This window comes from Scyliorhinus torazame, chromosome 7 (assembly GCF_047496885.1).
Source record: "Scyliorhinus torazame isolate Kashiwa2021f chromosome 7, sScyTor2.1, whole genome shotgun sequence".
Lineage (NCBI taxonomy): Eukaryota > Metazoa > Chordata > Chondrichthyes > Carcharhiniformes > Scyliorhinidae > Scyliorhinus > Scyliorhinus torazame.
In genome coordinates this window covers 94,228,190-94,351,023 of record NC_092713.1, presented here as the reverse complement: position 1 = coordinate 94,351,023, position 122,834 = coordinate 94,228,190, and the positions used below count along the sequence as shown (strand labels likewise).

General features: G+C 46.5%; 1 protein-coding gene and 1 pseudogene across 3 annotated transcripts; one reads left to right on the top strand and one right to left on the bottom strand.

Annotated features, from left to right (window-relative positions):
• The first annotated feature begins 22,879 nt into the window (after positions 1-22,879).
• il12rb2 (interleukin 12 receptor, beta 2a) lies at positions 22,880-100,622 on the top strand. Of its 3 annotated transcripts, none has more exons than XM_072511081.1 (17): positions 22,880-23,077; positions 49,991-50,036; positions 51,752-51,874; positions 56,956-57,240; positions 59,082-59,196; positions 60,739-60,965; positions 64,172-64,311; positions 65,111-65,258; positions 66,815-66,894; positions 71,908-72,151; positions 77,845-78,045; positions 80,073-80,174; positions 80,283-80,432; positions 92,868-93,008; positions 94,965-95,076; positions 96,352-96,451; positions 98,973-100,622. In XM_072511081.1, exons 3-17 carry the CDS (start codon positions 51,805-51,807, stop codon positions 99,504-99,506), a joined length of 2,649 nt encoding a protein of 882 aa, XP_072367182.1. In that variant the 5' UTR covers positions 22,880-23,077; positions 49,991-50,036; positions 51,752-51,804; the 3' UTR covers positions 99,507-100,622. The 3 variants fall into 3 exon arrangements, with proteins under 3 accessions (XP_072367182.1, XP_072367180.1, XP_072367181.1); XM_072511079.1 differs by having other exon boundaries at positions 80,280-80,432; XM_072511080.1 differs by lacking the exon at positions 22,880-23,077 and adding an exon at positions 23,162-23,479 and having other exon boundaries at positions 80,280-80,432.
• LOC140426388 (high mobility group protein B2 pseudogene) lies at positions 81,382-82,410 on the bottom strand (annotated as a pseudogene).
• Positions 100,623-122,834: the final 22,212 nt, after the last annotated feature.

The following is a 122,834-nucleotide window of genomic DNA, read 5'->3' as shown; positions in this document are numbered from 1 at the left end:
AAATTAGGGGTAGCCTAGATTAAGGGAACTGTCTTGGGACTTGTAGTTTTGCATGTTGTTGAGGGGGGCCTACGGTCCACACAAAAGGAAATGATTGCCCTTCACCTGTGTCGATACGGTCCAAGCAGGTAGGGACGTATCGAAGGGGCATCTGTAAGGTTTTCGGGCAATTCGGCCCTTTTTGGACTGCCCAAGAATAAAACCCAGAGACTGTAAACTGGACACTTTTCAGCCAAGGGAACGTAACCAAATTTCCCAGCAGGCTTGGTCCGCTGAGCCGAGTAGGGGCATAGGTATTTACAAACCCCCCCCCCCAGGAGCTACAAGGAAGAAGGAGCCAGACAACTAGATAAGATTAAAACACAGACAAAGGGGCACGGGAATACACAAGGGGCCTGCCTGCAAGCAGGACAATGGGATGGTCATAGCCCCATGCAGATGTAAATGACTATGCCTCCACCAGAGCAGAATCCAATTAACACCCCATCAACATAGCGAGGTGAGAATAGCAGCCATCTCCGGAGCAGCTGGAAGACACTGAAATTCTTCACAAGAGAGCTTAACCTCGTTATCCTAAAAAACAGACTGTCTGGGTTCAGTATATTGCGCTGGAAAAGCCCCTTGAAGATAAGCGGTAGAAAAAACCAAGTTGGAGGCGGACCTGGGGGAGGTACTCCAATCTTGACAGAAGCTACCGGCAGGAACTCACTGGGAGGAGGGGGCGGAGTCGGCGCCAAATTCAAATCGCGGCAGGTCTGCCTGGCTGGAAGGAGCGGACCTGCGAGGAATACCCGGACGCAAACAGCTCTGACCGGCTCAAAGGGGGCGGGACCAGCGGGAACTTTAAACTTGGACTGATACAAGGCAAAGGAGGAGGAAAACCCGGAAGTCGACAGCTCTGACCGGCCCAAAGGGGGCGGGACCAGCGGGAACTTTAAACCTTACCTTTTCAATGCAAAAGGGGCTGGCCGAACACAGGACAAAGCCAGGTAAAACAATATAAAAGGGGCTGTGTTTCGATTGAGGGTCTCTTGGCTCGACCTCTCCACCTTTGACTTGACCTCTGCAGCCTGTGACCGTAAGTACCCTGCAGCAGCTTGCGAAACTCCCTTGACTTTAATAGTGGTTGAGGCTTTGGGGAAGGGGACTTGTTTTGTGTTTTGTGCTATTGCTAAAACTGTGTAACCATAAGATTTTTCGTTGTGTCCGTTATAGTACTTTCTGAATAGACTTAGTTTGTGTTAGAGTTTAAGATTTTATTATATTTTCTTCTGTTGATGATTTTGACCTGGGTTTTGCAATAAACCTTGATTTGCTGATAATTGGAGTCGTTTAAATTCTTCAATCTCTCACCAGCGATCTCTGACCAAGTCATTGTTAAAATATTTCTCACCTTAATTCCGGGTTCAAGAATCAAGGGTCATCTTGAGCGATTCACTCAGGACAGGCTGCTGGTTAGGTAATAAACAGCAGTGTCCTATTCTCTCTCTTGGGAAAGCTACTCCAGCGAAGTAGGAACCGGGTGGGTGTTGCACCACCGGCAAGAGAGAGAATCACCTGGGTATTGGTAGGGGTCTGTAGATCTGTGTGATATAAGCCTCAGGCTGCCGGTTAGGGATAAACGGCAGGCTTGATTCAGTGCTCTCTTCAGAGGAAGTGTCCCAGTGCGGCATCCCCTGGCCTCTGAAGTTTCAGTGCCAGCTGGAGAGAGACACACACAGATATTCAAACCCCAGATATCGGCCCAGTAGTGGAGTAGCAGAGATGGGACCCTCTACAAAGGGAAGCACCACTACTTTGAGACGGCAGAAGAGGCGTGGACATTCATTGTGGACGAGATGCTGGAATAGTCTGGCGAGAGAAAAAGCTTCTATAATAAAGTGGTGGGGTGATTATGTGGGATGAGGAGGGGGAAGGGGGGGAAATTTTTTCAATTTTTCAATTTTGTAACTTCTCTCTTTTCCCCTCGTTGGGGGGGGGGGGGGGAGTATGGGGAACTGTGGGCGCCGGTGGGAAGGAAAGGGGAAGGAGAAGGGAACTGCGCCATCAGGGGTGGGGCCGAGTGGGAAACGCGGGCTTTGCTCCCGCGCAATGGTAATTGTGGCGGGAACGGGGACGCAGGAAGGAGGGGGCCTCGCACAATGAGGGGCCGAGGACAAACGGGGGAAGCCAAGGTCAGCCAGAGTTTGCTGACTTCTGGGAGCAACATGGGGGGTGCAACTATACTAGAAAAGGATCTAGCGGAGGGGGGGGGGGAGTTAACTGGGTTGCTGCTGCTAGGGGGAAGGGGGAGCTGTTATGGGGTGGGGTGGTCGGGACGGGAGAGCACCGTCAGTGGGATATACGGGTACGTGGGAACCGGGTGAGAAGCTGGGTTAGAATAGGGGATGGCTAGTCGACATGGGGGGGGGGGGGGTAAAGAGCACCCCAACCCGGCTGATCACGTGGAACGTGAGAGGGCTGAATGGGCCGGTTAAAAGGGCACGGGTACTCGCACACCTAAAGAACTTAAAGGCAGATGTGGTCATGTTGCAGGAGACGCACTTGAAACTGGCAGATCAGGTCAGACTACGTAAAGGATGGGTGGGGCAGGTGTTCTATTCGGGCTTAGATGCGAAGAATAGGGGGGTGGCTATTTTAGTGGGGAAACAGGTACAGTTTGAGGCAAAGACCATAGTGGCGGACAGTGGGGGTAGATATGTGATGGTGAGTGGCAGATTGCAAGGGGAGGCGGTGGTTCTGGTGAACGTATACGCCCCGAACTGGGATGATGCAAACTTCATGAAGCGCATGCTGGGGCATATCCCAGACCTAGAGGCGGGAAAGCTGGTAATGGGGGGAGACTTCAATACGGTGCTTGATCCAGGGCTGGACCGGTCTAGGTCTAAGACCGGGAGGAGGCCGGCAGCGGCCAAGGTGCTTAAGGACTTCTTGGAGCAGATGGGAGGAGTAGACCCCTGGAGATTTATTAGGCCTAGGAGTATGGAGTTTTCATTTTTCTCCCATGTTCACAAGGTGTATTCTCGGATAGACTTTTTTGTCCTGGGAAGGGCACTGATTCCGAAGGTGACAGGGACGGAGTACATGGCCATAGCCATTTCGGACCACGCTCCACATTGGGTAGATCTGGAGATAGGAGAGGAAAAGGAGCAGCACCCACTCTGGAGATTGGAGATGGGGTTGTTGGCGGATGAGGGGGTATGTCTAAGGGTGAGGGGATGTATCAAAAGGTACCTGGAGCTTAATGATAATGGAGAGGTCCAGGTGGGAGTGGTTTGGGAGGCGCTGAAGGCGGTGGTCAGAGGGGAACTGATATCCATAAGGGCCCATAAAGGGAAGCAAGAGAGCAAAGAAAGGGAGCGACTGTTGAGAGAACTTCTGAGGGTAGACAGGCAATATGCAGAGGCTCCGGAGGAGGGACTGTACAGGGAAAGACAAAGGCTACATATGGAATTTGGCCTGCTGACCACGGGCAAGGCAGAAGCACAGTGGAGGAGGGCACAGGGAGTACAGTATGAGTATGGAGAGAAGGCGAGCCGGTTACTGGCCCAACAACTGAGGAAGAGGGGAGCGGCGAGGGAGATAGGTGGGGTGAGGGATGAGGAAGGTGAGATGGAACGGGGAGCGGAGAGGGTGAACGGGGTGTTTAAGGCATTCTACGAGAGGATGTATAAGGCTCAGCCCCCGGAAGGGAAGGAGGGAATGATGCATTTCCTAGATCGGCTGGAATTCCCGAAGGTGGAGGAGCAGGAGAGGGCGGGACTGGGAGCACGGATTGAGGTGGAGGAGGTGGTAAAGGGGATTGGGAGCATGCAGGCGGGGAAGGCCCCGGGACCGGATGGGTTCCCGGTGGAATTTTATAGGAAATACATGGACCTACTGGCCCCGCTTTTGACGAGAACCTTTAATGAGGCCAGGGAAAGGGGGAAGTTGCCCCCGACTATGTCGGAGGCGACGATATCGTTACTCTTAAAGAAGGAAAAAGACCTGCTGCAGTGCGGTTCTTACAGGCCTATTTCCCTCCTGAACGTGGATGCTAAGCTCCTGGCCAAGGTGATGGCGACAAGGATGGAGGATTGTGTCCCGGGGGTGGTCCACGAAGATCAAACTGGGTTTGTTAAGGGGAGACAGCTGAACACGAATATACGAAGGCTGCTAGGGGTGATGATGATGCCCCTGCCGGAGGGGGAGGGGGAGATAGTTGTGGCGATGGACGCTGAGAAAGCATTTGACAGAGTGGAGTGGGACTACTTATGGGAAGTGTTGAGGAGATTTGGTTTTGGAGAAGGGTTTATTGGATGGGTACAGCTGCTATATAGGGCCCCGTTGGCAAGTGTGATCACGAACAGGCAGAGGTCCGACTACTTCCGTCTTTATAGAGGGACAAGACAGGGGTGTCCCCTGTCCCCGTTACTGTTTGCATTGGCAATTGAGCCGCTGGCCATAGCACTGAGGGGCTCTAGGAAATGGAGGGGAGTACTCAGGAGAGGAGAAGAACACCAGGTATCATTATATGCAGATGATCTATTGCTGTATGTTGCGGACCCAGTGGAGGGGATACCTGAGATAATGCGGACACTCAGGGAGTTTGGTGAATTTTCGGGGTACAAATTGAATATGGGGAAGAGTGAGTTGTTCGTGGGGTAATAAGAGATTTCCGGTATTTAGGGATCCAGATAGCCAGGAGCTGGGGAACCCTACTTAGGCTTAATTTAACACGATTGGTGGAACAGATGGAGAAGGATTTTAAGAGATGGGACATGGTGTCCCTGTCACTGGTGGGTCGGGTGCAGGCGGTCAAAATGGTAGTCCTCCCGAGATTTCTTTTTGTGTTCCAGTGCCTCCCGGTGATGGTTACGAGGGCTTTTTTCAAAAAAATTGAGAAGAGTGTTCTGAGCTTTGTGTGGGCTGGGAAGACCCCGAGAGTGAGGAGGGGGTTTTTGCAGCGTAGCAGGGATAGGGGGGGACTGGCACTGTCGAGCTTAAGTGATTATTATTGGGCCGCCAATATCTCAATGGTGTGTAAGTGGATGGGAGAAGGGGAGGGAGCGGCGTGGAAAAGATTGGAGATGGCGTCCTGCAAAGGAACCAGCCTACAAGCATTGGCGACGGCGCCGTTGCCGTTCTCCCCGAAGAAATACACCACAAGTCCAGTGGTGGTGGCAACGCTGAAAATTTGGGGGCAGTGGAGACGGCATAGGGGAAAGACGGGAGCCTCGGTGCGGTCCCCGATAAGAAATAATCATAGGTTTGTCCCGGGGAGAATAGATGGGGGATTTAGAACATGGCAGAGAGCAGGGATTGTGCAACTGAGGGATCTGTTCCTAGACGGGACGTTTGCGAGTCTGGGAGCGCTGACGGAAAAATACGGGTTGCCCCAGGGGAATGCATTTCGGTACATGCAACTGAGGGCTTTTGCGAGGCAACAGGTGAGGGAATTTCCGCAGCTCCCGACGCAGGAGATTCAGGATAGAGTGATTTCGGGGACATGGGTGGGGGATGGTAGGGTGTCAGATATATACAGGGAAATGAGAGACGAGGGGGAGATCATGGTGGATGAGCAGAAGGGAAAATGGGAAGAAGAGCTGGGGGAAGAGATCGAAGAGGGGCTGTGGGCAGATGCCATACGCAGGGTAAACTCTTCGTCCTCGTGTGCCACGCTTAGCCTGATACAATTCAAGGTCTTGCACAGGGCGCACATGACCGGAGCAAGGCTCAGTAAATTTTTCGGGGTAGAGGATAGCTGCGGGAGATGCGCGAGAAGCCCAGCGAACGACACCCACATGATTTGGTCATGCTCGGCACTGCATGGGTTCTGGGTGGGGGTGGCAAATGTGCTTTCGAAGGTGGTGGGGGTCCGGGTCGAGCCAAGCTGGGGGTTGGCTATATTCCGGGTTGCAGAAGAGCCGGAGTGCAGGAGGCGAGAGAGGCTGATGTTTTGGCCTTTGCGTCCCCAGTAGCCCGGCAAAGGATATTGTTAATGTGGAAGGAAGCTAAACCCCTGGGCGTGGAGGCCTGGATAAACGGCAGTCGGTCAAAATGGTGGTCCTTCCGAGGTTTCTGTTTGTGTTTCAGTGCCTTCCCATCGTGATCACTAAGGCCTTTTTTAAGAGAGTAGGCAGGAGTATTATGGGGTTTGTGTGGGCAAATAAGACCCCGAGAGTAAGGAGAGGATTCCTGGAACGCAGTAGGGACCGAGGAGGGTTGGCGCTGCCAAACCTGGGGAGCTACTACTGGGCAGCAAATGTGGCGATGATCCGCAAGTGGGTTATGGAGGGAGAGGGGGTGGCATGGAAGAGGATGGAGATGGCGTCCTGTAAAGGAACGAGCCTGGGGGCATTGGTGACGGCACCGCTGCCGCTCTTGCCGACAAAGTATACTACGAGCCCGGTGGTGGCCGCAACGCTAAGGATCTGGGGCCAGTGGAGACGGCACCGGGGTGCAATGGGAGCATCGGTGTGGTCCCCGATCAGGGGTAACCACCGGTTTGTCCCGGGGAATATGGATGGGGGTTCCAGAGCTGGCATCGGGCGGGGATTGGAAGAATGGGGGATCTGTTCATCGACGGGACGTTTGCGAGCCTAGGGGCACTGGAGGAGAAGTTCGAGTTACCCCCGGGAAATGCCTTTAGATATATGCAGGTGAGGGCTTTTGTGAGGCGACAGAGGAGGGAATTCCCGTTGCTCCCGGCACAAGAAGTTCAAGATAGGGTGATCTCAGGTGTATGGGACGGGGAGGGCAAGGTGTCGGAAATACACCAGGAGTTGAAAGAAGAGGGGGAAGCGCTGGTAGAAGAGTTGAAGGGTAAATGGGAGGAGGAGCTGGGGGAGGAGATCGAGGAAGGTCTGTGGGCTGATGCCCTAGGTAGGGTTAATTCCTCCTCCTTGTGTGCCAGGCTCAGCCTGATACAATTTAAGGTGGTCCACAGAGCGCACTTGACGGGGGCGAGGTTGAGTAGGTTCTTTGGGGTAGAGGACAGATGTGGAAGGTGCTCAGGGAGCCCGGCGAACCATGTCCATATGTTTTGGTCATGCCCGGCACTGGAGGGGTTCTGGAGAGGAGTGGCGGGAGCAATATCTCAGGTGGTGAAAGTCCGGGTCAAGCCAAGCTGGGGGCTAGCAATATTTGGAGTAGTGGACGAACGGGGAGTGCAGGAGGCGAAAGAGGCCGGCATTCTGGCCTTTGCGTCCCTAGTAGCCCGGCGAAGGATCTTGCTAATGTGGAAGGAGGCGAAGCCCCCCAGCCTGGAGGCCTGGATAAATGATATGGTTGGGTTCATAAAGTTGGAGAGGATTAAGTTCGCCTTGAGAGGGTCTGCGCAGGGGTTTTACAGGCGTTGGCAACCGTTCCTAGACTATCTCGCGGAGCGTTAGAGGAAGGTCGGTCAGCAGCAGCAACCTTGGGGGGGGGGGGCGTCCTGGGAGGTGGGGGGGGGGGGTGAGTGGGGACTGCCTGGGAGGGTGGATGAGCAAGAGATAACATGAAGGGTTGGGGAAACTGGCACGTACGGGTGAGGGCCAGTGTACAAAGCTGTTTAAATATATCATTTTGCCATGTATATGTCTTGCGATTTCTCTTTTTTTTTTTGTTTGGGTGGGGGGAGGTGTTATTGTTTGTAAGGGAGAAAAATTGTGTTAAAAAACTTTAATAAATATATATTTTTTTAAAAACTATTTCCGGGCATACAATATCACCGGAAACGAGCGCTAGGTGGTCATATTGCTCACCGCCTGCTTCTCGCATACGTTTGGGGTGATTAGGAGCCTGACGTACCCAGCTGCACCGGACACCAAAGCATTTGATGAACTTGTGAACTTAGTGGGGCAACATTTTAACCCAACCCCGTCCACGATAGTCCAACGTTACCGGTTTAATACCGCTGAGAGTACCCCAGTAGAATACCTTGCCGATTTTCTATCCAGGCTACGCAGGATTGTGGAGTACTGTGACTATGGTGAGAACTTGTCAGAAATGTTACGCGACCGTTTGGTTTGCGGTATTAACAATGCAGCCACCCAGAGAAAGTTGTTAACTCAACCAACATTGACTTTTCAGCAGGCCATTCAAATAGTATTGTCCGGAGAGAGCGCAGAACGGGGAGTGCAGGAGCTACAGGGAATGGAAGTGCATGCCTTGGGGCGCAACCCCTTCCGTCCGAAAGTGTCCCCCCGCACTCCTGCGGTACCTTGGGCGAGGCGACGTCCGGATCGACGCCAGTGGCCGTCGGACATTCCTCCCTGAAGGGAGTCGTCTCCAGAACCAATAGAGGAGCCATGTCCGTGTCAGATTTGTGGCGCCGACCCCGTCGCAGACGCCGGTCCTGGGGGCGCCAGAGGCGCCTTTGTTCCGACAGAAACTGGGGCCAGCCCAGGGGCCTTACCTTACATTTGGATGAACCTGCGGCGACTACTCCCGAGGACGTGGAGACGGAGGACGACTGCCTGCAGCTGCAATGTGTGGCAGCTCCCTGTGTGGCCCCCATTAAGGTGACAGTACGGGTCAATGGTCACCTGCTTGAGATGGAGTTGGACACTGGCGCAGCAGTCTCCGTGATCGCCCAGAGGACATTCAACGGCATCAAGCAGGGTATACAGACCCTTACATTTTTTTTTAATATATATTTTACTAAAGTTTTTCGATCAAACCAAAATAAAAATTTCCCATTTTACAACTTTGTAATAATATATACATTGATCGTTTTTTAAATAAATAATATGCTAACTAACGGCAACTGCCAACAACAAAATAAGAAACAACAGAAATAGTAACTAAAATAGTAACTTCGTAAAATCTAATATAAATAACTAATATATAAACACACACATAAAACTCCTGAGGACCCAAATGAGTCCCCCCGCCCCCCTCACCCCCCACCCCCCCTCCCCCCTGGGTTGCTGCTGCTACCTTTCCTATTTTCCCTTATCGCTCTGCGAGATAGTCGAGGAACGGTTGCCACCGCCTGGTGAACCCTTGAGCCGAACCTCTTAGTGCGTACTTTATCCGCTCCAATTTTATGAACCCTGCCATGTCGTTTATCCAGGCCTCCACGCCCGGGGGTTTAGCTTCTTTCCAGATAAGTAGAATCCTTCGCTGGGCTACTAGGAACGCAAAGGCCAAAACATTGGCCTCTCTCGCCTCCTGCACTCCCGGCTCATCTGCAACCCCAAATATAGCCAACCCCCAACCTGGTTCGACCCGGACCCCCACCACCTTTGAAATCACTTTTGCCACACCCACCCAGAACCCATGCAATACCGGACATGACCAGAACATGTGGGTGTGATTCGCCGGGCTTCCCGCGCATCTCCCGCACTATCCTCCACTCCAAAAAATCTACTCAGCCTTGCTCCAGTCATATGCGCCCTGTGTAGAACCTTGAATTGTATCAGGCTGAGCCTGGCACATGAGGACGAAGAGTTCACCCTACTTAGGGCATCTGCCCACAGCCCCTCCTCTATCTCTTCCTCCAGCTCCTCCTCCCATTTTCCCTTCAGCTCCTCCACCATTGTCTCCCCCTCGTCTCTCATTTCCCTATATATATCTGACACCCTGCCATCACCCACCCATGCCCCCGAAATCACTCTGTCCTGGATCTCTTGCGCCGGGAGCTGCGGAAATTCCCTCACCTGTTGCCTCACAAATGCCCTCACTTGCATATAGAGAAATGCATTCCCAGTTGGCAGCCCATATTTTTCTGTCAGTGCTCCCAGACTCGCGAACGTCCCGTCTAAGAACAAGTCCTTCAATTTCGCAATTCCTGCTCGCTGCCAAGATTTAAATCCCCCATCTATCCTTCCCGGGACGAACCTATGATTGTTCCTTATCGGGGACCACACTGAGGCACCCGTCACTCCCTTATGTCGTCTCCACTGCCCCCAAATTTTCAGAGTTGCCACCACCACTGGGTTTGTGGTGTATTTTATCGGGGAAAATGGCAACGGCGCCGTCGCCAGTGCTTTTAGGCTAGTTCCCCTACAGGACGCCATCTCCAGTCTTTTCCACATCGCTCCTTCCCCTTCCCTCATCCACTTACATACCATTGACACGTTGGCGGCCCAATAATAATCACTTAGACTCGGCAGTGCCAGTCCCCCTCTGTCCCTACTGCGCTGCAGGAACCCCCTCTTTACTCTTGGGGTCTTTCCAGCCCACACAAAGCTCATAATACTCTTGTCCACCTTTTTTAAAAAGGCCTTTGTAATTAGTACAGGGAGGCACTGGAAAACAAAAAGAAACCTTGGAAGAAGCACCATTTTAACCACCTGCACCCTGCCCACCAATGACAGGGGCACCATGTCCCACCTCCTAAAGTCCTCTTCCATCTGCTCTACCAGTCGTGCCAAGTTAAGCTTATGCAAGGTTCCCCAGTTCCTGGCCACCTGGATCCCCAAATACCGGAAATCCCTTGTTACCTTCCTCAACGGTAAATCGTCTATTCCCCTGCCCTGTTCCCCGGGGTGCATCACAAACAGTTCACTCTTCCCCATATTCAATTTATATCCTGAAAATTCTCCAAACTCCCCCTGAGTGTCTGCATTATCTCAGGCATCCCCTCCACTGGGTCCGCGACATATAACAACAAATCATCCGCGTATAATGACACCCGATGCTCTTTTCCTCCTCTAAGTACCCCCCTCCACTTCCTGGAGTCCCTCAGCGCTATGGCCAGTGGCTCAATTGCCAACGCAAACAGTAACGGGGACAGGGGACATCCCTGTCTTGTACCCCTATATAGTCGGAAGGGGTCAGATCGTTGCCTATTTGTAATCACACTTGCCACCGGGGCCCTGTACAGGAGCTGAACCCATCTAATGAACCCCTCTCCAAATCCAAATCTCCTCAGTACTTCCCACAGGTAGTCCCACTCCACTCTATCAAATGCTTTCTCTGCATCCATCGCCACCACTATCTCCGCCTCCCCCTCCGGTGGAGGCATCATCATCACCCCCAGCAGCCTCCGTATATTAGCATTCAATTGCCTCCCTTTAACAAACCCCATTTGATCATCATGCACCACCCCAGGGACACAGTCCTCTATCCACGTCGCCATCACCTTGGCCAACAGCTTGGCATCTATGTTCAAGAGGGAAATAGGCCTGTATGACCCGCACTGCAGCGGGTCTTTGTCTCTTTTCAGGATCAGCGATATCGCCGCCTCCGACATCGTCGGGGGTAGTGTCCCCCTTTCCCTAGCCTCATTAAAGGTTCTCGTCAGAAGTGGGGCCAGCAGGTCCACGTATTTCCTATAGAACTCCGCCGGGAACCCATCCGGTCCCGGGGCCTTCCCTGCCTGCATGTTCCCAATTCCTTTTACCACCTCCTCCACCTCAATCTGCGCTCCCAGTCCTGTCATCTCCTGTCCCTCAACCTTCGGGAACTCCAGCTGGTCTAGGAAACGCATCATTCCCTCTTTCCCTTCCGGGGGTTGAGCCTTATATAGCCTCTCGTAAAATACCTTAAACACCCCGTTCACCCTCTCCGCTCCCCGTTCCATCTTTCCCTCCTCGTCTCTAACCCCTCTGATCTCTCTCGCCACCCCCCTCTTCCTAAGTTGTTGGGCCAGCGGCCGGCTCGCCTTCTCTCCATATTCATACTGCACTCCCTGTGCCTTCCTCCATTGTGCCTCCGCCTTACCCGTGGTCAACAAGTCAAATTCCGTGTGCAGTCCCCGTCTTTCCTTGTATAGCCCTTCATCTGGAGCCTCCGCATATTGCCTATCCACCCTCAAAATCTCCCTCAACAATCTCTCCCTTTCTTTACCCTCGTTTCCCCTTATGGGCCCTTATGGAGATCAGCTCCCCTCTAACCACCGCCTTCAGCGCCTCCCAGACCACTCCCACCTGGACCTCTCCGTCATCATTAATCTCTAGGTACCTTTCAATACATCCCCTCACCCTTACACATACCCCCGCGTCCGCCAACAGTCCCATATCTAATCTCCAGAGTGGGCGCTGTTCCTTTTCCTCTCCTACTTCCAGATCTACCCAATGTGGGGCATGATCTGAACTGGCTATAGCCGAATACTCTGTTCCTACCACCTTCAGGATCAGCGACCTTCCCAGGACAAAGAAGTCTATCCGGGAGTACACTTTGTGGACATGGGAGAAGAAGGGAAACTCTTTACTCCTTGGCCTAGTAAATCTCCAGGGATCCACTCCTCCCATCTGCTCCATAAAGCCCTTAAGCACCTTGGCCGCTGCCGGCCTCCTCCCGGTCCTAGATCTGGACCGGTCCAGCCCTGGGTCCATCACCGCGTTGAAGTCCCCCCCCCCCCATTACCAACTTTCCCATCTCCAGGTACGGGATGCGCCCCAACATACGCTTCATAAAGTTCGCGTCATCCCAGTTCGGGGCATATACATTCACCAGCACCACCGCCTCACCTTGCAGTCTGCCACTCACCATCACGTATCTACCCCCACTGTCCGCCACTATGTTCTTCGCCTCAAACAATACCCGTTTCCCCACCAGTATTGCCACCCCTCTATTTTTCGCATCCAAGCCCGAGTGGAATACCTGTCCCACCCATCCTTTCCTTAATCTGACCTGATCCGCCAGTTTCAGGTGCGTCTCCTGAAGCATGACCACGTCTGCCTTTAGCTTCTTTAGGTGCGCAAGTACCCTTGCCCTCTAAATCGGCCCGTTCAACCCTCTCACGTTCCACGTGATCAACCGGGTTGGGGGGCTCTTTACACACTCCCCCCCTCGTCAACTAGCCATACCCTTTTTTAGACCAGCTCCTCACCCGGTTCCCACGCACCCGCTTTTCCCGACGGCGCCCTCCCGTCCCAACCATCCCATCCCGTAACAGCTCCCCTTTCCCCTTAGCAGCAGCAACCCAGTTAACCTCCTCCCCCCCCCCCCGCTAGATCCCTCTCTAGCTTAGTTGCTCCCCCCATATTGCTTCCGGAAGTCAGCAAACTCTGGCTGACCTCGGCTTCCCCCGTTTATCCTTAGCCTCCCATCATGTGAGGCCCCCTCCTTCCTGCACCCCCTTTTCCCGCCACAATTTCCATAGCGAGGGGACAAAGCCCGTGCTTCCCTCTCGGCCCCGCCCCTGATGGCGCAGCTCCCTCTCTCCTTCCCCCTCCCCTACCCCACCGGCGCCCACCTTTCTTCGTGTGTCCCCCCTTCGAGGGGAAAGAATTTTTATTTATTTATTCCCCCCACCCCCCCCCCCCATCTGATTCACAGTCCCTTGCCACCACCTCACTACTTCATTTCAAACACTCTTTCTCCAATTTAGTCCAACTTCGCCTCTTCGATAAATGTCCATGCCTGTTCTGCCGTCTCGAAGTAGTGGTGTTTACCCTGATGTGTAACCCATAGTCTTGCCGGCTGCAACATTCCGAACTTCACTTTCCTCTTGTGGAGCACCGCCTTGGCCCGATTGAAACTCGCCCTCCTTCTCGCCACCTCCGCACTCCAATCCTGATACACGCGGATCACCGCGTTCTCCCACCTGCTGCTCCGTGTCTTTTTCGCCCATCTCAGGACCATCTCCCTGTCCTTGTAGCGGTGGAACCTCACCACTATTGCTCAAGGTATTTCTCCTGCCTTTGGTCTTCTCACGAGGACTCGATACGCTCCCTCCACTTCCAGGAGGCCCGTCGGGGCCTCAGCTCCCATTAAGGTATGGAGCATCGTGCTCACATACGCCCCAACATCCGCTCCCTCTGCCCCTTCGGGAAGACCCAAGATTCTTAAGTTCTTCCTCCTCAAGCTATTTTCCAGGGCTTCCAATCTCTCCATACACCTCTTATGCAGTGCCTCGTGCGTCTCCGTCTTCACCACCAAGCCCTGTATCTCGTCCTCATTTTCGGCAGCTTTTGCCTTCACTCCACGGAGCTCCATCTCTTGGGTCTTCTGCGCCTCCTTTAACCCCTCAATCGCCTGCAGCATCGGCGCCAGCACCTCCTTCTTGAGCTCCTCCACACATCGCCGGAGGAACTCCTGCTGTTCCAGGCCCCATACCAACTGGCCTCCCTCCACCGCCATCTTGCTTCTCACTTCCCTTCTTTGCCGCTGCTCCAGAGGATCCTCCGTAATCTGGCCACTATTATCTCTTCTGTCCATTCACATCAGGGGGGACTCCCTTCTATGTCGCCTCACAGTGGGTTTAGCCTTCGAAAATTGCCGTTGGGGCTCCCGATAAGAGCCCAAAAGTCCGTTAAAACGGGAGGTGCCGAAACGTGCGACTTAGCTGGTCATCGCCGCACCCGGAAGTCCAGACCCTTACATTAACTGACACACAGGCCTGGTTGGCTACCTACACGGGGGAACCATTGGACATTGCAGGAACTACGATGACCCTTGTTGTTTATGGACGCCAGGTGGGACGTTTCCCACTTATCGTGGTGCGCGGCCATGGGCCCAGCCTGTTGGTTTGGGACTGGTTGCGCCATTTGCGGCTACAGTGGCAGCACATCCTCCAAACAGTTTCTGGAGGGTTGACTGAGGTGCTAGGACGGTACCCAGATGTATTCCAGCCCCACTTGGGGAAAATAAAAGGGGCCGTAGCCCATATCCAAATCGAACCAGGAGCCACGCCGCGCTATTTCTGGGCGCGCCCGGTGCCTTATGCCTTGCTCTAGAAGGTAGAAGGGGAGCTCACTCGTTTGGAGACTTTAGGTATTATCAGGCCCGTCCGATTCGCTGACTGGGCAGCACCAATTGTACCTGTAATGAAGGCAAATGCCACAATTCGCTTGTGCGGCGACTATAAACTTACAGTGAATACGGCTTCCCCGCTCGACCAATATCTAATGCCTCGCATAGAGGATCTCTACGCGAAGCTTGCAGGTGGACTCTCGTTCACGAAATTAGATATGAGTCACGCCTACCTACAATTGGAGCCGGACCCTGCCTCCTGGCCATATGTAGCAATTAATACACACCAGGGCCTGTATGAATACACACGGTTATCCTTTGTGGTATCCTCTGCCTGCGCTATTTTTCAACATGTCATGGAGGGCATTTTGAGAGGTTTACCACGTGTGGCTGTCTACTTAGATGACGTTTTGATTACAGGGACGTCGGAGCAGGAACATTTGGAAAATTTGGAGGCTGTCCTTAGATGCTTTTCAGAGGCTGGAGTCCATTTACGTCGCACAAAGTGAGTCTTTTAGGCGAAGGAAGTAGTCTACCTGGGTTATCGGGTGGACCGTGAAGGTTTGCACCCCGTCGCAGAGAAGGTGCGCGCAACTCAACAGGCCCCCGCCCCAACTGACACTTCGCTGCTTTGTACTTTTCTCGGCCTCGTACGGGAAGTTCCTCACCAGTCTGGCAACTACGCTGGCCCCATTGCACCTTCTGCTAAAGAAGAATCACACCTGGGTTTGGGGTCAGCCGCAAGAAACCTCTTTCCTGCAGGTAAAACAACAATTGTCGTCATCTGGGTTACTAACCCACTATGATCCTGGAAAGCCTTTGCTCGTCACATGTGATGCATCCCCGTATGGTATTGGGGCCGTCCAGTCCCACAAGATGGAGAACGGGGCTGAGCGGCCGACAGCTTTCGCCTCCCGCACATTGACTGCAGCGGAAAAGAAATACGCGCAGATCGAGGAGGAGGGCCTGACGGTGGTCTTTGCGGTGAAACACTTCCACCAGTACGTGTATGGCCGCCACTCCACAATCTGCTGGGACTTTTCCGAGAGGATAAGCCAACGCCGCCTATTGCTTCCGCATGGATCCAGCGCTGGGCTTTGTTGCTCGCTGCCTACGAGTATTCTCTGGAGCACAAACCAGGAACGCAGATAGTGAATGCCGACGCACTGAGCCGATTGCCTTTATCGACCGGCCCCATGTCGACACCCACGACCGGTGAGGTGGTTGGAACCCTAAATTTTATGGACACCTTGCCTGTCACGGCATCACAGATCAGTGAGTGGACCCAGACGGAGCCAGTCCTGTCAAAGGTTCGGCACGTAGTCCTGTATGGTTGGCAGCATAGACAGCTCCCAGGCAAGTTGCGGACATTTTCCTCCAAGCTGTCAGAATTCAGCGTGGAAGACGGCATCCTCTTGTGGGGGACGCGTGTGATTGTCCCGGAAAAAGAACAGGAGCTGATACTAAGAGACTTGCACAATGGGCATCCGGGTGTGACCAAAATGAAAATGTTGGCCCGGAGTTATGTCGGGTGGCCAGGCCTCGACGCCGACATTGAGAAGGTGGCCCAAAACTGCTCCATTTGCCAGGAGCATCAGAAGATTCCGCCGGCCGCGCCCCTACATCACTGGGAATGGCCAGGGCGGCTTGCATGCGTTTGTCTTTCAGTACTCATGGCTTCCCCGAGGTGCTGGTCAAGGACAATGGCACTCCGTTCACAATAGAATCATAGAATTTACAGTGCAGAAGGAGGCCATTCGGCCCATCAAGTTTGCACCAGCTCTTCGAAAGAGCACCCTTCCCAAGCCTCCACCCCATCCCCATAACCCAGTAACCCCACCCAACACTAAGGGCAATTATGGACAATAAGGGCAATTTAGCATGGCCAGTCCAACTAACCTGCACATCTTTGGACTGTGGGAGGAAACTGGAGCACCCGAAGGAAACCCATGCACACACGGGGAGAACGTGCAGACTCCGCACAGACAGTGACTCAAGCCGGGAATCGAACCTGGGACCCTGGAGCTGTGAAGCAATTGTGCTATCCACTATGCTACCGTGCTGCCCAAGTGAGGAGTTTGCGAAGTTCATGAAGATGAACGACATATGCCATATCCGCACCGCCCCATACCACCCGGCTTCAAATGGGTTGGCGCAGCGCACAGTGCAGACATTCAAACGAGGCCTAAAGAAGCAGTCTTCCGGATCAATGGACACGAGACTGGCTCGCTTTTTGTTTACGTATAGGACCACCCCACATGCGGTGACTGGGGTAGCTCCCACGGAACTCCTAATGGGCCGGAGACTTCGCACGCGCCTGAGCATAGTTTTCCCAGACGTTGGCGCAAAAGTACGCTGCACACAAGAACGGCAGGGACAGGGATTTTCTCGGCATCGGCCAATTCGGCAGTTTGTGCCCGGTGACCCAGTGTTCGTTCGGAATTTTGCTGGTGGTGCCTAGTGGGTCCCTAGCATAGTCTTTCGCCAAACGGGCCCTATCTCTTACCAGGTGCAAGCCCAGGGTTGTCTCCAGCGCAAGCATGTAGACCACGTTCGGTCCAGAAAAACATCCCTTCCAAAGATTCCCCACCCCCGGAGCTCATTTCTACAGCCACAGAGACCAGACACAGTGGAAAGTATTCCTCATAATCTTCCTCTTGTGCGGCACTCAAAGCATGCGCAGGTCGTTGCAGAACCGCGTGGAGATAGAGACGCCAAGATGATGGAGGCAGCGGACTCCGACTCCAAGATGGAGACACAGGACGCCTCAGAGGGGGAATCCTCGGGTGCACGGACCGTGGATGTACAACCGTTACGCCATTCATCACGGAAGCGCCGTTCTTCGTCTCTTTACACGCCGCCAGATCCAGCGCCTCGTGCAAATGGTGTCCGGCCTGCGGCAAAACAAGTCCGACACCCTCCTTCGCCAGGGTCTTTGGTGGATTCCTTGGACTTTGGAGTGGGAGGGATGTTATAACCTGCCTGCTTACCACTAATGGAACTAATGGGACTAATGGAAATCCCACAATCCTTTGGGAGTATGAGCTTCCCCAATGAGGGGGACGGAGAAATCATTAGCATATTCCCTGCATAAATAAAGCTGGCCAGTTTGGAACCGGCTAGAGGAGAGTGAGCAGCAAGGGAGTTGCTGCTGCTGTTGTATATATATGTTATTGTAAATAAATGTTATTTCTTTCTATCCTTCAACTCGTGCTGGATTCTGCGTGGCCCTCACAAAACTTCTAAAATCCACATTGAAATCACCCCATCATTCGCCTTTTCTTCCAGCCTTGATAGAATGCTATACTCAGGATCTTGCTCCATCAGCTAAATTTCTCGAGTTTAAACAAACTGTTTCCATTCATTGCACTGGAATATTGCTAATCTGAGCAAAACCAAGTGCAAATACAATTTCTCTATTCTTCTGTTCTTTAATAGTTGATTGTGTGACAAAGAACACATTGCGATTCAATCCCACAGAAACTAGGGAATATCATGCTACTAATCTATATTGTGCCATTATTGGCCCTGTTTACCTGCTTGGAGGGAGATGGATAAGAACACAGTAGGAAGAATTCCCACGTTTAGTCTTTCTAGCAATCTGATTTTGCTGGACACAATGATTAGAGGAAATCTTTCCACCATGATTATGAAGTCATCAAGAGATGATAATCAAGTGAAATCTATCCCCATCATCAACTACATTATAAAAATACATTTTCCATTAAAAACATACCCTTTGCATAAAATATTTTCCCTTTGAATGGCTAAAAATAGGCCACGGTACAAAAGCAACAGCATTTTCTTATTTGTTTAATTAACTCTTCACAGAAAATTAACTGGATAAACATCTGATTTAAACAGGTTAGATGATTAAGTACTGTGATAATCAAATAGCCCATTGAATAACACTGAATCACCCCTGATCCATTAGCTGGATCTTGGCTGTGGTGTGCATAGAATCTTAGAATTCCTACAGTGCAAAAGGAGGCCATTTGGTTCATCGAGTCTGTACCAACCCTCTGAAAGAGCACCCTACCCAGGCTCTATCCCCATAATCACACCTAACCTGCACATCTTTGAACTGTAGGGGGCAATTTATCACAGTCAATCTACCTGACCTGCACATCTTTGGATTGTGGGAGGAAACCGGAGCATCTGGAGGAAACCCACACAGATACAGGGAGAAAGTGCAAACCCCACACAGTCACCCAAGGCCAGAATTGAACCCGGATCCCTGGCACTATGAGGCAACAGTACTAACCACTCTGCCACCGTGCTACTATCCCATGACCTGGGATACATATCTCTCATTAATTATCTACACCCCAGGGACCTCCAAACCAAAACAATATTCCATTAGCCTCCAATCTGTAAACAAGTAAATGCTTCTCAAATCTATCGGCAGAATATTCCATCTACAAAATCAAGGATTATTTCACTTTTGCGATCCCTTAAGCACAGTTTTAGCAGACATATTAGCTGAATGCACCTTGAACCTGTATTGTAATAACATTACTGCAACAAATATAAATATAACATTCATCACACAGTAAGCAAACTCCCATGAGCAATAGTCTTAGAATTCTTAGTATAAAAGCAATAAGACATTTATCATACAAAATTAACATCACTAACAATATGAATAATAAAAAAGATACATGATCCATTGGTATATTATGTATAATTCACTGCACTACACAATGAACCTCCACTTCATACACTCTCCCTTGATTCCTGAATCTTGGCTTGGCCATCTGAAAAAGTCAATGAATAGAGATAAGGCATGCAAGGATAAATCAACTTACACCATTTTTAAATGCCGCCTAGTGTTTGTCACAACTTTCCGTAGCTGTCATGGTGATAGGTATTTTAAATGCTAACAGTGTCACACAGTGCTGCTATTTTAATGCCCAAAGCGTACTTTACCCATAAATCCTAAACTATGCTCACTGGATTCACAATGAGCATTCTAATTCTTTTCTCTTCATTTTTTTCTGAGTAATTGTCATCTTCGAAATAAAGGTTCTAACAAGTGAATAAAAATGAAAAACATTACATATTTTGCAGTACCATTGTTAAACTTATCCATTCAATTGTCCTTTAATAACTGGATTAAATCATTTACTTGAAGGCTTCAACCTGTTCCAAAAGCCCGGACTTGGATTTATGTTTTTCCCAGAGCTCTTTTAGAGTTAAGGGCAGCAAGGAGGGAAGTGAATAGATATTTTAGGATGAGATGAGTGACCATGGAGCAAGGGTGAGGGAGTGATTTATTCTGAGCAGGAGATGGGGCAGTCATGGCAGTGAGGGAGTAGTAGGAAGATACATGGAATGTTGGAAGGGTGGAGGGGGTGGACATTTCCTATGCGGTGTGTAAAATAGCTTCTGTCAAAAGTTTTTGTTTCCCCAAAGATGACCTCAGAGATCGGGGGTGGGATTCTCCGTTTCTGAGACTAAGTGTCGGCAGCAGGACAGAATTCGTGGATTTGACAACAGCAAAACTGGTGCCGATCCTGGACCGATTGAATGACTGTGGAGGGGCTAGCACCAGCGCCACATGGAACACAATCGATTCTAATGAAAAATGGTGCGGGATTCACCGGGTCTGTGATTGATACCCAGGAGGCTGACAAGTTTCAGTCGCATATACACACTTCACTCCCCACACACACCATCCCAGCCAACAAGATGGCACTGGTTGTGCTGGAGTGTGTCCATACAGCTGATGGGTCAGCTGGGGCCAGAAGGCCCCGAGGGGGGATGGCCTGGGGAGGGGGAGGGGGGGGACCTATGCCACCCCTGGCCCTAAGTTCACAATGGGCTGTTAGCTGCATGCACAGCTGCATGGCTGCCTTGCCAGCTGCAGCAATGGTGTTCCATGCCCGTCCACCCCGACCCCACAGCAGCCCTCTTGGCCACCCCCTGCTACTCCCCCCAGCCCTGGCAGCAGCTCCCCGGCCAACGTTGCAACTGTCAGCAAACTATGGCAATGTTGGACTCTCTCCATAACCCCTCCGTCACCCTCAGCAGCCACGACGCAGGTTTCACGATTTTTAAAAGCACAAGTGAACCGTGCCGTTGGGAACTCAACCCATTGGAGGCGGAGAATCGCAGAGGCCCCGGAGAATACGCGGTCGGCCCCACTAATGACATGTAAATGGTGTTGACTGTACGTGCGTTCCAGACCGCATTGACGCCGCTGTTGAGGTGAGGTAGAATTGTGATTTGGTGTCAAATCGGCACCGGCTGCCATTTTGGCGTCGGAACCTATTCTCCGCCCTATCACGTTTCGCGATTTCGGTGTCAGCCAATGGAGAATCCTGCCCTACATGTGTATGGAACGCCACAGTACACAAGAGGTAGCAAAGGCATTTCTGAAAAAAAAGTTTTATAAAAAGGGAGCTTGACGCTCGAGGCCGGTGATGTCAAGGGGCCACATGGCAAATTTCATAGATCTTACAGTGCAGAAGGAGGCCATTCAGCCCATCGAGTCTTCACCAGCTCTTGGAAAGAGCACCCTACCCAAGCCCACACCTCCACCCTATCCCCATAACCCAGTAACTCCACCCAACACTAAGGGAAATTTTGGACACTAAGGGCAATTTAGCATGGCCAATCCACCTAACCTGCACATCTTTGGACTGTGGGAGGAAACCGGAACACCTGGAGGAAACCCACAAAGTCACGGGGAGAATGTGCAGACTCCGCACAGACATTGACCTAAGCCGGGAATCGAACCTGGGACCCTGGAGCTGTGAAGCAATTATGCTAACCACTATGCTATCGTGCTGCCCAAATGTCTATCATGATGAGAGTTTTCCTTTTCTTTCTTTGATACATTTTGTCCACTTTCCTAATTCATGTCTCAAAAATGCTGGCGATCATTCGGGAGGTTGTGTTACACTTGCACTGCATAGTGTCCTGACATTCACAAAGCAACATGGCTTCTTGGACTTTCCTATCACTAGAAACGGCAATGTTTTGGCGCCATCCATGTTGGTGCAGACCACAGCAGTGACACATTCTTTGCTCTGCTTTCTACGATTACATATTTCACCATTAAACATCAAAGAGCAGTCTCGAAAAAGGTGGTAAGACAGTCAGTTTCAACTGCATTAAAAATGTCTCATGGTCCATACTCATTCATTTTGGAGCTAATCGTCGGTCATTGCTGCTGTAACCACTGCATTTTCACCATTTGCTGTGTAGAACATGGTTCTGTGCCTTATCCTGAATTGGTCCAGCCATCCATAGCTGCAGGTGAACTCCATGTGGCCCAGTTTAATTGCCAGGGAGACTCCCCTTTCCTGCAGGATTGTACTGGAATAGGGAATATTATCTGTTCAGGCTGTCTTGAACCACGTTAGCAGAGTTTCTTCAACATCGGAATAGGCAGCTGTTCTCATCTCGTTCCTTGCTGGGAAAAATGCCTGCTTGTCTAACTGTTCCAAGATGTTGGCCTTGAGTCTCATAATGGTCTCATAATGGTGGACAAACTTGATATTGGAATCTCCTAATCCTTCACAATGTCCACTTTTCACTTTGTGCCATGGTTTTCAAATTGTTGTATGAGCTTCCCCTTCTCTCCAATCAACAACACTTTTAAGTGAGCCACAGCGTTACCCGTACTCCTACATTGTGCACCTCCTTTCACAGGGAGATCTCGATGTCGAATGGTGACTTGCCCAGTTGGACACATTTGGCTAATCCAGAGTTACCAGTGCGGAATTTCAGTTTACCACGGGCATCGCTTGATGGGATTTATTATTCCGGTGGTGGGAATGGTTGACGACTTTATCATAACTGGAATTTGGCCCATCCTAAGAGAGAAAGGGATCTGGGCTGAGATGAAGTCAGGTGGGAGGAGGCTTTTGTGTGGCATTAACTCCAGAGCAGACCACCACCAACTGGTCAGCAGAGAAAGATGGATCAGTGAGGCAGAATTGCCTGTTGCTGTGCTGTGGAGTTTATGCAATTCCACTAAACACAAAACACTGAAATATTGAACTGCGCCACATTACTAATCAACACCAAAACTCGTTTCTTCCAAATGCAGGGACTTCTCGGAAAGTAGGTTTCCATTTCAAACACACTACAAAAGTCTAGACGAAATAGATTGCAGCAGCCCACTGCATTCAAACTTTTTTTTTGATGACTGTGTGTGAGAAGGATCACACATTTCAGAGGTGCGAAAGCGTGTGGTTAGAGCCTGCTTTCTAAATAGAATCACAGGAGCACGGCTCTGGAGAACAAAGCTCAAGTGTGGTGTAAAACGCCGGCCACGCAAGAGTTTACATTCTTTCTTTCCCCAGACTTTAAATAGATGACTAACAAGCCAACCCCTCTCTTGTTAACGCTGCCTTGTGATCTGCGCCTGGGTGATTTATCTCTCCACCAATGAATTCCGGGGAAACTTGCCCGTGACATGGGGGAAAAGAGCCTGAAGCGGGGATTGATGTGAACGGTGAGTGATCTCGCTTACCCCCCGAGGCTGATTGTTTGGTTTTGTGGGGAGGTTGAACGTAATGGTTCATTTCGGCTGCAGACATCTCGGAGCAACGTGGACAGAGTGTCCCTGTTGCGAGCATCAGTAACTTGCTTGGGAGTGGAAGTGGAGAAAGATGGGCAGTGCTTACAGCGGAACATAGATCTTTCCAAATGATGCAGGAGCTCCAATGTCGGGACTTGAGTTTTTTTTTTTTAGGTCGATGACCTTCGTTGTTTTAAAGATTAAGTCAGGGAGTCGACAGCACTTGAGCCAACTTTGTGCAGCAGAATGCGTTCTTTTCTAAAACGTGGCGTGTATGTGGTTCTCACAAAAATGAGGCTGGGAAACAGACGAATTTTAGTTGGACTGAAATTACAGGTGGGAAAACATTTTCGTTTTATTTCGTGTATTTATTCTGCGCTGTGAGAATAAAACAATTTCTAGACAATCTGTGAGGAATAGAGATAGTAATTAGCTTAGGCTCGTTTATTTCATTCATTTTCATTAGAAGATAGAAAGGTGGATGTGGTCGATTGATCAGTCTGGTCAGTGCATGTTAAGTGTGTTGCTTTGATCGTCAACGCAGTTTGCTCGCACGCTAATGCCAATGCCACATGGATTCCTACAAAGCTAAGGTTACACACAGGGAACTAAGGCCCGAACATGGTGGCAACGCATGCTAAACAGGATTTGTAATATCGTTGGCTAATGAATGTTGCTGTAACATTTATTTGTTGCTTCTTGATACCTTTGGGAGACAATCTGATTGGAAACAGGATTGCAAATGGAAAAGACAACTATGGCTGGAGATGATGGAATGGAATGCTATGTGGATACTTAGTTCCCTGTGTCAACCCCTTCGGTCATTGGTAAGAAAATAGGACTGGGTCAGCACGGCTTCGTCAAGGAGAGGTCATGTCTGACAAATCAGTTAAAGTTCTTTGAGGAGGTAACAAAGAAGTTGGACAAAGGAGAACCAGTGGATGTGATTTATTTAGATTTCCAGAAGGCCTTTCGTAATGAGCTGCATAGGAGACTGTTAAATAAGTTAAGAGCCCATGGTGTTAAGGATAAAGGGTGGGATTCTCCGACCCCCCGGTGGGTCGGAGATTCGCCAGGGAGCGGCGTGAATCCCACCCCCGCCGGCTGCCGAATTCTCCGGTGTCGGAGATTTGGCGGGAGCAGGAATCGCGCCTCGCCGGTCGGCGGCCGCTGGCAGCGCCCCCCCACCCCTGACGATTCTCTGGCCCGCGATGGGTTGAGTGGCCGCCCATTTTCGGCCAGTTCCACCGGCGTATGTTATACCAGGTATTTGCCGGCGGAACCTGTGCGAGCGGCCTCCGGGGTCCTCGGCGCGGGGGGGATCTGGCTCCAGGGGGTGCCCCCACGGTAGCCTGGCCCACGAACGGGGCCCACTGATCCGTGGGCGGGCCTGTGCCGTGGGGGCACTCAATTTTTCCGCGATGGCCGACGCGGAGATGAACCCGCATGCGCTGGGATGACGCCAGCACAAGCTGGCACTCCCGCGCATGCGCCAACTCACGCCAGCCGGCGGAGGATCTTCGCTGCCGGTTGGCGTGGCGCCAAGCCCCTTCCCTGCCAGCCAGGGCAGCGCAAACCATTCCGGAGCTGGCCTAGCCCCTCCGCACCTTTGGGGCGGCCCGACACCGGAGTGGTTCACGCCACCCCTTGGGGTGGGTTTTTTTTTTCAGGATGGCAGCCGGTGACTAGTGGTGTGCCTCAGGGGTCTGTGCTGGGCCCACAATTTTTCACAATATACATTAATGATCAGGAAGAAGGAACTGAAGGCACTGTTCCTAAGTTTGCAGATGATACAAAGATCTATGGAGGGACAGGTGGTATTGAGGAAGCAGGGAGGCTGCAGAAGGAATTACAGGAGAGTGTGCAAAGAAGTTGCAGAAAGAATACAATGCGGAAAAGTGTAAGGTTATGCACTTTGGAAGGAGGAATGGAGGCACAGACTATTTTCTAAATGGGGAAATGCTTAGGAAATCAGAAGCACAAAGGGACTCTGGAGTCCTTGTTCAGGATTCTCTTAAGGTTAACGTGCAGGTTCAGTCGACAGTTCGGAAGACAAATGCAATGTTAGCATTCATGTCGAGAAGACTAGAACACAAGATCAGGGATGTACTTCTGAGGCTGTATTAGGCTCTGGTCAGACTCCATTTGGAGTATTGTGAGCAGTTTTGGGCCCTGTATCTAAGGAAGGATATGCTGGCCTTGGAAAGGGTCCGTAGGAGGTTCACAAGAATGATCCCTGGAATGAAGAGCTTGTCGTATGAGGAACGGTTGAGGATTCTGGGTCCGTACTCCGAGTTTAGAAGGATGAGGGGGAATCTTATTGAAACTTACGGAATGCTGCGAGGCCTGGATCGATCAAGTGGACGTGGAGAGGATGTTTCCACTCGTAAGAAAAACTAGAACCACAGGACACAATCTCAGACTAAAGGGACAATCCTTTAAAACAGAGATGAGGAGGCATTTCTTCAGCCAGAGGGTGGTGAATCTGTGGAACTCTTTGACGCAGAAGGCTGTGGAGGCCAAATCACTAAGACAGAGTTAGATAGGTCCTTGATCAATAAAGGGATCAGGGGTTATGGGGAGAAGGCAGGACAATGGGGATGAGAAAAATGTCAGCCATGGAGGCACGGTCGCACAAGTGGCTAGCACTGTGGCTTCACAGTGCCAGGGTCCCAGGTTCGATTTCCCCGTTGAGTCACTGTCTGTGCGAGTTGGCATGTTCTGAGTCTGCATGGGTTTCCCCCAGGTGCTTCAGTTTCCTCTCACAGTCCAAAGACGTGCAGGTTAGGTGGATTGACCATGATAAATTGCCCTTAAGTGTCCAAAAAGGTTAGGAGGCGTTATTGGGTTACGGGGATAGGGTGGAAGTGAGGGCTTAAGTGGTTTGTTGTAGACTCGATCGGGCCGAATGGCCTCCTTCTGCACTGTATGTCCTATGTTCGTGTTCTATGATTGAATGGCAGAGCAGACTCGATGGGCCGAGTGGTCTAATTCTGCTCCCATATCTTATGGTCTTATGAAAAGTTTCCAACACAATTTTTTTTTGGCTCCCCTGAATTGAATACTGGCACTAAAACAATCCTGATTTGTAACCTGACATGCTCCAGATCTGCGAACAGCGTTGTCAAGATCACATTGCAGTGACTGGAGACATTCATTGAGATTTCAGATGCCTCTCCGGTGCCAGGATGAAATAAATCCTGAGTGGCTGCAGAGAACTATGTGGGGGAAGGCTCAACAGCCATCATTCATATCTGTACTGCTGGCATAAATAAAAAGATGGATAGGTCCTGCAGGCAGATTTTAGGGAGTTAGGAAAGACACACGCAAGCAAGACCTCAAAGGAAATAATCCCCAGATTACACCTTGTGTCATTATTGAGCATCGAAATCGAAGGATAAAGAATGTGTGGCTAGGGAGATGGTGCGGGTCAAGAGAAGGCTGTAGATTCTTGGGAGATGGGACCAGTACAAACAGGTTGCATCTAAACAGAGCTGGGACCAATGACTGTGTGTGACAGTTTGCTAGTGTTATTGTGGAGGGATTAATTTAATTTGGAAGGGGGTTGGGAATCCGGAGGTAGAAGAGGAAATGCAAGATGTACAAAAAAAATGGGCGAGGCAGCTAGCATAAGAGTAAGAAATTGTAAGGTATTAGGTGGGGTCTGAGTAAAAGGAAATGCAATTGGGTTTACTAAGCATGTATGTGAACACAAAATGTGGTTTAAAAAAAAGGTTAATGAGCTACTGATGCAAGTAGCCATGTGAGAATATGATGTGGTAATGGACACCCAGCTCAAAAATACAGGGTGCTCTGAAAGATAATGAAAGAAAGGAAGAGAGGTGGCAGTATTGATTAAAGATAATTATCCTAGAAGGTTCGAGGACAGAATCTATTTTAGTTAGAAAAAGTACAGATACTATTATGCTACTAAGTGTATTCCAAAGGCTATCAACTAGTGAGAAAGATATAGAGGAACAAATTTTTAAGGATATATGCCGGGCATTAATTATCCTAATGGCAGAGAGGGGAAAGTATGATTGGGTTAATTGTCTACATCTGTTCCAAAGAGAACAGGGGCATTGATGGATCGGATTCTGGGGAACGAGGTGAAATGAGTGGATCAAGGTCAGTTGGGGAATGTTTAGGGGAGCAAGTATTATAAGGTGCAAAATACTGCGAATTCTAGAAGCAAGAACAGAGGGCACTGAAAAAACTCAGCATCTATTAGGAGAGTCCTTTGACTCTTCATCAGAACTATGTAATAAGGTGTAGGTTAGCATTGGAAAAGAACAAGGAACAATCCAGAATCAACATAGTAAATTGGGGGGAAGAAATTCCAATGGGGTGAGAACAGATTTGGTCAGGTAAATTGGAATCAAAGTTTGACAGGCAAAACTGTAAATGAACAGTTAAGGCGGAAATAATTTGGGTACAGTTGACATACATTCCCAGGAGGAGGAAAGTAGGACAAATAAATCCAGAGTTCCCTAGATGAGCTGGAGAGTAAGATGAAGCAGATAACTGGTGATTATAACAGATGTCAGGTTAAAAATACACGTTTTATTTTCAGATGCATCATAGGATGTGGGCATTGTTGGCAAGGCCAGTTTGTAGGGTGCTGGCTATAGTTTGGTAGGTCTGAAGAAGTCTTCGTAATCATACGCAGGTTAACTGTAATCTTTATTGACTTTTAAAACTATTTACAAATATGCAGTAAAGGTACAAGCTAGGAGCTGTCTCTCTGCTTGCTGGTACACATGGCTCTGTCTAACACTGGACTGACCTTGGGTGCGGGGCATGTGCTCTCTTACACTACTGTGTGAGTGGTACTGTACTCAGTGCCACGTTAACCCTATATGTACCAGAACCTTATACTACACCTCCCTGCAATTCTTTTATCCAATGTATTTTAAGTGATAATTTACCTTGTGTCTTACATGGTTATTACTATTGCACATTTACATTGCTATTAGTATATCTTTCTCTTCCCCTCCCTCCCCTTAATCATTGACTTCAAAGGCTCAGGCAATCAGGAAACCTTGTAACCTATATCTTGTTGGAGGAGCCATAGGCTCTGTGGCTGCTTGTTTTCCCTGTATGTTTGGATGTTGTTCTCGCATCTGGGTAGGTTGTCATCATTTTCTTTGATTCTTTTGTGCTGAACTGCACTTGGTTGGTTTGGTTGTTGCACTAGGTCCTTGATTGCCATTTTAAGTAGCTTCTTGCGGGGTGAACGGACTTTGTGTTCGCCTGTTTGTCATTACTTTTGCTTCTTCTGTCATCATGTGGGCCATGGTGACATATGTGGAAGTTTATGTTTCAAAAATTGAACTCTGACTCCGACTTATGTCGCAATTTTACTCATAATATTTTGCTTGCTTACTTCTTTTCCAGTTGATTTTTGAGCTGGTGAACCTTTTCATTCAGCTCCAGAACTACTCTGGTAAGTTGAGTTGTCTTTTTGTTTGAGATATCTGCGGAACTCTTGTAAGTTTGATAAGTTCACCTGGGCATTCCGTTCTGTTCATAATCTTTCTCCCATAGTCACTGGCTGCTCACCTGGACTCAATCCACTTATTAGATCATCAATCTGCTTTCAGAATCAGGATTTGCTCTTTCGTATTGGGTATCGCATTCTTCATGTTGTTCACATTGGATTAAGGTTCAAGAGGTTAATCCCTTTTGGTTGTTAATTCTGCTTTCAAGCAAACTGTTCTGATGCATCAGCAATTATTTCTCCTTTTGCTGTAATTTTGCAGGCTGCGTATTAGAGACTTCTGATGCTTGAAATTCTTCAAGTTTTAATTGAAAGTCTATCTTTGTTGTATCTTCTTCTACAGGTTGGTCGTTCCAAGTCTCTTTCAAGTGTTCTACGTCCTTTGAGCAACATTTCAATTTTGTAATCCGTTCCCATTTTCCTTTACAAACTCATCTTTTGTACGTGATAGTTGGCTTTCTACGCTGATTAATTTTTCTTTGGCAGAGTATAATTCCTCCGCTATCCTTCAAGCTCACATTCGGTAACTGCACTTCTGCCAATTGTTTCTGAGACTCCTCATAGTCTTTGTGAGAGGTTCTACTTGCTCTTGCCATTCTAGGTTCTTAATTTTCATGACTTCATATGTATCTTTGGAAATTTAATGCTTTCCCAGGTTTTCTTCCAAATTTCCTACAATTTTCTTTAACTCTGTTGACTTTTTCTTCTACCTCTTGGCTTCCTCCCTGGGATATAGAACATTCCTGAGTCTTCGCTGCCCACTGGTTCTTCAATTCTTTCAAGGGTGCAACTGCTTTGATTGCATTTTCTGCCTGCCGTTGTGCCTGGTTCTGTTTCTGGCTGAGTTTTCCCAACTCCTAACAAAATAATTCAGAGTTGTTATTTCCTCTTGGTATCTTTGTGCACCACCTCCAAAATATGTTTGCTCAGATCTCAAACAGTTGGCTTCATTGAAAACTTGAGTTCGAGTTTATAATGTGCTTTTAAAGATATATATACTCAGCTTGAATTTTGTGTTTCATATCTTCCAGTTCAGCGTTGATACAAATATTTCCCAATCTTATTTCAGTGTCCTTTTGCAGGGTTTGTTTATTCTGGATTTCATCAGATAGCTTCACTTCATTCACAGCCAGCTGCTCACTCCACACTGTCACCTGCTATTGCAGTTTGGGGAATGTATCAGGGTTTTCAAAAAGATATATCTTTGGGGTTTGCAGAAAGTTCTTTGCCTGTCTAGCATACTCGTGTGGCTTACTTGGTAATGTCTTTTTCTCTTTCTTAGCTTAACTTGGGGTCTTCTATCCCTCTATTTAAGCCCTGTGTGCTGCACAACCTGAAGATTAAAATATTTATCGAACTTTTAATAGTTCAGCAAAGCAGTTTGAGGATTCATTAATGCGCATTAGGATTACTTCATCCTCAAGTTCACCAAATCAATATACAAGTTATTAGTCTGGACTTTTTATGACTTTCTATTTTGACCTTGTGTACTCAGTCGTTTTGAAATTCTTTTCTCCAGGGCACCAACTATGGGTTTGGCTCTTGAATAAGTACAAATTGTTCTGGATAAGTGGACTTCTGATCCATGGTTTGGCCCTGGGATCAGTCCAAATTGTTCTGGATGAGCGGAATCTTGATCCTGGTTTGAAAATTTAAAAGTGTGTCTTCTGCTTTAATAGCTCTCTGAATTTGAATTTGAAGACCATTAACTTAGAGGAAAATAAATTTCCTACGTTTGGCAGTTTTGGTGCGCTCCACTAACAATGGCGATTGTACTCCGCTTGCAAAAACAACTGCCTGCAGAGATCTGTTGGCTCAGTTGTACTTTAAAGTTGCAAGTTTGTCAAATCCTGGCTTTTTTCTTTTTCTCAGCTGAGTTAAGAAATTGTGATTCCTCCATATTATTTGATTATTTTTTCCATTTCAAAGAGGGGCACGGACACTCCGTGTTCAGACGTTGATTCGGGAATTGGGATTTAGCGACGTTTTTTCAAACTGCACTTCTGAGTCTGAATTATTGAAAGATTTGTCACAACTTGCTGAAGACTGAAGATTTAAAAGATTTACTCACCCCTGATAGGTCTGCTGATTCAGCACTTTGGGATTAGAAACTGAACGTCTTCTGCTGCAATTAATCCCAGAGTTGGGGGGGGTTGGATTATGAGGAGAGGTTGAGTAGACTGGGATTGTACTCTTTGGAATTTAGAAGGATGCAGGGGGATCTTATAGAAACATATAGAATTATGAAGGGAATAGATAGGATCGATGCAGGCAGGTTGTTTCCATTGGCGGGTTAAAAGCAGAACGCGGGGGCATAGTCTCAAATTAAGGGGAAGTAGATTTAGGACTGAGTTTAGGAGGAACTTCTTCACCCAAAGGGTTGTGAATCTATGGAATTCCTCGCCCAGTGAATGTTTTCAAGATAAAGATCGATAGTATTTTGAAGAATAAAGGGTTATGGTGTTCGGGTGGGAAAGTGGTGCTGAGTCCACAAAAGATCAGCCATGATCTCATAGCGGAGCAGGCTCGAAAAGCCAGGTGGCCTACTCCTGCTCCTAATTCTTATGTTCTTATGTAAGGAATTTCAAATTTCTGCTTCCAGCTTTCAATCCTTTCTTTGGGGCTGGTGATTTTCCTCCATGCCTCTGCTTCTGGAGTGTCTTTTCAGGAACTTTTGCTGAACTTTGCTGAACTTTTTCTCAGTCTTCTAGCATTCTCGTTTTTCTCTGTTTTTTTTCTGCATGGTCTTGGGTTTTTCCAGAAGCTGCCACCATGTTGTAAGGTGTGGTTACAGTTCAGTAGGTCTGAAGAAGTCTTCATAGTCATATGCAGATTAACTGTAATTCTTTATTGACTCATAGAACTATTTACAGATATACAGTAAAAGGTACAAGCTGGGAATTGTTTCCAATCTTCTTGTACACATGACTCTGTCCAACACTGCATCACTGTGTGAGAGGGACTGTACTCAGTCCCACATTAACCTGATATGTGTCAGCCCCTTCTCCTATAGCCAGCCTTTATTGTTTGTCTCTAATTGCCTTTGAGAAGGTAGTCGTGAACTGCTTTCTTTACTTTTTGCAGTCCCTATAGTGTAGGTACACCCACAATGCTGTTAGGGAGGGAATTCTAGGATTTTGACCGAGCAACAGTGAAGGAATAATCCTTGTAGTTCCTAACAGGATGGTCTTGGAGATGAACTTGCAGGTGCCGGTGTTTCACAAGTGAAAACCAGACTGAATATTGAATGTTGAAAGGCTAGTAAAAATAGAAATAAGAGAAGCAAAGAAAGAGTATGAAGAAAGACTGGAAGCCAACATAAAAATAATCCAAACGTCTTCTTTGGGTATATAAATAGGAAAAAAGTGGTAAAAGAAGAATTTAAAAAGTAATTTATAATGGAGGCATGGTTGACATTCTATATTAGTACTTTGCACTTGTCTGTACCAAGGACAATAATGCTGTCAAAGTTGTAGTGAAAGACAGGGTAGGTAAGACATTGAATTGAGAAAGCGGTGGTAATAGGAAGGCTCGCTGCATTTAAAGTTGATAAGTCATGAGGACCAGATCAGATGCATCCAAAGATACAGACGGACGTAAGGGTGGGAATTGGAGGCACTGGCCACAATTTTGCAACCCTCCTGAGATACAGGGGTGGTGCCAGAGGACTGGAGAATTGCAAATGTTGCATAATTGTTCGAACAGGATGTCAGAATCAACCCAGCATCTACAGTCAGCTTAACCTCGGTGGTGGGGAAACTTTCAGAAATAATAATCCAGGTCAAAATTACCAGTCCTATGGACAACTGTGGATTAATGAAGGAAAGTCAGTATGGATTTGTTAAGAACAAATTATGTTTAACTATTTTGATTGAGTTTTTTGGTGAAGTAAAAGAGATAACGGTGATAAAGGTAAGGGTGTCGCAGTTGATGCTTTGTATGTGGACGTCCAAAAGGCATTTGATAAAGTGCCACATAATAGACTTGTCAACAAAATTGAAGAATATGGAATAAAAGGGACAGTGGCAGCATGGATATGAAATCAGCTGAGTGACAGAAAAAAAAGCATAGTGGTGAAACACTGTTTTATGGACCCGATGACCATAGATAATGGGGTGGGTATTCAGACCACTGCATTATTTTAATCTATATTAATATCCTAGATTTGGGTGTATAGGGCACAGTTTAAAATTTGCAGATGCCACAAAAGGAAACATTGTGAACTGTGAGAAGTATGGTGATAGATTTCAAGAGGACATGCACAGATGGTGGATTGGGCAAGACATTTGGCAAATGAAATTTGGTGCAGAGAAGTGTGAAGTGAAACATTTTAGTAGGAAAAGCAGAAAAGCGAAGAGAGGCAATCTAAAATAAAGGGTACAGTTCTAGAGTGGTTATAGGTCACCACTAATTATTGAAGCCAGCTCCACAAGCATTAAGCCAAAACCCCTGCAAAGTCAATTTTGATGAATGGGCTACTGTCTCATGGCAGATCCTGTTTTCACAACTCCTAACTGGCCAACGTTCCAGGGGAAGATGAAGAAAATGCTTTATTGACACACATTCTGCCTGAAACATGGTGTCATTGACATTAATGATTGAAGCAGATTCTGCCAATTGTTTTTTTTTTTTTTTTTCAAACGTATTTTATTACAAACATGTATCAAAGCAGGTTACAGCAAATAAACACCCCGGGAAACATACTTCCCAACAATCAACTATACAGTCTGTACAGATTTTTCCCCTTTATCACCCCCCTCCCCCCTGCAATGAATAGCTCCTCAAACACGGTCACAAACATCCCCCACCTTTTCTCAAACTCCCCTGCTGAGCCCCTTAACTCATTCTTTATCTTCTCTAACCGCAGGAAATCGTACAGGTCACCCAACCATGCCACTACCCCCGGTGGCAATGGCGAATGCCACTCCAGCAAAATTTGCCGCCATGCAATCCGAGAGGCGAAGGCCACGACATCGGCCTTCCCCCTCTCCATGAGCCCCGGCTTCTCTGAAACCCCAGATATCTCCACCAAAGGGTCCGGGTCCACTCCCTCCTCCACTATCCTGGCTAAGACCGCAAACATTCCTGCCCAGGATCTTCCCAATTGTTTGCAACCCCAAAACATGTGCGTGTGATTCGCTGGCCCCCGCCCACACCTCTCACACTGATCTGCTACCCCCTGAAAGAACCCACTCATTTTCGCCCGAGTCATATGCACCCTGTGCACCACCTTAAACTGTATCAGGCTCATCCTTGCACAAGAGGAGGTCCCACTTACCCTTCGCAGTGCCTCACTCCATTTTCCACAATTGATCTCCCCTCCCAACTCCCCTTCCCATTTCTCCTTGATCTTCACCACCCGCTCACCTCCCTGCTCGCCCAGCCACTTGTATATATCCCCAATTTTTCCCTCCCTTTCCACATCCGGAAGCAGCAATCACTCCAGCAGGGTGTATCCCGGCAACCTATGGAACCCCCTCCAGACCTTTTGTGCAAAGTCCCTCGCCTGCAGATATCTGAACTCACTATCTCTCGGCAGCCCTTAGTTCCTCCAGACTGGCGAACCCTTCCTCCAAATATAAATCCCTCACCTTGACCAGCCCCACTTCCCTCCACCTCCTGTATCCATCCCCCCTGGCTCAAACCCATGATTCCCACACAGCAGCGTTTGCACAGACATCCCTTCCATCCTAAAATGCCTCCTTAGCTGATTCCATATCATCACCTTGGACTGCACCACTGGGCTCCCTGAATACCTACTCAAAGCCATTGGCAATGCTGCCGTCACCATAGCCCCCAAACTAGACCCCTTACAAGATTCCTCCTCCATCCAAACCCGCTCTACCCCTTCTCCTCCCCACCACCGCCGCACCTTGTCCACATTCGCTGCCCACTAATAATGAAGCAAATTCGGCAATGCCAACCTCCCCCTGCTCTACCAATTGTTTAAAATGATGACAACCTCGTTCTGCCAAGGTTCTTGTTTATGTTCCAGTGTCTGCCGGCCTTTTTACCAAAGTTATTCTTTTGAGGGGTGGACAGGCTGGTCTCGTAGTTGTGTGGGCAGGGAAGGTAGCGAGGATAGGAAGGTGGTTCTCCAAAGGGCTGGTAGTCTGGTCGTTTAGCCCTTCCGATCTTGTTACACTATTACTGGGTGGCGAATGCGGAGAAGATGCAGGGCTGGAGTAGAGAGACAGAGGCTTTGTTGGGTTTGAATGGGGGCGGGTTCTTGTAAAGGGTCAGGGTTGCGGGCACGGGCAATGCGCTGCTACCGTTCATCCTGGGGAAGTACTCTGGTGGTCCTGTGGTAGTAGACATGCTGAAGATTTGGGGGCAATTCTGACAGCACTTCAGGTTGAGGGCAAGTTCGAGGGTAATGCCGATAAGAGGGAATCATGGGTTTGAGCCAGGGAAGATGGATGCGAGGTTCTGGGGATGGGAGGAGATGGGAGTGAAAGAGATGATGGATCTGTTTTTGGAGGAGCAGTTTGCAAGCTTAGAGGAGTTGGGGATAATGTGTTGGCTCCAGAGTGAGGATGGCTTCAGGTATATGCAGGTGTGGAATTTTGCTAGTAAGGTCTTCCCAAATCTTCCAATGGCACAGTCTTCATTGTTGGAGGAAGTGCTGTCAGTGGGGGGGCTGAAGAATGGGGTCATTTCGGTGATCTACGGTAGGATCATGGAGGAGGACAAGGAGTCTATGGAAGGGATTATGACGAAGCTGGAGGAAGAATTGGGGATGGTGTATGAGGAAGGATTATGGTACGAAGTGCTGCAAGGGGTCAATGCCTCGACCTCCTGCGCGAGGCTGGGATTGATTCAATTAAAAGTGGTTACAGGGCGCATTTAACAAAAAAAGGCAAGGATGAGCCGGTTGTTCGAGGAGATGGAGGAAAGCTGTGAGCGGTGTGGAAGGGGCCCAGCCAATCATGTCCATATGTTGTCCTTTCCGAAGTTGTAGACATTTTGGGGGTCGTTTGTCTGAGGTTCTGCACGTGGAATTGGAGCTGGGTCCCTTGGAGGCCATATTCCGGGTGAGGGACCAGCCAAAGTTGCAGGCTGGTCCTGTTGGTGTGGAGGTCGGCTTCCCCCCCCTCCCTCTCTTGTGCCTTATCGTGGCTGGGGGATCTAGTAGAGTTCCTGTATTTGGAGAAGGTGAAATTTCTTCTGAGGGGTTCCACCAGAAATGAGGTTTGTTTGTTGTACATTTTGGGGATCTGGTTGCCAAGAGGTTGGGGGGGGCACAGTTTGGGAAGGGGGGTTGGGGGGGGGGGGGAGGAGGTTGGATTTATTTGTAAAAATGTTGAACATTTGAATTAAAATATTTTTTAAAAAATAAATGGTGACAACCTGTCCATGAAGCTATGCCTTGAGTCATAACGTCTTAATGTTGAGTTGGAGCAGTGGCAAAGAAGGGAGGAAATGGAAGCAAATTATTCACTCCATGTCCGACTGCCTTGTGGGACATACTGCCGATGTGCCCAAAGATCTCCTAGGTCAAGAATCGGCCTATCCAGCCACATGAAGACCCATGGCAGAAATTCGTGACCCTTAGTAATCATGTGGAGATGCCGGCGTTGGACTGGGGTGAGCACAGTACGAAGTCTTACAACACCAGGTTAAAGTCCAACAGGTTTATTTCGATGTCACTAGCTTTCGGAGCGCTGCTCCTTCCTCAGGTGAATGAAGAGGTCTGTTCCAGAAAAACATATATAGACAAATTCAAAGATGCCAAACAATGCTAGGAATGCGAGCATTAGCAGGTGATTAAATCTTTACAGATCCAGAGATGGGGTAACCCCAGGTTAAAGAGGTGTGAATTGTCTCAAGCCAGGACAGTTGGTAGGATTTCGCAGGCCAGATGGTGGGGGATGAATGTAATGTGACATGAATCCCAGGTCCCGGTTGAGGCCGCACTCATGTGTGCGGAACTTGGCTATAAGTTTCTGCTCGGCGATTCTGCGTTGTCGCGGGTCCTGAAGGCCGCCTTGGAGAACGCTTACCCGGAGATCAGAGGCTGAATGCCCTTGACTGCTGAAGTGTTCCCCGACTGGAAGGGAACATTCCTGCCTGGTGATTGTTGCGCGATGTCCGTTCATTCGTTGTCGCAGCGTCTGCATGGTCTCGCCAATGTACCACGCTTCGGGACATCCTTTCCTGCAGCGTATGAGGTAGACAACGTTGGCCGAGTCGCACGAGTATGTACCGCGTACCTGGTGGGTGGTGTTCTCACGTGTAATAGTGGTATCCATGTCGATGATCTGGCACATCTTGCAGAGATTACCATGACAGGGTTGTGTCGTGTCGTGGTCACTGTTCTGAAGACTGGGTAGTTTGCTGCAAACAATGGTTCGTTTGAGGTTGCGCGGTTGTTTGAAGGCAAGTAGTGGGGGTGTGGGGATGACCTTGGCAAGATGTTCATCGTCATCAATGATGTGTTGAAGGCTGTGAAGAAGATGATGTAGTTTCTCCGCTCCGGGGAAATACTGGACGACGAAGGGTATTCGGTTGGTTGTGTCCCATGTTTGTCTTCTGGGGAGGTCGGTCCGGTTTTTCGCTGTGGCGCGTTGGAACTGTCGATCGATGAGTCGAGTGCCATATCTCATTCGTACAAGGGCATCTTTCAACGTCTGTAGATGTCTGTTACGCTCCTCCTCGTCTGAGCAGATCCTGTGTATACGGAGCGCTTGTCCATAGGGGATGGCTTCTTTAATGTGTTTAGGGTGGAAGCTGGAGAAGTGGAGCATCATGAGGTTATCCGTGGGTTTGCGGTAAAGCGAAGTGCTGAGGTGACCGTCCTTGATGGAGACGAGTGTGTCCAAGAATGCAACTGATTTTGGAGAGTAGTCCATCGTGAGTCTGATGGTTGGATGGAACTTGTTAATGTCATTGTGTAGTCGTTTCAGTGATTCTTCGCCATGGGTCCAAAGGAAAAAAATGTCATCGATGTATCTGGTGTATAACATCGGTTGAAGGTCCTGTGCGGTGAGTAGGTCCTGTTCAAACTTGTGCATGAAGATGTTGGCGTATTGGGGTGCGAATTTGGTCCCCATGGCTGTTCCGTGCGTCTGAATGAAGAGCTTGTTGTCGGCACCAGCATCCCCCATGACGACGGCATTGCTGCAACAGCCTCAGTACTCAACACCGACAACTGCCAATCTCCAGACGCAATTCTGCAACTCATCCGCTTCATTCTGGATCACAACGTCTTCACCTTCGACAACAAGTTGTTCATTCAGACGCACTGAACAGCCATGGGGACCAAATTCGCACCCCAATACGCCAACATCTTCATGCACAAGTTTGAACAGGACCTACTCACCGCACAGGACCTTCAACCGATGTTATACATCGATGACATTTTTTTCCTTTGGACCCACGGCGAAGAATCACTGAAACGACTACACAATGACATTAATAAGTTCCATCCAACCATCAGACTCACCATGGACTACTCTCCAAAATCAGTTGCATTCTTGGACACACTCGTCTCCATCAAGGACGGTCACCTCAGCACTTCGCTTTACCGCAAACCCACGGATAACCTCATGATGCTCCACTTCTCCAGCTTCCACCCTAAACACATTAAAGAAGCCATCCCCTATGGACAAGCGCTCCGTATACACAGGATCTGCTCAGACGAGGAGGAGCGTAACAGACATCTTACAGACGTTGAAAGATGCCCTTGTACGAATGAGATATGGCACTCGACTCATCGATCGACAGTTCCAACGCGCCACAGCGAAAAACCGGACCGACCTCCCCAGAAGACAAACATGGGACACAACCGACCGAATACCCTTCGTCGTCCAGTATTTCCCCGGAGCGGAGAAACTACGTCATCTTCTTCACAGCCTTCAACACGTCATTGATGACGATGAACATCTTGCCAAGGTCATCCCCACACCCCCACTACTTGCCTTCAAACAACCGCGCAACCTCAAACGAACCATTGTTTGCAGCAAACTACCCAGTCTTCAGAACAGTGACCACGACACCACACAACCCTGTCATGGTAATCTCTGCAAGACGTGCCAGATCATCGACATGGATACCACTATTACACGTGAGAACACCACCCACCAGGTACGCGGTACATACTCGTGTGACTCGGCCAACGTTGTCTACCTCATACGCTGCAGGAAAGGATGTCCCGAAGCGTGGTACATTGGCGAGACCATGCAGACGCTGCGACAACGAATGAACGGACATCGCGCAACAATCACCAGGCAGGAATGTTCCCTTCCAGTTGGGGAACACTTCAGCAGTCAAGGGCATTCAGCCTCTGATCTCCGGGTAAGCGTTCTCCAAGGCGGCCTTCAGGACCCGCGACAACGCAGAATCGCCGAGCAGAAACTTATAGCCAAGTTCCGCACACATGAGTGCGGCCTCAACCGGGACCTGGGATTCATGTCACATTACATTCATCCCCCACCATCTGGCCTGCGAAATCCTACCAACTGTCCTGGCTTGAGACAATTCACACCTCTTTAACCTGGGGTTACCCCATCTCTGGATCTGTAAAGATTTAATCACCTGCTAATGCTCGCATTCCTAGCATTGTTTGGCATCTTTGAATTTGTCTATATATGTTTTTCTGGAACAGACCTCTTCATTCACCTGAGGAAGGAGCAGCGCTCCGAAAGCTAGTGACATCGAAACAAACCTGTTGGACTTTAACCTGGTGTTGTAAGACTTCGTACTTAGTAATAATCATCCTCAAATCAGTAGATACATGATGACAAGGGGAAGAGCGTCCTTGGCATATGTGTCCAAAAATTGTTGACTGTGTCAGTGCAGGTTGAGAGGGTGGTTAATGAGGCTTTAGGGATTTCAGGTGGCGGCTATTAAGGAGTAAGTCGCACATTTGGTGGCTCTCGCTCTGGTCGGACTTTTGGACCTTTCCCCTGTTTTTCGACCGGACTTGAATTGTAAAACGGATGTTAGTGGCAATTGTTTACTGAATTCCCACTTCGGTGCATGGAGAGAAGGACTAGAAGTGTTCGTAAGGGCAGAAACAAAATGTTAGAGAAGGCTTGGGCTGCAGCTGCAACAGAAGACAGCATGGCGGAGGTTCGGACTTCTGGCTTGTCGACCCAGCAGTCTATGGAGCAGCTGATGCAAGTCATTCAGGAAAGCTTTGCTGCACAGAAACGGGACTGCTTGGACCTGAAAAAAGAGTCGATTGAACGGTTGGAGCAGAGATTGAACTCCCAGGATCGGGCGATCGAGAAGGCGCTGGCTGAGCAGGAGGAACATCAGACTGCGGTGGAGCTGGAGGTGGGGATGCTGAGGGACCAGCAGAAGAAGCTCCTGGAGAATGTGGAGGACCTAGAAAATAGGTCCTGCCGGCAGAACCTAAGAATCGTCGGGCTCCCGGAGGGGTCCAAAGGAACGGACGCTGGGGCATACATCGCAGACGTGTTTGTGAAGCTGCTGGAGGATGGGGCATTCTCCCGGCCCTTGGAGGTGGCGAGGGCTCACAGAGCACTCGCGAGGAAGCTGCGAATGGGAGACCCCCCAAGGGCAATGGTAGTGGGATTCCACAGGTTCTCGGATAAGGAGCGCATTCTACAGTGGGCCAAGCTGACACGGAGCTGTAAATGGGACAATAGCATCCTGCGGGTTTACAGGACCTGAGTGTAGAGGTGGTCAGGAGGAGAGCAGGCTTCAACCAGATCAGGTCGATCCTTTTTAAGAAAAAGGTGAAGTTTGGTCTATTATACCCAGCCCGTCTCTGGGTCACGCATGAGGATCAACACTTCTACTTTGAGTCGTCTGAGGACGCGTTGGACTTTACGAAAAAGAAAGGGCTGGTGATGGATTGAGAACATTTGAACTTGGCTGCAACATTCATGTTTTTGTTTTTTCTTTTTGTTTCTCTGTTTTTGTAAAAGGTTTCTCGTTTCATGGAAGATGCTTGTGATGCCTTTTGCATTTATTTGGAACCAGCGGTAGAGCTGAGAGAGTTAAGGTTTTCATTTGCACTGTTGGGGGATGGAGGTGTGCTTGTTTTGATCTTAGTGTTTTTACTGTTGGGCAATTGTGTGGGGATTGTTTGATGTTGGAGTTTGTTTGTATGAGCGGGGGTTGGGGGGGAATCAATAGGTGGAGTGGGAGCAATAGGCTGGAGACGGGTGGGGAGGGAACAATAGGTGGTAGACTATCTGGTGCCGGGGATGGGGGCCACCAAGCTAGCTGGGCGAGCTAGCTCTTGGTAGCGCAGTGAGGTGTGTGCATATGTTTGGTTTAGTTAAGGGGTTGGGTTACAGGGTGTTGTTACTAGAGGGGGGAGGGGGGGTGAATGTTCTGCTGACGAGGGAGGGACTTGGGCTGAGGGACAGAAAGGAGGTTGGGGGTGGGGGGCTGCCTGGGGATGGACCGGTGGAGGTGCAGAGCACAGGCTGGAGGCGGGCCTAAAAGGGGGGATGGCTGATCGGTGGAGGGGGGGGGGTCAATGAGCCCCCTAACTAGGCTGATCACCTGGAATATTCGAGGGTTAAATGGGCCGTTCAAAAGGGCACGTGTGTTCGTGCACCTTAGGGGATTGAAGGTGGATGTGGGAATGTTGCAGGAGACGCACCTTAGAGTTACGGACCAGGTTAGACTGAGGAAAGGCTGGGTCAGTCAGATCTTTCACTCGGGACTAGGTACAAAGACTAGAGGGGTCGCGATCCTGATCAATAAGCGGGTGGTGTTTGAGGCGGGTAGAGCTTGAGGCGGGTAGAATAGTCTTGGACGTGGGAGGTCGGTACATTATGGTCAATGGGAAGCTAGAGGGGGTGCAGGTGGTCTTAGTAAATGTGTATGCGCCAAATTGGGATGTTGTGGAGTTTATAAAGAGGATGCTGGCGAAGATACCAGACCTGGACTCGCACAGGTTGGTCATTGGAGGGGACTTCAACACCGTTATAGACCCTGGCTTGGACCGGTCAAGCTTGAAAACGGGCAGGGTGCCAGCAATGGCAAAGGAACTAAGAGGGTTCATGGAGCTGTTTTGAGGGGTGGATTTGGAGATTTGGGCAGCCGAGGGTGAAGGAGTTCTCCTTCTACTCACACGTGCATAAAGTGTACTCCCGGATTGATTTCTTTATTTTGAGCAGGGCCTTACTGGCAGGGGTGGTGGACACTGGGTACTCGACGATTACAATCTCAGACCATGCTCCGCACTGGGTTGACCTGCAGGTTAGTAAAGACAGTAACCAGCGCCCAAACTGGAGGTTAGATGTGGGACTTTTGGCTGACGAAGGGGTGTGCGAGCGGCTGAGGAAATGTATTCAGAACTACCTGCAGGTCAACGACACGGGGGAAATTTCAGCAGCGATGGTCTGGAAGCACTGAAGGCGGTGGTCAGGGGGGAGCTGATCTTGATCCGGGCCCATAGGGGAAGGTGGACAGGGCAGAGACAGACCGACTGGTAAAGGAGATACTACAGATCGATAGGAGGTATGCGGAGACCCCAGTGGCAGGGCTTTAAAGGGTATGGCAGAGGTTACAGGTGGAGTTTAGCTTGCTGACCACAGGGAGGGTGGTGGAGCAGCTGAGAAAGGTGAGATGGGCGATCTATGAACATGGAGAGAAGGCCGGCAGAATGCTTGCACAGCAGCTTAGGAAGAGGGAGGCAGATATGGAAAGTAATGGACGGAGATGGGAACCTGGTTGGTGATTCAGCAGGGGTGAATAAGGCGTTTAGGGATTTCTACAGCAAGCTGTACAGGTCGGAACCCCCTATGGGGATGAGGCACCTCTTGGAGGGGCTGAATTTCCCAAAGGTGGATGGGGAGCGGGTAGAAGGGCTGGGGGCCCCAATTGGGCTGGGGGCCCCAATTGGGCTGGGGGCCCCAATTGGGCTGGGGGCCCCAATTGGGCTGGGGGCCCCAATTGGGCTGGGGGCCCCAATTGGGCTGGGGGCCCCAATCGGGCTGGAGGAGATAGTGGAGGGCTTGAAGGCTATGCAGGCGGCTGGAGGAGATAGTGGAGGGCTTGAAGGCTATGCAGGCGGCTGGAGGAGATAGTGGAGGGCTTGAAGGCTATGCAGGCGGGTAAGGCCCCGGGTCCGGAGGGGTGCCCAGTGGAGTTTTATAATACGTTCTCGGTGATATTGGGGCCGGTATTGTTGAGGGTGTTCAAATGAGGCAAGGGAAAGAGGGGTGCTGCCCCCGACGATGTCACAGACAACGATTACGCTGATTCTTAAGTGGGACAAGAACCCGGAGCTGGGTGGGTCGTACAGGCCGATCTCCCTGTTGAATGTAGATGCCAAGTTCCTGGCCAAAATCTTGTCCTCCAGGATTGAGGATTGTGTTCCGGACGTTATTGGGGAGGACCAGACGAGGTTTCTTCAGGGCAGGCAGTTGATGGCCATTGTAAGAAGGCTGTTAAATGTGATCATGATGCCCCCGGAAGGTAGGGAGGTGGAGGTAGTGATCGCAATGGATGCAGAAAAGGCTTTTGATCGGGTAGAATGGGACTGTCTGTGGGAGATACTGGGACGGTTCGGATTCGGGCGGGGCTTTATTGACTGGGTCAGGTTACTGTATCAGGCTCCTGTGGCAAGTGTACGGACGAATCGGACAACATCGGACTATTTTAGACTGCACCGGGGGACGAGGCAGGGATGCCCCCTCTCCCCACTGTTGTTTGCGCTGGCTATAGCGCCGTTGACAATTGCTCAGATCCTCGAGGGGCTGGAGATGACTGATCGGGGGGGGGGGGTGCGTGTGCACAGGGTTTCGCTCTATGCGGATGACTTGCTTCTGTACGTTTCGGACCCAATAGAGGGGATGGAAGAAATCATGAGGACTCTCGGGGAATTTGGCCGGTTTTTGGGGTATAAGCTTAATATGGGAAAGAGTGAGATGTTTGTGGTCCAGGCGAGAGGACAGGAGAGGCGACTGGGAGAGCTGCTGCTTGTCATAATATACACACAAATATATGATGGAGCACAGACAGACAGTGAGTGACACAAAGGATGACCAATGAACATATAGAACACAGCAGCCAATCACCAGACAGGGGACAGCCACTATATAACCAGGGGGCACTAGTTTTCCCGCTCTCCGGAGATGCAGCCTCTGAGACAGTCAGAACCTGTGAGCAACAACTAGAACATCCACCATGTGGTAGTAAGATAGTCTGGTCAGGTTAGCCTCTGGTCTCCAGTCAAGTCAGAAGAGTTTAATAAAATAGAGTTGCATTTCTTCAAGTGTTGGAAGCCTGTCTCTCTCTCTCTGCTACAGTAAACGCAGTCCTCGCAGACCCAGCTTACCCAACACATCACCGCTTAGTAAAGGGAAGCTTTAGGTACCTAGGCATTCAAGTGGCGCGGGAATTGGAATGGCTGCATAAATTTCATCTGGCCCGGCTGGGTGGACCAAATGAAGAACGATTTTCGGAGATGGGTCGTGCTTCCATTGTCGCTGGGAGGGTGCAAACAGTGAAGATGACGGTCCTCCCGAGATTCCAATTGTATTTCCGTATCTCCCCATCTTTATTCCACAGTCCTTTTTTTTTAAAATATGTTTTTATTAAGAATTTTTCAACAATATTTTCCACCTTACAAACAAAACCAACCCCCCCCCCCCCCCCCCCCCCCCCCCCCCCGTAACAAAGAAAAGAAAGAACGCTTGCCTGGCAAGACATGAACATGGCAAGTCAATAAGATACAGAACTTTGTACATTGGATTTTTCCCGTACATGTCAGTTTCCGGATCATTCATGTGTTTTCTTGCTCAAATGCCCCCCAGAGAAACCCTCCTTCCCCCTTTATCCTCTCCAACTTGATAAACCCTGCCATATCATTTATCCAGGCCTCCACGCTGGGGGGCTTCGCCTCCTTCCACATTAGCAAGATCCTTCGACGGGCTACTAGGGACGCAAAGGCCAGAATGCCGCCCTCTTTCGCCTCCTGCACTCACGGCTCGTCCACTACTCCAAATAGTGCTAGCCCCCAGCTTGGCTTGACTCGGACTTTCACCACCTGAGATATTGCTCCCGCCACTCCTCTCCAGAACCCCTCCAGTGCCGGGCATGACCAAAACATATGGACGTGGTTCGCCGGGCTCCCTGAGCACCTCCCACATCTGTCCTCCACCCTAAAGAACCTACTCAGCCTCGCCCCCGTCATATGCGCTCTATGAACCACCTTAAATTGTATCAGGCTAAGCCTGGCACACAAAGAGGAATTAACCCTACTTAGGGCATCAGCCCATAGCCCCTCCTCAATCTCCTCCCCCAACTCCTCTTCCCATTTACCCTTCAGCTCCTCTACCAAAGCCTTCCCCTCTTCTTTCACCTCCTGGCATATCGCCGACACCTTGCCCTCTCCGACCCATACGCACAAAATCACCCTGTCTTGAACCCCCTGTGCCGGGAGTAGTGGAAATTCCTTCACCTGCCGCCTCACAAACGCCCTCACTTGCATGTACCTGAAAGCGTTTCCCGGGGGTAGCCCAAACTTCTCCTCCAGCGCCCCTAAGCTCGCAAACGTCCCGTCAATAAACAGGTCCCCCATTCTTCTAATCCCTGCCCGATGCCAACTCTGAAACCCCCCGTCCAGCCTTCCTGGGACAAACCGATGGTTGTCTCTGATTGGCGCCGCGGTCCTTTTTTAAGCGGGTCAACAGTGATAGCGGGCTTCGTCTGGGGGGGGCAAGACCCCGCGAGTAAGGAAGGTAATGCTTGAGCGGAGTCTGGGAGAGGGCGGGCTGGCACGGCCAAATTTTAGCAACTATTACTGGGCGGCTAATGTAGCCATGATCAGGAAGTGGGTGGTGGTGGAGAGGTCGGTATGGGTGCATATGGAGGCGGCTTCATGTAAGGGCACTGGTTTGGGAGCGTTGGTAACTGCGCCTCTGCCGATCGCGTTGGCACGGTACTCCACCAGTACAGTGGTGGTGGCGGCTCTGAGAGTTTGGGGCCAGTGGAGGCGGCATGTGGGAGCATCGGTCTGGGCCCCAATCTGTGATAATCACCGGTTTGCCCCGGGGAGTATGGATGGGGGGTTCCAGATATGGCGGAGAGCAGGGATTGAGAGGATGGGGGATATGTTCATAGAGGGGAGCTTTCCAGGTATGAGGGCATTGGAGGAAAGATTTGGGTTGGCGAGGGGAAACAGATTCCGGTAGCTGCAGGTGCGGGACTTCCTTCGTAAACGGGTGTCAACCTTCCCGCTCCTACCGCTGAGGGGGATTCAGGACAGGGTAGTTTCCATAGGGTGGGTGGGAGAAGGGAGCGTCTCGGACATTTATAAGGAGCTTCTGGGGTCGGAGGAGAAGCAGACCGAGGAGCTGAAGCCCAAGTGGGAGGAGGAGCTGGGAGGTGAGATGGAGAATGGTCCATGGGCAGACGCGTTGAGTAGAGTCAACACGTCTGCCACATGTGCCAGGCTCAGCCTGATACAATTTAAGGTCGTTCACCGGGCTCACATGACAGTGGCCCGGATGAGCAGATTCTTTGGGGTGGAGGACAGGTGTGCAAAATGTGCGGGAGGACCAGCGAACCATGTCCACATGTTTTGGAATGTCCAAAGCTTAGGGTATTTTGGCATCACGGTGTTAAAAACAAGGGTGGCGCTGAGTCCAGAGGTGGCGATTTTCGGGGTGTCGGAAAACCCGGGAAACCAGGAGGAGAAAGAGGCAGACGTTCTGGCCTTTGCTTCCCTGGTGGCCCGGAGACGGATACTATTAGCTTGGAGGGTCTCATAGCCCCCGAAGTCGGAGACCTGGCTATCGGACATGGCTAGCTTTCTCTGTTTGGAGAAAATCAAGTTCGCCTTGAGAGGGTCACTGTTTCGGTTTACCCGGAGGTGGCAGCCGTTCGTCGACTTCTATGTTTATGGTTTCATGTATATTGTTGATTTTGTTGTTGTCACTATACCAAAAATACCTCAATAAAATGTTTATTAAAAAAAAAAAATTAGGCTTTCACGATACAAAAGCAAATAAATGATTGTGAACCTTTCCAACACACTACTTTTGCCTCAACTGTGCCCAACACTGTGCACCAAATTTAGGAAGGATGCGAAGGATTTAGGTGCAGAAAAGAATGACAAGAATGGTTCCAGAAATCAGAGACTCCTTTTACATGGATTGATTGATGAAGCTGAGACTGCTCTTCCTCGTCTTATAAAAGAGAAGATCGAAAGGAGATTTGCAAAATCAGGAGGGGGCTAGAAAGAGTCAATAAAGGGAAATTGTTTTTGTTGACAGAAGGCTAGAGAACCAGGAGACACAGATTTAATATGATTGATAAAAGGATCAGAGGACATGAGGGAAAGCTTTTTAGAGTGTGTGGTTAGGATCTGGATTGTACTGCCTGGAGGTGGCTTCAAATTTCAAAAAGAAATTGGATAATTAGTTGAAGAGAAAAGATTTGCCGGGCTACAGGGAAATGGTGAGGGGAGTGGATGAGGCTAGCTGAGTTGTCCTTGCAGAGATCTGGGGCGGGATTCTCTGACCCCCCGCTGGGGGGTAAATAGGCAGGGCCGGCGTGAATCCCGCCCCGCCGCTCCGACACTGGCTGTCGAATTCTCCGGCGCCAGTTTTCGGGCGGGGGCGGGGATCGCGCTGGTCGGGGGCAGTTGGCAGTGCCCCCCCGGAGATTCTCTGGGTACCGATGGGCCGAGTGGCCACCTGTTTTCGGCCAGTCCTGCCGGCGTGAAATAGACAAGGTCCATACCGGCGGGACCTGGCTTGGAGGGCGGTTAGCGGGGTCCTCGAGCGGGGCGCAGGGGGATCCGGCCCTGAGGGGGCCCCCACGGTGGCCTGCCCCGCGATTGGGGCCCACCGATCTGCGGGCGGGTCTGTGTTGTGAGGGCACTCTTTCCCTCCGCACCTCTGTAAGGCTCCACGATGGCCGGCGCGGAGAAGAAACCCTCTGCGCAGGAAACACGCCAGCGGTTCTGCCCAGGTGCCAACTCAGCCCTTCGCTGCCGGTTGGCGTGGCGCCAATCCCGCCAGCGCCAGCGTAACCTCCAGAAGTCTAGTTATGCGAACTGCAAATTAGTAAGTTCCAGCAGTCCCTTGGATATGGAGGCAGCCACAGGGGTTGTTGGATGTAGAGGTGGGCTGTGTGAAAGGCTGGCCTTGGAGCTGAAAGACTCGGTAAGGAAAGGAATAAAGCAGCCCCCTAAGCTCTTGCACTCTACACCCCCTCATCTGGCACATGCCCCATGCAGGCTGACTCATGACCCCCACCCAACCTGCATGCCCCTCTTGCCCTCTATGCCATTCTGTGCCCCTCTACCGAGCCCCTATGCCAACAGTGCAAACACATGCCTACCCCTGCCCCACCCATCACCTTTTGCCCTTGCATCCTTCATGCCAACTTGCCTAGTAGTCACCCGAGGGAAAACCTCAGGCGCCAAGCTGAGATTAAATAAAGTTAAGTATCTATTACAATTTCACTATTTAAAAAATATTCTCATTGATAAAGCCTCATTTAACTTCTTTCAATTATTCAATTCTTTATAAAAGCAAACATTTAATTCACTACTTAATCCCTTATTTAAAAAAGAGCATTTGTTTTCATAGCCCCACATTGTGATAATGATAGATTATTAAATCAGTCATGCAGGCCAAATCCTTAATGATCATCTTATGTCAACAGACAGAGTGAAATAGCAAGCACAGATTTATTTCAAATTGCCAACCTTTTTCTTTAAGATTTAAATATGTTGACAGTTCTAACATGATTTACATGCCTTGACAGTTCCAATTAGTTTATCCACTTTTTATACACAATCAAAGGGCGCTTTGTGTCTCCAAAAGGGGTCACTGGATCTATCCAAAAGGGTCTGTTACCTCTTCAAAATGGTACCCTACCTTTCCAAAGTACTCCATTAAATTTAGACCATCTTCTGAAAGGTGTAAAGCCCATGAGTCCTATTTCAGGTGACAAAAGTCACTCGTATATATGCAGCTGTCTCCATGAACCACGGGTGTGCAGAGTGCAACCTGCCCCCGTTTCTCCCCCCCCCCCCCCCATGGTGAAACTGGTGGGTACTAGTTCAGGTGTTGACTTACGGAATCGGGGTTCTGGCTCTATTTTGGTTAAACTGGAGACCCACTCCTCCCCACAAATATTCAGGCCTCCAACTCAACAAAGGAACAATTTTAATGTTTCCAGGATTCTAAACAAGGATTTGATCATGAAACAAGATTGATAATTAGGAAATTTTGATTTCTGTGGCGATAGATGTTGAAATTATAATGGGCAGATTTCAAGGAAATAAGAGTTTATTGCTCGAGTAATATTGAGCCCATCAGATATAAATCTGCCTTTGCAACTCCGGAGAAAACTATATGACTATAAAAAAGTCACAAGACCAGGCTCTTGACAAAAGTTGTATTCCTATTCTTAGACCCGATAAATTGGTAAAAATCTTGATAGGACGACAGTTTTGTCATGCATGACAGAGTCATTTCTGGGGAGAATTTCCGTGGGGCTTTCCTGAAGTAACTTCGGCAGAAGGTCAATGGAAACCCTGGAGTAATGGAATAAACACTGTTTATGCTGTCCCTCAATTCACAAGAGGTAAACCTCTGAAAGTCCATCTATAGATTTATTATTGTTCCAACATAATGTCAGCATATACATTCCCTGCAGCCTCAGTATTTGAAGCTGGGACTTCCGGTGACGGGGATGTGCCGAGTAGTCACACATCAGGTGGCTCTCCTCCAGAACACCGCAAAATAGGCACTGGATTTAGCCTGAAAACGCAGACTCATTCAGCTCCTTAATTTACAAAGGCAAAGAAGAAAAGTAGTGCCAGGAAATAGTAGCTTGGTACACGAGGCTAAGCCTCATGCAGCTAAAAGTAGTGCACAGAGCACACCTGACGAGAACCTGGATGAGCAGGTCCTTTCTGAAGGTTGAGGACCAATGTGGACGGTGCCAGGGAGGCCCGGCCAACCACTCCCACATGTTCTGGGCCTGCCCCAGGCGTGTCGGGTTTTGGATGTACAAGGTTGTGGGGGTGAGGGTGGAGCTGCGCCCAAGAGTGGCAGTCTTTGGAGTATCAGACCAACCAGAACTTCATATGGGGAAGAGGGTAGATGCCCTTATATTTGCTTCCCGAATCGAGGGTCGGACGAGGGCTTCCTCAAAGCAGGAGGGCCATTCGTAGGCCTGTTCCAAAGACCTATTCGAAGCCAACAACTGATAGAACGGAGGGGGGAACGCACGGGAGCCAATGTAGTCATTGTAATGCAGGAAATTCAGAGGCAACTTATGCACACCTATGTTGCACAACCAACAATGAGATAAATTATCAGGTTTTATTGATGTTGGCTTATCTTTGGACACCTCAAATATTAATATCACTTTTTTTTGGTTTGTTACTGCAGAGACCCAATACTGGAAAGCATGATTGTTGTGTCACTGTGCACCAATGTGAGTATTCCAATATTTTGTTTGTGTTTGGACAGTAGCCCATAGAGAGAGAGAGACTAAAGAAACAATCCCAAATTGCTTCACAGTTATAAAACTATAGCCATAGTTGTAAAGTAGAGAAATAAAGCAGCCAATTCACGCATGGCAGCATCCCACAAACACCATTGAGATAAACAACCCAGTAATCTGTGTTTAGTAGTTTTGATTGAGTGATAAATATTGGCCAAGATCATTGCCCATTTCTTCAATAGTGCTGGAGGTTGGAGGGGAGGGGGCAACATGGGGGCACAGTGGCTAGCACTGCTGCCTCATGGCGCTGAGGACCCAGGTTCGATCCTGACCCTGGGTCACGGTCTGTGTGGAGTTTGCACACTCTCCCCGTGTTTGCGTGGGTCTCACCCCACAACCCAAAGATATGCAGGCTAGATGGATTGGCCACGCTAATTTGCCCCTTAAGTGGGGGACAAAAATAATTGGGTACTCTAAATTTATTTTTTAAAATAATGCTGTTGGACCTATAATATCACCGAAGGAGAAAGAGGCCTTGGATTAACATATTATCCAAGACAGTATCTCCAACAGTCGAACGGAACCTCAGTATTGCACTGATGTGTCTGCTATTTAAAAAAGCAGTTTCCCATATTGTGTAATGTTCACTGTAGATTACACCTAGAGCCTGGCAGATATTTCAGAGCAGACAGGCCATTTTTACTTTCTGAAGAAGGATGTTGTGGCTACTATTTAATGTAACAGGTAGCACAGTGGTTAGCACTGTTGCTTCACAGCTCCAGGGTCCCAGGTTCGATTTCCGGCTTGGGTCGCTGTGCAGAATCTGCACGTTCTCCCTGTACCTCCCTGGGTTTCCTCTGGGTGCTCCGGTTTCCTCCAACAAGTCCCGAAAGACGTGCTGGTTAGGTGAATTGGACATTCTGAATTCTCCCTCTGTGTACCTGAACAGGTGCTGGAGTGTGGCGACTAGGGTATTTTCACAGTAACTTCATTGCAGTGTTTATGTAAGCCTACTTGTGACAATAAAGATTATAATTATTATTATTATTAAAATCTACTTTTTTCTACAGTTTCCTATTTCTGGCATTAATGGGAAACCAGGAGTTGAAAATGGGAAATGAAGTGTACACCTAGTACCACTCAATGCGATTTTCAACCAGGCTAGCCTTTCCATAGCTGCCAATGCAAATTAGGATTCTATGCTAGCTTGTTCGCAATTCTCAGTACAAATGGGGTTTACAATGATGCCACTGGATTTCTGTTGCTCTCCAATTGCAATCTGCCTGAAATGCATGAGCATTGCCAATTGAGCAGAACTGAGACGCAACTTTGAAAATTGGTTGCTGAAGTCATTGGGTAATGATATTGACATGCTGACATCTTTGCACCTCTTTCAGGGTTAAACACTTGCGTAATTAAGGTAATTCTACTCCGCATCAAACAATGCTCCTTTGCCCAGCATTCGGAAAGGACAATGCCAGTCTGTTATTTCTGCTTCCATCCTCATAGATTCTCCGAGGTAGCTGAGTATACAATTACACTTTGGGCACTAGGAACCAGATTGAGACTACCTCAAACTCATTTTGCATTGGCTGGTGGAGGAACAAAAGGAAAAAACTGAGCATAAGTTTGGAAAATTGTGTGACCAGCAAAGGTGGATCGGCCCTGCAATGTGGAACTAAAACAGTTGAATGATCTCTTTTCAGGAACAGCCTACCGTCCCGGGTTTCTGGATCCCAAGCTTCCCTTGCATTATTTGATGGAGTTTGCTGGAATAGGTTTGTTAATCAAACTAGTCACCATCCTGTTGTGCAAGAACAAGGGAGCCGGTAAGCTCCATTTTAAACCATACTAATTGTGCATATTGATTACTGTGGATTACTGTGATGTAAATCATCTTTGAGCTTGCAGAATCTTGCTCTGGTGAATTGAAGTTATGTTATCTTTTTAGAATTTCCCCTCTGAGTCCTAAGTTGTGCCAAATGTGGGTTCCACAGGCACTGACATCTCCCTGGAATCATATCCATCCTGTCATCTGCATATAATTGGCCTAGACAATGGGCGGAATTTTCCGAAGAAATTACAAGTGTCATTTTTGGCGAGAAAATTGGTGCGATTCCCGTTGGCCGTGGCGGTGCAATCCAGACTGCAATTTTTACGCGCTTTGAAATGTTTTTCTTCCCCGCCTGAAAAATGCGCTGCCTGAGGCTTGAAGCGTCTCGGGGGTCATCTGAGCACTTAAATGAAGGGGGAGCTACGTTTAAATAGCTCCAGAGCACTTGCTCTCATTTAAACCAAGAGGGTGATAGCGAGGAATCCAGCTCCTAGATTTACGGAAGGGGTCCTCAGTCAATTTGCTGGATGCCGTAGAGAAGAGGCAGGCTGCAATACCCACCACCACCATGAGTGAGAGAAGATGCCCGAGCTGAGAATCCTGACTCCGTACGAGGACGGAGCAATGGAGCTTGCAGTGGAGGAGCAGGAGTGGGTCTGTGCTCAGAGCAAAGTTGGCCTGCTAGAGAAAAGTGAGGAGCCACAGCACCCTTATCCAGATGACCAGTCTCAAGTGTAGTCCAAACACTTGACAAAGCCATATACTAAAACCATGTCCCTTGCCTTTCAGCAATGTAAACTGAGGAGCCTGGCCCATCTACCAGCAATTTCCCACCACCCATCTTCAACACCACCTCTGAGGAGGACACGGATAAAGTGTCACAGCTATCACCTGCACCATCGCAGAGACACACCTCAGTGGGCAAACCTAGCAGGCAGGCTTCTGGGTCACTATCTGGTGAGCACCGCACAATTTCTGATACACATCTGGGGAGGCAGAAGCGTCCCAGGGATCGGACAATTGAAGATCTGTCAGATCCCAGGATGCTGCTGTGCCCCAGCCAGGTGTTGTGCCTCTGGACATGTTCATCCTTCAGCTGTTGGAGATGCAATGGCATAGCTGGGAATACCAAGAGACGGTGTCAGCAACACTCCTGCGACTACTAGGCTGAATGGAGGAGTCCCAAAGCCTTCTGTCGCAGGAGATGCTTAGCACCCAGGCCAACACTGCAAGGGTGGTGTCTGCAGTGGAAATCCCAGGACAAGAGGTTAAATCCATGATGGGAGAACTCCAAAGCATAGCTCAGTCCCATGGCTGAGGGCATCAACTGCATGGTGCAGACAATGGTGGGCTTCCAGGAGTGGCAGCGCCAGATGACATTGAGGCTTCTGAAACTCACTCCAGCTGCCCCTCAATCCCATGGAGTAACCCAGATGCTCCTGAGCACCTGGAGATGGAGGATCTGCTGGAGCACAGCTCAGCACCTACCATCCAGGAGACCTGGGGAATGCCCTGTCAATTTGAATCACCTTTACATGAGATGGGCACAACCCGGGCACAGTGAGAAGATCAGGGTGACACGGTAACGCCAGTGCCACCCAAAAGTAGGCCAAGGCCCTTTAGGGTTTGGCTCTCCATAGGATGCCTGCCAGGGTCATCTCTGGCAACAGGGCATGGAAGGCAGCAGGCCGCCTCCACCTCCTGATGTGCATCCTGGAAACACACCCAGACCTAGTGGCAAGGTTTGCAAGTGTAAGAAATTGTTGGGGCACGGGCGGCACGTGGCGAGTGGTTAGCACTGGGACTACAGCGCTGAGGACCTGGGTTCGAATCCCAGCCCTGGGTCACTGTCCGTATGGAGTATGCACATTCTCCCCATGTCTGTGTGGGTTTCATCCCCACAACTCCAAGATGTGCAGAGTAGGTGGATTGGCCACGGCTAAATTGCCCCATAATTGGAAAATAAAATAATTGGGTACTCTAAATTTATATTTAAAAAAAAAAGAAATTGTTGGGGCACAGTGTGGGCATGGGTGAAGTTAGGCACAGGTCGTTAGGGGTCATTATCACTTGTAACATCTGCCCATGTCACTGAATTAAACATTATTTCTCTTCACCACCGTAACGCCTCAAATTCTTTAACCCTCCTCCCAGTGGATAGTGCTTCTCCACGTGAGGACAAAGTTCTTCTCATTGGCCCTCAATGTCAGGCAGACGGTCTGGCCCACTCATTGCAAATGTTTTATTTGCAGTGATAGAACACGGGCATGATTCAGTGAACCCTTAGACCCTCTCCCCTAATCCCCCTCTAGAACTAAGGGACAAAGGAATATAGGGCAGAACTTCATGCGGACATGAGCTGGAAGTCAGTGCGCTGGCAGCAGACAGACATAAGCAACAGCTGAGCAGCTTCACAGGCCATTCCTCACTGTGAGTCGATTCACTCCTGGATTGACGTTGCAGCAGGCACACTCGCCCCAGCAACCTGATGAGTAAGATGTCTGCAGCCTTCATTCGCTGGTCACAGATGGGTCATGATGTCTGAAGGAGGGAGTTTTGCGCTGTCAGACAACATGCTGGTTCCTACTCCATGAAGCAGGAGGCGGTGAGGGTGCTTCGAGTACTCCTGCCCTTGCGCCTCCTCAACCCTGCCTGGCCTCCATTCACTGGATCATCAGCAGCCTCTTCCTCAACTCCCTCTTGAACATCGTCCTCATCTGAGGGCTCGTGCCAACTCCTTCAAGTCTTCCTCATGAAACTCATTGTCCTGCTGCAGAGCCAGGTTACGTAGGACACTGCAGACCCCCACCAGGGTAGCACGGTGGCACTGGTTATCACAGCTGCCTCACAGTGCCAGGGACCCAAGTTCAATTCCGGTCTTGGGTCACTGTCTGTGTGGAGTTTGCACGTTCTCCCAGTGTCTGCATGGTTTTCCTCCAGGTGCTCCAGTTTCCTCCCACAGTCCAAACATGTCGCGATGCCGCCGTTCGACTGGGGTTAGCACAGTAAGAAGTCTTACAACATCAGGTTAATGTCCAGCAGGTTTGTTTGGAATCTAGCTTTCGGATGTGCAAGTTAGGTGGTCTGGCCATGCTAAATTGCCCCTACGTGGGGTTACAAGGATGGGGTGGAAGATTGGGCGTATAGGTAGGGTCCTCCTTCGGATGGTTGATGCAGACATAATGGGCTGAATGGCCTCCTTCTGCACTGTAGAGATTCTATGATTCTACAATGCGGGAGATCCTCTTAGGGCTGTACTGGTGGCCCCATCAGACCAATCGAGGCAGCAGAAACGCATCTTCAGGAGGCCGATGCTCTTATTACAATTATCATCACTCAATCACCGATCGGATGGCACTGAGCCTCGTTGTACCGAGCCTCGGTGGGGTCCCTGGCCTCTGCACTGGCGCCATCAGCCAAGACCTCTGGGATATCCCTTGTCCCCTACAAGCCATCCCCGCAACCTTGGATGACCCTCAAATACCAAGGATGTACGATTGCCCGAGGATGTAGCTATCATGTATGCTGCCTGGAAAAAGTGCACACCTGCAAGAATGGTCACACAACAGCTGCACATCAAGGGAGTGGAACCCCTTTCTGATTACGTAGAGGGTTCCCTGATGCCACTGGGTGTGTAGCGTGACATGGGTGCAGTCGATTTCCCCCCCCCCCTCCGCCTGTACCTGTGGAAGACCAGCTATGGTGCTGAATCCCGTCGCCCTTACTACTTGTTTGGCCTGATCCAGGTCAAAATGAATCCAGTCCAAAGCTCTTGTATAGAATGCATCCGGGACTTCACAGATGGGTTTATGGGTGGATGTCTGTGACATACCACACCTGTCGCTTGTGGAACCCTGGAACGACCCATTGCATAAAATTTGAGGGCTGCCGTAATCTTCATGGCCACAGGGAGTGGGCGTCCTCCGCTGTCATGTGGCATCAAGTTGGCAAGCGTGTGACACAGATACCTGGTGAGGCAGAGTCCCCTACGGCACATGTTGTTTGACAGCTCTGCGAGGAATACTCTGGCCCTGTACATTCTGTTGCCTTCTGCATCTTTGTGCCCCCCGTTTGTCTGGTGCGGCCTCTGGCCACTGAGTCTGCCCTATGGCCGCCCGGCTCCTGCCGCTGGGTCTTCCCTGGGTGCCGTTGCACGTTGCTGCTGGATTTTGTGCTCCTCTAGCTCTGTAATAAGTAGAACAGCCAGCTCCACTGGTTCCATACCACTATTGCTCGGTTAGCTGTGAGGGACAAGAGAGCGCGAGATGATGAGGTTGGTGTCGCAGCCAGGTAACATCATTACCTCCCCTGATCCATCTGCCTCCCGGACCTGGAAGCAGACAGTCTCACACCTTATCTTGTGGCTACCTCTTACTCCAGGCTTAAATGCCCTCCCATCTCCATTGCAGGACTGGCCCTGCCCAGTTAAAGTCACCTTTGGTCTACCGTCTGGTTCTCCCCTCCCTCATCTCTGTATCATTGGGGGTTCTGACAGGAGGTTATATGCTCGCATCCCAAGTCGACATGGTCCACTGATGATGATGTCCGCCTTGGGGGCTAATGGATCCTCACTGGCAGGCGTGGGGTCTGGCACATATGCAAGCCCAATGCCCCTCAATTGCATGTACCCAATTGAACCCTGAGTATTCCCCTCATTCCTTGACATTGAGATTGTGGGTAGCTGACATTGTTAAGGGTTATCTCTTGATGGGCAATTAGTTTTCCCAGTGTGTCTTATCTGTTACACAATCCATTAAATGTGTAAAGATGTCTCTTCTACACATGACAGAAAAAAGAAAAGGTTGTGATTACATTGCATCAATCACAACCTGAAGTGCGTCACAATCATTGCAGCTACTGCTCCAATACGTGGAAAAGAAGATTGATATTGTAAGAATATGAAAATAGAAATTACAGTTGGAAATATTAGCAAAGCTTAACCCATTTCAATCAAGCAGGTTATTGTCAGGGAAAAAAGCAAAATATCATACAAATGACAAATGCATTATCTGTTAATATGGACACAGCTTTTCAAGATTTTTGCACATTTTTCTAAATATTGCCATCTTGTTCCAGAATCCTGTGCTAATGGGGAAATGCAAGTCAGCCCTGCATCTATAGTGAGACTTGGATCGAGCATTAACATATCGTGTATATTAAAGGGATCGTTCTACAATGAATGTACAGCTCAACAGCTACGTATTATTAAAAACAATACCGAACAGCTAAATACTGTACTCATCTCCACCGATGCAGTTATTGCACAAATTCCAAAGTTTGAAGACCCCAAGTCCAGTTTTGCCTGTAAACTGCATTGCAACACTGAATATTTGATTTGTGGAATTGATATTAAAGCTGGCAGTAAGTGTTTTTTTTTAAATTATTGATTGAATTGAGCTTGCAGTGTTATGACTAATTGTTAAAGCTTTTCAGTTTTTCTGTTGTTGACTCCTATAAATCTGACAGCTGTGAAACGTGATGGTGTAAATGGCAAAAAGTTCAGTCCCTTCACCATGTTGCAACTTCATCAGTGGTTGAAGAATTCAATTATTTCCCTCTCTCCCTATCCTCATGGGCACTCTGATGCATATCCAGAGAATTAAAAAAAAAAAAAAATTTAGAGTACCCAATTATTTTTTTTCCAATTAAGGGGTATTTTAGCATGGCCAATCCACCTACCCTGCACATCTTTGGGGTTGTGGGGGTGAGACCCATGCACACTGGGAGAATGTGCAAACTCCACACTGACAGCGACCCAGAGCCGAGATCGAATCCGGGTCCCCATCGCTGTGAGGCAGCAGTGCTAATCACTGTGTTGCCCGCCAAAGAATCATTTTATGCAATTGTAACTGCTTTTGAAATCCGTAAGGCTGATTTAGTTTTTGCTAACTCTTCATTTGCATTTTTAAAAAGCACGTGCCAGAACCTCCTGCAAGAAAAGTGGATGTGGGTAAATACATGTCCCAGGCAAGGCTTCAACCCTTGCTGTGTATTAACCAACTTATTGTAGTGTGCATGATGATAGGAGTTGGCAGCAAGTATGGCCAAGGGGAGACTTGTGTTGTGAAGGCTGTAACAGATTTTGAGGGTGTGTGCAAGCAAAATTAAGTTTCCCCCGATCTTATGGAGAGCCAGGGGAGTGGATGAATTAGATTACTGATCCTGAGGCAAGGCTGTGCAAAAACGATGAGTAATGTGAAGGGAATTTGTGGCACTCATGGTAATTTCATTAAATGTCTTTCTGCAATACAGCTAGATCGTGAAGATGATTTTTATGTGCCCAATCGCAACTTGCTTTGGCATTTGCCAGCTACCTGCAAGGAAATTGGCATTGCTTCTCTTCATAGTTGTTTCTGAGAATCCTGGGACTCTGCTGCGACTCTCGTATCTTTCTGAACCCTCTATACGTTGGCCACATGAAAGTTCACCTACTCCCTTAAATTGTTTAAACTGTCTCAAGCCTGTGAACCTGTAGCAGCACCCAACCTCCTGACCCCCCTAATCAATGAGTGGCCAATAGGGAGACCCATGTCACACTGGCAGCCTGTACCATTCGTGCAAAGGAGCAGCAGCACATAATGTGGGACAGGTTCCCCATTCACTGCTCCGAGCAATGCACTCCCCTCACACGTCGCCTGCTTCTCTTGGCGGAGTACCAAAATCAATCTTAGTCACTGGATAGCGCTCTCAGTCTGGGTCAGAAGCTTATGATTTGAAGCCCTGCATCAGAGTTTGAGTTGCTCATCTAAGTCGAACGTTGTAGGTCACCCGATACTGAGATTGTGGTATTGTTGGCAGTGCTGTCTTTTGATTAGACCTGCACTGGGGGTTCAGATGGTTGATAAGAGCGCACAACTTTTTAAGTAAAGAAAAGATGGTGAGCGAGCTAGAAGAACTCCTAACATCCTTGCCTCAGTAGTTCAGAAAGCGACACCTTACAGCTTTGAGTTCAGGATCTTTCATCAAAACCTTAAATTGTCCTTTTTATTTACAGATGCTAATTGACCTGTTGTATATTTACAGCATTTGCCATTTTAAAAATTATTGATTGTTAACATTGCTGTGCATGCAACATTACTGGCACAAAATCATGCCAGTCCCTGCCATTCACAAATTCATTCTGTCATGTACTTTTGATGTTACAATAAATGTGTTTAAAAATGTGAAGAAATAATTCTACATCATAAATTCTGCTATTTCAGATCCTCCAGGTCAGCCCCAAAACTTGACATGCATTCAAAATGGAAGAGGTGGCGATGTAGTGTGCAGCTGGTACATAGGACAAGTCACACACATCAGTACAAATCATATATTGTGGTAAGCTGGTTCTCCAGGTCCAATAATGATGTTGCCTTTAAATATGAACTGAATAGATGAAAGAGATGCATCAGAACATAAGGAAACATGGAATAAGAAAAGGCCATTCTGCCTTTAAGCTTGTTCCTTCTACAAGCCATGTACATACTGCCCCAGTGTGAAAATTGCCTCCTCTGTTTAATTTTCTGAGGTTGAACATTCTGTCATGATCTCCTGACCGTGCAGTAACTATTGTGCCCTATTTAGAGCACAAAAGGAAGCTACTTCTTTGCTGGAGGAATTTAAAACTAATACCTTTGACCCATGTTTTCTCCATAACCCTCTGTTCCTCTGTTTCAAATATTTATCAATTTTTTTAACCCCATAAATCATGGAATGAATTCTACTTAACCCACACCACTTGGCAAAGCATTCTGTGCTCCAACAACAATCTGCATACTATAACCAAACTTCTCCAAATCTTTCTTCTCGCTCTCTCTTCGTGGCAGTTTTAAAAAAAAAAAAAAAAAATTTTTGCTACAAAAATATATATCATAAAATATCTGAAAGAACATGACAAACATTTCAAAATAGCCATCGCAGAAAGTGCAATAATGTTCACATTTTCTCCATAGATCATGTTGCACTCTTGAGGTGCTTCAATCCAGCCAAATAAAATTACAGACATTATAAATGGTCAATACAAATGGTGCAAAGGTATTTATGTTGTCTACGTAGATCAAGATGCACTCTGAGGTGCTTCAATGCAATTGTGATACATGTAATCTTCACTCATTCAATGTAAACATACACCCCGATAGGTCAGGATTATATATTTCTCTTCCCCTCCGTGTACTACGGCTGAAAAGACCTTTGTCCATTGCCCCTCTGTGACAGCTGCCCCAAGGTTTAGTGCATTCCTCAGCATGTAGTCCTGGGCTTTGGAATATGCCAGTCTACAGCACAATCTGGGACAACTCTTTGTACTTTTCGACAGACCAAAGAGCTTCTTCCACCGAGTTGATGATCTTCCAGATTGTCTGTGTGAATCCCTGGTAACAGTTTTAAACTAATAACCACTTGATACCGTTAGGAACCCATTTGTTCATGCGCCATTAACCATCAGTGCCAAACTTACAAGACAAATGTCCTTATCAAACAGTCTCTGACTGCACTCTTTTATACTATACTGTCCAATGTGCAAATATAATTGCCTGGAAATCACTGGTTATCTCTATGGTGGCTCAGCTGAGAAGAAGAGTACATATAGGGAGAGAAGGTCATAGGTATGACAAGATTGCTCAGAAATTTGGACTTCTGGCAAACAACTCACCTCGGCCGTTCAGCAATAAATCTAGCAGCTCGGCGGATCTCGCGTATGTGGGTGTTAAATGCTATAACGATGGTCTGTGTTTTGCAGAGTATCTGGGAAATTTTGAACTTGAACTAACACCTTGGTTATTTCTATTGCTATTCTTTAAGTGCAAATAAATGAAGTGCTGCATCGTTCAGTTAAAACATACAGATTGTTAAAAAAATCATGACTGTTAATACATTTTTCAGGTTCCGAAATGAGTCACACAGTTTCATTGCGTCGTCTACCTCGGCAGAGCCATCAACTGGAAAATGCACAAGGCACAGGAAGACTCCAGAACACCAAACGCTGGGCTTTGCTTGTGAATCTGGGCACATTTTCAACCCGTACTCTGTTTATTCAGCATGGGTAAATGCTTCAAATCAACTGGGGAATCAAGCTTCAGCTGTTATAAACTTCACCTTGGATGAGATCGGTGTGTGGCAGGTTTTTGAAAATGTTTTTCAAGTGCACTCTCCTGTAAATCAGTGTAGGACAAGACTCTGGGTGACTAGATTCTGAAAGACCCAGCACTCTGCCAGTAATCTTTTGAAAAAAGTTACACAATCCTAACCTGCAGTCATTGATTTTTCTCCTTTGGTTGACCTAGAATAGATATACAAATAGCTGACATTGGTAACATAACATTTTCTGTTCATAAAGGGGTTAATGTGAACACCATTCCATGTACAGTTTTCACAGATCATGGGCAGGATTCTCCGTCCCGCCGACCAGTTTTCTGGTGCGGCGTGCCCCCGCCAGCAGTGGGATCAGCAGCCAATCGGTTGAGGCTGTATAAGGCTCTGGTCGGTCCCCATTTGGAGTATTGTGAGCAGTTTTGGGCCCCGTATCTAAGGAAGGATGTGCTGGCCTTGGAAAGGGTCCAGAGGCGGTTCACAAGAATGATCCCTGGAATGAAGAGCTTGTCATATGAGGAACGGTTGAGGACTCTGGGTCTGTACTTGTTGGAGTTTAAAAGGACGAGGGGGGATCTTATTGAAACTTACAGGATATTGCGAGGCCTGCATAGAATGGACGCGGAGAAAATGTTTCCACTTGTAGGAAAAACAGGAACCAGAGGACACAATCTCAGACTAAAGGGACGATCCTTGTAAAACAGAGATGAGGAGGAATTTCTTCAGCCTGAAGGTGGTGAATCTGTGGAACTCTTTGCCGCGGAAGGCTGTGGAGGCCAAATCACTGAGTGTCTTTAAAACAGAGATAGATAGGTTTTTGATCAATAAGGGGATCAGGGGTTATGGTGAGGAGGCAGGAGAATGGGGATAAGAAAAATATCAGCCATGATTGAATGGCGGAGCAGACTCGATGGGCCGAGTGGCCTAATTCTGCTCCTATGTCTTATTGTCTTATGGTCTTAGGATTGATGTGGAGATGCCGGCATTGGACTAGGGTGAGCACAGTAAGAAGTCCAATAGGTTTGTTTCGATGTCACTAGCTTTCAGAGCGCTGGCTGAGCTTTCACCTGAGGAAGGAGCAGCGCTCCGAAAGCTAGTGACATCGAAACAAACCTGTTGGACTTTAACCTGGTGTTGTAAGACTTCTTACTGGTCTTAGGATTGGCAGTGGGTGGTATTTTGGAGGGAGGAGAGCATGATCTTTTGCCAAAGATGCGGTCAGAAACCCAGGCTGGAGATTCTGAGGATGTTTCCAGGCTTTTTCGAGAGGTGAAATTAAGGGAACCTTATAGAGCTTATGGAAGGTAGTAAAAGGTAGTTCAAGAACTCCATTTCAAATTAAACTGTGATTGGATAACGGTCCATAAGTTCAAATGAGTGAAATGCAGCTGTTCGAAATTTCATAACATAAAGAATCATCAGCTACTGGAATGGACCACTGGGTAGCTTAGTGAATATAATTGTCTGAGAAACAACTGGATGCCCTGATGGACAATTAGGTCTTTCTGTGGACTGTCCCTACTGCCTTGCTCATCAGAATTGATTCTGTGACATTGTAATCACATGACTGCAGAGGTTTGTGCTGGGAATCTAATCACTTTGATGTGTTTATAATAGCAGGTAAACAATTTCTGATGAGCACCCCAAGCATTTGTATGAAACCATCCCACAGCATTTTTTTTTTCCCAAGTACCTTTATTGGCATTTTCAATTTTACATAGTAAAACTTTGCATCCGTTATTTACAATTTGGACAGTTCTTATGTACATACAATCCATCTGGATATATCTCCCCCCGCCCCTCTTTCCCCCCCCCCCCCCCCCCACTTCCCCTCCCTGACTCCTCCTTGGTATCCCCCTCTTCTGCTCTGCGTGTTCTATTACTGAGCTTGTTTTCCCCTTTCCGTTTCCCCTTCCTTCTGCGTTTTCTGTTGCAGGCCTTGTGGTTTTGTGGGGGGGGGGGGGGGGGGGGGGGGGGGGGGGCTTCCTGACCCCCCCCCCCTCCCTCTTCCATGCTTCTTCCTGTGGTTCCCCCGTGTTTTCTCCTCATTTCCTCCCCCCTTCCCTTTTTGCACCTCTTAGCTTTGTGTTTTTGTCTGCTCTCCCCCTTCCCCTCTTTCCTTAATCGCTGTTGGCCTCGAACAGGCCGATAAATTGCCCGCATGCTTTGAGGAAGCCCTCACCCGACCCTCAGATGGTGTACTTGATCTTTTCCAAATGGAGAAATTCCGCCAGGTCAGCGAGCCAGTCTGCAGCTGTGGCTGATGCTGCTGATCGCCAGCCGAGCAGGATTCTCCAGCGTGCGATTAGGGAAGCGAATGCAAGGGAGTCGTCCCCCTTCCCCATGTGTCGTTCTGGCTGCCCTGATACCCCGAAGATTGTCACTCTCGGGCACGGCTCCGCCCTCACCCCCACAACCTTGGGTATTGCCTCGAAGAAAATTGTCCAGATCCCTGCAAGTCTGGGGCAAGCCCAGGTATGGTTGGCCGGGCCTCCCTGGCACCGTCACATTTATTTTCCACCTCCAGGAAGAACCTGTTCATTCGAGTTCTGGTTAGGTGCGCTCTGTGCACCACTTTAAACTGCATGAGACTGAGCCTTGGAGTTGACCCTGCTCAGTGCTTCGCTCCAGAACCCCCAGCCACTTCTGCCCCCAGTTTGTCTCCCCATTTCCACCTGGCTTCGTCCAGTGGTAGTCTCGTCCTGTCGAGTCGCTCTCCGTCGATTTTCCTACAGTTCCCCTCCTTCCTTACTGTGCGTGTTTATCAGGTCCTCTAATAGAGTGATTCTCAGGGCCATGGGGTATCCCACCGTCTCCTTGCGGAGAAAGAACTTTACCTGAAGGTGCCTAAATTCCTGTCCTGTTGGTAGTTCTAGGTCTTCCATCAGCTTGCTCAGTGTCGCTAGTCTGTCCCCCATGTAAAAGTCCCTAACTGTTAACGTCCCCCCATCCCGAGTCTATTTTTTGAAAGTGGTGTCGAGCATGGCTGGTGGGAATTTGTGGTTTCCGCAGAAAGGGGCCATGGGGGACATCCTGGTCAGACTGAAATGTTGCTTCATCTTTTTCCATGCCTTTAGGTGTGGCTACCTCACAGCACATGTTTTGGGACTTTACACGATGCTGTCAGTCGGAAGCCGTGCACGTAGTTATTTCTATATTTAATCAGTGTCTGATCATATTTATAAATCAATATATTGACTATAGCTTCAAATTGATTTGTTTTCAGTGAAACCCAATCCTCCCAATATCAGTAAGGTTGAGGTCAGCAGCAGTTCACCGACAATTAGTATGGTATATTGGCAGGACTGTCAGAACACAACGCTGTTTGAAATCCACTGTCAAAGTACTTACAGCAATTGGGAAAAGGTAACATTTATTTACTTTTCCACTTGTAGTATGTCCATATGATCACTGAGAAAAGGCACGATTTCTCACCAAGTAAAGTTTACTTTTCCAGAAGTATTTGGGTAAAATGTGTAATCTAGATTAGCTACATTGGATTCCCACCACGTCCGCGCGCCTCTATTCTCCATTGGTTTTTCTGACTCAGTCCGATCGAGCAGTACCATTACCTTTCCACTTTCCATCTCATACACATAAAAAATGGACATTCAGCATTATAACACATGCTAGACATTTCAAAGATTTCTGAAATCCTTGCTTCTACACCAATTTAGGACTTTTTTGGTGCTCCTGCCAACTACTTTTGACATTTGCCATGCCATTTTCCCCACCTCCCTTCAAGCACGGTACAATGGGGTTTCCATGGAAACAATGGAGAGAGGTTGTACCAATGATAAAGGGCACCTACCCACCAATCCTCTTACAATAAAGGATCTAAGTGGGCATTGAGGGGCAGTGTGCTGTACCTATGTTGCCTGTCCAGCAGCTTGAGGAGGATGTGGAGGATAAACATGTGTTCCCGTGATTGATGTCCAACTTCCCCTGTTTCCATCAGTAATATGTGATTGTCTACAGAATCTATCATGTGCCATCAATCACATTGCTCCCATTCATTCCACCAATTAAAAGCAACTACCAAATCTTGCAAAGAATGTATCAAAATAGGTTATATTTTAAAGGTAGAATGAGCAAGTTTGTGTGAGGTTCAATACTCCTTCCATTCTTTGCTTGAGCACTTTACTCCTTTCTGCTTTGGTTTCAGACATTCTTAGTCAATTCAACAAGTTGCAAAGTGTCCAATTTGGAGCATTTCACAGAATACAAGTTCCAGGTTCGCTCTAAGCTTCATTACACCAGAGGACTCTGGAGTGACTGGAGCCCTTCCTTTGTAAGCAAGACACCAGAGGCAGGTAGAGTTCCCCTCCATTGCTGTGCTGTTTGGATTTATTTTGCATCAACACTGAAATGATTCCTTTATTGTTTGAGCATTGTACCATCTAGTTGTGGAGATGTCATTTCTTAAGTTTGACTTTATAAGTTGCTTAAGTGGAAAAAATTCAGACAAAAGGAATTTGGAGAACGTCTTTGCCATAATCTCAGTGGGTAAATGAGGTGGTAAAGATAGGCATGGTTTTGTTCCTTCGTTTGGATTGAATTAATTGATGGGGCAAGACAATCGTGTCCCTGAGCTCCTGTTCTTAATCATTATTCCTGGGTTTCCTGTAACATGCATTTGGAAAGTTGGATGAGGCGAGGATTGTGGTCCTAATAGTCAAATGTTTTGTCAATGTTCACTGTACTGGCTCATGTGTAAAGAACAGTTTTTCTTAGATGAGGCACCAGAATGTTTATAGAACAAACACTTCTAAAGACTGAAGGCTTTCTAGATGAGTGAACAAAATCCTAGGGTGTGTTTTTCAGGGACCAGCGTGAACTGGGTGCCTGCTTGTAGGTAACCCACACTGTACTTTCACACTGTCTCCTGACGCAGACAGCTCCTGATCAGTGACAAAACAGAACACTGACTATGTTAGTTTCTAAATGATGCATGAATGAATGATTTGACCAAAGGTGTGAAAGGCCTTTAAAATGTCTTTCATTATTAAATCAATTGCCTTTGTGATACAGTAATACAGTTACAGTGTGGTCAGCAGATACTCTGGAGTTCAGTGGGTGTAACTCAATTCTTGACAGTTCTGGTGTATACTTAATAACCATACCATGCATACTGACGTTTTTTTTAAAAAATGAAATCCATGCACACATCAGAATGCATTCTGTGAATGTATTAAATGCAGCATGTCATAGATGGAGTAGTCACAGCAAATGTGCAGCATAATCCTTGCTTGTTGCAGGAGATTTAGTCAATATTTTGAAAGGATGGGTAGTCACTGCCACTTAAGAAACTAGCAAATGGGTAACTTTGGAACTGTCTCACCCAGGCCTCCATATTGGATATGTTAATGACATTGTACCCATATGGGCAGCAAGGTAGCATAGTAGTTAGCACTGTGGCTTCACAGCGCCAGGGTCCCAGGTTCGATTCCCACTGGGTGCCTGTGTGGAATCTGCATGTTCTCCCCATGTCTGCGTGGGTTTCCTCCAGGTGTTCCGGTTTCCCCCCACAGTTGAAAGATGTGGTGAGGTGGATTGGCCATGCTAAATTGCCCTCAGTGTCCAAAAAGGTTGAGCAGTGGTTATTGGGTTACGGGGATAGGGTGGAAGTGAGGGCTTAACTCGATAGGCCCAATGGCCTCCTTCTGCACTCGATGTTCTATGTGCGTGATGCTGGTTGAAATCTATTTTATCACGCTCAAAACTGCCAGTGGAGGGTTACTGTGCTGAAGAGGAATCCAATCCATTCAGTGAAGTCTCTGAAATGATGGGCATTTGGAATTAATATGCATTAATTTTAACTTCAGGTTATAATGTCATCTCAGTAGGTTTCTTTTTTGTCATTGCATAGTTCCCATAGGACAACTGGATGTCTGGTATACCATGGATCCGTCAGGTCCTAACAACCTGCAAGTGACTCTCTTCTGGAAGGTAAGAGATGTCGATTACTAAATCAATGAGTCATTCAGAAAGCATTTGTCTGTTTTACTTACCAGGTAACTATGAGTAAGAGTAATGTTGAAGGGATTCACTTTGTGATTCATAATTAGTTTCACAGGAATAACTTCAGCCCATCGAATACCAAACCAGATGTCCCATGTGCTTTACTTGCTGGATTAGCCCATGATCAGGTGGACAGTGGACAAACTGTTCTAGGCCGTTCTTTTTCGGCCCTTCCCACCCAGAACTTCTTCCAGTTCTGCCTAAAGCGACCCCACCCCCTGACAGCACAGCCGGCAAGCAATGCAAATAGCCATTAACTTCAGTGGGAGTGGAAGATCCCACCAACAGCCAATGGGGAACCACCTCTGCCGCTGGGAAACCCATCGCGAGTGGCTGGAAAATCTTGACCCTAGACTTGAGCTTTTACCATTCTGCTACTCCCTCAAAGCTCTCTTAGTCAATGATGCCCCCATAAATGGAAATGATTCCTGGAGCCGCCTTATCAGCTCCGCTCCCTTCGATTATGTATTGGAGAAGAAGTCTTGATATGTTGCTGGTTTAAGGAGCACCTACTGTGATAGAAATATTTACTATCTACACTAACTTGAGCTTTAGTAATTGAATATGCATTGTGCACTGGGATTTGTGCGAGAAGAATTTGCTGTGTGGTGGCCTTTAATGATTGCAGTCCTAGGCTTTAGTGTGCTTTTGTGTCATTGCACGTATGGCTATGCAAAGTAAGCCATTCAATAGGCAGTGTGTTTGTACAAATGTTTTGTATGGGTACATTTTGCCATAGGAAGCCAACCTATTAGTCTTTACAGCAATAAAGTGATATTATTTGTTGTAATGCAAACAGATATGTAGGGATTTTGTGTGAACTCCTGTCTGAGGAATGGGCTGTCTTAACACAGTATGTACACAAGATCAATAGCTGATGAACACCTAAATGGTTAGACCAGCCATTTATACAATAGCAGTCTCATATGGGACAGTAGAAAAAGATTTGTAGTTAAAATTCATAAGATAAGGGAGACCTCTTGCCAACGAGCCACTGGATGCTGCAGGATGTGAAGATAAAAAGGGTTCTTTGAAAGGAAGCAAACCTTACCCCAGAAGCAACCGCTAGACCAAGCCTGACGGAAGGTGCTGACAGGTCACTGCTATGGACACCACCCTAAAGAGTTGTCTTCAAGTTTAAAAAAAAAAAAAGGAGTTGGCAGACCTCAAGAAAGCTGCCACAGTAATGATATAACTAGCAATCAAAAACATTGTACGGGGGAATGAATAGGTTTAATAAAAGGGGGGATAGATCTAACACTTCTGCATTAGAGGAAAGAGCACAAGCTAGTCAAATGTTCTACCTCAAGGACCTAAGATCAGCAGAACTCGCCAGCAAGATTGTTTACTTGTTAGAAGGATAGACAGTCTCTAGCTTAGGATGTAACAGTCGAGCTTTTGGGTGAAATGTTTAATAATACATGATTGGAATGTTCTGTGTACTGACTAATTGTATAAGAAGTATGTATCTGTGACTTCAAGCATTGAGGGAACTATCCCAGAGAAACCTCTGATCATTTATAACATCAGAGTAGTCAAAATGGTGAGGTAGAGCTGGATATCATTAATAATAATAATTTTTATTAGGTTTACAATGACACTGCAATGAAGTTACTGTGCAAATCCCCTAATCGCCACAGGCATCTGTTCGGGAACATTGAGGGAGAATTCAGCATGTCCAATTCATCTAACAAGCATGTCTTTCAGGACTTGTGGGAGGAAACCCACGCAGACACGAGAAGAATGTGCAGACTCCGCACACAGTGACCCAAGCAGGAATCGAACCCAGGACCCTGGCGCTGTGAAACAACAGTGTTAACCACTGTGCTACCATGCCGCCCATTTTGATCTCTGCCGAAGTGGCCTGTGGGCCCTATCAACTTCCGGGGGCATGGGAAGCGTTCGCCCCCGACCAGCTTACCCAGCATTTGTGCCATATATTCTGTGGGGTTTCTGCCCTTGGTGCCCTCCAGTAGACATGATTCACAGGTTTTAACGATGTGACCAGTTCGGGTGGCTTAGCAGCCGTTTCTTGGGCTAAAAGTGCCTATTTCTAAGTTTCCCAGAAGAGAGCAACCTATCCTGCAACCGCTCAGCATATCCCCACCACCAAATGTTCATTAATTCACTTTTGACTGATTTTAGTTAGGTGGCTATTTCTTGTATCCACTGCTTTGTGGAAAGACTGTCTTCCATTTCAGTTTTGCAATTTTTATACATTTAATTTCCTCCACTGTTCACAGCTTCAATTCAGCCTATTTACATCTAAATAACACTTAAACTCCTGTCAGTTTAAATAATGACACTGTGACTGGTGCTGAGTTTCAATCATTGACATTAGTTTATCCTGAAAGAAGAACAACATGTAGGAAAGACAAGCACTCTGCATATTTAGCACAATATCCTTCAGTCAGCCTGATTTGTTTTATTTTGAAAAGTTCCCAGTTGAAAGATTAAATGAATCAAACCATCAGAGTTCCAAACATTTTAAAAACCAGAGGTAAATCTAGGAAATAATGTTGGGTGATGCCGAGCTTGTGTTAAAGGCGGTAGTTTTGAGGAGCTGGTAAATGCAGTTTCATAGCAGTGTTTGAGTCCTGATTTCAGCAGAAGGATGACAAAGGAGGAGGAAGAGCATGTACCTCTGCGTGTCTGTAAAACCTTTAGAAAGAATAAAAGAGAAAGTTGAAAAGAACAGACTGCAGAATTATTAAACCGAAAGAGACAGATTGCCTACTAAGCACATACCATTTTTCTGATGAGTGGACAAGTTGGAGATGTACTCCCATTGGGTACAGCAGAACACAGGAACATGAGTAAGCCATTAGGATTCCTGGGCCTGTTCCATCAGTCAACAAGGTCATGGCTGATCTGCCTCCTAACTCTGTGTACTTTCCTTTTGTCCATATCCTTTGGTTTAAAAAACATCTGTCAATCTCAACTTTAAAAATTAACAATTCATAGAACCATTGATAATTTCAATTGCCATTTATGGAAGGAAGTTCCAAATTTTCATCATCCTTTGAATGAAGAAGTGTTTCTTAATTTCATTCCTGAAAGGGGAAAATTCAACAATACCTTCCAAATCTACAACCCTCCACCATTAGGAAGGACCAGGGCAGAAGATACATGGGAACACCACCACCTGCAAGTCTCCTTCCAAGTCACTCACCATCCTGACTTGGAAAAATATCACCGTACCTTCATTGTTGCTGTGTCAAATTCCTGGAACTCCTCCCTAATAGTTTTTTGCGGTGTGCCTAGACTATGTGGACTTCAGTAGTTCAAGAAGGCAGCTCACCACTACCACCTCAAGGGCAGTTAGGGATCAGTAATAAATGCTTGCCTTGCCCAGCAAATAAATAAAAAAATCAACACAACACCCTGGGCTAGTACATGTTCATTTCCAGCCCAACTCAACCCAGAGTCGCAACATAATTGAATTAACCAGTAATTCTGAGAAAAATACTCTGGGGAGCACGGTGGTGAAGTGGATAGGATTGCTGCCTCACGGTGCCGAGGTCCCAGGTTCGATCCTGGCTCTGGGTCATTGAGTTTGCACATTCTCCCCGTGTTTGCGTGAGTTTCGCCCCCACAACCCAAAGATGTGCAGGGTAGGCCACGCTAAACTGCCCCTTAATTTGAAAAAATTAATTAGATACTCTAAATTTAAAAAAAAAAAGAAAAATACTCAAAGCTCTTTGCTGCCCAATAATTACAGTCACCAGGTTTGTAAATTTAAACACAATTATGTTTTATTTATAACAAGAACTATAATGAAATATGCAGCAAATACAATAGGTTAACTATTATCTAATTCCTAAGTCCCCACTTTAACTTTCCCCCCACTCTCTATACATACACAAGACAGACAAACACAGAGGCAGGGGAGCGGTGAATTATAATAAGTAAAAGGAAAAAAAAGAGTCTTTGTTTCAGGTGGTTGTTTTTAAATAGACCTTCCTTCAAAGTAAGCTTTCAGATCTAGGTCTCGGTTTGCAGCTTGTAATGGTTTCACTGCAGATTCATGCAGTTTCCGAAATACAGCAACTCTCAGACTTTCTGTAGAGAGAGAGAAGAGGGAGAGGGTTCTTTATCCTGAGTGTCCAGGATTCAAACTGAGCTCCTTGAGTTTCTGAAAATCATTCCACTCGAGTACGACCCAATCACCACCTGTTACTGGGCAAGTTACGACATTTTGGGAAATTCATCCCATCTCTCAGGTGCCGAGAAGTCTGAGTCTTGCTGTCCACAGCTAGCAGCACCATATACTATGTTGCAACTTATTGAATTCCTCCTTCTCCCTGCTGCTTGACTTATTGATACATGTTCATTAAGTATCCATGGATTAAAATGATAACAAAAATAAAGTAAAAGGAATCAACGCGAAGGGCCCTTTCACAATTTAAACCAACATCCTGATGGTTCCGGCTATATGGAGAAGAAGTTTTAATGTTGACTTTGGTTTCTGTCTGGTCCTTCGTATGGCAAATAAATTAGTTCAGAGTTTTCTCACTGTGATGACAAGGCTTGTGCAGCAAAACTGGCTTGAGGTGCTACATTTTGGTAATCTCACTCAAAAGGGTTGAGTTGGGAAATAATGATGTCATACTGGAGTGAACAATGATGCTGTTCTGGAGCTGAAGTTAAGACACAATTTTTATCGCTGATTTAGAAGATTGTATTGTTGACATTGTGCTGGGTGTATAAATTTAAAGTGTTCCATTCCCTCGCATCTGCTCAACAAAACTAAATGCACCAATCTCATCTAAGATGGAAAAAAAAAAAATAGTTCCAGAATGTGATTATTTTGTTTCCTTGAACTGGAGAGTATTGGTGAGGGGAGAAAGCAGTATTTTTGTTTAAGTAATGTTTTTGATATCTTTTTAGACTTCAATCCTAAAGAAGAGAAAATTAACTAAATAATCTATACTATTATAGACCCTCAACCTGCTTGAAAGCCGAGGAAGAATCCTGGGTTACAATGTAAAACGTTGGAAAAGCGCAAGGAAAAACACAACCAGCTGGAAAAGCACAAGGAAAAATGCAACCATCTGGGCAGAGCAGACTGTGAATACTTGGTGCACTATGGGAATTCCCAGGACAGGCTATACCATCACTGTGTCTGCTTACAATTCCAAGGGGAACTCGCCACCTACTCAACTCCACATATCATATCCCACAGGTAACAGAAAGGCATTTGGTTTCTACACCAGACTTTCTTACAACATTGTAGGAGTTTTGAGAGAACGAGAGGCAGCTATCAGTTCAAAGAAAGGCTGAAACGAAACATTAACAAATTGCTATTTTGTTCAATTGTCTCCTATTCTTCTCCCACCCCCCAACCAACTAACCTTTTCCTGAAAACCCTGGTTTGTGCCAGCCTACAAATACCAGAATTCTCCACCGTGTGCAAATGACTATTGTTTAAAGATGTGCAGGTTAGGTGGTCATGCTAAATTGCCCATAGTGTCCAAAAGGTTAGGTGGGGATAGGATGGATGCCTGGGCTTAAGTAGAGTGCTCTTTCCAAGGGCTGGTGCAGACTCAATAGGCCGAATGGCCTCCTTCTACACTGTACCTTCCAGGACTATTTGATTCTACCAGCTGAACATTTAATTATGCAGGGCATCACATTGAGCATCATTCTTTCCTCAGCTAACATTATGAAATGAAATGAAATGAAAATCGCTTATTGTCACAAGTAGGCTTCAAATGAAGTTACTGTGAAAAGCCCCTAGTCGCCACATTCCGGCACCTGTTCGGGGAGGCTGGTACGGGAATTGAACCGTGCTGCTGGCTTGCCTTGGTCTGCTTTCAAAGCCAGCTCTTTAGTCCTGTGCTAAACAGTTGGAATTAGTAATTCCAACAGAAGGTACTAAATAGTATCCAAGGTGAAGAGACACTGGTTGAATTTACCGTAATAACATTATAAAGGAGAGTTCCTTTGAACAAGAAGTACTTCTCTTATATTTTCCTATTCCCATTCCCTTGAGAAATTCCAAAGAACATATATCATGTGTGGTCCGATGACAATAAGTTAACAACTGCAAACAGACAGGAACCATACATGACCCAAGTGGCTAATTTGGGACAACCGGTTTGAATTCTTTTATAATAGAAGACCCAGTTTCCTCAGAGGGGCGAGGCATTCTGAACAGCAATTGAAACCTCACTTACAAAGCCTGGTCTTTATTTGCTCTTATTATGTCTTCCACTTTAGGATCATTCATTTTTGTACTCAACTCTAAGACATCAAAACTCACATCCGGTCTAGTCTGTCTACCTAACCAATTCAGTTGCCCAATTAAACTTTGCAGTTGCTCTTTTTCCATCTTTGAAACCTTGCATCTTTTTGTGAAAACCCGGCCACGACTAATTGCTATTGGGCTGATGCTTTACAAATAAGATTGCTGACGTAAAGTTGCCCCTAACTTAGTCTGTCCGATTTCCAGTCCAATATATTTAAATGCACCGGAAGCCTGACTTCCGACCCTGAATTCTTTCCTCAAACCAGAGATTACAAAAGCTTCAAAATCACTAGTCCCACCCCACAAAAAATATTTGACATGCATCATAAAGATGCCAGAAAGGTTCCCTTTATAGTGCCAGTAAAACATTACTGGATCTACTTTCAACTGGTAACAGCCTGACATTAACAAAACTGACCTTACCGAAAAATACCAGACTCTAGATGCAACATTTAAACCACACACACATTTGTTCAACTTCCAGAATACCCCTTCTGTTTTAGCTGCTTCTTTAGGAGGACGGAGAAAAATATCTCTCTGGAGCTGATGCCCCTGCAAGAAGGCAGTTTTCATATCTATAGATTTGCATTCCCATGCCTTTGTGGCTAAAAGAAGATCTTTAAAATTAACCTTTCCTGCTGTAGGTGAATCTACCCTTAAATCCTGATCTTCTAAGTTTTCTTCAAATCCCCTTGCCACAAGCCTGGTCTTTGCCTTATAAGTTCCATCCGGAAGAACCTTTTCCGTGCAAATCCATCTGTGGGACAGAGCTCTTTTCCCCTATCCGGTACTTCCGTGTATACCCCAAATTCACTCCAACTATGCAGTTCTTGCTGTTTAGCATCTTTGATAACTTTTCATATAATTTATTGGAAGCCACCAAAATCTCACGTGCATGTGGGCTTCTATTCCTATTAATATTCATAGTTTTACTCATGTTCCGAGACTTTGATAAACTACGTCCCCCTCGTCCGCCTGGTAACTTGTTCTATACTGCTACTGCTTGATCTTTCCGATCTGCTGTGGGATGTCCTTTCAAAATTCTTGACCTTTTCCTGCGGACCTGTTCACTAACTGATATACTATCTAAATTGGCACTGCGTCCTGTGACCTCCATTTTTGAACTTTGTGTTCCCAATCCATTGTCTTAACTCCCTCCCCTGAATGCTGTACATTCAACCAATGTTTATACTTTCCAGTGGCCTTCCCTGCTCTAATAACGATTGCATCCTTCCATTGACTAGACCCTTCAGGCAAGTATGTCACCTTTGTACCAACTTTTGGTAGTTGCCCTTTCGGAAAAATGGCCTTATCCCAGATCTTAAGGTCCACAGCCACAATGTTGTTAAAATCCCTGGCCAAAGGTAGGGTTACTATCAGTCGGCTGGTGTCCTTCTGTACTTCCTACAAACTTCACAGCAATCACTAACCTGTTCTATCAGTTTAGTATAGTCTTCATCCCTTAACCCTGCATCCTTTAATAAAATTTTCAGCCTCCGAGGAGACAGATGTGCAAATTGTCTATGCAGTTTTAATACAACAAGCTTTTTATCAGCGCAAGTCCCATTTTCAACTGCCATTAACACATCCTTAACCACTCTACTTGAAATATTATTTTTCAGTAATGGAATACAATAGTGTCCCGACTGTGTAAATTGTAAGTCCACCGTCTTTCCAAAAACTGTTGCCTTATCCTGTTCCATATCCAGTTTCATGTGTGCTTTCTTCATCGACGGTCTGCTCAGAAGCAAAGGTATCTCACTTGATACAACATCCGTGCTAATGAAATGATTCACTCCGGCAATATTGCAAGGGATCACCACTCTTTTCAGCGACTTCAGAGTATTATCATCCCCAAACCTGAAACTTGTGGAACTTTCAAATTCCTTAACCTTGTTACGACTTTCAGCATTCAAGGAGTTCAGGTAACATTTTAACCAGTCAATTCCACACACAGTAGATGTGCAGCCACTGTCCAATACAGCACAATTGAAGGATTCTGCAACCAACACCCTCATTACTGGCGTAAAACTGCTTGTTAATAGGACAATGTCTTCTCTCTGAACACCATCTTTTTCCTCTTCTGACTCTTCCGTGTCATGTGTTGCTTCAAACACTCGATCATAACGTTTTGGACAGTTGAAGACATAATGGTATTGAGAGTCACATCGAAAACATCGATTTATCATGCCCCGTGCATTTCTGGGGTTCATCTTCCTACTGTAAGTTCTAACTGAGTTTCTGTTTTCATAATTTCCTTGTCTCAATCTCCTTCTATAGTCTTGGGCCCTGTCCGTAGCTGTACAATTTCGCCACCCTGTTAGTAGTGTATCTTCCATATTCTGCTTTATAGCAGACTGACCTATTTGAGTCATCAGAGCCATCGGAATCTAATGTTTCCCAGAAACTTCTTTAAAGCTTTTGTCATCTGATCGAATAAGGTATCCTCATCCGTAAACTGAACTCCTGTCAAAACCAGGAGTCTATCCATGTTGCTCACTCTAGCACAGTCAAGTAATTTAAAGGCCAACACAGACTGTGGAAATTCCAGGTTGTGTTTCTGCAGGCTTTTATATAGTCTGCCAAATTCCATTATATAGTCTTCCATGGAGAATTCCTCTATTTTATCAAATTCCGACCATGCTTCATACGCACATAATAAGTCATCTTTCTTGTAAATCTTATCCATATATTGTAATAGAGTCTCCAGACCTTCTTCTGAGTCTAACTCTTCCAATTCCAGCTCAGAAAGCACTTTGTTTCGGATTTTACTGTCATAAGGTAAAGAAAGAGCCAATGCCATACCTTGTTTTCTCTTTCCCAAAGCAGTTACCTTAGTCCACATAACTACTGCACTTCTCCATTGGTCGTACAATTCCCTTTCAGAAAATAAGGGGGGATAGTCATATCCAGCCATCTTTATCCTGGGTTCAGCCATGTATCTTTTTTTTTCCTTCTCACTCACTCCTTGGTTTGATCAGGAAAGGTTGTATCTTTCAAACCTTCACATTTGCACAGCAACCATCCTCTGCTACCATTGTTATACGTTTTAGTTACCATTGTATGAAGAGTCAATAGTCATGTTCCTTTTCACCAAACAACATTTATTTCACTTCCACAGCCTCTGCACAAAACTCTTAACAACACACCACCTGACCCAAGGGCCACCTGAAGCCCCTTTACATATCAGTGTCAATCATTGGATACTTAAACTAAATGAGACAACTAATTGCAATGTCTCTTAATGCATTATTTAACTCTTAACCCATTACTTAACAGTGACTCCAGATCCGCAGAATGCAGTTGACCCTTAAATGCCCTCTGAAATGGCCTAGCAAGCCACTCAACAGAAGGGTAATTAGGGATGGGCAATAAATGCCGGCCTGGCCAGTGACACCCACATCCCATGAATGAAAAAAAAAATCCATTCCCTAACTCTTGGAGGTGAAACATCCTGGGCGGGATTCTCCGGGAATCGGTGAGGCGGGCAGAAACAGCGCAGTGGAGTGGCGGGAACCACTCCCTCGTCGGGCCGCCCCAAAGGTGCGGAATCCTCCGCACCTTCAGGGGCTAGGCCGGCGCACCGGAGTGGCCTGCGTGGAAGGCCTTTGGCTCCGCTCCAGCCGGGGCCGAATGGACTCCGCCGGTAGGCGCGGGTCCGCGCATGCGCGGGAGAGTCAGCGGCTGCTGACGTCATCCTCACGCATGTGCAGTGGGGGGGTTTCACCTTTGCACCGGCCATCGCGGAGGCTTACACGGCCGGCGCGTAGCAATAGAGTGCCCCCACGGCACAAGCCCGCCCGCGGATCGGTACGCCCCGAGGCCAGCTCTCCCCGAGGACCCCGGAGCCCACCCGTGCCGCCAGGTCCCGCCGGTAAGGGACCAACTCCAATTTACGCCGGCGGGATCTGCATAGAACGGGCAGTACTTCGGCCCATCGTGGGCCGGAGAATCGCCAGGGGGAGCCCGCCGACCGGCGCGGTGCGATTCCCGCCCCTGCCAAATATCTGGCGCCGGAGAATTCGGCAGCCAGCGGGGGTGGGATTCCTGCCGGCCCCCGTCGGTTCTCTGACCCGGTGGGGGGTCGGAGAATCCCGCCCCCTGAAACAATATAACCATGGTCCTTGCTGCTCCTGCACTGAGGAACACTGTGGAACACTGAGGAGGGAGTGTAACTTCATGTTGAATAACTATTTAAATACTCCATTGTGCAAAATTAGAAGATTAAATTAAAGCAAGATGCTGTGCAGATGTGGTTCATTCAGTTGTTAGGATGTAAGTTTATAATTGCAGTGAGAAACGTTTGTAGTTGAACACTCAGTGCAAAGTTCCCACTTTGTCACAAGCATCAAGATTCCAATTCATAGCTAAAATGTTACATGTGCTGTCACTTGTTGAACTGACCATCATAATGTCTAATATCCCCTCCCTAATTTTAAGATGTTGAGACCATTTACAGTGATATTATCCATGCACCGGCTGAAATAACTCACCACAGACCGACAGTACGTGGTTGATCTGCATTATACAACTACTCGCTGAATAAATGCTGTGTGCCCAAAGAAGGACCTGTATTTGTACATCTTTAAAGGGCTCCACTCACTTTTTCTTGACTTTTTGATGGACAGATCTTTTTCCACCAAGAAACCTCTCAGCTATGTATGCTGGAAACAATCAGTTCATAATCAAGTGGATGAAGCCGGAAAAACGCACCCAGTCCGCCCCAGTGACCGGATATGTAGTGGAATGGGCAGAAGTAAATGGCAAAGTTAATCTGAATATCAATTGGATTAAAATCCCTCCTCGGAAACATTCAGTCACATTAACAGGTAAAGTGGGTCATTTTTTTTTAATAAACAACATGTGTCTTCCCTAATCTGTTTCCGTTGAGCACCCTTCAGAGTCGTCATGTTTTTTTACAAGACTGAATTCCAAATTATACTGTGAGAGACCAGAGGTCTGTTCGTTTTCCGTTTTTAAGGTGCTCTATGTTACGGGATAGATTTATATCCCTGTTTAGTATATAATAATAAGAGCTTATTGTCACAAGTAGGCTTCAATGAAGTTACTGTGAAAAGCCCCTAGTCGCCACATTCCGGCGCCTGTTCGGGGAGGCTGGTACGGGAATTGAACCCGCGCTGCTGCCTTGTTCTGCATTACAAGCCAGCTATTTAGCCCACTGTGCTAAGTGCTAAGCCAGCCCCTCTATGGCACACTTCAAAGTTCATTGTCTGACCTCTTGTTCAACAGGGTTGCTTCCCAAGTCCTTCACGTGACAAGCTTTATGTGCTTATGGGCAGCAGGGTAGCACAGTGGTTAGCACTGTTGCTTCAGAGCGCCAGAGTCCCAGGTTCGATTTCCGGTTTGGGTGACTGTCTGCGGATTCTGCATGTTTTCCCCATGTATTTGTAGGTTTCCTCCGGGTGCTCCGGTTTCCTCCCACAAGTCCCAAAAGACTTGGTGTTAGGTTATTTGGACATTCTGAATTCTCCCTCATGTACCCGAACAGGTACCGGAATGTGGCGACTTGGGGCTTTTCACAGTAACTTCATTGCAGTGTTTATTTAAACATACTTGTCTCAATAAAGATTATTATTATTTTTTGACTGTTCCAGCAAAGAAAGATCCTCACCTATTGTTGCTTTGTTCCACTGGGGATTGAACATTCTGCTGGGCAACCTTTACATTTTTGAACCCTACTTTGATTGACAGTTTTAAACTAATTATAAGGTTACCGTTAATCTTTTGTCACAGCTTGGAAAAAGAAGTACAGCACCCAAAATTAGTAGGCCTGACTCATTCAAAAAGCAAAGTATAAAAGGCGCTGGAAATCTGAAACACAAAACAGGAAGGTTTGGCAACACTCAGCAGGAGTTGGGATGATGTCAAAAAAACAGAAGGCAAGAATTGAATAGTGACATGAGAATAAATGACGGCTCCATAGTATGTCATGGAATGCTGATGAGCATCTCTATTGACTGACTTAAGCCTGCACAGTGTAGGCTGGGGTGGGGGGAGCATTGCCAAGGCCACGGTGATGAAGACAATGGGTAGATTGAACATCATTTTCACGGCACCACTGCCCCTTTTCTACCAGACTCAAGGTCAGGTAATTCAGCCCTCTTTTATGCTTCTGTGTGGGCAGTAAATGTATATCACAAAACAAAGTATATGTGACAATAGGTTAAGTGTATACTGAAAGTGTAAGTTTCTGAAAGCTACACTGAAAGTTTACATAACTCCTTTCTATGTCACACAATCCTCCCTCGTCTATCAGCTTGAATAGGTGTCCACCTGGACTGAATCTGTTCCTTTCATAAAGTGCCCTAACAGTGCCTATGCCTAACGGCAACATGAAGAAAATAATGAGTTATAGTGTGGTCAAGCCATTTTGACTTGAACGCAATGAAAATACAGGCAAGAAGTAGCACAATCCGAGCTGGGGAGGAGCAAGAGAGGAGAGTTCAGAAGAACAATGATAAGAATATCACTGATAAAATAAAAAGGGACATGAAAGGCTACAGCAGGAAAAGGATAATGAGCAATGAGGGTAGATAATTGAAGATGATTAAATGATTTTATAAGGCAGATAACAAGAAATTATTTTCTCTGGCGCAGGAGTTCAGAACAAGGGGACAGCATGTTGAAATCAGAACCTGGCCATTCAGGAGTGAAGTACCTTACACACAAAAAAATATGCTGAGGTTATATCAATTGAAAACTAAGATTGATAGATTGTTTTTGTTGTGCAAAAGCTATGGAACCAAGCTGAGTACATGCATCCCCCCCTCCTAATCCTGTACATTAGGCAGAACCAAATACATTTGGGTATAAGTATTATCCTATTGTATTGCAGAAAATATAAAACCCAAGACTTGTTTTCGGATCTCCGTTTATGCCATTTATGAAGGCAGGGCAGGAAGACCACTGTCAACTCAGAGCTACTCAGCACAAGAAGGTAATTAAAGTAGTGGCAAAATTCAAACCTGGAGTAAATAATCGACATGAGCTGGTGATAATGAGATGTTATTTTAATCAAGGCTTTTGACAAATTTTCGTTCAGCAGCACCACTGTCGGGACCTGTAGCCTTCATCAAGCACAACACTGCTGTAATATTCTGGAAGAATGTTCCACCTGATCGAAAAGAGGGCTGCATCGAAAGCTACACCATCTACCTACAGGAGGAAAATTCCAAGCTACAGCCTGCAATCCATAGTATGTATGCCAGATAAATAAGAGGAGGCGTAGACCATATGAGCCCTCCAGTCTTCTCCAGCTTTTGATGTGATTTATGTGTCATATTAATTCCACTTTCCTGCCCTATGCCCATAGTTGCAGACAACGTTTGTGAATGGGATTCAAGGTCTTATAAATGTATAGAAACATGAAAGCTCGCAGCCCAAATGGCAGCCAATTTGTGCCTGTGTTGGTTCTTTGCTAGAGCAACCCAAAACTAATTTCATTACTGCATTCTCCCCACAAAGCTCTGGATTTTCCTCCGCTTCACATAGTTATCCAATTTCTCCTTTGATGATGATGGAACAATCGTTTCTTCAAACATTCCCTGTAGAAAGCCTTTCGAACAACCCTCTTGTAAAGCTGCGTCTCCTAACTTCTCTGCTTATTTTTTTGGGACAGTTTTGAATTGATGAATCATTGTCTCCGGCTTCCCAACCAAAGGCTTTCCCATCAAACCCCATCATAGCTTTTTTTAAATTGTAAATGAGACAAAGGAGGTTCACGTGACAGCTCACGTCATGGATTCTTGGTGGATGAGCAAGAGTCATTTGGTCCAAAAAGGCCCAATCGAACATCTGTGCTGTGTCACCAATTCACAGCTAGAAGAACAAGTGGAACAGTGCTTTAATTCTGGATTGTTGGTTTTCCAGGGCCTCAGGAAACCAGGCAGCTACAGGAAGCTGTGGATTGTTGAGTGCAGGAGATATGCCACTGAATTGCTGATTGCCTCTCGCCTTTGTGCTATGAATTGGCCTGAGGCTCTTGGCAAATTATTTCACATAACACCATTAAAACCAGTAGAGGTCATGATGAGCTGGATTACAAAAGTCCAACACAGTGTTGCAAAAGATTTTTTATTAATGTTTCAGCTTTATTAAAAAAATATTGATTCTGATCACCGATCTAACATGAGAAGATAGCAATCACATGTATTGACAAAAGATCTACAAAAAACATCTGCAAAAAATTGGTATTAACTGCATTACAAAAAAAAATCCTCACTACTTTTGCCATTGAAAATTCCACACAAAACATTAAATAGGCAATAACATTCCATCACTCTGGAGTCCCACTTCTTGAAAGGCTGTGTCTTAAAAAAATCCCCTACTTACAATTAAAACAGTACAGGGCCTGGCTGCACGGTGTAAAAATACAACACTAACTATACACAGTTTTGTACAGTTTCTTTACACCCTAAGTCATTGATCCAAATTACAAATGAGTTCACATTTCCTGTCTTTGCAAAAAAAAAAATCAAGCTTAGACAAAGATCTTTTTTTACATCTGGATTTATTTAATCGTCATCCTCATCACCTTCCTGATCTTCCTCATCTTCCTCCTTTTCCTTCTTTACAGCCTGAGCTGGCATGGCAGCAGGTTTCTTACCAGTTTCACCCTTGCATTTGGCACGATAAGCTGCAACTTCCTTGTCATATTTCTCCTTTAACTTGGATGCCTTCTGCTCACATGGTAGTTTATCCTTGGGTTGCACCGTAGACCACATCTCTCCCAGCTTCTTTGCAACATCCCCAATGGACATTCCAGGAGATTCACTCTTGATCTTTGGACGTTTCTCAGAGCGGTGGTCTCTTGAGGGCATTTGGATCCTACTTCTTCTTATCCCCCTTTTGAGGGACGTAGTGTTTCATCAATGATCAAGATGATCATACCTGATCTTGTCGCTCTTAGCTAGGTCTTCAAACTTTGACTTCTCTTTGCTTGACATGGTCTTCCACCTTTCTGAACATTTCTTTGAGAACTCTGCAAAGTTGACGCTGGCTTCAGGGTGTTTCTTCTTATGTTCCGTTCGACAAGTCTGCACAAAGTATGCATATGAGGACATATTGCCCCAAGACTTATTGGGATCTCTTCTAACCGTGGCTGGTCTGTGTCAGGCTCACACTACACAAGGAGTCAATGGACTCGGCAAAATGATTTTTAACACACTGCATTGGTGCTACTTTTGATAGAGTCATAAGAGGTCTACCGCACAGAAAGGTCCTTTGGCCCATCGTGTCTGCACCAGTCAAAACAACTACCTAAGTATTCTATGCCATTTTCTATCACTTGGCCCATAGCCTTGTATGCCTTGGCATCGCAAGTGCACAAGTACTCCTTAAATGTGATGAGGGTCTCTGCCTCCACCACCTTTTCAGGCAGTGAGTTCCGGACTCACACCACCCTTTGGGTGAAAAAGCTTTTCCTCACATCCCCTCTAAACCTTCTGGCCCCTTCCTTAAATCTATGTCCTCTGGTCACCAAAGGGAAAAAAATTCTTCCTGCCTACTCTTCTTATGCCCCTCCTAATTTTGTACATCTCTACCATGTCCTCCCTCAATTTCCTCTGCTCCCAAGAAAAACAACCCCAGGCTATCCAATCTCTCTTCATAACTAAAACTCTCCGGCCTAGGTAATGTCCTGGTAAATCCTTTCCAGTATTCTCATATCCCTCCTATAATGAGGATTCCAGAACTGTACAAATACTGAAACAGTTCCAGCATAACCATCCTGTTTGTAAACTCTATGCCTTGACTAATAAAGACAAGCATACCATTTGCCTTCTTAACCACTTTATCCCCCTGCCCTGCTACTTTAAGGGGCCGGTGCACATGCACACCAAGATCCCTCTGATCCTTTGTGCTTCCCAGGGCCCTGCCATTCATCACCCTGGCCTTGTTTGTCCTGCCCAATTGCATCACTTCGCACTCTGGATTGAATTCCATTTGCCACTGATAGCCCATCTGACCATAGAACATAGAACAATACAGCGCAGTACAGGCCCTTCGGCCCACGATGTTGCACCGAAACAAAAGCCATCTAACCTACACTATGCCATTATCATCCATATGTTTATCCAATAAACTTTTAAATGCCCTCAATGTTGGCGAGTTCACTACTGTAGAAGGTAGGGCATTCCACGGCCTCACTACTCTTTGCGTAAAGAACCTACCTCTGACCTCTGTCCTATATCTATTACCCCTCAGTTTAAAGTTATGTCCCCTCGTGCCAGCCATATCCATCCGCGGGAGAAGGCTCTCACTGTCCACCCTATCCAACCCCCTGATCATTTTGTATGCCTCTATTAAGTCTCCTCTTAACCTTCTTCTCTCCAACGAAAACAACCTCAAGTCCATCAGCCTTTCCTCATAAGATTTTCCCTCCATACCAGGCAACATCCTGGTAAATCTCCTCTGCACCCGCTCCAAAGCCTCCACGTCCTTCCTATAATGCGATGACCAGAACTGTACGCAATACTCCAAATGCGGCCGTACCAGAGTTCTGTAGAGCTGCAACATGACCTCCCGACTCCGGAACTCAATCCCTCTACCAATAAAGGCCAACACTCCATAGGCCTTCTTCACAACCCTATCAACCTGGGTGGCAACTTTCAGGGATCTATGTACATGGACACCTAGATCCTTCTGCTCATCCACACTTTCAAGAACTTCACCATTAGCCAAATATTCCGCATTCCTGTTATTCCTTCCAAAGTGAATCACCTCACACTTCTCTACATTAAACTCCATTTGCCACCTCTCAGCCCAGCTCTGCAGCTTATCTATATCCCTCTGTAACCTGCTACATCCTTCCACACTATCGACAACACCACCGACTTTAGTATCGTCTGCAAATTTACTCACCCACCCTTCTGCGCCTTCCTCTAGGTCATTGATAAAAATGACAAACAGCAACGGCCCCAGAACAGATCCTTGTGGTACTCCACTTGTGACTGTACTCCATTCTGAACATTTCCCATCAACCACCACCCTCTGTCTTCTTTCAGCTAGCCAATTTCTGATCCACATCTCTAAATCACCCTCAATCCCCAGCCTCCGTATTTTTTGCAATAGCCTACCGTGGGGAACCTTATCAAACGCTTTGCTGAAATCCATATACACCACATCAACTGCTCTACCCTCGTCTACCTGTTCAGTCACCTTCTCAAAGAACTCAATAAGGTTTGTGAGGCATGACCTACCCTTCACAAAGCCATGCTGACTATCCCTGATCATATTATTCCTATCTAGATGATTATAAATCTTGTCTCTTATAATCCCCTCCAAGACTTTACCCACTACAGACGTGAGGCTCACCGGTCTATAGTTGCCGGGGTTGTCTCTGCTCCCCTTTTTGAACAAAGGGACCACATTTGCTGTCCTCCAGTCCTCTGGCACTATTCCTGTAGCCAATGATGACATAAAAATCAAAGCCAAAGGTCCAGCAATCTCTTCCCTGGCCTCCCAGAGAATCCTAGGATAAATCCCATCAGGTCCCGGGGACTTATCTATTTTCAGCCTGTCCAGAATTGCCAACACCTCTTCCCTACGTACCTCAATGCCATCTATTCTATTAGCCTGGGGCTCAGCATTCTCCTCCACAACATTATCTTTTTCCTGAGTGAATACTGACGAAAAATATTCATTTATTATCTCACCTATCTCTTCAGACTCCACACACAATTTCCCATCCCTGTCCTTGACTGGTCCTACTCTTTTTCCCTAGTCATTCGCTTATTCCTGACGTACCTATAGAAAGCTTTTGGGTTTTCCTTGATCCTTCCTGCCAAATACTTCTCATGTCCCCTCCTTGCTCGTCTTAGCTCTCTCTTTAGATCCTTCCTCGCTACCTTGTAACTATCCATCGCCCCAACCGAAACTTCACACCTCATCTTCACATAGGCCTCCTTCTTCCTCTTAACAGGAGATTCCACTTCCTTGGTAAACCACGGTTCCCTCGCTCGACGCCTTCCTCCCTGTCTGACCGGTACATACTTATCAAGAACACGCAGTAGCTGATCCTTGAACAAGCCCCACTTATCCAGTGTGCCCAACACTTGCAGCCTACTTCTCCACCTTATCCCCCCCAAGTCACGTCCAATGGCATCATAATTGCCCTTCCCCCAGCTATAACTCTTGCCCTGCGGTGTATACTTATCCCTTTCCATCATTAACGTAAACGTCACCGAATTGTGGTCACTGTCCCCAAAGTGCTCTCCTACCTCCAAATCCAACACCTGGCCTGGTTCATTACCCAAAACCAAATCCAACGTGGCCTCGCCTCTTGTTGGCCTGTCAACATATTGTTTCAGGAAACCCTCCTGCACACACTGTACAAAAAACGACCCATCTATTGTACTCGAACTATATCTTTTCCAGTCAATATTTGGAAAGTTAAAGTCTCCCATAATAACTACCCTGTTACTTTCGCTCTTATCCAGAATCATCTTCGCCATCCTTTCCTCTACATCCCTAGAACTATTAGGAGGCCTATAAAAAAAACTCCCAACAGGGTGACCTCTCCTTTCCTGTTTCTAACTTCAGCCCATACTACCTCGGAAGAAGAGTCCCCATCTAGCATCCTCTCCGCCACCGTAATACTGCTCTTGACTAGCAGCGCCACACCTCCCCCTCTTTTGCCTCCTTCTCTGAGCTTACTAAAACACCTAAACCCCGGAACCTGCAACATCCATTCCTGTCCCTGCTCTATCCATGTCTCCGAAATGGCCACAACATCGAAGTCTCAGGTACCAACCCATGCTGCCAGTTCCCCTACCTTGTTTCGTATACTCCTGGAATTGAAGTAGACACACTTCAAACCACCTACCTGAACACTGGCCCCCTCCTGCGACGTCAAATCTGTGCTCCTGACCTCTATACTCTCATTCTCCCTTACCCTAAAACTACAATCCAGGTTCCCATGCCCCTGCTGCATTAGTTTAACCCCCCCCAAAGAGCACTAACAAATCTCCCCGCCAGGATATTTGTGCCCCTCCGGTTCAGATGTAGACCATCCTGTCTGTAGAGGTCCCACCTTCCCCAGAAAGAGCCCCAGTTATCCAGAAATCTGAATCCCTCCCGCCTGCACCATCCCTGTAGCCACGTGTTTAAATGCTCTCTCTCCCTATTCCTCATCTCACTATCACGTGGCACGGGCAACAACCCAGAGATAACAACTCTGTTTGTTCTAGTTCTGAGCTTCCATCCTAGCTCCCTGAAAGCCTGCCTGACATCCTTGTCCCCTTTCCTACCTATGTCGTTAGTGCCAATGTGGACCACAACTTGGGGCTGCTCCCCCTCCCCCTAAGGACCCGGAAAACACGATCCGAGACATCACATACCCTTGCACCTGGGAGGCAACATACCAAACGTGAGTCTCTCACGCTCCCACAAAATCTCCTATCTGTGCCCCTGACTATAGAGTCCCCAATTACCAATGCTCTGCTCCTCTCCCCCCTTCCCTTCTGAGCAACAGGGACAGACTCCGTGCCAGAGGCCCATACCCCATGGCTTACCCCTGGTAAGTCCCCCCCCCCCCACAAGTATCCAAAGCGGTATACTTGTTTCTCAGGGGAACGACCGCAGGGGATCCCTGCACTGACTGTTTTTTCCCAGTCCCTCTTACAGTTACCCACCTATCTCCAATCTTTGGTGTAACTAATTCCCTGAAGCTGCTATCTATGAACCCTTCTGCCTCCCGAATGATCCGAAGTTCTTCCAACTCCAGCTCCAGTTCCCTAACTCGGTCTTGGAGGAGCTGGAGATGGCAGCACTTCCTGCAGGTAAAATCAGCAGGGACACTAACTGCATCCCTCACCTCAAACATCCTGCAGGAGGAACATTGCACTCCCTTCCCTGCCATTCCTCTAACTTTCTACCAAGATCTGGCTAACAACTAAATTAAATTTTTAATAAAAAATAATAATAATATAATAAAATAAAATATGGTACTTACCTCAGACCAATGGGTTTTATTATTAGGTTAGAGGAGGAGGGCGGGTGGGAGACACTACACGTGTAGTGTCTCGGGTTTCCTCTCCACCAGAATTTATTGGTGAGGGTCTTCCCAGACGTCCGCGGGTCGACTTCCTGTTCCCGCCTAAAACACTAATTTAAAAACAAGAAAAATTCTCAACTCCTGCTGAAATTGACTAACCAGCCAGCTCCACTCCCGCCGAAATCGACTGGCCTGCCCCTGCAAAGACAAGTGCTTTTAAAGGACAGACTTACCTCCCAGCAACCACTTCCGCACTGCTCCATCTGAAACTGACTCACCAGCTGTTCTCACGTCGAAATTGACTGGCCTGCCCCTGCAAAGACAAGTGCTTTTAAAGGTTGACTTACCTCCCAGCAGCCACTTCCGCAATGCTCCCACTGAAACTGACTCACCAGCTGTTCTCACGTCGAAATCAGCCTGTAGACCAGCCTGTCTATATCCCCCTACAATCTAAGGCTACCCCCCTCACTATTTACCACCCCGACAATGTTCATATAATCCACAAACTTGCTGATCAACCCTCCTACATTCCAGTCTAAATCATTTGTATAAACCACAAACCGCAAGAGCCCCAACACTGATCCCTGTGGGACCCCACTGGACACAGGCTTCCAGTCAGAAAAACACTCCTTGGCCATCACTCTTTGCTTCCTGCCACTCAGTCAATTCTGGATCCAATTTGCCAAATTTCCTTGGATCCCATGGGCTCTTACCCTCTCTATCAGTCTCCCATGTGGAACCTTATCAAAAACCTTGCTGAAGTCCAAGTAGACTACGTCAAATGCATAGTGACATTTTGAAATGACTAATTATTTGAAACGAGTAATTATTCCTTTTATTTCAAAATGATTTATACAACAGTCTGATCAAATATGTCACCTTCATTTACCTTTTAAAGAGGAAGTGCATTTTATTGAATAGTCACACAATCTGTAGTTGGATGACGCTCAGAATGCAGTTCAATAACTATACTCGTTAGTATTTATCACTCATTGTTATACATTTTTATAATCTAGAAAAGCTTGTTAAAGATGTCTTCAGGGAGGGCAGCACGGTGGCATAGTGGTTAGCACTGCTGCCTCACGGCGCCGAGGTCCCAGGTTCAATCCTGGCTCTGGGTCACTGTCCGTGTGGAGGTTGCACATTCTCCCCGTGTCTGCGTAGGTTTCGCCCCATCAACCCAAAGATGTGCAGGTTAGGTGGATTGGCCGTGCTAAATTGCCCCTTAATTGGAAAAAATGAATTGGGTACTCTAAAATATATATTTAAGTCGAAGGGAGACAATGTTTCAATGAGCTAACTATGTGCTGGATTACAAGGAACCTCGTCTAATGGCACACACTGAAAGCTTTTGAGTTCCCTCCCCACTAATTTCCACTTAGAACAATCTATACTCTTTTTTATTAAAAAAAAGTAAAAAAATCTAGTGAGTATGGAATTTCCCTGCATGGATATAATGAATGAACCCGCACACCACAAAACCTATCCATGATGTCACAGGAAGGAAGGTATCGACTAACCAACTGTCTCCAACTAATCAAATTCATGTTTCACACCGGTAGCTCACTGAGTACATTAATAATGAGGATTCAGGATGAAGATGGATTTGTTTTAATATATAAACCAAGTAGTGACATCAAGGCATAACCCAGGTACCGTGCCCCAAATTATGTGAATCATAGAACACCTACAGTGCAGGAGGAGGCCATTCAGCCCATCGGCTCTGCACCAACCCTCTGAAAGAACACCCTACCTAGGCCCACTACCCTGGTAACTTAACTTGCATATCCCTGGACACTAAGGGACAATTTATACGGCCAATCCACCTAACCTGCACATCCTTGGACTGTGGGAGGAAACCCATGCAGACACTGGGAGAATGTGCAAACTCCACACTGACTGTCACCCAAGGCCGGAATTGAACCCAAGTCCCTGGCGCTGTGAGGCAACAGTGCTAAACAGTGTCACCGTGTGAAAACGCAGTTCAACTTTTTTATTCTCACTCCTCTCGATCACTTTCAATGTGATGTTTGCAATAGTCGGAGATTAGATAGGAACTCCTCCCGCCCCCCCCCCCTTGTATATCCACTACATGGGGCATGATTCTCCGGCCTTGTTGTACTCTCATTGTGTTGCTAACTTTTGCCTTTGTTTAATTGCTCTGTTTTATCACCTTTGCTCTTGAGTCACCAGGTATCTTTCTGATACCGCCACGTGGTTCAAGTCCGAGTAATGATCAATAATCCAATACACCGCTTAGTAAGATTTAAATCAAAGCACATTTATTATACACAGTAATCACTACTCATGTACAAATTCTACGTCTAAGCTACTTCTGCAGCTAACAGGCCAATACTTAACTTGGAACTGGCCCACCAGGTCAGGGAAACGAAGGGCCTTTCGTTCGGGTTCTGTGCCTGCGGGATTCGAAGTTGGTACAGATTGGTAGCTAGGAGCACCTATCTCGTAGCGAGCGTTGAAGTAAGACTTACAGTTTTGAGAGGCTGTTGAAGAGTTAAGAGAGCTGGAAGCGGTTGAAGAGAGCTGGAAGAGAGCCCGCTTTGAACTTGGGACTCAATTCTTATAGTCCCCAGGGGCTTCCCACCTTTCGGGGCGGACCCTGTACCTGGTTCCAAGTGGTTGGACTTTGTCCCAATCACTTGGTTCGATTTTCTCCAATGCCGGAGCGGTTCCCTGATCGATGTGCGGTCCTGAGGTGGTCGTTCACCTCCCATTGTGTAGGCTTCTGCTGGCGCCACGGAGTCTGGTTTGGCTTTATGTGTCTAAATGGTTCTCATTGTTCCCGGGGATTGCTCATTAATATGCAGATGGCTGGTGTTTTGTTATGCTGATGGTTGCTGGTATCGATCTTGTCTGGCCTTTCCAGAGGTAAATACACAGTCAACCTGCAGCTGCTCATTTTTGTCCTGTTGGCTGACTTTCCCATCAGCCTTTGCCGTTCGCCATTTTAAATCGGGAGTTAGCCATTTTAAGTGGCTATAGTTGAGCCAGACAAGGCCGGTGAATAGCGGGAGAGGCGGAAAACGAGAACTGCCTCTGGGGGGATGGGCATGGGCGACCTGCGTCGCAGAACAAAAGAGCCAGAGGCGTCATGCTGGTTGTTTTTTTTTTTCTTAAATTTAGAGTACCCAATTTGTTTTCCAATTAAAGGACAATTTAGAATGGCCAATCCACCTACCCTGTACATCTTTTCTGGGTTGTGAGGCTGGGAACCACGCAGATATGGGGAGAATGTGCAAACTCCACACGGACAGTGAACCGGGGCCGGGAATGAATCCGGGTCCTCGGTGCCGTGAGGTAGCAGTGCTAACCATTGTGTCACCCGTCATACTGGTTGTGTTGAGGTTGTTCTAATGTTCCTCGTTCAAGTGTACACCAGTGTCCCACTATACCGATGGTGCCGCCCCATTATCCCCCCCCCCCCCCCCCCCGCCGCCCTCGCCCCAGTGCCCGAAGTGTACTTGGCCGTCCTAGCTCTACTACTATGTCTGGATGTTTTCCCAGGATGCACATCAGAGGTGGAGGCAGCCAGCTGCTTACCTTGACCTGTGGCCATCGATGCCTGTGGCAGGTGTCCTCTAGGGTCTCAGGGGCCAGAGGGCCCCGGCGCACTTGGCGGCACATGCACAGCCGTGCCGCCCTGTCCCGGGTGCTGGCTGCGAAGCACTGCCTCATCAGAGGGGGTGGAACGCGGGGGAGCTGGTGGCCACCGTCGCCAGTCCATAGGATGAGTCCAGGTTGCCACATCCCGCCCCCTTCTCCCGATCGGTGCCCAAACGGCCCTGGAGTTCACCTTGGGATTGCTGGGCAGCTGGATTGAACCTCGACTGCCCCTTCGTCATCTGGCTCTGCCAGCCTGGCGGCTCCCCAATGTCTTCACCATGGTGTCAATGCCCTTGGTGATGCTCTTCAGTGATTGGGCCAAGCTCTGCAGTGATCCGCAATGCCCACCTGCGACTGGGACAAGCTCCACAGCGCCTCGACCATTCCCATCGGAGAGCGGGACGTGTCACATAGCACCTCATCAAGGTCAGCCTGGTATTGGGTCACGTCGCCCATCGGGTCAGCCAGTCTGCCGAGGCCCTCAGCCATGGCCGTCACTGACTGCGCCACACCTTGGACACCTTCACTAATGGCACCAACGTCGTGCACCAGGCTCTCCAATGCAGTCGCCACTCGAGCAGTGTTAGTCTCAGCGTCACGCATTGCCGGAGACATCTCCTGTGCCAGGAGTCTTTGGGACTCCTCCATTCAGTTATGGATCTGCTGGAGTGTAGAATCATAGAATCCCTACCGTGCAGAAGGAGGCCATTCGGCCCATTGTCTCTGCACCAACTCTTCGAAAGAGCACTCTACTCATATCCACTCACTCATCCACCCAATCCTAACCCCATAACCTAACCTGCACATGCCTGGACACTAAGAGGCAATTTTATCATGGCCAATCCTCCTAACCCATACATCTTTGGACTTTGGGAGGAAACGGAGCACCCAGAGGAAACCCACACAGACACGAGGAGAACGTACAAACTCCACACAGTCAGTGCCCAAGGTCCCTGGCGCTGTGAGGCAGCAGTACTAACCACTGTGCTGCCCCAGTATCACTGACACCTCCCTTTGAATGTCCCGGCCTCTCCCTAACATCTTCATCAGCACCGGGTAAATCTATTCCAAGGGCTCAGCATCTAACTGGGACCCAGCTGGATCCTGGGTTCCAGCAGCCCTCCGACTGCTCTCTCGCCTGGGGTTCCTGCCTCCACCTCATGTGTATCAGCAGCAGCGGGGTGCTCACCAGGTTGTGACCCAGAAGCCTGACCACTAATGAAGCCTGACTCTCCGCTGGTCTGGGCCCTCTCCCGGCAATTGTACGAGAGCTACTCATGCGGAGACAGAGCGGGCATCGTTACCCACAAGGATGGGTCACATTGTTGGGGAGGGGAGTGTGAAGGGTGGGTTGGGGGGTGCAGATGGAGGGTTGGGGTGGGACTGGTTGCGTTTGGGGGTGGAAGTTTCCAGGGAGGGATGGGAGGTGTCAACTGACCCGTGCTGCCCGGTGTAGGTCGTTGACCTTCTTGAGGCATTGGAGGCCAGTCCTCCTGGTCACGCTGTCCAAGCTGACAGCCGTGGCCACTTTTCCCAGGCGGCACTGGCTGCCCTGTGGCTGACTCTGGGACCCTTGGGAAAACAGGACATCCCTCCTGGCCTCCACCACATCTAAGAGCCTCTCCAGAGCTGTACCCCGAATCACAGGGCCGGGTGTTGGCGGCCTCGCTGGGCTGAACGCCAGGAAGCTCGCGGCCGTTTCCGCTCGCTTCCACACTTAGAAATCTTTCTGGAGAATCACGCCCAAGGTCTTGTGATCAGGAAGCCTCGGGGTTGCTGGAGGACCAGGCCCCAGTTAGGAGAAAATAAATTAATGGTCTAGGATTCCAGTTCAACTGATTAGACTCACTGCGGAGTCTGATAACCAGATAGGAGGGGGAGAAATTACGGAGAGGACGAGGGGGAGAAATTGCAGAGAGGAATGAAAGTAATACAGATTGCCAACAACAGTACAAGCTGGAACAGACACATTAAGAGTCTATAATCTGCAATTTGTAATTTGCTGTTTTTTAGGGGACATTGACCCAACCAGCAGTAATTACACCATTCCAGATCTGAAACCTGGAACAGGATATATTGTGTGGATGACAGCAGTAACTAAAGCTGGTGAAGGGAAAAATGGAAAACAACACCGATTTTACTACAGCCAAAAAAGTAAGGAAGTGTAACAGAACTCTGAATGTTTAAAGTGTTATGACCCAGCTAAGGACTGTTAACATTCAAAGAGAAATTCAAATATGTCATTTTAACCAAAACATTAGAATGTTTTACTTTTTTTTTTTAACAAAACAAACTTTATTGTATATGAAAGATTTGAAAACAAACACTATTAACTTACCAAAGTGGTAAGGGCAGCACGGTGGCGTAGTGGTTAGCATTGCTGCCTCACGCCGCTGAGGTCCGAGGTTCGATCCCGGCTCTGGGTCACTGTCCATGTGGAGTTCACACAGTCTCTCCGTGTTTGCGCGGGTTTCGCCCCATAACCAAAAGATGTTCAGGGTAGGTGGATTGGCCACGCTAAATTGCCCGTTAATTGAAAAAAATGAATTGCGCGCACGAAAACTTTTAAAATACTTAACAAAGTGGTTTATAATTATCTCCGTATTGTACCCGTATTGCACCCAGATTTACTTTTTTCTTTCCCCAAGAATTAATTTATAAGATACATCAATCCTAAAGTTATTTTCTCCTAAAGCTATTTACTTATGGACCACACAAGTATGCAAAAGTACTCTGGAAAGTTTTCCTCAGCTCTAAGTAATCTCATCGGCAAACCTTTAATTTACCTCCTCTTGGCTGTGGATGCCTCACTCTCTTTTTGGTTCCTTTTCCAATCCCTCCATGCTAATCTGCTGGTTGCTTTGTTTGCCACAGACTTTGTGGGGACCACTGTGCTCTGGTTTCCTCCCACAAGTCCAGAAAGACATGCTGTTAGGTAATTTGGACATTCTGAATTCTCCCTCTGTGTACCTGAACAGGCGCCGGAGTGTGGAGACTAGGGGATTTTCACAGTAACGTCATTGAAGTGTTCATGAAAGCCTACTTGTGACAATAAAGGTTATTATTATTAGATACTTCCACAAGTTTCAAACTAGTTCATCTTCAAGTTTTTCTGTTCCTTTCCAAAAATTCAAACTGAGATTAAGAGCGGAATTCAACCAAAACGTTTCTAAGGGAGCGATCTACCGGCCATGTCGCGCCAGGCGTGAAAACGAGCGGGCCGGTTAGATAGCAGGAGAGGCCGAAATCGGGAACCACGCCAGGCGCTGATCAGTTTCCGATCATTTTTTCAAAAATAATTTAGAGTACCCAATTAATTTTTTTCCAATTAAGGGGCAATTTAGCGTGGCCAATCCACCTAGCCTGCACATCTTTGGGTTGTGGGGGTGAAACCCACGCAAGCACGGGGAGAATGTGCAAACTCCACGCGGACAGTGACCCAGAGCAGAGATCGAACCTGGGACCTCGGCGCCGTGAAGCAGCAGTGCTAACCAGTGCGCCACTGTGCTGCCCCTGATCAGTTTCCAATCTAACCGGCTCCAATTGACGCGATCCGGATCCCGCCATGGCGAGAAAGCAATTATCACCAATTAAGGCATGGGATCCACTTGTAGTTTTAAACTCAAATATAATTCAGCCCACTATTTGCTAGAATAAGCCTGGAAATGAAAATCGTTTTCTCCCATCTTTAGCCCCAACCACCCCATCCCTCCTCTGCCATTCCCCCCTCTCCCCCCAGAAGATAAACTGAACCATAGGAACCAGAAAGGGCCCATGATATCACACCACTAGCTCTGACATTTTAAAGGCACGTAAATTATTTTACTCAAGGCCAGATTTCGAAATGTCTCGACGTTCGTGTGAAGGACAACCACTTGGATGCGGTCTCGGAATGTGGTCATATCCCAGCATTATTCAGATGTCTTTCGTGGTTGAGAAAGGGGAGAGAAAATTGGATGGACAGAAAAATAAACAGTTCTCAGTGTTGTACGGGGAAGTTGATCAATGTTTTGGAATTACAGATTAGAAGTTGGAGTGAGATTGGGTTTTCTGCTGAAGTTGTTATTCTGATCAGTGAATTGAAACTGCTGCAATGTTCTTTACCTTCAGGTTTTCTTCCACATCCCGACAGCAAGACCATCATAGCAGTGGTTGTTACAGTAACATTCATTTTCGCTAGCATAGTTTCTGGATTTTGTTTTTGGCAGTCGGTGAGAAACAGGTAAACACAAAATTTGAAATTGTGATCTACTCATTGTGATTAAGTGAATTCACAAATAGTTTATGTTCAAATGTTTTGTTTTGTTTTTTTTAAATCTTTTTATTGGCATTTTCAAAATTATATACATTGCCGTTCTTTTTCATTTATTGTACAGTCACAAAGGTTTCTTCTTGGGTTTCCCGATTTACAGTCTGTCGCTGTCAGACACAGCATACAATCCTCCCTACCCTCCACCTCCTCTCCCCTCAACCCCTCTCTCCATTCCTCCCTTCCCCCTTCTTCACTGCTGCCCTCCATTCTTTCTTGCTGGGTTTTGCTACCTCACCTTTCTCCCCCCATCCTCCCTCGCTTTCCTCTTTCTGTCTTGTCCTGGCTATTTCTCCCTGGGCTATTTATTTATATGTTGGCCACAAACAGGTCTCGGAACAGTCTGGCGAATGGCTCCCGTGTTTTGTGGAGTTTAATTAAATGAGTTTATAATGTTCACATTTTTCTCGTTTTATTACTTTTTGCATGGAGTAGGAGTGTAGTTCTTGGAAGATCACGACTCTTCCCACATAGGTGCATATTCAGGCACAGTGTAACAGCAGCAGAGTAGCATAGTATTCTTTCTCCAAGTTAGCATTAAGATGCAAGCAGAGCACTAAAATTGAGATTCAAAAAGAGGCAGATTGGCCACCAATAAAGAAGATCAGAATAAGATGTGGGATGAAACTGTCCTGTGTCTTTAGAATCTTTTAATGCTGTGTCCATTGAGGGAATTGGAACAAAGCAGCGACTTCAGCTATTTACACAATATATATAAATGACTTGCTGTGACCTAAGGCGCATTGCCTATCCACCGTATGTTGGTACCTTTTCAAATTCCCATCTGTTCTTTGCGCCTGACAGCTCAAAACCGTGCACATTCAAAGGCTGATTCAATGTGAACATTTTCCGGTTCGCGAGTAGAGCTTATTTTAATTCCAGATACTTATGCCCCTTCCCTTTTAAATGTTCCTACAGGCTCATTCAGTCACAACCCCAATTTTCCAATTCCAATTTGCCAAGCTGCCTAGTAGGGAGTTCATTTCACATGAACATTGAACGTGGACCAGAAATCCAAATGGATTGGAGTCCACATTGACTTACAGTATCTGGGTGGCAACTATATATAGCTTTTAGACTAGAGACATTACAGAATAATCATCCACAATGTATGTGGTCATTCCTCAAGCTATATTTGTATGAATTGATAAAAGGAACTGATCTCACTTGTATTTCATATTGCTGCAGGATATGGTCCATTTTATCGAAACTCACATCTCGACTGTATGTGAGAAACATTCCTGATCCAGCTAACTGCACTTGGGCAAAGGAATATATTGCAATTAAGGTAACATTTGTTATAAGAACCTTCCATTCAATGATATAAATTCTGCAGTTGGGACAGTGTCAGTAATAGTACATGGTTTGGAAAATTCTCCTCTTTCATTTTCAAAATGCTTCATCTTTTGAATAAGATGTTAAACTGAGGCCCCGTTTGTCTCCGGTGGATGTGAAAGATCACGCAGCACTATTTTGTGGATGATTGGGGAGCTATCCTCTGGGCCATGGCCAACATTCATCACTCAATCAACACAAAAAGAGATAGTTTAGTCATCACCAAATTGCTGTTTGTGGGATAAAAGCAAATTCCTGCAGATGCTGGGAGCTGAAACAAAAACTGAAAGTTCTGGACAATCTCAGCAGGTCTACCAGCATCTGTGGGGAGAGAACAGAGCTAATGTTTCGAGTCTGGATGACATTGTGGGAGCGTGTGCTCAGATTGGCTGCTTCAGTTCTACATTACGACACTAGTACACTTGAAAGCACTTATTTGGCTTTAAAGCTTATTTTGGTCATGAAATAGGGGCTGGTTTAGTACAGTGGGCTAAACAGCTGGCTTGCAATGCAGAACAAGACCAGCAGCGTGGTTTCAATTCCCGTACCAGCCTTCCCGAACAGGCGCCGGAATGCGGAGACTAGGGGCTTTTCACAGTAACTTCATTGAAGCCTACTGTGACAATAAGCTATTATTATTATATTATTAAATATTAGGGCAGCACAGTGGTTAGCACTGTGGCTTCACAGCGCCAGGGCCCCAGGTTCGATTCCCGGCTTGGTCACTGTCTGCGCGGAGTCTGTACGTTCTCCCGGTGTCTGTGTGGGTTTCCTCCGGGTACTCCGGTTTCCTCCCACTAGTCCCCAAAGACATGCTGTTAGGTACTTTGGACATTCTGAATTCTCCCTCTGTGTTCCCGAACAGGCGGCGGAATGTGACGACGAGGGGCTTTTCACAGTAACTTCATTGCAATGGAAATATACTTGTGATAATAAAGATTATTATTAAATGCAAGTCTTACTTTGAATACATTTTAGCAGTTCTTGGTTCAGCCACCAGATGGGGCACTTTGCAAGTGCTATCCACTCCAAGTCATGTATGGGCCAAAAAGGAGTCTTTAACCATTTGGAACTTGACAATGGGCCTCCCGTTCAGAAAGGAGGTAATTGACCCCCGCCACCATTTTCCCAACCATTCACACTTGTGCCTTCACTTGTCTTGGGGGCCAGACTCGGGAATTCCTCCTCCACACTTTCCATTTCTCTGCCTCTCCAGACATTGCTTAAAACCTGCCTCTTTCACCAGGTTTTAGGTTACACACCCAGACATAAAATCATAGACCACTACTGCACAGAGGAAGCCGTTCAACTACTGTGCCTCTAGTGGCCTTTTGAAAGACTATCCAATTTGTCCCACATCCTATTCACGCAATCCTGCAAATTTTTAACCCATCTTCTTTGATCTGAGCCTATCATTCCCAAGGGCCCTTTATTGTAATGTAGGGAACACAAGCAGCCAGTTTCCAGATTGGGGTCCCACAAACATCCGTGAAATAAATGACCAGTCTATTTATTTTAGTTATGTTTCTTGAAGTTCTCAAACAATGCAATGGAGTCTGCTACCTCCCCATGAGCAAACAGACAGGTTCACGGTTTTACACCTCATCCGTAAGATTATATCCTTTAAGTACAGAAGTGTCTGCCTGAATTATGTGCTCCAGTCTGTTAGTGGGACTTGAACCCACACTGTTGTGACTCAAGGCTGAATTCCTTAACTGAGCCAGGCTGGCACTTAAGCAGGAGAATAACCTGGTTTATAAGACTGTGCAGGTAGAATTACTGTCCTCAGTTAGGAAGGGGATTGATGGGCGGCACGGTGGTGCAATGGTTAGCACTGCTGCCTCACGGTGCTGAGGACCTGGGTTTGATCCTGGCCCCGGGTCACTGTCTGTGTAGAGTTTGCACATTCTCCCCGTGTCTGCGTGGGTCTGACCCCCACAACTCAAAGATGTGCAGTGTAGGTGAATTGGCCACATGGAATTGCCCCTTAATTGGGAAAAAAAGAAATGGATACCCTAAATTTTTTTTAAAAGGAAGGGGATTGATGAGCTGGAGAATAATGTCTTGATTTTAAACCAGATTCACTATCCCCCTCTGGGTGGGTATGCAACCTTTGGATTGTCACTCATATTATAATAGAAGCCTTTGGTTCAGCTGTTTTGGAAATGTATGGATATAAATTGGCAATAGATCATAAGCTGAAAATCGGTCAGACTTTCCTAGTCTCTATTGTTTCATGGCAACCAATTGCAAGGAAATAGCAGTTTCCTTCCTGTGAGAAGCACATCTTCTTGGTTGCATACATCTCGCCTATCAGGGGTTCTTTTTAAAATTATAGGACCAGGTAAAGGTGGGGAAAGGGAAAAGCTGTCTAAAAGGACCACAAAAAAAATGATAAAATATACTTGGGTCCACTTTTGAAATGTGACCAACAGATGCAATGTTTCTGAATCTGCTCACTTTTCTTACTCCAGGACAGGATGGATCTAACATATGCTGACTTCCAAACTGGATCAACTTTCACTTCTGAAGATCCTGAGACTCTACAAGTAGAGGAAATGCCACCCGAGCAGGAATTCTGCATCAATAGAGAGATTGGTGACCAAGAACAACATCGCCTGAAATCCCTGCTATTTATTCAGTCCACAGCTAGTAAGTTGCACCAGAGCAAGGAACTAAACCCTGGAGCTCTTTCACCAACGAACAGCGAAGGGAAAATTCTGGATTACAAATGCCAGCTCCCTTGTTTATACATTGAAAAATTGCCCTCTGTGGAAATTAACCTGGACCTCACTGATTCAAACAACTCCATAAGAAGCCAAAATACTGGTTACATCCCCTCCAACTTTCTCCATGCTACTGACAACACTAAAGAGGCTGATAGTGATTTTTTTGCAGATTCCTTTTCATTCATGCCTCTTCCTTCCTTGGCTAGAACGGAAATCCCCTTCGGAGGGAACCTGACATTAGATGTAGTGAGAATAGACTGCAGTTCGCTTGTGGAATGAGATGATCACGTGTTATTAACATTTTGTATTTTGAGAGCTTATACTGCTGACGATTGACTGCCGGGGAAAGTTTTTCTTTACAAAAAAAGGAGCACTTCTTGCTCTTTTCCATCTTCGTAACATCATGTAACAGTTTAGGATGGTTGCACAATTGTCTTTCACTGGATTACACAGGTACTGTACTGCAAGGATAAGCATTTGAGACCAACTGTCATGTAACTGTAAAGTTCGGAGTACATAAAATGAGTTCTAAAAGTTGAGAGAGCTGTATATCTCAGTCACCCTGAACATTGTTTGCAACCTGCAAAATAATTAGCTGTGGACAGTCTGAGCAGATTTGTAGATTTCGTTTTTGTGACATCCGGAATGTTTGCTCTAGTGCAATGAGGTAATATTTGTAAACATTTCTTCCCATTAGTCATGACCCTGGAACATCTTTTAAAAATTCAGAACGTCAGAGGTTTACACTCTAGGCTTTTCCAGCCAACAGTTTAACATCAAGGAAACAGCAACTTTGTAAAGCACGACAGACTGCTGTTTGATTTCAACCCCTTCACCATTAGCCACACAAAACAGGACCTTGAACCTTGATCTCCCTTTTGAGTTTCTTAAAGTTGCTGCACTTTATTTTGCAATTGATGCATGAACATCTCCTTAAAAACCATCCTTTTCTCCTCCCATTAGCTGATGCCCGCCTCTCTGCTTAACCCACCGACTTCACCAATCAGCAATGCTGAACCTTGACATCATTCAAGTTTAATTTGCTCGGTCATGAACGGTGCCTTCCTTCAGTTCCACTGCTATCACTGTTGTAATTCTCCATGTGATCACCATCTCAGTGTGTAGTTATGAATGCCATCTTATACAAACGTCCCGGTTTCCAGCCTCCATAAACTGGATCTCATGCAAAATGTGTTATATCCTTTTCTCCACATGTTCAAAACCTACACTCCCATCCATTACGTGCCTGGTGCTGTGTATTCATGTTTGTTACCTTGAAAGTTCGATCACGTGATGTATAGATGATGTCATCAGCTGTTTGCGCAGGCAAATAGTCAGTCTGTCTTTACAGCCTATCGAGTAAACACCTTTCCAATAAAAGCTCTTGTTTGTTTACCTTCGTGATCCGCAAGCCTTTCTTTTAAAAATACCACAAAGAAAACTGCTGATGAGGTGGTCACAGGAACATAGTAACAGGAGTAGGCCATTCAGCCCCTCAAGCCTGTCCCGCCATTTAATGAGAATGACGAACTGTCGTTGAATGTACTGGCCATTGAAGGCGCAACGAACCGTTACTGGGACACTCCTTTACTGGAGGGACAACTGGTGAAAATGGAGGTAGGCACTGGAGCAGCAGTTTCAGTGGTACCAGAAACTGTTACCAAGAGAAACTATTGCCTTCCAACCCTTAAAGATAATACTGAAAAGCTATTCTGGGGCAGTGGTTCTGTTGAGGGGCCGTACTGATGTAAACATGCAGCTAAATGGACAGATCGCAGACTTGTCCCTGCACGTTGTTAACGGTAACTATCCAGTCCTAATGGGGAGAACCTGGCTGGAGTGAATCAAACTAAACTGGGGCAAAGTGGAACTCATGTCGGGTCTGAAGGAGGTCTACTGAAGATTTTAATGAAACATGAAGAGCTGGGGAGCATGAACGAGAGCTCAGTAAAGCTAAAGATTAAGGACGAAAGCCAAGCAAGATGTTTTGAAGGGTAGGTCAGTGCCGTATGCCATTAATCCCAAGGTCAGGGCCGAATTAGAGAGGCTGGTTTAGATGGCAGTGCTCAAACCATCAATGTAAGTGATTGGGTCACACCCCCTGTTGCTTCACAGTGCCAGGGACCTGGGTTTGATTCCCGACTTGGGTCACTGACTGAGCGGAGTCTGCACGTTCTCCTCGTGTCTGCGTGGGTTTCCTCCGGATGCTCCGATTTCCTCCCACAAGTCTGAAAGATGTGCTTGTTCGATGAATTGGACATTCTAAATTCTCCCTCAGTATACCCGAACAGGCACTGGAATATGGCGGCTTGGGGATTTTCACAGTAACTTCATTGCAGTGTTAATGTAAGCCTACTTGTGACAATAATAAAGATTATTGTTATTATGAACAAAAATGGTTCAGTACAAGTATGGTGCTATTTTAAAGTCACTACCAATCCGGTACCGTGTGCAGAGCAATAACCTCTGCCTTTAATTGATGATTTATTTGCTCACAGATAACCTGGCGCCAACCAACGAGCCAGAGCCGCAGAACATCCACAGCACCTGGTCACTTTAAACGCCACCATATTCAGCATTGTGAGAAGATGCTCGGGCTCTCGACCAGGAAACGCAAAGACTGGTTTGACGAGAATGATCAGGAGAGCCAGGATCTCCTTGACCGCAAGGCGTTCCTGAACTGGCAGCTCCACCAAAATCCCCGCAGAAGTATTAAAATACAGCGGAGAGGCACTCTTGACAGGAATCCACAACCTCATCACCCTTGTCTGGAAGGCAGAGAGCATGCCGGATTATCTCAGAGGCGCCTTAATTGTGACCATCTTCAAGAAAGGAAACAGGTCCCACTGCAGAAATTAGAGGGATTTCGCTATTCTCTGCCACGGGAAAGGTCATTGCGAGAATGCTCCTCAACTGCGTCCTCCCAGCGGCTGAAGGGATCCTCCTGGAGTCTCAGTGGGATTTCTGCCCATCGAGAGGCTCAATGGGCATTATCTTCAGTGCGCAACAAATCCACGAAAAGTGCAGGGAGCAGCATCAACCTCTGTACATTGCCTTCTTTGATCTCGCAAAGGCTTTCGACTCTGTGAAGCATGAGGGATTGTGGAGCATCCTTCTCAAATTTAGCTGCCCGTAGAAATTTATCACATTCTCCACCTGCTCCACGATGACATGCAAGCAGTGATCCTCACCGACGGAACCACCAGAGGCCCAATACGAGTGCAAACAGGGCTGCATCTTCACACCAACGCTCTTCTCCATCTTCCTTGCAGCAACACTCCACCTCATCACCATGGGCTGCACGGAAGCACAGTAGTTAGCACTATTGCTTCACAGCACCAGGGTCCCAGATTCGATTCCTGGCTTGGGTCACTGTCTGTGTGTCTGCGTGGGATTCCTCTGGATACTCCAGTTTCCTCCCACAAGTCCTGAAAGATGTGCTGTTAGGTAATTTGGACATTCTGAATTCTCCCTCTATGTCCCCAAACAGGCGCCGGAATGTGGCGACTAGGGGCTTTTCGCAGTAACTTCATTGCAGTGTTCATGTAAGCCTACTTGTGAGAATAAAGATTATTATTATAATGAAGCTCCCCACTGGAGTGGAACTAACCTAACGGACAGGCGGGTAACTGTTCAACCTTCGTCTCGTGGCCAGAACCAAGACCATCCCAACCTCTGTCATCGAGCTGCAGTACCCAGACGACACCAGTGTGTGTGAACATACAGAGGCTAAGCTACAAACCAGTCAGCGCATTCACCAAGGCATGAGAGAATGGGCCTTAAGACTCCGAAAAACAACGGTTCGATACCAGCCCGCTCCTGCCACACAAAACTGCCCCCCCCAATCATCAACATCCACAGTGAGGGCAGCATGTGGTACAGTGGTTAGCACTGGGACTATGGCGCTGAGGACCCGGCCTCAAATCCCAGCCCTGGGTCACTGTCAGTGTGGAGTTTGCACATTCTCCCCGTGTTTGCGTGGGTTTCACCCCGACCACCCAAAGATATGCAGGTTAGGTGGATTGGCCACACTAAATTGCCCCTTTAATTGGAAAATAAATATAAATAAATAAATTACAGGGGTCCTGGAGGGGGCCCCTATCACAGACCAGTGAGGAGCAGAATATTCAAAGACCAGACGTCAAACCGAGCACCAGACTCATGGTCTACAGAGCAGCCATGATCCCCGCCCTCCTGTATGTATCAGAAACATGTACAGCAGACCCCTCAAATCCTTTGTGAGATATCACCAACATTGCCTCCCTAAAATCTTATAAATCCACTGGCAGGATAGGCGTACCAACGTGAGTGTCTTCTCCCAGGCCAATATCCTCAACACTCGACTAGCTGCAATAGGCAGGCCACATTGCCCACATTCCTGACACAAGATTCCCAAAACAAGTGCTCTAGAGGGCAGAGGAAAAGCTACAAGGGCACTCTGAAAGCCTCCTTAAATAAATGCAACATCTCCACTGATCCATGTGAATTGCTTGCCTTGGAACACACAAGTTGGATAAAAAGCATCTGCGAAGGTGCCAATCACCTAGAGGGTCATAGGAAGCCCGTGTAAACAGAGGAAAGAGAGTGCTGAAGCCGAAACATCCCACCTACCCACCTCATCAAGCACCACCCGCCAAACCTGTGTCAGAGTCTGCGCTCCAGGATCAGACTATTCAACCACCGCAAGACCCATCTCCCCGGAGAGGAATCAAGTCACCCTCGACCCTGAAGGACCGCCCCAGAAGAAGTATTTGCTAGGTTAGCTGGAAGCCAGCATTTCAGTAAAGTTGATCTTAGTCAAACTGACCTCCAGATAAATGTGGATCCAGATTCACAACAATATTTGACAATCGTGACATACAAAGGGCTATTCAGATATAAAAGACTTCCATTTGACATCACGCTTGCACCCTGCGTTGTTCCAACTTGCCATGGATCAAATTCTAAACTGACTAGAAGGAGTGCAGTGCTACTTAGACGATGTCTTGTCTTAGTTGGTGGAAAGAATGAAGAGCATCTTCAAAATGTAGATGTTGCACTCCAGAGACTAGAACATTATCGACTACGGGCAAGGAAGGATAAACGTGAATTCTTCAAATCTTCTATTGAATACCTGCCGCAAGTCCAGGGCACGCCATGGATTAACGTAGAATTTACAGTGCAGCAAGAGGCCATTCGGCCCATCGAGACTGCACTGGCTCTTGGAAAGAGCACCCTACCCAAGGTCAACACCTCCACCCGATCCCCATAACCCAGTAACCCCACCCAACACTAAGGGCAATTTATCGTGGCCAATCCACCTAACCTGCACATCTTTGGACTGTGGGAGGAAACCGGAGCACCCGGAGGAAACCTACGCACACACGGGGAGGATGTGCAGACTCCGCACAGACAGTGACCCAAGCCGGAATCGAACTTGGGACCCTGAAGCTGTGAAGCAATTGTGCTATCCACAATGCTACCGTGCTGCCCCTAAGGGACTGCTGCAAAGGAACTGCAGAAATCGCCTTTTAAAAGTAAAAGCCATAACTGAGGCACCTGAACCTCAAACGGTAAATCAACTTCGATCATTTTTGTAATTAGATGGAAGGTTTTCCTTAACCTATAGCAACTATTTTCAAGTGTTTACACAACTTATGTCAACAGGAAATTTAAGTTGGTAGATCAGTTTGAGAAGGCTTTGTACAAGCTAATGAGGCACTACTAAAGTCAGAAGTCCTTGCTCACTTTGATCCAGTTACCCTTGCAACTGGCTTGTGGGTGTTAGCAGTGTTTTCTCATTTAATGCCCAATGGTGAAGAGAAATCAATAGTATTTAGAACATAGAAAACAAAGAAAAATACAGCACAGAACAGGCCCTTCGGCCCACGATGTTGTGCCGAACCTTTGTCCTAGATTATCATTGAATTTACAGTGCAGAAGGAGGCCATTCGGCCCTTTGAGTCTGCACCGGCTCTTGGAAAGAGCACCCTACCCAAACTCAACACTTCCACCCAACACCCAGGGCAATTTGGACATTAAGGGCAATTTATCATTGGCCAATTCACCTAACCCGCACATCTTTGGACTGTGGGAGGAAACCGGAGCACCCGGAGGAACCCACGCAGACACGGGGAGGACGTGCAGACTCCGCACAGACAGTGACCCAAGCCGGAATCGAACCTGGGACCCTGGAATTGTGAAGCAATTGTGCTATCCACAATGCTACCGTGCTGCCCTCGAGAACAAATAAATGTACACTATCATTTTACTGTAATCCATGTACCTATCCAATAGCTGCTTGAAGGTCCCTAATGTTTCCGACTCAACTACTTCCACAGGCAGTGCATTCCATGCCCCCACTACTCTCTGGGTAAAGAACCTACCTCTGATATCCCTCCTATATCTTCCACCTTTCACCTTAAATTTATGTCCCCTTGTAATGGTTTGTTCCACCCGGGGAAAAAGTCTTTGACTGTCTACTCTATCTATTCCCCTGATCATCTTATAAACCTCTATCAAGTCGCCCCTCATCCTTCTCCGTTCTAATGAGAAAAGGCCTAGCACCCTCAACCTTTCCTCGTAAGACCTACTCTCCATTCCAGGCAACATCCTGGTAAATCTTCTTTGCACCTTTTCCAAAGCTTCCACATCCTTCCTAAAATGAGGCGACCAGAACTGTACACAGTACTCCAAATGTGGCCTTACCAAAGTTTTGTACAGCTGCATCATCACCTCACGGCTCTTAAATTCAATCCCTCTGTTAATGAACGCGAGCACACCATAGGCCTTCTTCACAGTTCTATCCACTTGAGTGGCAACTTTCAAAGATGTATGAACATAGACCCCAAGATCTCTCTGCTCCTCCACATTGCCAAGAACTCTACCGTTAACCCTGTATTCCGCATTCATATTTGTCCTTCCAAAATGGACCTCACACTTTTCAGGGTTAAACTCCATCTGCCACTTCTCAGCCCAGCTCTGCATCCTATCTATGTCTCTTTGCAGCCGACAACAGCCCTCCTTACTATCCACAACTCCACCAATCTTCGTATCGTCTGCAAATTTACTGACCCACCCTTCAACTCCCTCATCCAAGTCATTAATGAAAATCACAAACAGCAGAGGACCCAGAACTGATCCCCGCGGTACGCCACTGGTAACTGGGATCCAGGCTGAATATTTGCCATCCACCATCACTCTCTGACTTCTATCGGTTAGCCAGTTCGTTATCCAACTGGCCAAATTTCCCACTATCCCATGCCTCCTTACTTTCTGCATAAGCCTACCATGGGGAACTTTATCAAATGCCTTACTAAAATCCATGTACACTACATCCACTGCTTTACCTTCATCCACATGCTTGGTCACCTCCTCAAAGAATTCAATAAGATTTGTAAGGCAAACCTACCCCTCACAAATCCGTGCTGACTATCCCTAATCAAGCAGTGTCTTTCCAGATGCTCAGAAATCCTATCCTTCAGTACCCTTTCCATTACTTTGCCTACCACCGAAGTAAGACTTAACTGGCCTTTACATCAGGATTCTTGAACAAAGCAGAAATGAACTGTGCAGATAGAGAAGGAAGCTCTAGGTATCATTTTAGGATTCAACTGTTTTTACCAATACCTAATATGGAAGGAAATTAAACAGATCATCGACAATTGACAATGATACTTGGGCTGCACATTGGTATTCCATTGCTAGCAGTGAGCCGGATGCAGAGATGGGCTTTGCTGTTGTCAGCACATACACGATAAAATATCAATCAAATCTCCATGGGATGGACTCTCTAGGTTACCTTTACCTATAGTCAATGAATATTGAATGGTAATTAATTTCTATTTCGAAGAAGTCGATAACACTCCTGTAACCGCAGGACAAGTTATGTATACCAGAAATAATCCACTACTGTCAGAAGTTATGGACATGGTACTTCGTACCGCAAGTTGAAGCCACGTTACCCGAAGACATGAACTGTCCAAACGTGGCTGGTCGTCTCCTCTGGGGAATGAGGGTCACCATTGTGCCATTGTTAAGGAAGCTTGTACTAAACCAATTTCTTGACGATCATTGTGGGATAGTAAGGATGAAGGAGATAGCTAGAAGCCAGGGCTCGATGGTGAAATCGAGAAGGCCGGGAATGTGTTCAGCTTGTGCAAAGGTCTGAAACCTACCTCCACTAGCACCATTACAATGGCCAGAAGGGCCATGGCAAAGAGTCCATATTGATGGCATAATGTTTTTCTTTGTGGTGGACGCACATTCAAAATGGCCTAGTCACCATTAAGACTACATCCTCCGAGAGAACAATAGAAAGGCTAGGTGAAATTTTTGCAAGATTTGGTTACCCTGAACAATGTTAGCCACAGTTGATTTTGCAAGAATTCACAAATTAGCTAAAGGAAAACTGAATTCAACGCATCCGATCCGCCCTTTATCATCCTGCCACAAATGGGCTAGTTTGCTCAGACAATGAAGCATTCACTGAAGGTGATTCATGAGAAAGGATCATGGTGACAATGATGTAAGCCAATTCCTGATGACGAACAGGATTACAACACATTGGACAATCCAAAGTTCTCCAGCGTTATTCATGACAAATTGCCAATTACATGCACAGCGTTTGATTTGCTGAAGTTCCTTTGGACATGCGCAATTGTTGAAAGGAAACACTAAGTCAGGTTTTGCAATGCGAGAACAGGGCTAAGCGCCATGTTTTTCAGGTCAGGAAGTATTGGCAAGGATCTCTTCCACCAGTGACAAGTGGATACCTATCAACGTCTTAGCACATACAGGACCTGTCTGCTACACATTTCGAACTCGGGATGATGTAGTGTGGAAGAGACAAGTTGATTAACTTTTAGCCACTAGGACTAGTTTGCCAGAGACCGAGTCAAAACGAGAGTCCGCAACAAATTGTGCCAAATGAAGACCGAGACATTCCTGAGAACCTGACAATTCCACAAACTGTGGAAGACATTTCAACACTGAGTCAACCTCCAAACACTATGTTGACTCCAGTGGAGACAACTATGGACGACATTCAAACTACACCGAAATCCTGTTGCAGTCAATATAAACACAGATGCCCGAGGTTCACCAACATGCACACACAAATTGACATCCTCCAGAATGTCTAATTTATTGTCATATTGTAAGTTTTGATAATGTCATATTCTATTTCATTGCAGGAATCTCTCATGTAAAGTGGGGAGTGTTGTGTAGTCATGTTTGTTCCTAGTTGGAACAAGGTCACTATAAGAGACTGATCACATGATATTGATGACATCATCAGCAGTTTGGGCAAGCTAACAGTCAAGTCTATTCTAACAGCCTGTTGAGTTAAATACTTTTCCAGTAAGGCTCTTGTTTGTACCTTCATGGTCTGCAAGCCATCTTTTAATAATGGCCCATTTGGTTCCGCAAGTTCTCTGTATCAAATTGAAAAGTCTCTGCTCTTACCTTTTAAATGCCAGCAGTAGACCCTCCAGCCCCTTGAGCCTGCTCCACCACTCGATATTATGGCTGATCTTCTGCATATATGACACTTTCCGTCCTGCTCCCCATAATCCCTCGATTTCCTGCGACACCAAAAATCTGTCTAATACAGCCTTAAATATATTGAACAATGGAGAATCCACAATTCTCTGGAGTAGAGAATTCCAAAGATTCACAACTTTCTGAATGAAGAAATGTCTCCTCATCGCCGTTCTAAATTATCCGTATGCTTTCTTGACTACTTTGTCCACTTGTGTTGCACCTTCAAAGATCTGTGGACCTGCACGCCCATATCTCTCTGACTTTCTATATTTCGAAGAGTTTTGCCATTTACGGTATATTTCCCCTCTTATGTTAGACCTCCCAAAATGCATTACCTCACATTTGTCCGGATTCAACTCCATTTGCCATTTCTCTGCCTAAGCCTCCAACATAATCCTCAACACTACCTGCCACTCCACCAACCTTGGTGTCATCCACGAACTTACTAATCAGACCAGCTACATTTTCCTCCAAATCGTTTATGTATACTACAAACAGTGGCCCCAGCACCAATCCCTGTGGAACACCACCAGTCACAACCTTCAATTCAGAAAAACACCCTTCTACTGCTACCTTTTGCTTTCTGTGACCGAGCCAGTTCTGTATCCCTTACCATCTCACCTCTGATCCCATGTGACTTCACCTTTTGTACCATGAGGTACCTTGTCAAAGGTTTTACTGAAGTCCATGTAAACAACATCCACCTCCCTCCCCTCAATCATCTTTGTCACCTCCTCAAAAAACTCAATCAAGTTAGTGAGGCATGGCCTCCCCTTCACAAAACCATGCTATCGCTAATGAGTCCATTTGTTTACAAATGGGTACAAGTCCTGTCCCTGAGAATTCTCTCCAATAATTTACCTACTACCGACGTGAGGCTCACCAACCTATAGTTTCCAGGATTATCCATGCAACCTTTGAGAGAAACCCATGATTAGGATTGGTTAGGATCTGGAATGCACGGGCAGGACGGTGGGGTGGGTAGTGCTTAACACTGCTGCCTCACGGCACCAAGGACCTAGTTTCCATCCCAGCTCCAGGCCACTGTCCGCGTGGAGTTTGCACATTCTCCCCGTGTCTGCATGTGTTTCATCCCTACAACCCCAAGATGTTCAGGGTAGGTGGATTGGTCATGCCAAATTGCCCCTTAATTTTGAGAAAAAAAAATTGGGGTACTCTTTTTTTTTTATAAAGGATCTGGAATGCACAGCTTGGGAGTGGTGGAGGCAGGTTCAATTGTGGAATTCGATGATCAGAAGAAAATATTGCTGGGCATTATCTACCTAGTTACACCCTAAAAGGTATATACATTTTAAATCACTATTTCCCTCCTGTAATACTCTGGTGAACTCACCCCATCCTACTTCACCTTCACTTATTTAACTCCGCTGACACACATACATTCTTTGTTTGCCATTCTCTGTACTCCCGTGACAGCTTAGCGTCAACACTCCCTAATTTCACAAGTCTTTTCGAAGCGTTTTACCACATATGACATTTCAGTTCCATGGCCCAAAATCATTTACTTGCTCTACCCCTTTCAATATTCCACTTTCCTTCAACAATTTAATGAAAGAACCTAAAACCTTTCATGTTTCTCTCTCATGGATGCTGCCAGAACTGATTATTTCCAAGATTTTCAGTTGTTTGAGAACGTGCTATTTAATTCCCAGGCAGGGGAGCAGTTGGAGAAAATCAACAAGGTTTTGCAATTAATAACCAGTGATTCCTAATGATAAATCTGCATTTGAATGTTAGTGAAGGGCAAGCTCAGGTGCTCATGATCAAGTACTCTACTAACACTCAATGTCTCGGCTCAAATTAAGAATGACCATTTAGGTGAGGTACTGAAGGGTCTTCGAACCATGCGCTGGATTCAGGAAAATCATCAAGGGGAGAAAAACAGAACAATAAAGGCAATCGAGACATATAAATGTACAGACATTTTATAATATTCAAGATTCAGTTGCCAATTATTTTTCATTTAAGAATAATTTTTTTTAATATAATGAAATTCTTCCGCAAAGCTATTAATAATTTTGTGACATTTCCACCGTATTATCCAATACGTTTGAGTCATGGTCGGCACAACATCGTGGACCGAAGGGCCTGTACTGTGCTGGACTGTTCTAAGTTCTATCTTTTTGCAATACAGGACTTTATTTTAGTGTCTCATCTGAAAGGCAGCACCTTTCAGCAGTACAATAAGACTTCAGTATTGCACTTGCTAGCAAGTCTCTGGGATATGACTTGAATCTTTGACCTTGACTGATGCTACCAGAGCCAAGGTTGACACCCATTCATCAACAGAGGAAAGAATTTAATTTCATCCATCTGGGCTTATTTCAAACCCAAATCGGATAAGTAAAATAGTGCAGTTAGACCAGTGGACCATTCGGTATTGTGTAATTCAAACTTTAGTTTGAAGAGAATTTTGAAGCTGGTAAAAGTTGCAGCAAATTTGAAAGATTTGGGATAAAAGTTTCAGAGGACCACGGTTTGATGCTTGCAGGCTTTACTACTGTTAGAGGAGAAGGAACAGGTGGCATGAAATGGAAGGACAGGCAGTTCAAACTGCAGAAGGGTAGCAAGTGATTACAGAAATAGGGTAATGCCACATTGGAGTCTATAGATCAGGGCAAAGTGATGGGGCCACAAGGTCAAGGGGTATAAGGAGCAGGATAGTGGATGCAGGCAGCATAGTTCTGATGAATTCAACCAAGGATTTCACCCTCCACCCCACATGGTTGACAGGGCCCTCAATCATGTCTGCTCTATTTCCAGCACTATGTTGTCACCCCATCATGTCCCTCCCTGAACCATGATAGGGTTTCCCCCATCCTCCCCTTTCACCTCGCCAGCCTCCAGTCAATGGATCATCTTCCATTTCTACCACCTGTAATATGATGTCACCACCAAACGTATCTGCCCCCTCCCTCCCCTTTCAGCATCCCGAGGGGAACGTTCTCCTCACTAACATCCTGGTCCACACCAGTCTCCTCCCAACATCCAACTCCCTACCCACAGCATCTTTCAACACCTGCCCTTTTACCTCCTCTCCTCACCACCCAAGGCACTTAAAAAACATGCATGTAAATTACGTGTTAATTTAGCGCATTGTACTCATGCTCATGTGATCTGCTTTATACTGGGAGAGCCAAAAGCAGGTTGTGCGCCTGTTTTGTGGAACACCTTCGTTCAGTTTGCGAGCATGACCTCAGCTTCTGGCTACCTGTTATTTTAAATCTCCACCTTGCTCTCAGACAGCACACTCTGTCCTTGGCCTCCTGCAACATTCCAAGTTCAACCCACAGCACCTAATTTTTCAAACAAGCCTTTAGAATTGTGGACTCAATTTCAGGCTGCAATCTCTGCCTCCATTTTGTTTGCAGGCTATGATTTTCTCTCATTTTCCTCATTAGTTTTCATTTTGATTTTGTATTTGTTAATCAATCAACCACTCATCTCTAGAAATATATTTTCTTTACTTGCCCTATTATCACTCCCTTGGCTTTGCACAATTGTTTCCTCTTCCTGTCACCCTATCAATGATCTTCTCTGTTGTTTTTCATCAATTCTTTAAATCTATTACATTTCTAATTTTTCACAGTTCAGATCAAAGGGCCCAGACATGGAATGTAAACTCTGCTGCTCTCTCAATAGTATTTCCTAGTTTTATTTCTGATGAATTCAGATTATTCATAGGGTGAAATCAGCAAGTCCGGGACCAGGAACATAATGGTTACACAAAGAACTAACAATCCAGAGGCCTGGATTATTGATCCAGTGACACAAGTTCAAATTCCAGCATGGCAGCTGGGAGATTTAAAATTCAATTAAATAAGTAAGGAATAAAAAGCTAATATCAGCCACATGACACTGGAATCACCAGATTGTTGTAAAAGTAATCGGATTCACTATTGCCCTTTATGGAAGGAAATCTGCCCTGCTTCTGCAGTCTGGCCTACATGTGACTCCAGACCCATAGCAATGTGGTTGACTCTTAACTGTCATCCAAAAAGGCCTAGCAGGTCACTTAGTTGCATCAAACTATGAAAACATTTAAGAATATAACGTACACCACACACTAGGGTGGTTCAAGGTGGCTCACAACCACAGAAACAAAATAAATGCTGACCTTGTAAGCGATGTCCACATTCCATACACAAATAAAACCAATGAAGTGGTCACGGTGCAACTGAGCATCTCAGATGCTCAAGGAGGAAGAAAGGTAGAGATACACCCTTTGTATTTGGACTGGATTGGGGAGTACGGTGGCACAGTGGTTAGCACTGCTGCCTCACAGCACCAAGGTCCCAGGTTCGATCCCGGCTCTGGGTCACTGTCCGTGTGGAGTCTGCACATTCTCCCTGTGTTTACGTGGGTCTTGCCCCCACAACCCAAAGATGTGCAGGGTAGGTGGATTGGCCACTCTAAATTGCCCTTTAATTTGGAAAAAATGATTTGGGTACTCAAAATTTATATAAATAAATACATTTTTTAAAGTATTTGGACTGGATTGAATGTGGGGTTAAATGCTATTCCCCAACACCGAGGTTACATATCCTTTTTTTAAAAACGTGAGCTAGTAGCCAGAAGCAGGTAATAATCCTGGCTATGGGGCAAAATTGTCAAGAGGTCAAATAGTTTGTGTTCTGTTGGAGTTTAAGCAGAGAAAGAATTGTGGCTCATGCAAATCAATACTTAAAAGAGTTGATGTAGAGGTAAAACTTTTTTTTTTTTTTTTTTTAAACTGATCCTATTTTTAGGGATGAGTTGCTGAACAGCAATCTTTGCAGATGTGATATGGCAAATAATCTGTACCCAAGTATCCTGGAACTATTGTACCCATCAGATGTGTGAAATCCCATCTATAAGGAATTATTAGTCTCATCCTTTGATAACTTAAAGCTGGTGCGCTATGTCAGATACCATTATTTAGCTGAATTGAGTAGTGAAACATGGAAGAAATCCTATTTTTCCAAACAAACCATTTTGGGGGGCAAAAGTTATTTGTGTTCAGCTGTAGATGATGATGGCATAGTATTCAGGAAATGGAGTAATTTTGTAAACTAAATTGAACCACAAAAAACAAACATACTAATACAGTTACTGACTAACCAAATATAACTCATGAGATCTCCTTGGAGGGACCCATCACCATGTGACATTTTACACATTTACAACAAAGGAGGCCCTTTGACTCATGCGCAAGTCTTGATCGGAGCAATCTGAAATTATTCCCATTCTCCTGAACCACCTTCTGCTTCCAACTTTTATTCAACCTTCCCTTAATAAATACCCTTAAGCCTTCCACCCCATCCCCATTTGTTTGCTTGCTGTGCCCCTAAATTTGAGGCAGTTTATTTAATCTGCTACTAAAAGGAAATTTAGGGCACTTTAAAAAGTACTGTCCAAGGGAAAGTTGAGCCTTTAATTTCACTGGAAAAATAAGTCAGTGACACAAGATGTAATTACAAGCACACAATTTTTATCCCTTTTCCTCATGCCATTGGGCGTAGTTTGCCACAATATTTCACCAAGAACTCCTTTAAAATGATTATAAGTGACCAACAATGCCTGGTATTTAATGCAGCACTTCCACACTAATGAAGCAGTACATTGCTTATTACATAACAAAATTGTGAGATTCAGAGAGGAAATTACAATTTTCAAATAAAATGGTAGGCTTTTACGTTACCAGTCAATTTCTCATGAGCATGAACTTCTGATTGCCAAAGTGTCACACATTGAGATCAGGTGGCTCCATTGAACATTAAAGCAGTGTAAATATAATTCTATCTGCTGCTCTTTAAATTCAGCTCCCTTTTGCCTTCGACCACAGTATCTCCAAATCAGTTTTAATTGATGTTGAGTGTATGAGTTCCTGCTTTTCAAAAATAGTAAGTCACATTTCTGGGTGCCTTTGTATTTTGCACCCAGCCTCTTCGTCCACAAGACTTCTCAACTTGCTTCCGATACTAAAAAAATCTCCCGTAACCTTCATCTAGTGATAGAAATGTGAATCTGCCCTCCATGGAGAACTTTGATTTATCATCATGTTAAAGTTTAGGTTTAATACCCTATGATAGCAAAAAGGTGTCAAAACCTTGCTGAATGATTTAAAGTACACTAGCCTAGTGATTATAGTAATTGACTAGTAATAGATAAAATTTAATCCCCCCTCCCCAACCACCACCATTAGGTAGAAAAATGAATTCAATAAATCTGGCAATTTATGGGCAAGTATCAGAAAACAGCCATAAGTTGGAATGTTGGAAAAACCCAACTTGTTGAATGTCCTTTAGGGACTAAACGGACATAATCGGCCAAACATATACCACAAGATTCTAGGAAGACGAACCAGTCATCTTTACCTGGTCTTAAACTATTCCCAACTACCATTAACAGATATAATGATTGGGCAAAACTAGCAGATGGCGTTTAGTGGGGATAATGCAAAGGCATCCATTTTGGACTCAAAACAGATAAATAAGGTATTTTCTAAGTAGCTAGGAAAAAAGGAGCAGAGATTTGAGTTAATGCACAGAAACCAATAAAAACTAGTGAATATATCAAACATACGGTTAGATTGTGGATGTTCACTGATGATTGCACTATGTTCAGCACCATTCGCGACTCCTTAAGACACTGAAGCAATTCACATGCAAATGCAGCAAGGCCTGTACAAGTGGCAAGTAACATTCACGGCACACAAGTGGCAGGCAATGACCATCTCCAATAAGAGAACGAAACCACCACCCCTTGACATTCAATGGTATTACCATCACTGAATCACTCAATATCAACATCCTTGGGGTTACCATTGACCAGAAACTGAACTACACCAGCTATATAAATACTGAGGCTACAAGAGTAGGTCAAAGGCTAAGAATTCTGCGGCCAGTAACTCACCTCCCGACTCCCCAAAGCCTGTCCACCATCTACAAGGCACAAGTCAAGAGTGTGATGGAATACTCCCCACTTGCCTGGATAAGTACAGCTCCAACAGCACAAGCAGCTCGACACCATCCAGGTTGAAACAGCCGATTGATTGGCACACCCTTCGCAAATATTCACTCCCTCCATCACCGATGCACAGCAGCAGAAGTGTGTACCATCTACAAAGATGCACTGCAGGAACTCACCAAGGCTCCTTAGGCAGCACCTTCCCAACTCACAACCACCTAGAAGGACAAGGCCAGCAGATGCATGGGAACACCACCACCTGTAAGTTCCCCTCCAAATCACAAACCATCTCAGCTTGGAATTATATCACCATTCCCTTCACTGTTGCTCGGTCAAAATCCTGGAACTCCCTTCCTAACAACAAAGTAGGCATACCTACATCACATGGACTTCAGCATTCAAGAAGGCAGCTCACCACCACCTTCTCAATGGGAATCGGGTGTGGGTAGCAAATGCTGGCCTAGCCTGTGACACCCACATTCCATAAAAATGAATTTTTAAAAAACATGATCAAGACGACGAATGAAATGTTGGCCGTTATGTGCTGGCTACTGGAATATAATAGGCATAGTTATACTCAAGAGCTCTGATTAAAGGCCACCTATGCGTCTTCAATTCTAGCCACTGCACCTCAGGAAGGTTCATGGGATAGGGCAGCACGTGGCGCAGTGGTTAGCACAGGGACTACAGTGCTGAGGACCCGGGTTAGAATCCCGGCCCTGGGTCACTGTCAGTGTGGAGTTCACACATTCTCCCCTTGTCTGTGTGGGTTTTACCCCCACAACCCAACTATGTGCAGGTTAGGTGGATTGGGCACGTTAAATTGCCACTTATTTGGAAAAAACATTATTGGGTACCCAAGGTTCATGGGTGAGGGAAGGAATGCAACATATTCATCGGGAAACTGGGGTTGAAAAGTTTAAATGATTACTGCAGGTTGCGTAATCTTAAACTGCTTAGGATCTTTGACAAAGGGTCATCTGGACTCGAAACATTAGCTCTTTTCTCTCCCTACACATGCTGCCAGACCTGCTGAGATTTTCCAGCGTTTTCTCTTTGGTTTCAGATTCCAGCATCCGCAGTAATTTGCTTTCATTAAGGGGTTATCTAATTAGGATTTGAGGGAACAGCCAAAATATTTCCACTGGTGAGGAAGCCCGGATCAAGGGGGCATGAACTTAAAATTAGAGCTAAGCAGTTTGGGGTGATGTCTGGAAGAATTTCTAAAGTGTACCGGAAATCTGAACTTTGCCCCCTAAAAAGGCTGAGGCTAGGTTAACTGAATGCCAAAACGGAGATGGTTTTGTACAGCAAGAATATTAAAGATGAGAGCCAAGGTGGGCAAATGGTGGTCACGTATAGGTGAGCAATGATCAAACAATGACCGAAAAGACTCAAGCAACTTGAATAGTGTACTCCTGTTCCTATATACCCAATAGCAAACAGAAAGTAACTCTATTATACATTTTTAATGGTTATCCATATAGAGTCCTCACTAGTAGCACTAATTTAAAAAAACACCTAGTACATAGCCAGCGAATTGGCCAACAATATTTTAATTGTAACTAAGTTTTATTTTCTCCACAGATGCAAATACCCTTAGGGTTACCAACATGCAACATAGAAGTTAGTTGATGTCTGTCGTGGGGAAGATGTTAGAATTGATCGTTAAAAGAGGTTATAGCTGGGCAGACAAGTTCAAGGTAATCGGGTAGAGTTGCCATGATTTTATAAAAGGGAAATCTGGTTTAATCAACTTACTAGTTCTTTGAAGGTGTATCATGTGCTGTGGGTAGAGGGGGCCCTGTAGACATACTGTACATGGATTTCCAGAAAGCATTCGATAAGGTGCCACATCAAAGGTTATTGCAAAAAAATAAAGGCTCATGGTGTAAGGAGCAACATATTGGCCTGGATTGAGATTGGCTGGCTGGCAGGAAATAGAGTATGCATAAAGTCTTTGTCGGAGTGACAGGATAAGAGTGAAGTCCCGCAGAGATCTGTGCTGGAGTCTCAACTTTTTACAATTTACATCAATGACTTTTCTGAGGGGAGCAAGGCACGATAGCTAAATTTGCACACTGCACAAAGATAATAATAATCTTTATCGTCAAAAGTAGGCTTACATTAACACTGCAATTGAAGTTACCATGAAAAGCCCCTAGTTGCCACATTCCAGCACCTGTTCGGGTACATAGGAAGGATTCAGAATATCCAATTCACCTAACAGCGCGTCTTTCGGGACTTGTGGGAGGAAACCGGAGCATCCAGCGGAAATCCACACACACAGGGAAAACATGCAGGCTCCACACAGACAGTGACCCAAGCCAGGAATCGAACCTGGGACCCTGGAGATGTGAAGCAACAGTGCCGCCCGGTAGGAATGTATCTTGTGTAGACAATATATCAAATTTGCAGATGGATATAGATAGGCTGTGTGGTAAAAATCTGGCAGTTAAAAGGTATGCGGGAAAATGTGAAGTTGTTCATTTTGGTAGGAAGAATTAAAAAGCAGAGTATTACTTAAAATGGAGAATGACTGCAGAATGTAGAAGGATCTAAGTGTTCTTGTGTACGAGTCACAAAAAGTTAGTATGCAGGTGCAGCAAATAAAAAAGGCTAATTTAGGGCAGCACGGTAGCATAATGGTTAGCACAGTTGCTTCACAGCTTCAGGGTCCCAGGTTCGATTCCCAGCTTGGGTCACTGTCTGTGCAGAGTCTGCACGTTCTCCCCGTGTGTGCGTGGGTTTCCTCCGGGTGCTCCGGTTTCCTCCCACAGTCCAAAGATGTGCGGGTTAGGTGGATTGGTTCTGCTAAATTGCCCTTAGTGTCCAAAAAGGTTAAGTGGGGTTACGGGATAGGGTGGTGCGGGCTTGGGTAGGGTGCTCTTTCTACGGGCCGGTGCAGACTCGATGGGCCAAATGGCCTCCTTCAGCACTGTAAATTCTATGATGCATGAAATGCCATCCTTTATTACGAGATAAACTGAACATAAAAAGGATGCTATGCTTCAGTTATACAGGGCACCACATCTTGAACAGTGTGCATAGTTTTGGCCTCCTTATTTAAGGAAGGATGCAAATATGTTGGAGGTAGTTCAGAGGCTTACTAGAGTGATATCTGTAATGAGTGGGTTGGCTTAGGATAGGTTGGAATGTCACTCCAGTTTGGTCAAGATCCTGAATTGTATTAACAAGATAGACGCGGAAAAGATGTTTCCTCATGGGCGAGTCCAGAACTAGGAGCCAGTCACCCTTATAGGACAAGAGATGAAGAATTTTATTCTCGGAGGGCAGTGCGGCTTTGAAACTCACTGCCACAGAAGGCAGTGGAGGCAGGGTAAATGGGAATAAATGAGAAAGCGGAACTCAATGCAAACAGATCAGCTATGATCTGATTGAATGTTGGAGCAGGCGAGGGGTCAAATGGCCTATTTCTCCTATTTAATAGGTTTGTATTGCAGCTTGTAAACTGCATCACATCTCGAGCACTTAACCCACAATGATAGATTGCGTTCCTTTTCATCCAAATAGACTATTTACTGTAATTAGAGGAATCTTGAGATCCCTTATACAGGGGCAGTTAGAGGCCAGTCAGAAAAAAGAAAATCTGCCTTGTGGGGGAAGGGAAGTACTCCTTAAGTTATAAATAGGGATTAGCATGATCATGGAGGAACTTGGACACTAAGAGGGGAATGTCAAATTTCAGGCATTGGAGACCAACAGCTAAATGTAGGGTCAATGAGTTAGATGGTGGTAGGCAAAGTAAATATGGACAGAGTTAGAGAATCAAGCTAGCCAGATTAAATAAAGAGTGAGCAAAGCTGCAAGTGAGGGTTGCACCAGATGGGTGAATGGCAGAATTGTTCTTTTTATACACACATCAGCAATGATCCGTGAGTTGGAGAAACAGTGGAAACAACATGTTTGAATTACTCCAAGTTCAGAACATTATGCTGAAGACATACAAAGTGACCAGTTTAAAGGATGCAGACATATGGAGTTTGCATGAGGTGCTAAGTATATGGCATTAACCTTCCCAATGTTCAAGCTGCTAGACATTATGGCACATCCAAAACAAAATTTGGGGAAGTAATTTAGTAGAGAGCTTAAGGGCTGCCAACGGTAGAGTGGAGCATCATCAGGATACATGTGCAAGCTGACCCTACATCTATAGGTGCTGCTGCCATAAAGCAGCATGTTAGCAAGAGGGATCAATGATGGATCTTCGTTGCAGGGGTATGGTGAAAAGACTCCTAAAACTAGTGATGGAGAAAGAAGCGGTTGTAAAAATCGTCAAGCTTCAGATTGGTAACACTAACCAACCACAGATCCACTTAGCTAGATATTACAAGAGGCGGTGGTGCAGCACATATGACCGGACTTTATTTAAGGAACCTGGAGTGGCCAAGGAGATAATGAATCATTTGAATGTAATTTGTGATTATTGTTAGTCTGCATCAGTGCTTAGGGAGACTAAAACATGATCAATTATTTAAATTGTTATGGCTAAGATTGGCATATATCTTGAACACACCAAGGTATCCGAACAGCATAGGGAGGTCATAGTTTTACAGCACCGAGAGGCTCTTCAGCCTATCGTGTCTTCACCAACCATTAAGCACCTCTCTATTCTAATCCCATTTTCCAGCACTTGGGTCCGTAGCCTTGTATGCTCTGGCTTTTCACATGCTCATCTAAATGCTTAACTGTTGTGAGGGTTCCCGCCCCAGCACACTTTCAGGCAGTGAGTTCCAGATTCCCACCAGTCTGGGTGAAAAAAGTTTTCCTCAAATCCCCTTTAAATCTCATGCCCATTATCTTAAATCAATGCCCCGGTTATTGACATCTCAAGGGGGAAAGTTTCTTACCATCTACCTCATGTCCATCATAATGTTGTACACCTCAAATCAGGTCCCCCCTCGGTCTTCTCTGCCAATAACTATAGCCTAACCAGCCTCCCTTCATAGGGGAAACGCTCCAGCCAGGTAACATGCTGGTGAATCTCCTCCTCTCCAGTGTAATATCATCCTCCCTATAGTGAGGTGACCAGACTGCACACCGTACTCTAGTTGTGGCCTAACGAGCATTGTATACATCATAACCTCCCTGCTTTTACATTCTTTGCCTCGACCAATCAAGGCAAGTATCCCTTTTGCCTTCTTAACCACCTTATCTGGGGTTGTGTGCCAGCGAGGACAAAGACAAAGGAATACCTCTTTCAACCACCGAAAGCAGATACCAGCCTTTAAATCCTATGAGATCATTAATCAGCATCCAAACTATCAAAATAGGTTTACACCATCCAAAAAAGTGTGTTAGTGCCAACCTAACTAGTGCTCAAGTCCTACAGTAATGTGTTGTAGAGCTAGCAATACACTTACAAGTATCTCGGACTTCCAAGGCTGTTCACAACAGTCAGCCCAGAAGCACGAACTTCCTAGTATGGTATACTCAACTACTTTTCCCATTCATCACAGGCAGGATAAAATTCATACAAGCATCCACTCCATATCCCATCAGTAAATAGCAATTCCAAATGCATAAAGGGTACCCTGCAGTAGAGGTATGAAAAACTCACTTTTAAAACATCTAGAATAGAGCAATTCAGTAGACCAGAGTTGGTGCACCTCCAGTAATGATTGACTGCTCGCTCTAACAATAGCATGTTAGTAACTATTAATGCTTATCGGTTCGTTATCACTACAGAAAGGATCACGGTCAACAGGACAGAAGACTGCCCTTTTAAAAAATTATCAGTTATCACCCATAAATGGAAATATTTATTTTTAGACATCCTCTGGCTAAAGTCTTTCATACGACGATGAAGTCTTTGAATGAAATTTATGGTATTTTTAAAAACATTGGATAGTTCACTTTTTGAACATCTAGTATCCAGATCAGGTAATCCAGTCAAGTGTAGCAGTTAGAAAAACAAGCCTTTCTTGACTTTGCAACAACATGCCTTAACCTCATGTCAGGAAATACTGTTGGATTCAATATTACTCATGTTGGTCTTCCTAGTGCCAAGATTTCCCATTTGTTATAGTGCTAAATTATGAGCAATGTTGTGCTTTGAACTACTGCAAACATAATTCTCGTAACAGCTTTCACGGATTACCAGTTTGCAAACAGGGTGTTAAGCAAATAGAAAAATGACCATGTTGTTTGTCGAAAGATCTTGTTGGGTTCAAACCAAAACTAGCAATTTGTTATCTGGCAACAACTACACAGGTCATTTTAACTTGCTGAACTTTAAAAAATATATGCATATTTAAAGTTGGAATTTGTGGCTTAGGAAATGAAATACCATTTCACCTTTTATGTTAATTGACATGCAAAATGGTACCTCACTTGTTTTTGTAACATTTCAAAAGTACTCTTTTATTGGAACTTCAGCAATGGCAAGTTAGACTTGCATAATTACAGCATTTATTTTGAAATCCTAGTTTCCAGTCTTTCAGGGTCACCATAAATACTAAAAATACAAGAAACTGCACCATCAAGGTGACTCAGCAAACAAGTACAAATCCAGTGCCTTAAAAAAGTAGATAATGTAGGCTGCTGTGCTAAGTTGCCAGTTTCCTCTCATCACCTCCTTAGGAACAGAGGAGAATTGTTAATAGAAGAAGCCAGAGCTGCCTGGGCGCATTGGTAGAACAGAGGGCTAAACAACACAGCTTGTCAAAGGTCCAACAGCATGATTCCCACATCCTCGCACACAGATGGCACATGGTCCAGTGAAGCCTGTATATGAAGAGTGGATTAGAAAGGGATGGTAAGGGGGAAGTTTTTTTTATTTTTATTCATTCATGGGAATGTGGGTGTCATTGACAAAGCCCAACATTTACTGTTCATCCCCAATTACCTTTGAAAAGGTGGTGCTGAGCAGTCTTCTTGAATACAACTGAGTGGCTTCTAGCCATTTCAGAGGACAGTTAAGAACCAACTACATTGCTATGGGTCTGGGGTCACAAGTAAATCGGACCGCGAAGGACACATTTCCTTCCTTAAAAGGACATTACTGAACCAGTTGGGGTTACAACAATCCAGCAGCTTCATGGTCACTTCTTATTCCAAACTTATAAATTAACTGAATTCAATTTCCCCCACTGT

Coding starts and splice junctions, on each gene's coding strand:
- il12rb2 (XM_072511079.1), top strand. CDS start 51,805: ATGGAGTTTGCTGGAATAGGTTTGTTAATCAAACTAGTCACCATCCTG. Junction 65,259..66,814: donor AAGCAAGACACCAGAGGCAG/GTAGAGTTCCCC, acceptor GTCATTGCATAG/TTCCCATAGGACAACTGGAT. Junction 93,009..94,964: donor ATTTTACTACAGCCAAAAAA/GTAAGGAAGTGT, acceptor CTTTACCTTCAG/GTTTTCTTCCACATCCCGAC.